Source organism: Aptenodytes patagonicus, unplaced genomic scaffold, assembly GCF_965638725.1.
Source record: "Aptenodytes patagonicus unplaced genomic scaffold, bAptPat1.pri.cur scaffold_71, whole genome shotgun sequence".
In the NCBI taxonomy this organism is placed as follows: Eukaryota; Metazoa; Chordata; class Aves; order Sphenisciformes; family Spheniscidae; genus Aptenodytes; species Aptenodytes patagonicus.
Window position 1 is genome coordinate 111,524 of NW_027472020.1, and position 126,460 is coordinate 237,983.

Genomic DNA, 126,460 nt, shown 5'->3' on the forward strand with positions numbered 1-126,460 from the left:
CAGGCTGCGGCAGGGGCTGGGCCGGGCCGCCGCCATGACAACCGCCCCCTCCCCCTGGAACGCTCCCCCACTTCAGCCCAGAGCCTTCCCCGGCCGGCACGGCGACAGCCAATCGGCTGCCGCCGCGGGAAGCGCCGCCAATCGGAGCCGGGCGTGCCCTGCCCAATCCCAGCGCCGCTCTCGGGAGGCCGGCAGAGAGGCGGGAAAGCCCTGAGGGGAGGGACCCGCCCCCGGCTGCGGCCCGTCCGGCCCGGGCCCGTGCGGCCCCCGCGGCTTCTGCCGGGCCCCTCCGCGTCCCCGGGGCAGCCGGGGGGAGGAAGGCCCTGGCGCTTCCCGGCCGGTGTCACCCCAAGGAGCGCGGGACCTCCCGCCACGCGGAGCAGCGAGGGAGGCGCCCGGTGCCCTCACGATGTCTGCGGCGGGGGGAGGTGAGGAAGCAAAGCGCGTCCGGGCTCGGCGCCCTCGGCTCAGCCTCAGGCCGCGACGGGAGCCGAGGGGCTCTTCCGCTGCTGGGAGCCGCCCGAGGCAGCTGCCAGGTACCTGCCTGAGCTAGTTCGCCCGTTTGGGGCGGGAGGTGTCTGCTCTGGGACCCGCCTGGGACTCCCCCCAGGTACGGGGCGGCTTTGGCGGCCCTCATCTGAAAGGCGCACGTGTCCGGGGTGGCAGCCCGGGAGCCCTGCCCTGTCGAGACCCCAGGTAGCGTGCCTCCTCCAGGAGGAAGCTCCAACTGCATGCAGCCACCTGGGACTCCGGCTGGGCGGAAAGCGAAGGTGGTTTGCATCTGGTGGAAGGACCCCCCCAGGCCAGGCGGCTGTCTGGGACCGCTGCGAGGTAGCAGCAGCGCAGGTCGGTTTGCCTCATCCGGGAAGGAGCTGACATCCCGCCTGTGCACCGGGAGGGAGCTCGTCCGTGGTGGTTCCTCCGGTGGTTTTGTGTCCTCGTGGGCGAAGCGCTCAGCCTCCGCGGCCGCAAAGTATTTCTAGTGGTGCCCGGCCTGGTTTCTCTGCGCAGAGACCTACCCCCGGTGCAGAGTCGCTGCCCAGTTGTCGTTGCCTCCACTGGCAGGCTGTGATTGTGGGAGCTCTGATGGCAGGTCGCTGACTGGGGGGCTGCAGGGCCCGCTGCCCAAGTTGGTTTTCGGTGGCGTATAGTTAGCTCCGTTTCAGAGGGACTCTGCGCAAAGGGGGACCCAAGTAGATTTGCGTCTGCGTGCGAGTCGCCTCGCTCCTGGGAAGCAGCTGAGGATTTCTCCCTGGTAGATCCCCGGTGCGGCTGTCCCCCCGGAGTGAAAATCTCATCCCAGGTGACAGCCCACTTGACTTGCCAGGCAGTTGCTGGAGCTATTTTAAAATTTACACAGAAACTGCGTTCCCAGGTAGCAGCCTGGGACTCCTAGAAGGTACCTACCTGAAAAGTTTCTCTCCTGTTGCAAGAAGGACCATGGTTAGTAGTGGCTCAGGCTTCCTGCCAGGCTTCCTGGCCTGTCTTTTTGGCCACCTCAGGAGGGAGTAGAACTCTTGGGTTCTAGATTCCTCCAAGGTAGCTACCGGTGGAGTTTTGTGTATGCTGCAGTCAGGCCCATAGAATCACCGAATGGTTTGGGTTGGAAGGGACCTCTAAAGGTCGTCTAGTCCAACCCCCCTGCCGCGGGCAGGGACATCTTCAACTAGATCAGGTCGCTCAGAGCCCCGCCCAACCTGACCTGGAATGTTTCCAGGGATGGGGCATCCACCACCTCTCTGGGCAACCTGTGCCGGTGTTTCACCACCCTCAGCGTAAAAAATGTCTTCCTTCTATCTAGTCTGTATCTCCCCCCCTCTAGTTTCAAGCCGTTCCCCCTTGTCCTGTCGCAACAGGCCCTGCTGAAAAGTTTGCCGCCATCTTTTTCATAAGCCCCCTTGAAGTACTGACAGGCTGCAATAAGGTTTCCCTGAAGCCTTCTCTTCTCTAGGCTGAACAATGCTGGCTGTCTCGAATCACCTCCCTGCCCTCCATGTGCCTTAGCATAGCTTCCAGGAGGATCTGTTCCATGATCTTCCCAGGCACAGAGGTGAGGCTGACTGGCCTGTAGTTCCCCGGGCCTTCCTTTTTCCCCTTTTTAAAAATGGGGGTGATGTTTCCCGTTATCCAGTCAGCGGGAACTTCCCTGGACTGCCCCGGCTTCTCAAATACGATGGATAGTGGCTTAGCAACTTCATCCGCCAGTTCCTTCAGGACCCGCAGATGGATCTCATCGGGTCCCATGGACTTGTGCACCTTCAGGTCCTTAGATGGTCTCGAACCTGATGTTCTCCCACAGTGGGCAGCTCTTCATTCTCCCAGTCCCTGCCTTTGCCTTCTGTGTCTTGGGCGGTGAGGCTCGAGCACTTGCCGGTGGAGACCGAGGCAAAAAAGTCATTGAGTACCTCCGCCTTCTCCGTATCCTGGGTAACCAGGTCTCCCGTTTCCTTCCGGAGAGGGCCCACATTTTCCCTCGTCTTCCTTCTGTCCCTGACATATCTATAGAACCTTTTCTTGTTGCCCTTGCCGTCCCCGGCCAGATTTAATTCTCTCAGGGCTTTAGCTTTCCTAACCTGGTCCCTGGCTGCTCGGACAATTTCTCTCTATTCCTCCCAGGCTCCCTGTCCTTGCTTCCACCCTCTGCAGGCTTCCTTTTTGTGTTTGAGTTTGTCCAGGAGCTCCTTGTTCATCCACGCAGGCCTCCTGGCGTTTTTGCCTGGCTTCCTCTTTGCTGGGATGCATTGCTCCTGAGCTTGAAGGAGGCGATCCTTGAATATCGCCCAGCTTTCTTGGGCCCCTCTTCCCTCCAGGGCTTTGTCCCATGGCACTCTACCAAGCAGATCCCTGAAGAGGCCAAAGTCTGCTCTGCTGAAGTCCCGGGTAGTGAGCTTGCTGTGCGCCCTCTTCGGTGCCCTGAGGCTCTTGAACTCCGCCATTTCATGGTCACTGCAGCCCAGGCTGCCCTTGAGCTTCACGTTCCCCACCAGCCCCTCCTTGTTGGTGAGAACAAGGTCCAGCAGAGCACCTCTCCTCATTGGCTCCTCTACCACTTGGAGAAGGAAGTTGTCATGGACGCGCTCCAGGAACTCCCGGATTGCTTATGCCCTGCCGTGTTGTCCCTGCAACAGATGTCGGGGTGGTTGAAGTCCCGCACGAGGACCAGGGCTTGTGAGCGTAAGGCAGCTCCTATCTGTCTGTAGAGGGCCTCATCCACTCGGTCTTCCTGGTCGGGTGGCCTGTAGCAGACCCCCACCGTAATGTCACCTGTCCCTGCCTTCCCTTTAATTCTGACCCACGAGCTCTCGGTCGGCTCCTCATCCATCCCCAGGCAGAGCTCCATGCACTCCAGCTGGTCATTGACATAGAGGGCGACACCCCCTCCTCATCTCCCCTGCCTGTCCTTCCTAAAGAGCCTGTATCCCTCCATGCCAACACTCCAGGCACAGGATCCATCCCAGCACGTCTCCGTGATGCCAACAAGGTCGTAGCCCTGCCGGCGTGCGCGCGTCTCTAACTGCCCTTGTTTATTCCCCGTGCTACGTTTGCACAGAGGCATTGAAGCCGGGCCCCTGATGACGCTGTCTCACTGGCTGCAGTTCCTTTGTGCTGCTCTTCAGGCGCTCCCCTGCTGAGCTGTGTCCCTTCTCCAGGCCCTGGGCGTCCCTTGCTGGCCCTGGCATCCAACTGGTAGGAGTGGGATGGATTGAGGTTCCCCTCCCCTGGCACCTCTAGTTTAAAGCCCTCTTCTGTCCGCTCCCGACTTATCGCCGTCTATTTCAATTATCTTTATTAACAAAAACGCAGAGTATCGCCATCGGATGTGGGTTGTTTGGGTTGGTTTTTTTTTTTTTAATTTTCAGACAGGAGCAGATATCTGCGGCTTCTTCGAGGACTGGGAGTACGAGCTGTGTGCTCGATGGATGGAGCTGGGTGCCTTTTACCCATACTCGAGGAATCACAACGGGAAGGGAGCCAAGGTGGGCGCCTTCCGTGTTTGCTTCGACCGAGGTTTTTTATTTCCCACCTTTTCCCCATTTCCTACATTTTTTTTATTCCCCATCTATGCCATTTTTACGTAAACGCACCACATCTGCAAGAAGAAAATCATTATTTTTCATGTGGTCCAATTCTACTTAAACATACCAACTCTACAAGACTAAAATAGTTATTTTTTTACACGCAGGCCATTTTCATTTAAACATACCACACTTTGGAGACGACCATAATTACTTTTATGGCTAAGCCCATTTAAAGGGGCAAAACGGACCTTGCCGGTGTCATCCCTAATTATTCTTCATTTCCCAGCAAATCAGAAAAGGGACCAGGGGAATGAGATTCCCGAGTGTCTGAAATTCCTGTACTTTGCCCGCTTCCATAGAATACTGTCTTTCTCTTCAGAAGAAATGAAAAGAACTGTCTAAATGCAGGAGACTGTACTATAGGGAGCTGTAAAACGAGAGAACTGGAAAAATGGCAATAAGGGAAACAGCATGTTTCTCCTCGTGAGAGCTTTAGGTCGAGCGGAGCAGAGCTATTTGTCCTCCCTTAAAGAACAGAGAACTAAATAAAGGTACTCTAAATTAGAGGAGAGCAAGGAACTTGCAAGGCTCCACCCAGATCTCCTCAGCTCTGCTTCGCTATGTCGATTTTGAGGCATGTTTGACAGTTACTGCCGCTAAATTACACGGTCTTACGGGCAATAAGATGAGAGAAAAGATGCTGAAGGTGAGGTCCGTTGTAAATATGAGCAAATTCTGTTTTATTCCCCGTCTCTTCCAAACAAAACAATCCCATCTGAATAACAAAAGACTCTTCTCTCTTGTTTAGAGGCAAGATCCTGTTGCCTGGAATTCCACATTTGAAGACATTTCCAGGAAAGTGCTAAATATAAGATACACCCTCTTACCTTATTTGTACACGTTAATGCACGAAGCCAACGCTCACGGCAGCACTGTCGTCCGCCCTCTGCTCCACGAGTAAGTGGGGTCCTTCCTTCCCCGTTCATAATGAATTCCTACTGAAGTCCCTGGGGTTTCCGTCGGCCTCCTAGAAAGGTTTTTCCCTGTTACAGCAATTTTTCTCTTAAAACCGGCGAGGGATTGGGAATACGCACACTGAGCATCGGCTCGCTGTGACGCCTCAAGGGCTCCGTTCCCCACGGTGCCGACTTTTTTGTCTTATCTAGAAACATAATTCATATATCGATTTTGAAGCTCATTCTCATCATCCCTAGTGGTATTCAGCAAATACCTTCTGCCTGGTGCTGGATATACGCAGAATCAGAGAGCACGTGCCGCAGAAACAGCTGGGCAAAACCTTTAAGCAGAGAAACAGAAAAGGGGGGAGAAAATAGGGGGTTTGACGCCCGTTTTGAGACGTTTGTAGGGCACGGTGACTTATTTTGGCCAAACAGATATGGCAGTTTTAAAAAAAAAAAAAAAAAAAAAAAAGAGGGGGGGTTTATAGCAGGTTGGTTTTTTTTTTTTTTAAAAAAAGACATGTTTTTAGAGACGTGAGCCTTCATTGGTACCTGGTCAGAAGGGGCGATACGTGCCAAAGGCTGATCAATGCCTTAATGTTAAAGGTGAAGCCTGATATCTAAAAATGCTTGTCTTCCACTAAACCCCACTGACTTGTCAGCGTGTCATCCCGGCGTCTTTTTGAGTAATCTGAGACTTGATCCTGACAAAGCGCCTGTCAAAAAATAAGCAGCGCAAATCAGAAAGTAATTGGGCCACTACTTAATTTTGCTGTTGCTGATAGCAAGCAAAAGTGTGTGGGTTTTTTTTTTTTTTTTAAGTTTTGTGATCTAAATATCCTAAATAAAAATTCTAGTGCGTGCGTAGGTATAGGCCAGCAAACGTGAAGCAACAGCAGACGTGAAAATTAAGTAATAGGTGGCATTGCCCTGAAGATTTTCACTTTAGGATCTTAATACACTCTTGACAAGGACTAAGTGATACATTTGTAAAAAAAAGGGATTAATTTTTGACCCTTATTATCTATTATGAATAGATAGGTAATAATGTTGCCTGTTACTAGTGGTAGCATGCTCGCGGCTGAGGAAATGGTAGTTTTACTGAGAAAAAAAGGCTTCAACAAGGAAACACTTTGGGAAAGGTTGACCCCGAGGGTTCGGCCGCTCTTTTGTTACTTTGCAGGTTTGTGAGAGACAAAACGACATGGGAAATACACAGGCAATTTCTGTGGGGACCGGCACTGCTCGTCAGCCCCGCGCTGGACCAGGTGAAATAGCAGGAATAGAAGTATCAGAAAAGTTGGGGAAGAAATGAGAAAATACTAGAAACGGATGAAAACATTGGAAGAGATTTGAACTAAACTGTACTTTCTGGCTTTAATAGACCTAAACCAAAAGTGTGTCGTTCCAGGGTGCTGTAGCGGTGAAGGCTTACCTGCCGAATGCCCGCTGGTATGATTACCACACAGTGAGTAATTTTAAAAACTCTAGTATATTTATTTTTCCTACTATGGAAATGATCAGGAAAATTTCCATAGTATCCACCGTCACAGGTGTACGGCGTGCTGGGGTGGAGTGTGACTCCACCGCCTCTGTTTTACCAACACGTGTCCAGTAGGAGTTTTTAGCGATGTAAAAAATTACATCTTGGCTAATTTGTTTGCTAATCACTTTGTGGTAATGTAATCCTGTTCAACATGACCAGTAAAAAGGTGGAATAACAGCTGTAACTGAAGCGCTTCCATGTTTGCTTTTTTTGAACCCCTTCAAGGATGCATAGAACTTCTTTTCTAGGAATGATGGTGTGGAGGAAGACAAAAGTTTTAAACAATTTTTACGGCCTCAGGCTTTAAAAGTCACTCTGTTTATCAAGTGTTGTGTAATGGGTTTATATATGCAGAATTTCAGATTGTAATCTTGAAAACACATAGTTCTGCACTAAAGAAGGATTGGCACTGACAACTTTCTTAGTATTTATGTATTCATAAACTTTCATTCTAAAAAAAAGCTTAAAATGGAAAATTCAACAAAGAGACCAAGTTTTATTTGGGTTTGGTTTGTTTTTTTTTTTAATCATGAATAGGGTGAGTACCTTGGCTTTAGGGGACAATTCAGAAATTTACCATCTCCTTTGGAACATATCAACCTCCATATCCGAGGCGGCTACATCCTCCCTCAGCAAAGCCCTGCTAATACTACATTTTACAGGTATGACTACAATTTAATGTAACATTTTTTTGCTTTTTGGGGGCGATATTTAATTAGTGGCCTGGCAAATAAATCGCCTATTAGTGACACGGCGCCTGCATTTGCCTGGACTCCTTATTTTCAACCTGGGAAAAGCCCAATTTTCTGGTTTAATGTACACTGTGCTCGGAAGCATTTCCCATTTGGTATAAACATGAGCAGTCCTGAGAGAATCAGGAAGTATGGCAGCACGTCAACTTCATGGCAGGTTTTTCTCCTTTTTTGGTTTCCTCCTTTAACGGTAACGCTATGGATCGGGGAAGGCTGGTAACAGAGCTCAGTTAAGTTGTGTACAATGTCCGTAATAGAAGTGATATTGTATTACCTATGTTGAGAAAGATAAAATGCAATTACCCCAGACAAATATTCTTTTCTTCCATAGCCGAAGAAACCCGTTGGCGCTCACCGTTGCTTTGAATGACAGTCAGCTTGCAGCAGGTCAGCTTTACTGGGATGACGGGGTGCGCATTGGTAAGTACAAAGTTTCTTGTTTCCACGCTAAATTAACTAATTCAGAGTCTACAATGCATAAACGTCGCCTCTCTCTAGCTCAGCGCATCGCTGACACGAACAGTTAATGTTGTATTTCAGGATTAGTCCGTAGTTGTGCAACACGGCGTAGGAAGCAGGAGCACAAACCAGAGAGAAAAAAAATTACAGTAAACCGGTTACACTTAAGTAATTAAACTAAAATTACAGTAAAATGTAAAACAGTAACACCGCTAAAATGTAGAATGCTGGCACAGTAGTAACCTAATGTTGTTATTTAGAGAATATATATTTTGCATGAATTCAGCTGTGCCCTGGGCCTAGGACAAGGTATAGAATAAGGATTTGTTCTCAAACCTGTGGGGAACCTAACCACAGGTGAAGTGGGAAGCTTTAACTAATTTCCTCGATATTAATAAATTCAAATGGTCTTCAGATAAGACGTATCTAGCAGTCTCTTATCCTTTACGCCTGCAGTGTATTATCCTTGTAATAACGCTAAGCTGTCCCCTGAGATCATCGCAAGGAATGCACAAAATTGTGATTTATCTTTTTTTTTAACATACCAACACATTGCAGGAAGTCCGCACGAGCTATACTACACGCAGCACAATTCTTCTATTTAACTTAAAAAAAGAAAAGGTGACCAGCAAATACATTTTACTTCATTCTTTCTTCTTAACAGATGCGTATGAAGAGCGTGTATATCTGCTGACCTCATTTACTGCTAATCGGGTATGTCACGGTACCTCGCTGGTTTTGAGTACCCGGGGTGATTATTGTTGTATGTTAACTAAGGTATTTTAATTTGGCATTTTTTTTTTAATGTTTCGATATCCCCACACGCTACTAACCCTTTGTGATGGACCAGCTCTTAGCCAGCGTTGTGAAAACCGTTGCAGGTCTCTCCCTGTTAATTTAAAAAAAAAAAAAGTAATACAGGCAACATCACACCCCAGATGGATAAACGAATTTTGCAATAAATGGGGGCAAGTAAATATATATATGAAGGAATTTAGGAGTGTTTTGTGTCCGGGCTGCGCTATAATGCCATTAATATAGTTAAGCTGTATTAAGAACGAATTTAAGCTGGCTTCAGAGGGTATCTTAAGTTTAGCTTATCGCTGCGTTTCTTGTATATTCCTGCCGTTATAATTTCTCGTCATTCTGAAAAACGCCAGTTTTTTTCAAAAAGGATTTGTAGAAAACGAAAGCGCGTATCAACGCAGAAAGGCAATAAGGCCAATATTTTGCCAGCGGTGTGTTCCGCATCACTTTTGCTCATCGTTCCCATGTAAATGAATACATTTCAGGCAAGCAGCCCGTGCGTATTTTACAGCCTTGCAGTTAAGCGTAGATATCCACGTAGGACACAAATGTACTTGGACAGACTAGAAAGAAGTGACTGTACACAAAATCTACCCCATCTGGAATACAGTCACAGTTAGAGCCAGGAAAGTGCTTTCAAATGGTTTAGAAAGGTAGGGGCAGCGATCGCCAAAGATTTTGACTACGCATCCCCAGCAGTAAGAGTTTTTGAGCGCCTCCCCCCAACATACGCATCTTTATTTATAAATTATATACATATCTAGGTATAGAAAACAATTGTGCTACCTACTGTTATGTGCATCACAAAGCATACACAGAGACAGAAATTTAAAAAGGTGGGTAAAGGTGAAATAGATGCTACGATAAAAATATTTTAACTTTTATTTATTAATAGTACAAAACCATTTTCTTCCCACACCCCAGTGGATTTGTTTTGCGCTCCACTGCACTAGAGGATGGTATTTTCCGCTGCCATTATCAAATCTCCACGTTAGGAGCCCGAGGGAAAAGCAGAGAAAATCTAGTTGGGCAAAAATGGTTTAGTTTTCGTTAAGAGCTGTTAATTGTTTAAAGGTTGCAGCAGAAAGCTGGTAAGGAAAAGCGTAATTAGAGCGGTCTTAAATCGACCGATAATGAAGAACGCAATAAAATAACTGTATAATTACATTATATCTGTATAATTCTATCACAGCGGAGCTGCGTGGGAGCGGCGCTGGGATCTGACCCAGCAAGTGCCATCTCTGGGCAACTTAAAGGATATTCTCTGCCCGGAGACCTGGTGGAATTGGGCACAACCTAAAGAAATTGTGAATCCGCTATCTGCCTAAACTCAAGTCAGCTGGTCCAAGAAATGCGCCCCGATTCACACTCCTATTTTGCTAGGTCTGGAACGACGAGTTTCGCAATCCATCGGAAGCATTTTTGCCGCTGTAAAAGGCGATTTAAAAAAGAAAAAAAAGGAGCAAAAGGAGCAAAACGCCTGCAGGACCGGAGCGATAACCAGGGGACGCACAGAGATCTTGCCACTGAATTCAGTAGTTTGGGAAACTTCAGGGGATTACAGGAAAACGAGGGAAAAAAGGTCTGAATTATGAAAACCATTGTTTTAATCCTTTCTTATGCTGCAGAATTCACATCAGGACAAATTTCTTTAATGTTCAGCACCTCATTGGTAGCGGAGGAGTCTGCAAGAGATCTGCGAAGGCGGAGGAACGAGGAAGATCAAAGCCTCCAACGTTTGGAAAATGAAGAACGATAGAGAGATTCGTTTATTTATTTTTAAATTGAAGAGGAGGGAAAAATGGTAAGCCTCAAGTGGGCTGAAAAAAGCGTATTCGGACAAGAAACCGCCCAAGGATAAATCGCTAATTTATTTTTTCCTCTTCCTTCAGAATATTTGAGAGAGAAAGGTTTTGCGCCGTGGTTAGGCTGAGCCGAATAACGTGAAGTTTACCTGAATTAAAATTTTGGGGGTGACCTCAACCGTCCGGGCGGTGTCAGTATCGCAGAATGGTGAAGCGATCCGATCCCCTCGCGCTGCATCCCACGAGGGCCAAAACCGGGTAAGTCGACGGTTTACGGGCAAATCCTGTCGTTGCCGTTAGTTCCGTGCTCTTAACCGCTTGGGGGTTCACCTCTTGGCTGTAATATAACTTGTATCTACGATTCTTTGGTTCTGTGAAGGGTCTGTTTGTGGCAGCTGGGGTAAAATAAGGATTTTTGCCCAACATGGGACGGCCGAGCGTATCCCGCCGGGGCTGATCGACAAGAGCACGCAGTTTCCATCTGCGCTCTCTGCCGGTTCGAGGAGAATGCGCAGGATTACGGGGCTGGGCCAGCGCGGCCGTACGTCGGCTGGACGGTGTGCACGGAGGAAGGAGCTGGCGGCAGCCCTGGTCACGGCGAGCGGCAGGTCACTGGCGTGTCACAGTGGGCGGCAGAGCCAGCGGCGGCCACGTCACCGTGGTGTCACACTGGTTCTGTGACACGGCCGCGCAGGGCTACAAAAGGGGCCGCCGGGACGGTGGGTCCTGCACCCTGGAGGAGCGTCCATAGGACGAAGGCAGGGATGAGCTCCCACAGGGCTGTCGCTGCTGAGGAGCAACCCTTGAGCGTGAGGCGGATCAAGATGGACTTCTGGGACGGGATGGAGCACGCCTTCATGATGCCCAGCATCACCGCCAAAGGTACAGGCATCCACAGCCACCGCGGGAGTGCTTACAGGACCAACGGTTGTAGCGCTGTGTGGGTGAGACTCGGCACTGCAGCCATCTCAGGGGTGTTTCCATCTGGGGCCGGGGACATCAATGTCACTTTACATCTGGCAATGTGCCAGAGCTCAGGGGGTGTTGGAGGGTTGAGAGCTGGCAGACGCAGAGCGCAACCTGGTTTTCCTTTGCCTTCTAGAGCGAACCGCCGTCTGGGACGCAGTGGCTGGCTACGTTCAAGAACAGCTCCTGCTGCACAAGGTGGGGCGACACCCGCATCCTCTTAGTCCACCCAGGGGAGTGGGGAGTCCCCACGGGCCTGGGGCATGGCCTGCAGTTACTTTTCCCTCCTCAGAAAGCAGGAAACTCACCCCAAAAGTCCCCGCTGGGGGACAAGCAGGGCTCGTGCAAGGGTGGTATCACCTCCGGCAGGTGGTATTGTACCGCGGGGCTGATCCCGTTCGCTGGAGACCCCTGGATGCCCTCGGGCTGCTTCTGCCCTGACTCCAGCACTGCTTTTTCGGGGCAGGGGAAAGGGAAGGAGAGGGCTCGGCAGCTCCTCCTTAAAGCTCTCCCCACTGCCCTGGCTCGCGTCTCTGAACAGCAGGAGCGGGCAGGGTCTGGTCCAAAGCACCGTCCCTGGACAGGGCCACTCCCAGCTCTTCCCTCCAGCCAGTCCCTCACTCTGCAGCCCTTGCCTTCTCTCCTGCTCCAGGGAGTCCGAATTCCAACCCTCGGCTCCTTCGACGCCGTCCCCCAGTGGATCCAGGCTGGGAACGAGGCGGTGATTATCCAGAGGCCCGTCTTTCGCCTGGCCAGGAACCTGGCGGTTGTCCACAACCTGATGGATGACAAGGACTACCTGCCCGGTAAGACGTCGGATTAAACCCTGGCTGGCTGCAGGGTCGTTTCATCCCTGCCCTGGGTCTGAGATGCTCTGAAAAAGCAACTCTCTCTCTGCAGAGCAGGCCCAAAAATGTTTTTTTTTTTTCCTGGGGGGGGCGATGCGATGACTGCAGTAAGCAGCCCTTGGGAAACGCCTGTGGAAAGGCCAGTGGGCGAGCGCCTCCATCCCCTTCCTGTGCCTTTCCAGGTGATAAGGAGCTGGAGCCTCTGAAATACGCCAAGGTGGCCACGGACGCCTCTGTGTCCCGGCGAAAAGTGGAGGGCTGCATCCTAGGTGTCACGTCCCTCCTCTCTCACTGCCTGGGGAAGGGGGCGAACGTTGCCCTCGTCCTGAGGAACGTTGGGGTGCTCCTCATCGAAGGCAGGAGAGTGGAAATGAAATTCTACTACGACTTCCTGGAGACCTTGTCCGGGAAGAAGAACCTGGCAAAAGCTGTTTTCAAGGTGAGCGTTTCAGTTTTGCTGTGGCGCGGGCACTCCCACGGCGGTGTCGTGGCGCTGCCCACGCGTGGCCCGGCTGGGATGCGGTCATCCCACTTGAGCGAGGCGAGACCTACGGTCCTAACAACTCCCCCTGCCTCGGGCTCCTCCGATTCGGAGCGCCTCGGCCGTGCGGAGGGCATCCTGCCATCTTTGTGGTCCTCCCTTGCAGGTCCCCTGGCTGCTGGACATGCTGGTGTCCCGGGTGGCACCCGTGGCCTCGCTGAGTGTTTCCGGCCGCGTCATCCTCTTTCCCGAGTGAGTATGTTGGCGGCTGCAGCCGCTGGTTGGTGCAGACGCTCAAGGTAGCATTTGCTCCTTGTGACCACGGATGTCCTCCCATGGGGACAACCAGGCAGCGGCTCTTGTTGGCGTCCCCAGGCTGTAGTCGGTCCCACGAGGCAGATCTGATGGGAAAGACAGAGGAATTTAGGCAACATTTTCTTCCCGTGGCGGCCAGGGCTTCTTTGCCAGGGGACTCCATTTCCCAGGGCTGTCCTTGCGGGTGGGGCACGGTAGACGTTGGAAAAACACGGTAGACTTGGGGAAAAGAACGGCCTTTACGGCCCTTCCAAAGTCTGCCCGTCAGCAGGTGATTGCGGCGAGCGAGTGCTGGTGGTGCTCTGGGTCACGTCGGCGTCTTCTCCTTGTTGCCAGGTTTGAAACGGAGCTTGTGGCCGAGCCGCTGCCCAGGCCTCTTCTCAAGACCTCGAGGCGAGTCCCCGGCGGGGACAAGCAGATGAGAAGGGAGGGTTTGCCACATCTCGGGCAAGGCACGAAAGGTAAAGCAGCTCCCGGCTCCTTTCCACGGCACGGGCAACCAAGTTCTGTCGTCGGGTGGGGAAAAGCACCGGCGTTGCGGGTCAAAAGGCTCCGACTTGGGCCAAAGCTTCATGCCAGCTCAGCCCAGCCTTTTCTCCCGACGACTCGTCGGCTTCACCGAAACGGAGCCCTGGGGTGGGACGTGCCCAAGGGTACGGTGGGAGGATGGTGATCCAAGGCCCTCTCCTCCCCCCTCAGAAGTGACCCCACCAAAAGTGTCCCTGTCACCTCCCCGGCATCACCCAGCCCCCTCAGTCCCAACCCGGGCGCTGATGAGGCGATTGCAAAAGCACGTTGGAAGTGGGGAACCGGGGCAAGCGCCGGTGCTGGGGAGGGTGCCGGGCCTCTGGAGACAGCGGATGGGAGGGGGAGCAGAACGGCCCTCTCGGATGCTTTGGAAAGAGGCCTGAGCAGCGCTGCCTGTCACCGGGGCCGGCAGCGTCCCGGCGACGCTCTTCTGACGAGGTCTCTCCTTCCTGTTTCCAGTGGGATTCCCTGGTTTTCCCTTTCCAGCTAGTCCAAGCTCGAGAAATGATGAGATACCACCGTTCTGGGAAATCAGGGGGAAGAGGAGGAGGAGAAGCTCTCGGGTCAGGTGAGGCTCAGGGCTGGCGTCTGCACGGGCTCCTTTTGCCCAGAGAGGCGGTCACTGCCCCATCCCGGGAAACGTTCAAGGTCAGGTTGGAGGGGGCCTCTGAGCGACCTGATCTAGTCGAAGACGGCCCTGCTCCTCGCAGGGAGGCTTGGACTAGACGACCTTCAGAAGCCCCTTCCAACCCAAAGCCTTCTGTGATTCTGTGATTTCCTGACCCGGCAAGAGCCCGTTGCCCAGCCCCAAACACTCGCCGCCCGTTGCCGCCCAACAGTGGTGACGGCAGCGCCCGGAGGGGCGGGATGGGGCTGCCGGGAGCCCCCCGTTTCACAGGGCTGTTTCCTCTCGGGCCCTTCAGGAGAGCCCCAGCGTGGCCTCCTGAGCTGTGCACGGGGACAGCCGTGCGGCAGCCGAGGGTCCTGGCTCAGGGGGTTTCCTCAGCCGAGCCGCCGGCGGCTGCACAAAGAGGCGCGTGGCTCGCGAGGGCGGGATATGGCGACAAACCCATCGACCTCCTCAGGTTAGACCTCTCCCATTGTGTCCTTCCAGGCAGCGGCGGGTCATCCCAGGCGGTTCCCCTGGAAAAAAGCAGCCTGCGACCAGCCAACCCAAGGGCAAACCCGCGCCCACCGGCCAAGCACCAAGGCAGAGCCGAGCGCAGGCAGCAGAACTTCAGAGCTACGGAGGAGGAGGAGGAGGACTAGTGGAGAAAATCCTCGCTGAAATCGCCACGACGCAGACGGCGAAAGCCAAGCCCTCCCACGCTCGGGAAGCGGCGACCTTCGTAACACCCGTAATCGCCGTCTTATCGGTAACGAGCTCTGAGGCCAGCCTGCGCGAGGAGCCCGCCTACGAGGTTCTCAGGCAGCCGCTGCCGAGACCAAGATGGAGAAAACTGTGAACTTCAGTCCTGAGAGCTTCTGGCCGGTGCTGGAATAATCTCAGAAGTCTGCATTCTGGACGCGGAGCGCTGAGGCCCGCGCGCTCGAGGCACCCCTCGACGAACACCTCTGTTTTGGTGCAAGCGGCTCGAGGCGATGCCTTGCGCTGAAGACGAGCTCAGCGCTCCCTCGGCTGGAGAGGCCCCACCTGGAGGGATCGGGGAAAAAGAGATGAATAAAAACACAGAGAAGTTGCAAAAGGGCGTTGACTTTTTTTGAATTGTTTGCAACCGGAACGGGGGAGAAGGGTTTTTTACGGTTGGCTCTGAGATCAGCCGAGCACGGCCCTGGAAGCGGGGCCATCTGAGGGACCTTCCCTCGTGACCTCTTCCATCCAAAGGACCTTCTCCATGGCCGCTATGGAAAGGAAGGTGGTTTTGGGGGCAAGAGAGGGCAACCAGGCACTTGGAGCAATGTTGTGAAGAACTGAAGATCCCTGGAGGGGAAAGGAGAGAATGCAAGTGCAGCTGGGGAGGCATGGAGGGCACGTACGTGCAGGGGCAGCGGAGGCCACCTAAGCTTACGCCCAGGGCCATAAGGGACCGGGGAAGGAAAGAGAGCAAGGCTGAGCCCAGCTCCGCTGGCCTGGACTTTCTATTTCCACCTGGGGTAGAGCCAGGGCTCTCTACTATCCTATTTATCTCCCAGATGACCCAATTTATATCCACTTTCTACCTCTACTTATGAAATCCTCCAGGTAGGTGCCCTGTTTGGCCATCCCGTGGGCCACCCACGCTGACAGAAGGTCCACCTCCAGTCCCAGCACGGTGGCACTCGCGTCCCCTGCTGTTTCCTGGCATTTTCCTCCTTGCCCAAATCCATCCTATGCAACCCAGGAACCAAACCGTCCTTACGGGAAGCTTCTGCTTAGGACCCCCTCCAGCATCGGGGGGGAAGGGGCCACCCTGATGCCGCCCTAAAGATGCAGTCCCTGACCTTGAGCAAAGGTTGTTCCTGAGGACACTGGCGCGAGCGAGTGATGAGGGTCTGCAAAGCTGAATTTCACTTTGCAGGGGCAGATCTTTCTGCACCGGTTTGCAAGCGATCCGAGGGTGCCGGGCTGGGAATTGGAAGACCTTGTTGAAGGGCCAAAATGGAGAGACCTACCCAGAACCAGGAGCTCAGTGTGGGGGTGAGATGTGTCTCTAGGGTGTGTGTATATATATATATATACACACACCCTACATGTAGGGTTCAAATCCTTACTACAGGACACAAAACCTAATTTCCCGGTCCAAAGCCTCATTTTTAGGCTACAAAGCCACAACTGGCTGTGCAAAGCCTCATTTATACAATCCCAACTCTTATTTTCAAAGTCCCAAGTCCTCGGTTTTAGATCCAGACTCTCATATTAAGTTACCAAAGTCTCATTTATGTGGTCCAAAGCCCCATCTTGAAGGCCCAAACCCTCATTTTGAGGGGCCAAATACTGATTTGTAGGGTCTAAACCCTCTTTCTGGGGAACAAAGGCTCGGGTTTAGGGACCAAAGCTTTAGTTGGAGGCTCCAACGCCTCATTTGTAAGACCCAGGTCTTTGTTTTTAGAGTCCAAAATCTCATTTGATTGTCCAAATCCTTGTTTTTTGTTTCTGACGCCAAATTCTGAGGGTCCAAAGTCTCATTTTTAGGGCCCAAGGCCTCCTTTTTAGGGTTCTGCGCCTCTTTTCTTTTAGAGTCCAATTCTCAATTTTTAGGGCCCAAAGCCTCATATTTCATTTGAAGCCACAATTTTCACTTTTAGCGCCCAAAGCCTCATTTTCAGGATCCCTCCCCTCATTTTAAGGGTCTCAGTGTCACTGGTGGCATCATCCAGGGCTGCCCTTTATCCTTCTCGGACAGCTCTAAGCTTCCACAAAGCACAGCCCTTCTTTCCAGGGCCGGGCTGTCCTTTCGTTCGTTTTACTTCAGCACAAACACTACCAGAGCCTGCGGCCACGCTCCAGTACCTCATCGCACCTCAGCCCCTGCTGTGAACTAACATGGACAGTCACACCGTTGACGCGCTCTCCTGCCCTTCTCTGGACGCGCTCCAGCACCTCGACGTCCTTCTTGTAGCGAGGGGCCCAAAACTGAAGACAGCCTCGGAGGGCGGGCCCTCAGCGCCTGACAGCGCAGGCTGCGGCAGGGGCTGGGCCGGGCCGCCGCCATGACAACCGCCCCCTCCCCCTGGAACGCTCCCCCACTTCAGCCCAGAGCCTTCCCCGGCCGGCACGGCGACAGCCAATCGGCTGCCGCCGCGGGAAGCGCCGCCAATCGGAGCCGGGCGTGCCCTGCCCAATCCCAGCGCCGCTCTCGGGAGGCCGGCAGAGAGGCGGGAAAGCCCTGAGGGGAGGGACCCGCCCCCGGCTGCGGCCCGTGCGGCCCCCGCGGCTTCTGCCGGGCCCCTCCGCGTCCCCGGGGCAGCCGGGGGGAGGAAGGCCCTGGCGCTTCCCGGCCGGTGTCACCCCAAGGAGCGCGGGACCTCCCGCCACGCGGAGCAGCGAGGGAGGCGCCCGGTGCCCTCACGATGTCTGCGGCGGGGGGAGGTGAGGAAGCAAAGCGCGTCCGGGCTCGGCGCCCTCGGCTCAGCCTCAGGCCGCGACGGGAGCCGAGGGGCTCTTCCGCTGCTGGGAGCCGCCCGAGGCAGCTGCCAGGTACCTGCCTGAGCTAGTTCGCCCGTTTGGGGCGGGAGGTGTCTGCTCTGGGACCCGCCTGGGACTCCCCCCAGGTACGGGGCGGCTTTGGCGGCCCTCATCTGAAAGGCGCACGTGTCCGGGGTGGCAGCCCGGGAGCCCTGCCCTGTCGAGACCCCAGGTAGCGTGCCTCCTCCAGGAGGAAGCTCCAACTGCATGCAGCCACCTGGGACTCCGGCTGGGCGGAAAGCGAAGGTGGTTTGCATCTGGTGGAAGGACCCCCCCAGGCCAGGCGGCTGTCTGGGACCGCTGCGAGGTAGCAGCAGCGCAGGTCGGTTTGCCTCATCCGGGAAGGAGCTGACATCCCGCCTGTGCACCGGGAGGGAGCTCGTCCGTGGTGGTTCCTCCGGTGGTTTTGTGTCCTCGTGGGCGAAGCGCTCAGCCTCCGCGGCCGCAAAGTATTTCTAGTGGTGCCCGGCCTGGTTTCTCTGCGCAGAGACCTACCCCCGGTGCAGAGTCGCTGCCCAGTTGTCGTTGCCTCCACTGGCAGGCTGTGATTGTGGGAGCTCTGATGGCAGGTCGCTGACTGGGGGGCTGCAGGGCCCGCTGCCCAAGTTGGTTTTCGGTGGCGTATAGTTAGCTCCGTTTCAGAGGGACTCTGCGCAAAGGGGGACCCAAGTAGATTTGCGTCTGCGTGCGAGTCGCCTCGCTCCTGGGAAGCAGCTGAGGATTTCTCCCTGGTAGATCCCCGGTGCGGCTGTCCCCCCGGAGTGAAAATCTCATCCCAGGTGACAGCCCACTTGACTTGCCAGGCAGTTGCTGGAGCTATTTTAAAATTTACACAGAAACTGCGTTCCCAGGTAGCAGCCTGGGACTCCTAGAAGGTACCTACCTGAAAAGTTTCTCTCCTGTTGCAAGAAGGACCATGGTTAGTAGTGGCTCAGGCTTCCTGCCAGGCTTCCTGGCCTGTCTTTTTGGCCACCTCAGGAGGGAGTAGAACTCTTGGGTTCTAGATTCCTCCAAGGTAGCTACCGGTGGAGTTTTGTGTATGCTGCAGTCAGGCCCATAGAATCACCGAATGGTTTGGGTTGGAAGGGACCTCTAAAGGTCGTCTAGTCCAACCCCCCTGCCGCGGGCAGGGACATCTTCAACTAGATCAGGTCGCTCAGAGCCCCGCCCAACCTGACCTGGAATGTTTCCAGGGATGGGGCATCCACCACCTCTCTGGGCAACCTGTGCCGGTGTTTCACCACCCTCAGCGTAAAAAATGTCTTCCTTCTCTCTAGTCTGTATCTCCCCCCGTCTAGTTTCAAGCCGTTCCCCCTTGTCCTGTCGCAACAGGCCCTGCTGAAAAGTTTGCCGCCATCTTTTTCATAAGCCCCCTTGAAGTACTGACAGGCTGCAATAAGGTTTCCCTGAAGCCTTCTCTTCTCTAGGCTGAACAATGCTGGCTGTCTCGAATCACCTCCCTGCCCTCCATGTGCCTTAGCATAGCTTCCAGGAGGATCTGTTCCATGATCTTCCCAGGCACAGAGGTGAGGCTGACTGGCCTGTAGTTCCCCGGGCCTTCCTTTTTCCCCTTTTTAAAAATGGGGGTGATGTTTCCCGTTATCCAGTCAGTGGGAACTTCCCTGGACTGCCCCGGCTTCTCAAATACGATGGATAGTGGCTTAGCAACTTCATCCGCCAGTTCCTTCAGGACCCGCAGATGGATCTCATCGGGTCCCATGGACTTGTGCACCTTCAGGTCCTTAGATGGTCTCGAACCTGATGTTCTCCCACAGTGGGCAGCTCTTCATTCTCCCAGTCCCTGCCTTTGCCTTCTGTGGCTTGGGCGGTGAGGCTCGAGCACTTGCCGGTGGAGACCGAGGCAAAAAAGTCATTGAGTACCTCCGCCTTCTCCGTATCCTGGGTAACCAGGTCTCCCGTTTCCTTCCGGAGAGGGCCCACATTTTCCCTCGTCTTCCTTCTGTCCCTGACATATCTATAGAACCTTTTCTTGTTGCCCTTGCCGTCCCCAGCCAGATTTAATTCTCTCAGGGCTTTAGCTTTCCTAACCTGGTCCCTGGCTGCTCGGACAATTTCTCTCTATTCCTCCCAGGCTCCCTGTCCTTGCTTCCACCCTCTGCAGGCTTCCTTTTTGTGTTTGAGTTTGTCCAGGAGCTCCTTGTTCATCCACGCAGGCCTCCTGGCGTTTTTGCCTGGCTTCCTCTTTGCTGGGATGCATCGCTCCTGAGCTTGAAGGAGGCGATCCTTGAATATCGCCCAGCTTTCTTGGGCCCCTCTTCCCTCCAGGGCTTTGTCCCATGGCACTCTACCAAGCAGATCCCTGAAGAGGCCAAAGTCTGCTCTGCTGAAGTCCCGGGTAGTGAGCTTGCTGTGCGCCCTCTTCGGTGCCCTGAGGCTCTTGAACTCCGCCATTTCATGGTCACTGCAGCCCAGGCTGCCCTTGAGCTTCACGTTCCCCACCAGCCCCTCCTTGTTGGTGAGAACAAGGTCCAGCAGAGCACCTCTCCTCCTTGGCTCCTCTACCACTTGGAGAAGGAAGTTGTCATGGACGCGCTCCAGGAACTCCCGGATTGCTTATGCCCTGCCGTGTTGTCCCTGCAACAGATGTCGGGGTGGTTGAAGTCCCGCACGAGGACCAGGGCTTGTGAGCGTAAGGCAGCTCCTATCTGTCTGTAGAGGGCCTCATCCACTCGGTCTTCCTGGTCGGGTGGCCTGTAGCAGACCCCCACCGTAATGTCACCTGTCCCTGCCTTCCCTTTAATTCTGACCCACGAGCTCTCGGTCGGCTCCTCATCCATCCCCAGGCAGAGCTCCATGCACTCCAGCTGGTCATTGACATAGAGGGCGACACCCCCTCCTCATCTCCCCTGCCTGTCCTTCCTAAAGAGCCTGTATCCCTCCATGCCAACACTCCAGGCACAGGATCCATCCCACTACGTCTCCGTGATGCCAACAAGGTCGTAGCCCTGCCGGCGTGCGCGCGTCTCTAACTGCCCTTGTTTATTCCCCGTGCTACGTTTGCACAGAGGCATTGAAGCCGGGCCCCTGATGACGCTGTCTCACTGGCTGCAGTTCCTTTGTGCTGCTCTTCAGGCGCTCCCCTGCTGAGCTGTGTCCCTTCTCCAGGCCCTGGGTGTCCCTTGCTGGCCCTGGCATCCAACTGGTAGGAGTGGGATGGATTGAGGTTCCCCTCCCCTGGCACCTCTAGTTTAAAGCCCTCTTCTGTCCGCTCCCGACTTATCGCCGTCTATTTCAATTATCTTTATTAACAAAAACGCAGAGTATCGCCATCGGATGTGGGTTGTTTGGGTTGGTTTTTTTTTTTTTAATTTTCAGACAGGAGCAGATATCTGCGGCTTCTTCGAGGACTGGGAGTACGAGCTGTGTGCTCGATGGATGGAGCTGGGTGCCTTTTACCCGTACTCGAGGAATCACAACGGGAAGGGAGCCAAGGTGGGCGCCTTCCGTGTTTGCTTCGACCGAGGTTTTTTATTTCCCACCTTTTCCCCATTTCCTACATTTTTTTTATTCCCCATCTATGCCATTTTTACGTAAACGCACCACATCTGCAAGAAGAAAATCATTATTTTTCATGTGGTCCAATTCTACTTAAACATACCAACTCTACAAGACTAAAATAGTTATTTTTTTACACGCAGGCCATTTTCATTTAAACATACCACACTTTGGAGACGACCATAATTACTTTTATGGCTAAGCCCATTTAAAGGGGCAAAATGGACCTTGCCGGTGTCATCCCTAAGTATTCTTCATTTCCCAGCAAATCAGAAAAGGGACCAGGGGAATGAGATTCCCGAGTGTCTGAAATTCCTGTACTTTGCCCGCTTCCATAGAATACTGTCTTTCTCTTCAGAAGAAATGAAAAGAACTGTCTAAATGCAGGAGACTGTACTATAGGGAGCTGTAAAACGAGAGAACTGGAAAAATGGCAATAAGGGAAACAGCATGTTTCTCCTCGTGAGAGCTTTAGGTCGAGCGGAGCAGAGCTATTTGTCCTCCCTTAAAGAACAGAGAACTAAATAAAGGTACTCTAAATTAGAGGAGAGCAAGGAACTTGCAAGGCTCCACCCAGATCTCCTCAGCTCTGCTTCGCTATGTCGATTTTGAGGCATGTTTGACAGTTACTGCCGCTAAATTACACGGTCTTACGGGCAATAAGATGAGAGAAAAGATGCTGAAGGTGAGGTCCGTTGTAAATATGAGCAAATTCTGTTTTATTCCCCGTCTCTTCCAAACAAAACAATCCCATCTGAATAACAAAAGACTCTTCTCTCTTGTTTAGAGGCAAGATCCTGTTGCCTGGAATTCCACATTTGAAGACATTTCCAGGAAAGTGCTAAATATAAGATACACCCTCTTACCTTATTTGTACACGTTAATGCACGAAGCCAACGCTCACGGCAGCACTGTCGTCCGCCCTCTGCTCCACGAGTAAGTGGGGTCCTTCCTTCCCCGTTCATAATGAATTCCTACTGAAGTCCCTGGGGTTTCCGTCGGCCTCCTAGAAAGGTTTTTCCCTGTTACAGCAATTTTTCTCTTAAAACCGGCGAGGGATTGGGAATACGCACATTGAGCATCGGCTCGCTGTGACGCCTCAAGGGCTCCGTTCCCCACGGTGCCGACTTTTTTGTCTTATCTAGAAACATAATTCATATATCGATTTTGAAGCTCATTCTCATCATCCCTAGTGGTATTCAGCAAATACCTTCTGCCTGGTGCTGGATATACGCAGAATCAGAGAGCACGTGCCGCAGAAACAGCTGGGCAAAACCTTTAAGCAGAGAAACAGAAAAGGGGGGAGAAAATAGGGGGTTTGACGCCCGTTTTGAGACGTTTGCAGGACACGGTGACTTATTTTGGCCAAACAGATATGGCAGTTTTAAAAAAAAAAAAAAAAAAAAAAAAGAGGGGGGGTTTATAGCAGGTTGGTTTTTTTTTTTTTTAAAAAAAGACATGTTTTTAGAGACGTGAGCCTTCATTGGTACCTGGTCAGAAGGGGCGATACGTGCCAAAGGCTGATCAATGCCTTAATGTTAAAGGTGAAGCCTGATATCTAAAAATGCTTGTCTTCCACTAAACCCCACTGACTTGTCAGCGTGTCATCCCGGCCTCATTTTGAGTAATCTGAGACTTGATCCTGACAAAGCGCCTGTCAAAAAATAAGCAGCGCAAATCAGAAAGTAATTGGGCCACTACTTAATTTTGCTGTTGCTGATAGCAAGCAAAAGTGTTTTTTTTTTTTTAAGTTTTGTGATCTAAATATCCTAAATAAAAATTCTAGTGCGTGCGTAGGTATAGGCCAGCAAACGTGAAGCAACAGCAGACGTGAAAATTAAGTAATAGGTGGCATTGCCCTGAAGATTTTCACTTTAGGATCTTAATACACTCTTGACAAGGACTAAGTGATACATTTGTAAAAAAAAAGGGATTAATTTTTGACCCTTATTATCTATTATGAATAGATAGGTAATAATGTTGCCTGTTACTAGTGGTAGCATGCTCGCGGCTGAGGAAATGGTAGTTTTACTGAGAAAAAAAGGCTTCAACAAGGAAACACTTTGGGAAAGGTTGACCCCGAGGGTTCGGCCGCTCTTTTGTTACTTTGCAGGTTTGTGAGAGACAAAACGACATGGGAAATACACAGGCAATTTCTGTGGGGACCGGCACTGCTCGTCAGCCCCGCGCTGGACCAGGTGAAATAGCAGGAATAGAAGTATCAGAAAAGTTGGGGAAGAAATGAGAAAATACTAGAAACGGATGAAAATATTGGAAGAGATTTGAACTAAACTGTACTTTCTGGCTTTAATAGACCTAAACCAAAAGTGTGTCGTTCCAGGGTGCTGTAGCGGTGAAGGCTTACCTGCCGAATGCCCGCTGGTATGATTACCACACAGTGAGTAATTTTAAAAACTCTAGTATATTTATTTTTCCTACTATGGAAATGATTAGGAAAATTTCCATAGTATCCACCGTCACAGGTGTACGGCGTGCTGGGGTGGAGTGTGACTCCACCACCTCTGTTTTACCAACACGTGTCCAGTAGGAGTTTTTAGCGATGTAAAAAATTACATCTTGGCTAATTTGTTTGCTAATCACTTTGTGGTAATGTAATCCTGTTCAACATGACCAGTAAAAAGGTGGAATAACAGCTGTAACTGAAGCGCTTCCATGTTTGCTTTTTTTGAACCCCTTCAAGGATGCATAGAACTTCTTTTCTAGGAATGATGGTGTGGAGGAAGACAAAAGTTTTAAACAATTTTTACGGCCTCAGGCTTTAAAAGTCACTCCGTTTATCAAGTGTTGTGTAATGGGTTTATATATGCAGAATTTCAGATTGTAATCTTGAAAACACATAGTTCTGCATTAAAGAAGGATTGGCACTGACAACTTTCTTAGTATTTATGTATTCATAAACTTTCATTCTAAAAAAAAAGCTTAAAATGGAAAATTCAACAAAGAGACCAAGTTTTATTTGGGTTTGGTTTGTTTTTTTTTTAATCATGAATAGGGTGAGTACCTTGGCTTTAGGGGACAATTCAGAAATTTACCATCTCCTTTGGAAGATATCAACCTCCATATCCGAGGCGGCTACATCCTCCCTCAGCAAAGCCCTGCTAATACTACATTTTACAGGTATGACTACAATTTAATGTAACATTTTTTTGCTTTTTGGGGGCGATATTTAATTAGTGGCCTGGCAAATAAATCGCGTATTAGTGACACGGCGCCTGCATTTGCCTGGACTCCTTATTTTCAACCTGGGAAAAGCCCAATTTTCTGGTTTAATGTACACTGTGCTCGGAAGCATTTCCCATTTGGTATAAACATGAGCAGTCCTGAGAGAATCAGGAAGTATGGCAGCACGTCAACTTCATGGCAGGTTTTTCTCCTTTTTTGGTTTCCTCCTTTAACGGTAACGCTATGGATCGGGGAAGGCTGGTAACAGAGCTCAGTTAAGTTGTGTACAATGTCCGTAATAGAAGTGATATTGTATTACCTATGTTGAGAAAGATAAAATGCAATTACCCCAGACAAATATTCTTTTCTTCCATAGCCGAAGAAACCCGTTGGCGCTCACCGTTGCTTTGAATGACAGTCAGCTTGCAGCAGGTCAGCTTTACTGGGATGACGGGGTGCGCATTGGTAAGTACAAAGTTTCTTGTTTCCACGCTAAATTAACTAATTCAGAGTCTACAATGCATAAACGTCGCCTCTCTCTAGCTCAGCGCATCGCTGACACGAACAGTTAATGTTGTATTTCAGGATTAGTCCGTAATTGTGCAACACGGCGTAGGAAGCAGGAGCACAAACCAGAGAGAAAAAAAATTACAGTAAACCGGTTACACTTAAGTAATTAAACTAAAATTACAGTAAAATGTAAAACAGTAACACCGCTAAAATGTAGAATGCTGGCACAGTAGTAACCTAATGTTGTTATTTAGAGAATATATATTTTGCATGAATTCAGCTGTGCCCTGGGCCTAGGACAAGGTATAGAATAAGGATTTGTTCTCAAACCTGTGGGGAACCTAACCACAGGTGAAGTGGGAAGCTTTAACTAATTTCCTCGATATTAATAAATTCAAATGGTCTTCAGATAAGACGTATCTAGCAGTCTCTTATCCTTTACGCCTGCAGTGTATTATCCTTGTAATAACGCTAAGCTGTCCCCTGAGATCATCGCAAGGAATGCACAAAATTGTGATTTATCTTTTTTTTTAACATACCAACACATTGCAGGAAGTCCGCACGAGCTATACTACACGCAGCACAATTCTTCTATTTAACTTAAAAAAAGAAAAGGTGACCAGCAAATACATTTTACTTCATTCTTTCTTTTTAACAGATGCGTATGAAGAGCGTGTATATCTGCTGACCTCATTTACTGCTAATCGGGTATGTCACGGTACCTCGCTGGTTTTGAGTACCCGGGGTGATTATTGTTGTATGTTAACTAAGGTATTTTAATTTGGCATTTTTTTTTTAATGTTTCGATATCCCCACACGCTACTAACCCTTTGTGATGGACCAGCTCTTAGCCAGCGTTGTGAAAACCGTTGCAGGTCTCTCCGTGTTACTTTTTTTTTTTTTTTTTTTTAATTAATACAGGCAACATCACACCCCAGATGGATAAACGAATTTTGCAATAAATGGGGGCAAGTAAATTTACTTCAGCAGGGCACCTCCCCGCACGTGTATTTATATTCAGTGGCTGGCCCAGCCTGAGACCTTCAAGACAGGCGTTGGTTCAGATTTGGTCCCTGCACGTCGGTTTTCAGTAAGTGAGGAGGAGGTTTTAACATTAACTTCAAAAATTAACGTTAAGCAAAAAATCCCAGACATACCCGTTCACAACTTCTCCTTCTATATATGAAGGAATTTAGGAGTGTTTTGTGTCCGGGCTGCGCTATAATGCCGTGAATATAGTTAAGTTGTATTGAGAACGAATTTAAGCTGGCTTCAGAGGGTATCTAGTTTAGCTTATCGCTGCGTTTCTTGTATATTCCTGCCGTTATAATTTCTCGTCGTTCTGAAAAACGCCAGTTTTTTTCAAAAAGGATTTGTAGAAAACGAAAGCGCGTATCAACGCAGAAAGGCAATAAGGCCAATATTTTGCCAGCGGTGTGTTCCGCATCATTTTTGCTCATCATTCCCATGTAAATGAATACATTTCAGGCAAGCAGCCCGTGCGTATTTTACAGCCTTGCAGTTAAGCGTAGATATCCACGTAGGACACAAATGTACTTGGACAGACTAGAAAGAAGTGACTGTACACAAAATCTACCCCATCTGGAATACAGTCACAGTTAGAGCCAGGAAAGTGCTTTCAAATGGTTTAGAAAGGTAGGGGCAGCGATCGCCAAAGATTTTGACTACGCATCCCCAGCAGTAAGAGTTTTTGAGCGCCTCCCCCCAACATACGCATCTTTATTTATAAATTATATACATATCTAGGTATAGAAAACAATTGTGCTACCTACTGTTATGTGCATCACAAAGCATACACAGAGACAGAAATTTAAAAAGGTGGGTAAAGGTGAAATAGATGCTACGATAAAAATATTTTAACTTTTATTTATTAATAGTAATAAACCATTTTCTTCCCACACCCCAGTGGATTTGTTTTGCGCTCCACTGCACTAGAGGATGGTATTTTCCGCTGCCATTATCAAATCTCCACGTTAGGAGCCCGAGGGAAAAGCAGAGAAAATCTAGTTGGGCAAAAATGGTTTAGTTTTCGTTAAGAGCTGTTAATTGTTTAAAGGTTGCAGCAGAACCTTTGAACAGAGGCTGGTGTGGAGTTATTGACTCCGTTTGTGACTCTTTTTTATCGTTGTTCTTAATTTTTATCATTATTCTTCAACACAGAAGCTCGACCGTGGAGCAGTTGCTGTGTAAGAAAGTCAGCGATTAGTGGTGCTTGTTATAATGATTGGCATTGCCAGCGTGTCAGCTTTAAATTTTTTGTTTTAAGCCGTTGAATAGCTGGAATTAAATTAGACGGTGATTATACGGACTATGGGTTTAAAAGAAATGCTTTTTATATGGTAATAAAAAAAAAAAAGGTGTGTTGTTTCATTAGTTTTCCAGGTGGCCAAAATGTTGTTGTTTTATCCTCAGTGCTCCGATTTCTCATTTCTTTTGACTTTCTCAAGGAATTGGACGTAAACTGCTAAGGGAGAAAAGGGTTTTTCTGCTATTTGCAGTTGTAAGATTACATAGTAATCGCCCATTGTCCTGCTCTTACAGAAAGCTGGTAAGGAAAAGCGTAATTAAAGCGGTTATTTCTGGTTTTTTTTTTTTTAAATTGAAGAAGAGTGGAAAATTGTAAGCCTCAGGTGGGCTGATAAAAGCATATCCTGAAAAGTAACTGCCCAAGGATAAATCACTAACTTGCTTTTTCCTCTTCCTTCAGAATATTTTAGAGATAAAGGTTTTGCACCGTGGTTATGCTGATCCGAATAATTTGAAGTTTACTCGAATTAAAATTTTGGGGGTGACCTCAACCGTCCAGGAGGTGACGGTATCGCAGAACGGTGAAGCGATCCAATCTCCTCATGTTGCGTCTTACAACAGCCAAAACCAGGTAAGTCGATGGTTTACAGGCAAATCCTGTCGTTGCTATTAGTTATGTGATCTTAAATGCTTGGAGGTTCACCTCTTGGCTGTAATATAACTTCTAAAATATACTACTTTATTGCAGTAAAAACACTGACATCTAAAAAGTAAGAACTCAGGGTACTTTTGCAACATTTTTTTTTTTCCTACAGAATTAATGAAGTCTCATCACAAGTCATGGTTGCACTTGTTCAGTGACATCCCCCCAAGCTAAAAATCAGTCGATGTTTAATTTAATTTACCACCCTTTCTACAGAACTCAGTGTTCTGTTGAGTCTCATTTATTTCTGCTTTTCAGTGGGAAGGCAAAAGATAATGTATTAATATATTAAAATTTATAATTATTATATGACAGGAATATATAATATAGAAAAATATTATGTAAAATCTATAGTAACAGCATAGCAGAATATAATGTAATACAATGTAATTTAATACAATATAATTACTGTAAAATAAAATAAAATAAATATAATAATATTATCATATAATAGATATAGCCAAAAAGATGAATTAAGATAGTGAAGAGAAGTAATCTGAAATAAGAACCAGCCATCTTCTATGAGCTGCAGAAAACCAAGACATCTTCAGAGCAGAGTTACTCATTGCTGCGTTTTTGTTTGTTTTTCAAAGGTCCTGGAAATCACCCGGCTTGAACTTGAATTAGGCAAAGACTACACATTGAAATGGAGCTAAAATGCCTGCAAAGAACACTGGCCGTAGAGTTGAACTTTCTCATCTTCGCAAGTTGTTTTTCCCTCTGCTTCTGCCTCTTTGACTTCCTAAAATACTTTGCACTATAAACATGTACAGTCAGTTTGTATTAAGTTATTATGTGCAGAAAGGAGTCGTGGTTTGGTGTTGACCCTGGCTAACTACACGCTGTCCTCATAAAACGGAATTTGGTTTTGGGCACAAGTATAAACTGGGAGAGGAGTGGCGGGAGAGCAGACCTGCAGAAAGCGATCTGGGGGTCCTGCTCAACGGGAGGCAGCAGTGTGCCCAGGCAGCCAAGAAAATTGTGTGCAGTTCTGGGTCCCACCATTTAAGAAGGATGTGAAGGTCCTCGAATGTGTCCAGAGGAGGGCAACAAAGGTGGAAGGCATGTCCTCTGAGGAGCAGCGGAGGACTCTGGGTTTGTCTTGTTTGGGGAGGAGGCTGAGGGCAACCGCATTGCGCTCTACAGCTTCCTGAGGAGGGACATGGAGAGGGAGGTGCCCCTGGGATCCAGGGGCAGGACACCTGGGAATGGGTCAAAGCTGTGCCAGGGGAGGTTCAGACTTGACATGAGGAATCATTTCTTTACCGAGAGGGTGTTCAAACCCTGGAACAGGCTTCCTGGAGAGGTGGTCGATGCCCCAAGCCTGTCAGTGTTTAAGAGGCATTTGGACAACACCCTTATTAACATGCTTTAACTTTTGGTCAGCCCTGGAGTGGTCAAGCAGTTGGTCTAGAGGATTGTTGTAGCTCAATTCCAACTGAAAAATATTCCGTTCCGTTCCATTCCATTCCATTCCGTTCCCCTGCCTTGTGCATGTGCTTCTGATCTTGCATGTGGCTGATAGGGCAGGATCAGGCCCCTGGCTTGTGCACATGGTTGTGGTGTCACGTTTTTCTGTTTAGCTGATTGGTCAAGATCAGGCCCTTTGCTTTTGCAGCTGCTTGTGATGTTACAGGTGGTTGAGTAGCTGATAGGGCAGGAGCGGGTACCTGCAATGGTTTGGCGAATGGATGGATGGATGGACGGATGTTTTGATGGATGGACGGATGAATTGGAAGGTTGGAGTGATTGAGCAAAACTTGCAGCTCTTGTCACTCCAGGTCCAGCCTGCTCCTGAATTTCAAACCCTGGGAAAATGCTAAAGAGAGTGCCTTATGCCTCTTTGTCTCCTGGGCGCACCAGGAGTGCCCTGTTGGGTCCCTCCATGGCAAATGGTGACAGAGAGGCGATAAGAAAAATATTCCTGCGCCCTGAACATCTTCATCATAAAAGCAGAAGTGTCTTTTCAAGCAAGGCTTTTCTGCCACAACTTGGTATTTTATGAAAATAGCAAACGGGGACGGTGCTGGAAAAGGCAGAGGCTGAAGGTTTTAGCCATCGTTGGCGCTCCTCTGTAGAGCTCATTGGGAAAACACAGAGTTTGATCTCTATTTGCCCCGTGCCCCAGCTTCTAACCGTAGAAATACACCATGTTCCCACACACAGTGGGTTGTGTCTCCTTGTACAAAGGGGAATTCAGCCCCATTGAGCATGCCTGATTTACGCCACGTGCATCCGGGAAGGAGGTGATGTGTGCTTGAGGCTTCCTGCGATGCCCGGCATTTGGGCTGATGCCCACCGCGTGGTGTAAGCCAGCACTGAGAGAGGAAGTCAGATTGGATCTTCCTTGTGCGGGCAGTGGGCAGGCTGCAGAGTCTTGGAAATCACCCATTTCCCAGGGCTGATTTGCACCCTCTGGCCCAAGGGTGTGGTGGTAAGCTTCTGCAATGCTCCTGTGCTGGGGTGGGCTGTCTACTCTTCTTTGGAAGCAGATGCCCGACGAAGGGGGTCTGATCCCCAGGGTGGTTTGCCGTGTAAACGTGACCCCCTCATCACACCCCTCCTGCCCATGTTTCTCTCCCCAAGACATCAGCCCTCTACAGATGCAAGCCAGAAGGTAGAAGGTATCAACCGTACAGACACTAGATGTATTTATTGGACCTGGACAGCCAACACAAGGCAAGCCAGAGGGGCAAGGAATGGATCTGGGCATGTGTCCTCCTCCCCGACCCTTTCTCCTTCAGTTGGACCACACAGCCCAGAGATTAAAGCCCAAGATGCAGGGGTCCCCCAAAGGAGGCTGAATTTCAGCTGCAAATAAGAACCAGGTATAACGGGAACATTATGGGATTATCGGTGAGATAGAGCAGAGGCGCACACACAAAAACACAAGCACAGGCTTTGGGAAGGAGCATGGAGCCCAGCTCTGAAAATGAAAACCCACAGTGACTGCTCCCACACGAAAGGTGCCAGGACTGCAAGCTGTTGCTGGCCCTCACCTTCCCTTGGCAGCCCTTCCACAGCCCCACAGACACTGCCGCTCTGAGCTTGCCAGCCACCTCAGGGTGCCGACGTTGTTGCCTTGCTCGCTCTCAGCACTGCCAGAGCCCAGCTCCCAAATGGAAAACGTCCAGCGCCTGCTCCCACACCAAAGGGGCCAGGACTGCAAGCTGTTGCTGGCCCTCACCTTCCCTTGGCAGCTCTTCCACTGCCCCACAAACACTGGGGCTCTGAGCTTGCCTAGATACCTCACTGCGATGACGTTCTCTCTGAGCTTCGCCAGAATCCAGCTTTCCAGAGTGAACAGCCGTCTGGGCTGCGGTGGCCAGCTACGTCCAACAACACTTCCTGCTGTGCCAGGTGGGGCAGCACCCACATCCTCCTTGTCCCCCCCAGAGAAGTGGGGAGTCCCCATGGCCCTGGGGCATGGCCTGCAGTTACACTTCCCCTCCTCAGTAAGCCCACCCCATAAGTCCCCGCTGGGGGACAAGCAGGGCTCGTGCAAGGGTGGTATCACCTCCGGCAGGTGGTATTGTACCGCAGGGCTGATCCCGGTCGCTGGAGACCCCTGGATGCCCTTGGGCTGCTTCTGCCCTGACTCCAGCACTGCTTTTTCGGGGCAGGGGAAAGGGAAGGAGAGGGCTCGGCAGCTCCTCCTTAAAGCTCTCCCCACTGCCCTGGCTCGCGTCTCTGAACAGCAGGAGCGGGCAGGGTCTGGTCCAAAGCACCGTCCCTGGACAGGGCCACTCCCAGCTCTTCCCTCCAGCCAGTCCTCACTCTGCAGCCCTTGCCTTCTCTCCTGCTCCAGGGAGTCCGAATTCCAACCCTCGGCTCCTTCGAAGCCATCCCCCAGTGGATCCAGGCTGGGAAAGAGGCCGTGATTATCCAGAGGCCCGTCTTTCGCCTGGCCAGGAACCTGGCGGTTGTCCACAACCTGATGGACGACAAGGACTACCTGCCCGGTAAGACGTCGGATTAAACCCTGGCTGGTTGCAGGGTCGTTTCATCCCTGCCCAGGGTCTGAGACGCTCCACTAAAGCAACTCTCTCTCTGCAGAGCAGGCCCAAAAATGTTTTTTTTTTTTCCTGGGGGGGGCGCGATGCGATGACTGCAGTAAGCAGCCCTTGGGAAACGCCTGCGGAAAGGCCACTGGGCGAGCGCCTCCATCCCCTTCCTGTGCTTTTCCAGGCGATAAGGAGCTGGAGCCTCTGAAATACGCCAAGGTGGCCACGGACGCCTCTGTGTCCCGGCGAAAAGTGGAGGGCTGCATCCTAGGCGTCACGTCCCTCCTCTCTCACTGCCTGGGGAAGGGGGCGAACGTTGCCCTTGTCCTGAGGAACGTTGGGGTGCTCCTCATCGAAGGCAGGAGAGTGGAAATGAAATTCTACTACGACTTCCTGGAGACCTTCTCCGGGAAGGAGAACCTGGCAAAAGCTGTTTTCAAGGTGAGCGTTTCGGTTTCGCTGTGGCGCGGGCACTCCCACGGCGGTGTCGTGGCGCTGCCCATGCGTGGCCCGGCCGGGATGCGGTCATCCCACTTGAGCGAGGTGAGAGCTACAGTCCTAACAACTCCCCCTGCCTCGGGCTCCTCCGATTCGGAGCGCCTCGGCCGTGCGGAGGGCATCCTGCCATCTTTGTGGTCCTCCCTTGCAGGTCCCCTGGCTGCTGGACATGCTGGTGTCCCGGGTGGCACCCGTGGCCTCGCTGAGTGTTTCCGTCCGTGTCATCCTCTTTCCCGAGTGAGTACGTTGGCGGCCGCAGCCACTGGTTGGTGCAGACGCTCAAGGTAGCATTTGCTCCTTGTGACCACGGATGTCCTCCCATGGGGACAACCAGGCAGCGGTTCTTGTTGGCGTCCCCAGGTCGTAGTCGGTCCCACGAGGCAGATCTGATGGGAAAGACAGAGGAATTTAGGCAACATTTTCTTCCCGTGGCGGCCAGGGCTTCTTTGCCAGGGGACTCCATTTCCCAGGGCTGTCCTTGCGGGTGGGGCACGGTAGACATTGGAAAAACACGGTAGACTTGGGGAAAAGAACGGCCTTTACGGCCCTTCCAAAGTCTGCCCGTCAGCAGGTGATTGCGGCGAGCGAGTGCTGGTGGTGCTCTGGGTCACGTCGGTGTCTTCTCCTTGTTGCCAGGTTTGAAACGGAGCTTGTGGCCGAGCCGCTGCCCAGGCCTCTTCTCAAGACCTCGAGGCGAGTCCCCGGCGGGGACAAGCAGATGAGAAGGGCGGGTTTGCCACACCTCGGGCAAGGCACGAAAGGTAAAGCAGCTCCCGGCTCCTTTCCACGGCATGGGCAACCAAGTTCTGTCATCGGGTGGGGAAAAGCACCGGCGTTGTGGGTCAAAAAGCTCCGACTTGGGCCAAAGCTTCATGCCAGCTCGGCCCAGCCTTTTCTCCCGACGACTCGTCGGCTTCACCGAAACGGAGCCCTGGGGTGGGACGTGCCCAAGGGTACGGTGGGAGGATGGTGATCCAAGGCCCTCTCCTCCCCCCTCAGAAGTGACCCCACCAAAAGTGTCCCTGTCACCTCCCCGGCATCACCCAGCCCCCTCAGTCCCAACCCGGGCGCTGATGAGGCGATTGCAAAAGCACGTTGGAAGTGGGGAACCGGGGCAAGCGCCGGTGCTGGGGAGGGTGCCGGGCCTCTGGAGACAGCGGATGGGAGGGGGAGCAGAACGGCCCTCTCGGATGCTTTGGAAAGAGGCCTGAGCAGCGCTGCCTGTCACCGGGGCCGGCAGCGTCCCGGTGACGCTCTTCTGACGAGGTCTCTCCTTCCTGTTTCCAGTGGGATTCCCTGGTTTTCCCTTTCCAGCTAGTCCAAGCTCGACAAATGATGAGATACCACCGTTCTGGGAAATCAGGGGGAAGAGGAGGAGGAGGAGAAGCTCTCGGGTCAGGTGAGGCTCAGGGCTGGCGTCTGCACGGGCTCCTTTTGCCCAGAGAGGCGGTCACTGCCCCATCCCGGGAAACGTTCAAGGTCAGGTTGGAGGGGGCCTCTGAGCGACCTGATCTAGTCGAAGACGGCCCTGCTCCTCGCAGGGAGGCTTGGACTAGACGACCTTCAGAAGCCCCTTCCAACCCAAAGCCTTCTGTGATTCTGTGATTTCCTGACCCGGCAAGAGCCCGTTGCCCAGCCCCAAACACTCGCCGCCCATCGCTGCCCAACAGTGGTGACGGCAGCGCCCAGAGGGGCGGGATGGGGCTGCCGGGAGCCCCCCGTTTTACAGAGCTGCTTCCTCTCGGACCCTTCAGGAGAGCCCCAGCGTGGCCTCCTGAGCTGTGCACGGGGACAGCCGTGCGGCAGCCGAGGGTCCTGGCTCAGGGGGTTTCCTCAGCCGAGCCGCCGGCAGCTGCACAAAGAGGCGCGTGGCTCGCGAGGGCGGGATGTGGCGACAAACCCATTGACCTCCTCAGGTTAGACCTCTCCCGTTGTGTCCTTCCAGGCAGCGGCGGGTCATCCCAGGCGGTTCCCCTGGAAAAAAGCAGCCTGCGACCGGCCAACCCAAGGGCAAACCCGCGCCCACCGGCCAAGCACCAAGGCAGAGCCGAGCGCAGGCAGCAGAACTTCAGAGCTACGGAGGAGGAGGAGGAGGAGGAGGACTAGCGGAGAAAATCCTCGCTGAAATCGCCACGACGCAGACGGCGAAAGCCAAGCCCTCCCACGCTTGGGAAGCGGCGACCTTCGTAACACCCGTAATCGCCGTCTTATTGGTAACGAGCTCTGAGGCCAGCCTGCGCGAGGAGCCCGCCTACGAGGTTCTCGGGCAGCCGCTGCTGAGACCAAGATGGAGAAAACTGTGAACTTCAGTCCTGAGAGATTCTGGCCAGTGCCGGAATAACCTCAGAAGTCTGTATTCTGGACGCGGAGCGCTGAGGCCCGCACGCTCGAGGCACCCCTCGACGAACACCTCTGTTTTGGTGCAAGTGGCTCGAGGCGATGCCTTGCGCTGAAGACGAGCTCAGCGCTCCCTCGGCTGGAGAGGCCCCACCTGGAGGGATCGGGGAAAAAGAGATGAATAAAAACACAGAGAAGTTGCAAAAGGGCATTGACTTTTTTTGAATTGTTCGCAACCGGAACGGGGGAGAAGGGTTTTTTACGGTTGGCTCTGAGATCAGCCGAGCGGGGCCATCTGAGGGACCTTCCCTCGGGACCTCTTCCATCCAAAGGACCTTCTCCATGGCCGCTATGGAAAGGAAGGTGGTTTTGGGGGCAAGAGAGGGCAACCAGGCACTTGGAGCAATGTTGTGAAGAACTGAAGATCCCTGGAGGGGAAAGGAGAGGATGCAAGTGCAGCTGGGGAGGCATGGAGGGCACGTACGTGCAGGGGCAGCGGAGGCCACCTAAGCTTACGCCCAGGGCCATAAGGGACCGGGGAAGGAAAGAGAGCAAGGCTGAGCCCAGCTCCGCTGGCCTGGACTTTCTATTTCCACCTGGGGTAGAGCCAGGGCTCTCTACTATCCTATTTATCTCCCAGATGACCCAATTTATATCCACTTTCTACCTCTACCTCCAGGTAGGTGCCCTGTTTGGCCATCCCGTGGGCCACCCACGCTGACAGAAGGTCCACCTCCAGTCCCAGCACGGTGGCACTCGCGTCCCCTGCTGTTTCCTGGCATTTTCCTCCTTGCCCAAATCCATCCTATGCAACCCAGGAACCAAACCGTCCTTACGGGAAGCTTCTGCTTAGGACCCCCTCCAGCATCGGGGGGGAAGGGGCCACCCTGATGCCGCCCTAAAGATGCAGTCCCTGACCTTGAGCAAAGGTTGTTCCTGAGGACACTGGCGCGAGCGAGTGATGAGGGTCTGCAAAGCTGAATTTCACTTTGCAGGGGCAGATCTTTCTGCACCGGTTTGCAAGAGGGTGCCAGGCTGGGAATTGGAAGACCTTGTTGAAGGGCCAAAATGGAGAGACCTACCCAGAACCAGGAGCTCAGTGTGGGGGTGAGATGTGTCTCTAGGGTGTATATACATATATACACCCTACATGTAGGGTTCAAATCCTTACTACAGGACACAAAACCTAATTTCCCGGTCCAAAGCCTCATTTTTAGGCTACAAAGCCACAACTGGCTGTGCAAAGCCTCATTTATACAATCCCAACTCTTATTTTCAAAGTCCAAGTCCTCGGTTTTAGATCCAGACTCTCATATTAAGTTACCAAAGTCTCATTTATGTGGTCCAAAGCCCCATCTTGAAGGCCCAAACCCTCATTTTGAGGGGCCAAATACTGATTTGTAGGGTCTAAACCCTCTTTCTGGGGAACAAAGGCTCGGGTTTAGGGTCCAAAGCTTTAGTTGGAGGCTCCAACGCCTCATTTGTAAGACCCAGGTCTTTGTCTTTTAGAGTCCAAAATCTCATTTGATTGTCCAAATCCTTGTTTTTTGTTTCTGACGCCAAATTCTGAGGGTCCAAAGTCTCATTTTTAGGGCCCAAGGCCTCCTTTTTAGGGTTCTGCGCCTCTTTTCTTTTAGAGTCCAATTCTCAATTTTTAGGGCCCAAAGCCTCATATTTCATTTGAAGCCACAATTTCTGCTTACAAGTCTCACTTTTAGCGCCCAAAGCCTCATTTTCAGGATCCCTCCCCTCATTTTCAGGGTCTCAGTGTCACTGGTGGCATCATCCAGGGCTGCCCTTTATCCTTCTCGGACAGCTCTAAGCTTCCACAAAGCACAGCCCTTCTTTCCAGGGCCGGGCTGTCCTTTCGTTCGTTTTACTTCAGCACAAACACTACCAGAGCCTGCGGCCACGCTCCAGTACCTCATCGCACCTCAGCCCCTGCTGTGAACTAACATGGACAGTCACACCGTTGACGCGCTCTCCTGCCGTAAAGACCAGCTGATAGGATAGTTTGGGAAGGGAATTTCCCTCACGCTTCCCGGAGCAAACTCGCAGTGCTGTGCGTGAGAATCATAGAATCATTAAGGTTGGAAAAGACCTCTAAGATCATCGAGTCGAACCGTCAACCCACCACCACCGTGCCCGCTAAACCATGTCCCTCAGCGCCGCATCTACACGTCTTTTAAATACCTCCAGGGATGGGGACTCAACCACTTCCCTGGGCAGCCTGTTCTAGTGCTTGACAACGCTTTCAGTGAAGGAATTTTTCCCCATGTCCAATCTAAACCTCCCCTGGCGCAGCTCGAGGCCGTTTCCTCTCATCCTGTCGCTTGTTACCTGGGAGAAGAGACCGACCCCCCCCTCGCTACAACCTCCTTGCAGGTGGTTGTAGAGAGCGACGAGGTCTCCCCTCAGCCTCCTTCTCTCCAGGCTAAAGAAGCCCAGTTCCCTCAGCCGCTCCTCAGCAGGCTTGTTCCCCAGACCCTTCCCCAGCTCCGTTGCCCTTCTCTGGACGCGCTCCAGCACCTCGACGTCCTTCTTGTAGCGAGGGGCCCAAAACTGAAGACAGCCTCGGAGGGCGGGCCCTCAGCGCCTGACAGCGCAGGCTGCGGCAGGGGCTGGGCCGGGCCGCCGCCATGACAACCGCCCCCTCCCCCTGGAACGCTCCCCCACTTCAGCCCAGAGCCTTCCCCGGCCGGCACGGCGACAGCCAATCGGCTGCCGCCGCGGGAAGCGCCGCCAATCGGAGCCGGGCGTGCCCTGCCCAATCCCAGCGCCGCTCTCGGGAGGCCGGCAGAGAGGCGGGAAAGCCCTGAGGGGAGGGACCCGCCCCCGGCTGCGGCCCGTCCGGCCCGGGCCCGTGCGGCCCCCGCGGCTTCTGCCGGGCCCCTCCGCGTCCCCGGGGCAGCCGGGGGGAGGAAGGCCCTGGCGCTTCCCGGCCGGTGTCACCCCAAGGAGCGCGGGACCTCCCGCCACGCGGAGCAGCGAGGGAGGCGCCCGGTGCCGTCACGATGTCTGCGGCGGGGGGAGGTGAGGAAGCAAAGCGCGTCCGGGCTCGGCGCCCTCGGCTCAGCCTCAGGCCGCGACGGGAGCCGAGGGGCTCTTCCGCTGCTGGGAGCCGCCCGAGGCAGCTGCCAGGTACCTGCCTGAGCTAGTTCGCCCGTTTGGGGCGGGAGGTGTCTGCTCTGGGACCCGCCTGGGACTCCCCCCAGGTACGGGGCGGCTTTGGCGGCCCTCATCTGAAAGGCGCACGTGTCCGGGGTGGCAGCCCGGGAGCCCTGCCCTGTCGAGACCCCAGGTAGCGTGCCTCCTCCAGGAGGAAGCTCCAACTGCATGCAGCCACCTGGGACTCCGGCTGGGCGGAAAGCGAAGGTGGTTTGCATCTGGTGGAAGGACCCCCCCAGGCCAGGCGGCTGTCTGGGACCGCTGCGAGGTAGCAGCAGCGCAGGTCGGTTTGCCTCATCCGGGAAGGAGCTGACATCCCGCCTGTGCACCGGGAGGGAGCTCGTCCGTGGTGGTTCCTCCGGTGGTTTTGTGTCCTCGTGGGCGAAGCGCTCAGCCTCCGCGGCCGCAAAGTATTTCTAGTGGTGCCCGGCCTGGTTTCTCTGCGCAGAGACCTACCCCCGGTGCAGAGTCGCTGCCCAGTTGTCGTTGCCTCCACTGGCAGGCTGTGATTGTGGGAGCTCTGATGGCAGGTCGCTGACTGGGGGGCTGCAGGGCCCGCTGCCCAAGTTGGTTTTCGGTGGCGTATAGTTAGCTCCGTTTCAGAGGGACTCTGCGCAAAGGGGGACCCAAGTAGATTTGCGTCTGCGTGCGAGTCGCCTCGCTCCTGGGAAGCAGCTGAGGATTTCTCCCTGGTAGATCCCCAGTGCGGCTGTCCCCCCGGAGTGAAAATCTCATCCCAGGTGACAGCCCACTTGACTTGCCAGGCAGTTGCTGGAGCTATTTTAAAATTTACACAGAAACTGCGTTCCCAGGTAGCAGCCTGGGACTCCTAGAAGGTACCTACCTGAAAAGTTTCTCTCCTGTTGCAAGAAGGACCATGGTTAGTAGTGGCTCAGGCTTCCTGCCAGGCTTCCTGGCCTGTCTTTTTGGCCACCTCAGGAGGGAGTAGAACTCTTGGGTTCTAGATTCCTCCAAGGTAGCTACCGGTGGAGTTTTGTGTATGCTGCAGTCAGGCCCATAGAATCACCGAATGGTTTGGGTTGGAAGGGACCTCTAAAGGTCGTCTAGTCCAACCCCCCTGCCGCGGGCAGGGACATCTTCAACTAGATCAGGTCGCTCAGAGCCCCGCCCAACCTGACCTGGAATGTTTCCAGGGATGGGGCATCCACCACCTCTCTGGGCAACCTGTGCCGGTGTTTCACGACCCGGAGGGTGGTGGAATGTCTTCCTTCTATCTAGTCTGTATCTCCCCCCCTTTAGTTTCAAGCCGTTCCCCCTTGTCCTGTCGCAACAGGCCCTGCTGAAAAGTTTGCCGCCATCTTTTTCATAAGCCCCCTTGAAGTACTGACAGGCTGCAATAAGGTTTCCCCGAAGCCTTCTCTTCTCTAGGCTGAACAATGCTGGCTGTCTCGAATCACCTCCCTGCCCTCCATGTGCCTTAGCATAGCTTCCAGGAGGATCTGTTCCATGATCTTCCCAGGCACAGAGGTGAGGCTGACTGGCCTGTAGTTCCCCGGGCCTTCCTTTTTCCCCTTTTTAAAAATGGGGGTGATGTTTCCCGTTATCCAGTCAGCGGGAACTTCCCCGGACTGCCCCGGCTTCTCAAATACGATGGATAGTGGCTTAGCAACTTCATCCGCCAGTTCCTTCAGGACCCGCAGATGGATCTCATCGGGTCCCATGGACTTGTGCACCTTCAGGTCCCTAGATGGTCTCGAACCTGATGTTCTCCCACAGTGGGCAGCTCTTCATTCTCCCAGTCCCTGCCTTTGCCTTCTGTGGCTTGGGCGGTGAGGCTCGAGCACTTGCCGGTGGAGACCGAGGCAAAAAAGTCATTGAGTACCTCCGCCTTCTCCGTATCCTGGGTAACCAGGTCTCCCGTTTCCTTCCGGAGAGGGCCCACATTTTCCCTCGTCTTCCTTCTGTCCCTGACATATCTATAGAACCTTTTCTTGTTGCCCTTGCCGTCCCCGGCCAGATTTAATTCTCTCAGGGCTTTAGCTTTCCTAACCTGGTCCCTGGCTGCTCGGACAATTTCTCTCTATTCCTCCCAGGCTCCCTGTCCTTGCTTCCACCCTCTGCAGGCTTCCTTTTTGTGTTTGAGTTTGTCCAGGAGCTCCTTGTTCATCCACGCAGGCCTCCTGGCGTTTTTGCCTGGCTTCCTCTTTGCTGGGATGCATCGCTCCTGAGCTTGAAGGAGGCGATCCTTGAATATCGCCCAGCTTTCTTGGGCCCCTCTTCCCTCCAGGGCTTTGTCCCATGGCACTCTACCAAGCAGATCCCTGAAGAGGCCAAAGTCTGCTCTGCTGAAGTCCCGGGTAGTGAGCTTGCTGTGCGCCCTCTTCGGTGCCCTGAGGCTCTTGAACTCCGCCATTTCATGGTCACTGCAGCCCAGGCTGCCCTCGAGCTTCACGTTCCCCACCAGCCCCTCCTTGTTGGTGAGAACAAGGTCCAGCAGAGCACCTCTCCTCCTTGGCTCCTCTACCACTTGGAGAAGGAAGTTGTCATGGACGCGCTCCAGGAACTCCCGGATTGCTTATGCCCTGCCGTGTTGTCCCTGCAACAGATGTCGGGGTGGTTGAAGTCCCGCACGAGGACCAGGGCTTGTGAGCGTAAGGCAGCTCCTATCTGTCTGTAGAGGGCCTCATCCACTCGGTCTTCCTGGTCGGGTGGCCTGTAGCAGACCCCCACCGTAATGTCACCTGTCCCTTCCTTCCCTTTAATTCTGACCCACGAGCTCTCGGTCAGCTCCTCATCCATCCCCAGGCAGAGCTCCATGCACTCCAGCTGGTCATTGACATAGAGGGCGACACCCCCTCCTCATCTCCCCTGCCTGTCCTTCCTAAAGAGCCTGTATCCCTCCATGCCAACACTCCAGGCACAGGATCCATCCCACTACGTCTCCGTGATGCCAACAAGGTCGTAGCCCTGCCGGCGTGCGCGCGTCTCTAACTGCCCTTGTTTATTCCCCGTGCTACGTTTGCACAGAGGCATTGAAGCCGGGCCCCTGATGACGCTGTCTCACTGGCTGCAGTTCCTTGGTGCTGCTCTTCAGGCGCTCCCCTGCTGAGCTGTGTCCCTTCTCCAGGCCCTGGGTGTCCCTTGCTGGCCCTGGCATCCAACTGGTAGGAGTGGGATGGATTGAGGTTCCCCTCCCCTGGCACCTCTAGTTTAAAGCCCTCTTCTGTCCGCTCCCGACTTATCGCCGTCTATTTCAATTATCTTTATTAACAAAAACGCAGAGTATCGCCATCGGATGTGGGTTGTTTGGGTTGGTTTTTTTTTTTTTAAATTTTCAGACAGGAGCAGATATCTGCGGCTTCTTCGGAGACTCGGAGTACGAGCTGTGTGCTCGATGGATGGAGCTGGGTGCCTTTTACCCGTACTCGAGGAATCACAACGGGAAGGGAGCCAAGGTGGGCGCCTTCCATGTTTGTTTCGACTGAGGTTTTTTATTTCCCACCTTTTCCCCATTTCCTACATTTTTTTTATTCCCCATCTATGCCATTTTTACGTAAACGCACCACATCTGCAAGAAGAAAATCATTATTTTTCATGTGGTCCAATTCTACTTAAACATACCAACTCTACAAGACTAAAATAGTTATTTTTTTACACGCAGGCCATTTTCATTTAAACATACCACACTTTGGAGACGACCATAATTACTTTTATGGCTAAGCCCATTTAAAGGGGCAAAACGGACCTTGCCGGTGTCATCCCTAATTATTCTTCATTTCCCAGCAAATCAGAAAAGGGACCAGTGGAATGAGATTCCCGAGTGTCTGAAATTCCTGTACTTTGCCCGCTTCCATAGAATACTGTCTTTCTTTTCAGAATAAATGAAAAGAACTGTCTAAATGCAGGAGACTGTACTATAGGGAGCTGTAAAACGAGAGAACTGGAAAAATGGCAATAAGGGAAACAGCATGTTTCTCCTCGTGAGAGCTTTAGGTCGAGCGGAGCAGAGCTATTTGTCCTCCCTTAAAGAACAGAGAACTAAATAAAGGTACTCTAAATTAGAGGAGAGCAAGGAACTTGCAAGGCTCCACCCAGATCTCCTCAGCTATGCTTCGCTATGTCGATTTTGAGGCATGTTTGACAGTTACTGCCACTACATTACACGGTCTTAGGGGCAATAAGATGAAAGAAAAGATGCTGAAGGTGAGGTCCGTTGTAAATATGAGCAGATTCTGTTTTATTCCCCGTCTCTTCCAAACAAAACAATCCCATCTGAATAACAAAAGACTCTTCTCTCTTGTTTAGAGGCAAGATCCTGTTGCCTGGAATTCCACATTTGAAGACATTTCCAGGAAAGTGCTAAATATAAGATACACCCTCTTACCTTATTTGTACACGTTAATGCACGAAGCCAACGCTCACGGCAGCACCGTCGTCCGCCCTCTGCTCCACGAGTAAGTGGGGTCCTTCCTTCCCCGTTCATAATGAATTCCTACTGAAGTCCCTGGGGTTTCCGTCGGCCTCCTAGAAAGGTTTTTCCCTGTTACAGCAATTTTTCTCTTAAAACCGGCGAGGGATGGAGAATACGCACACTGAGCATCGGCTCGCTGTGATGCCTCAAGGGCTCCGTTCCCCACGGTGCCGACTTTTTTGTCTTATCTAGAAACATAATTCATATATCGATTTTGAAGCTCATTCTCATCATCCCTAGTGGTATTCAGCAAATACCTTCTGCCTGGTGCTGGATATACGCAGAATCAGAGAGCACGTGCCGCAGAAACAGCTGGGCAAAACCTTTAAGCAGAGAAACAGAAAAGGGGGGAGAAAATAGGGGGTTTGACGCCCGTTTTGAGACGTTTGCAGGGCACGGTGACTTATTTTGGCCAAACAGATATGGCAGTTTTTAAAAAAAAAAAAAAAAAAAAAAAAAAAAAGAGGGGGGGTTTATAGCAGGTTGGTTTTTTTGTTTTTAAAAAAAGACATGTTTTTAGAGACGTGAGCCTTCATTGGTACCTGGTCAGAAGGGGCGATACGTGCCAAAGGCTGATCAATGCCTTAATGTTAAAGGTGAAGCCTAATATCTAAAAATGCTTGTCTTCCACTAAACCCCACTGACTTGTCAGCGTGTCATCCCGGCGTCTTTTTGAGTAATCTGAGACTTGATCCTGACAAAGCGCCTGTCAAAAAATAAGCAGCGCAAATCAGAAAGTAATTGGGCCACTACTTAATTTTGCTGTTGCTGATAGCAAGCAAAAGTGTTTTTTTTTTTTTAAGTTTTGTGATCTAAATAGCCTAAATAAAAATTCTAGTGCGTGCGTAGGTATAGGCCAGCAAACGTGAAGCAACAGCAGACGTGAAAATTAAGTAATAGGTGGCATTGCCCTGAAGATTTTCACTTTAGGATCTTAATACACTCTTGACAAGGACTAAGTGATACATTTGTAAAAAAAAGGGATTAATTTTTGACCCTTATTATCTATTATGAATAGATAGGTAATAATGTTACCTGTTACTAGTGGTAGCATGCTCGCGGCTGAGGAAATGGTAGTTTTACTGAGAAAAAAAGGCTTCAACAAGGAAACACTTTGGGAAAGGTTGACCCTGAGGGTTTGGCCGCTCTTTTGTTACTTTGCAGGTTTGTGAGAGACAAAACGACATGGGAAATACACAGGCAATTTCTGTGGGGACCGGCACTGCTCGTCAGCCCCGCGCTGGACCAGGTGAAATAGCAGAAATAGAAGTATCAGAAAAGTTGGGGAAGAAATGAGAAAATACTAGAAACGGATGAAAACATTGGAAGAGATTTGAACTAAACTGTACTTTCTGGCTTTAATAGACCTAAACCAAAAGTGTGTCGTTCCAGGGTGCTGTAGCGGTGAAGGCTTACCTGCCGAATGCCCGCTGGTATGATTACCACACAGTGAGTAATTTTAAAAACTCTAGTATATTTATTTTTCCTACTATGGAAATGATCAGGAAAATTTCCATAGTATCCACCGTAACAGGTGTACGGCGTGCTGGGGTGGAGTGTGACTCCACCACCTCTGTTTTACCAACACGTGTCCAGTAGGAGTTTTTAGCGATGTAAAAAATTACATCTTGGCTAATTTGTTTGCTAATCACTTTGTGGTAATGTAATCCTGTTCAACATGACCAGTAAAAAGGTGGAATAACAGCTGTAACTGAAGCGCTTCCATGTTTGCTTTTTTTGAACCCCTTCAAGGATGCATAGAACTTCTTTTCTAGGAATGATGGTGTGGAGGAAGACAAAAGTTTTAAACAATTTTTACGGCCTCAGGCTTTAAAAGTCACTCCGTTTATCAAGTGTTGTGTAATGGGTTTATATATGCAGAATTTCAGATTGTAATCTTGAAAACACGTAGTTCTGCACTAAAGAAGGATTGGCACTGACAACTTTCTTAGTATTTATGTATTTATAAACTTTCATTCTAAAAAAAAGCTTAAAATGGAAAATTCAACAGAGACCAAGTTTTATTTGGTGGTGTTTTTTTTTTAATCATGAATAGGGTGAGTACCTTGGCTTTAGGGGACAATTCAGAAATTTACCATCTCCTTTGGAACATATCAACCTCCATATCCGAGGCGGCTACATCCTCCCTCAGCAAAGCCCTGCTAATACTACATTTTACAGGTATGACTACAATTTAATGTAACATTTTTTTGCTTTTTAGGGGCGATATTTAATTAGTGGCCTGGCAAATAAATGGCCTATTAGTGACACGGCACCTGCATTTGTCTGGACTCCTTATTTTCAACCTGGGAAAAGCCCAATTTTCTGGTTTAATGTACACTGTGCTCGGAAGCATTTCCCATTTGGTATAAACATGAGCAGTCCTGAGAGAATCAGGAAGTATGGCAGCACGTCAACTTCATGGCAGGTTTTTCTCCTTTTTTGGTTTCCTCCTTTAACGGTAACGCTATGGATCGGGGAAGGCTGGTAACAGAGCTCAGTTAAGTTGTGTACAATGTCCGTAATGGAAGTGATATTGTATTACCTATGTTGAGAAAGATAAAATGCAATTACCCCAGACAAATATTCTTTTCTTCCATAGCCGAAGAAACCCGTTGGCGCTCACCGTTGCTTTGAATGACAGTCAGCTTGCAGCAGGTCAGCTTTACTGGGATGACGGGGTGCGCATTGGTAAGTACAAAGTTTCTTGTTTCCACGCTAAATTAACTAATTCAGAGTCTACAATGCATAAACGTCGCCTCTCTCTAGCTCAGCGCATAGCTGACACGAACAGTTAATGTTGTATTTCAGGATTAGTCCGTAGTTGTGCAACACGGCGTAGGAAGCAGGAGCACAAACCAGAGAGAAAAAAAATTACAGTAAACCGGTTACACTTAACTAATTAAACTAAAATTACAGTAAAATGTAAAACAGTAACACCGCTAAAATGTAGAATGCTGGCACAGTAGTAACCTAATGTTGTTATTTAGAGAATATATATTTTGCATGAATTCAGCTGTGCCCTGGGCCTAGGACAAGGTATAGAATAAGGATTTGTTCTCAAACCTGTGGGGAACCTAACCACAGGTGAAGTGGGAAGCTTTAACTAATTTCCTCGATATTAATAAATTCAAATGGTCTTCAGATAAGACGTATCTAGCAGTCTCTTATCCTTTACGCCTGCAGTGTATTATCCTTGTAATAACGCTAAGCTGTCCCCTGAGATAATCACAAGGAATGCACAAAATTGTGATTTATCTTTTTTTTAACATACCAACACATTGCAGGAAGTCCGCACGAGCTATACTACACGCAGCACAATTCTTCTATTTAACTTAAAAAAAGAAAAGGTGACCAGCAAATACATTTTACTTCATTCTTTCTTCTTAACAGATGCGTATGAAGAGCGTGTATATCTGCTGACCTCATTTACTGCTAATCGGGTATGTCACGGTACCTCGCTGGTTTTGAGTACCCGGGGTGATTATTGTTGTATGTTAACTAAGGTATTTTAATTTGGCATTTTTTTTAATGTTTCGATATCCCCACATGCTACTAACCCTTTGTGATGGACCAGCTCTTAGCCAGCGTTGTGAAAACCGTTGCAGGTCTCTCCCTGTTAATTTAAAAAAAAAAAAAGTAATACAGGCAACATCACACCCCAGATGGAAAAACGAATTTTGCAATAAATGGGGGCAAGTAAATATATATATGAAGGAATTTAGGAGTGTTTTGTGTCCGGGCTGCGCTATAATGCCGTGAATATAGTTAAGTTGTATTGAGAACGAATTTAAGCTGGCTTCAGAGGGTATCTAGTTTAGCTTATCGCTGCGTTTCTTGTATATTCCTGCCGTTATAATTTCTCGTCATTCTGAAAAACGCCAGTTTTTTTCAAAAAGGATTTGTAGAAAACGAAAGCGTGTATCAACACAGAAAGGCAATAAGGCCAATATTTTGCCAGCGGTGTGTTCCGCATGATTTTTGCTCATCGTTCCCATGTAAATGAATACATTTCAGGCAAGCAGCCCGTGCGTATTTTACAGCCTTGCAGTTAAGCGTAGATATCCACGTAGGACACAAATGTACTTGGACAGACTAGAAAGAAGTGACTGTACACAAAATCTACCCCATCTGGAATACAGTCACAGTTAGAGCCAGGAAAGTGCTTTCAAATGGTTTAGAAAGGTAGGGGCAGCGATCGCCAAAGATTTTGACTACGCTTCCCCAGCAGTAAGAGTTTTTGAGCGCCTCCCCCCAACATACGCATCTTTATTTATAAATTATATACATATCTAGGTATAGAAAACAATTGTGCTACCTACTGTTATGTGCATCACAAAGCATACACAGAGACAGAAATTTAAAAAGGTGGGTAAAGGTGAAATAGATGCTACGATAAAAATATTTTAACTTTTATTTATTAATAGTACAAAACCATTTTCTTCCCACACCCCAGTGGATTTGTTTTGCGCTCCACTGCACTAGAGGATGGTATTTTCCGCTGCCATTATCAAATCTCCACGTTAGGAGCCCGAGGGAAAAGCAGAGAAAATCTAGTTGGGCAAAAATGGTTTAGTTTTCGTTAAGAGCTGTTAATTGTTTAAAGGTTGCAGCAGAACCTTTGAACAGAGGCTGGTGTGGAGTTATTGACTCCGTTTGTGACTCTTTTTTATCGTTGTTCTTAATTTTTATCATTATTCTTCAACACAGAAGCTCGACCGTGGAGCAGTTGCTGTGTAAGAAAGTCAGCGATTAGTGGTGCTTGTTATAATGATTGGCATTGCCAGCGTGTCAGCTTTAAACTTTTTGTTTTAAGCCGTTGAATAGCTGGAATTAAATTAGACGGTGATTATACGGACTATGGGTTTAAAAGAAATGCTTTTTATATGGTAATAAAAAAAAAAAAGGTGTGTTGTTTCATTAGTTTTCCAGGTGGCCAAAATGTTGTTGTTTTGTCCTCAGTGCTCCGATTTCTCATTTCTTTTGACTTTCTCAAGGAATTGGACGTAAACTGCTAAGGGAGAAAAGGGTTTTTCTGCTATTTGCAGTTGTAAGATTACATAGTAATCGCCCATTGTCCTGCTCTTACAGAAAGCTGGTAAGGAAAAGCGTAATTAAAGCGGTTATTTCTGTTTTTTTTTTTTTTAAATTGAAGAAGAGTGGAAAATTGTAAGCCTCAGGTGGGCTGATAAAAGCATATCCTGAAAAGTAACTGCCCAAGGATAAATCACTAACTTGCTTTTTCCTCTTCCTTCAGAATATTTTAGAGATAAAGGTTTTGCACCGTGGTTATGCCGATCCGAATAATTTGAAGTTTACTCGAATTAAAATTTTGGGGGTGACCTCAACCGTCCAGGAGGTGACGGTATCGCAGAACGGTGAAGCGATCCGATCTCCTCATGTTGCGTCTTACAACAGCCAAAACCAGGTAAGTCGATGGTTTACAGGCAAATCCTGTCGTTGCTATTAGTTATGTGATCTTAAATGCTTGGAGGTTCACCTCTTGGCTGTAATATAACTTCTAAAATATACTACTTTATTGCAGTAAAAACACTGACATCTAAAAAGTAAGAACTCAGGGTACTTTTGCAACATTTTTTTTTTTTCCTACAGAATTAATGAAGTCTCATCACAAGTCATGGTTGCACTTGTTCAGTGACATCCCCCCAAGCTAAAAATCAGTCGATGTTTAATTTAATTTACCACCCTTTCTACAGAACTCAGTGTTCTGTTGAGTCTCATTTATTTCTGCTTTTCAGTGGGAAGGCAAAAGATAATGTATTAATATATTAAAATTTATAATTATTATATGACAGGAATATATAATATAGAAAAATATTATGTAAAATCTATAGTAACAGCATAGCAGAATATAATGTAATACAATGTAATTTAATACAATATAATTACTGTAAAATAAAATAAAATAAATATAATAATATTATCATATAATAGATATAGCCAAAAAGATGAATTAAGATAGTGAAGAGAAGTAATCTGAAATAAGAACCAGCCATCTTCTATGAGCTGCAGAAAACCAAGACATCTTCAGAGCAGAGTTACTCATTGCTGCGTTTTTGTTTGTTTTTCAAAGGTCCTGGAAATCACCCGGCTTGAACTTGAATTAGGCAAAGACTACACATTGAAATGGAGCTAAAATGCCTGCAAAGAACACTGGCCGTAGAGTTGAACTTTCTCATCTTCGCAAGTTGTTTTTCCCTCTGCTTCTGCCTCTTTGACTTCCTAAAATACTTTGCACTATAAACATGTACAGTCAGTTTGTATTAAGTTATTATGTGCAGAAAGGAGTCGTGGTTTGGTGTTGACCCTGGCTAACTACACGCTGTCCTCATAAAACGGAATTTGGTTTTGGGCACAAGTATAAACTGGGAGAGGAGTGGCGGGAGAGCAGACCTGCAGAAAGGGATCTGGGGGTCCTGCTCAACGGGAGGCAGCAGTGTGCCCAGGCAGCCAAGAAAATTGTGTGCAGTTCTGGGTCCCACCATTTAAGAAGGATGTGAAGGTCCTCGAATGTGTCCAGAGGAGGGCAACAAAGGTGGAAGGCATGTCCTCTGAGGAGCAGCGGAGGACTCTGGGTTTGTCTTGTTTGGGGAGGAGGCTGAGGGCAACCGCATTGCGCTCTACAGCTTCCTGAGGAGGGACATGGAGAGGGAGGTGCCCCTGGGATCCAGGGGCAGGACACCTGGGAATGGGTCAAAGCTGCGCCAGGGGAGGTTCAGACTTGACATGAGGAATCATTTCTTTACCGAGAGGGTGTTCAAACCCTGGAACAGGCTTCCTGGAGAGGTGGTCGATGCCCCAAGCCTGTCAGTGTTTAAGAGGCATTTGGACAACACCCTTATTAACATGCTTTAACTTTTGGTCAGCCCTGGAGTGGTCAAGCAGTTGGTCTAGAGGATTGTTGTAGCTCAATTCCAACTGAAAAATATTCCGTTCCGTTCCATTCCATTCCATTCCATTCCGTTCCCCTGCCTTGTGCATGTGCTTCTGATCTTGCATGTGGCTGATAGGGCAGGATCAGGCCCCTGGCTTGTGCACATGGTTGTGGTGTCACGTTTTTCTGTTTAGCTGATTGGTCAAGATCAGGCCCTTTGCTTTTGCAGCTGCTTGTGATGTTACAGGTGGTTGAGTAGCTGATAGGGCAGGAGCGGGTACCTGCAATGGTTTGGCGAATGGATGGATGGATGGACGGATGTTTTGATGGATGGACGGATGAATTGGAAGGTTGGAGTGATTGAGCAAAACTTGCAGCTCTTGTCACTCCAGGTCCAGCCTGCTCCTGAATTTCAAACCCTGGGAAAATGCTAAAGAGAGTGCCTTATGCCTCTTTGTCTCCTGGGCGCACCAGGAGTGCCCTGTTGGGTCCCTCCATGGCAAATGGTGACAGAGAGGCGATAAGAAAAATATTCCTGCGCCCTGAACATCTTCATCATAAAAGCAGAAGTGTCTTTTCAAGCAAGGCTTTTCTGCCACAACTTGGTATTTTATGAAAATAGCAAACGGGGACGGTGCTGGAAAAGGCAGAGGCTGAAGGTTTTAGCCATCGTTGGCGCTCCTCTGTAGAGCTCATTGGGAAAACACAGAGTTTGATCTCTATTTGCCCCATGCCCCAGCTTCTAACCGTAGAAATACACCATGTTCCCACACACAGTGGGTTGTGTCTCCTTGTACAAAGGGGAATTCAGCCCCATTGAGCATGCCTGATTTACGCCACGTGCATCCGGGAAGGAGGTGATGTGTGCTTGAGGCTTCCTGCGATGCCCGGCATTTGGGCTGATGCCCACCGCGTGGTGTAAGCCAGCACTGAGAGAGGAAGTCAGATTGGATCTTCCTTGTGCGGGCAGTGGGCAGGCTCCAGAGTCTTGGAAATCACCCATTTCCCAGGGCTGATTTGCACCCTCTGGCCCAAGGGCGTGGTGGTTAGCTTCTGCAATGCTCCTGTGCTGGGGTGGGCTGTCTACTCTTCTTTGGAAGCAGATGCCCGACGAAGGGGGTCTGATCCCCAGGGTGGTTTGCCATGTAAACGTGACCCCCTCATCACACCCCTCCTGCCCATGTTTCTCTCCCCAAGACATCAGCCCTCTACAGATGCAAGCCAGAAGGTAGAAGGTATCAACCGTACAGACACTAGATGTATTTATTGGACCTGGACAGCCAACACAAGGCAAGCCAGAGGGGCAAGGAATGGATCTGGGCATGTGTCCTCCTCCCCGACCCTTTCTCCTTCAGTTGGACCACACAGCCCAGAGATTAAAGCCCAAGATGCAGGGGTCCCCCAAAGGAGGCTGAATTTCAGCTGCAAATAAGAACCAGGTATAACGGGAACATTATGGGATTATCGGTGAGATAGAGCAGAGGCGCACACACAAAAACACAAGCACAGGCTTTGGGAAGGAGCATGGAGCCCAGCTCCGAAAATGAAAACCCACAGTGACTGCTCCCACACGAAAGGTGCCAGGACTGCAAGCTGTTGCTGGCCCTCACCTTCCCTTGGCAGCTCTTCCACTGCCCCACAAACACTGGGGCTCTGAGCTTGCCTAGATACCTCACTGTGATGACGTTCTCTCTGAGCTTCGCCAGAATCCAGCTTTCCAGAGTGAACAGCCATCTGGGCTGCGGTGGCCAGCTACGTCCAACAACAGTTCCTGCTGTGCCAGGTGGGGCAGCACCCACATCCTCCTTGTCCCCCCCAGAGAAGTGGGCAGTCCCCATGGCCCTGGGGCATGGCCTGCAGTTACACTTCCCCTCCTCAGTAAGCCCACCCCATAAGTCCCCGCTGGGGGACAAGCAGGGCTCGTGCAAGGGTGGTATCACCTCCGGCAGGTGGTATTGTACCGCAGGGCTGATCCCGGTTGCTGGAGACCCCTGGATGCCCTCGGGCTGCTTCTGCCCTGACTCCAGCACTGCTTTTTCGGGGCAGGGGAAAAGGAAGGAGAGGGCTCGGCAGCTCCTCCTTAAAGCTCTCCCCACTGCCCTGGCTCGTGTCTCTGAACAGCAGGAGCGGGCAGGGTCTGGTCCAAAGCACCGTCCCTGGACAGGGCCGCTCCCAGCTCTTCCCTCCAGCCAGTCCCTCACTCTGCAGCCCTTGCCTTCTCTCCTGCTCCAGGGAGTCCCAATTCCAACCCTCGGCTCCTTCGACGCTGTCCCCCAGTGGATCCAGGCTGGGAACGAGGCGGTGATTATCCAGAGGCCCGTCTTTCGCCTGGCCAGGAACCTGGTGGTTGTCCACAACCTGATGGACGACAAGGACTACCTGCCCGGTAAGACGTCGGATTAAACCCTGGCTGGCTGCAGGGTCGTTTCATCCCTACCCTGGGTCTGAGATGCTCCGCTAAAGCAACTCCCTCTCTGCAGAGCAGGCCCAAAAATGTTTTTTTTTTCCTGGGCGGGGCGATGCGATGACTGCAGTAAGCAGCCCTTGGGAAATGCCTGCGGAAAGGCCAGTGGGCGAGCGCCTCCATCCCCTTCCTGTGCTTTTCCAGGCAATAAGGAGCTGGAGCCTCTGAAATACGCCAAGGTGGCCACGGACGCCTCTGTGTCCCGGCGAAAAGTGGAGGGCTGCATCCTAGGCGTCACGTCCCTCCTCTCTCACTGCCTGGGGAAGGGGGCGAACGTTGCCCTCGTCCTGAGGAACGTTGGGGTGCTCCTCATCGAAGGCAGGAGAGTGGAAATGAAATTCTACTATGACTTCCTGAAGACCTTGTCCGGGAAGGAGAACCTGGCAAAAGCTGTTTTCAAGGTGAGCGTTTCGGTTTCGCTGTGGCGCGGGCACTCCCGCGGCAGTGTTGTGGCGATGCTCACGCGTGGCCCGGCCGGGATGCGGTCATCCCACTTGAGTGAGGCGAGAGCTACGGTCCTAACAACTCCCCCTGCCTCAGGCTCCTCCGATTCAGAGCGCCTCGGCCGTGCAGAGGGCATCCTGCCATCTTTGCGGTCCTCCCTTGCAGGTCCCCTGGCTGCTGGACATGCTGGTGTCCCGGGTGGCACCCGTGGCCTCGCTGAGTGTTTCCGGCCGTGTCATCCTCTTTCCCGAGTGAGTACGTTGGCGGCCGCAGCCGCTGGTTGGTGCAGACGCTCAAGGTAGCACCATGGGGACAACCAGGCAGCGGCTCTTGTTGGCATCCCCAGGTTGTAGTCGGTCCGATGGGAAAGACAGAGGAATTTAGGCAACATTTTCTTCCCGTGGCGGCCAGGGCTTCTTTGCCAGGGGACTCCATTTCCCAGGGCTGTCCTTGGGGATGGGGCACAGCAGACATTGGAAAAACACGGTAGACTTGGGGAAAAGAACGGCCTTTATGGCCCTTCCAAAGTCTGCCCGTCAGCAGGTGATTGCGGCGAGCGAGTGCTGGTGGTGCTCTGGGTCACGTCGGCGTCTTCTCCTTGTTGCCAGGTTTGAAACGGAGCTTGTGGCCGAGCCGCTGCCCAGGCCTCTTCTCAAGACCTCGAGGCGAGTCCCCGGCGGGGACAAGCAGATGAGAAGGGAGGGTTTGCCACACCTCGGGCAAGGCACGAAAGGTAAAGCAGCTCCCGGCTCCTTTCCACGGCACGGGCAACCAAGTTCTGTCGTCGGGTGGGGAAAAGCACCGGCGTTGCGGGTCAAAAGGCTCCGACTTGGGCCAAAGCTTCATGCCAGCTCGGCCCAGCCTTTTCTCCCGACGACTCGTCGGCTTCACCGAAACGGAGCCCTGGGGTGGGACGTGCCCAAGGGTACGGTGGGAGGATGGTGATCCAAGGCCCTCTCCTCCCCCCTCAGAAGTGACCCCACCAAAAGTGTCCCTGTCACCTCCCCGGCATCACCCAGCCCCCTCAGTCCCAACCCGGGCGCTGATGAGGCGATTGCAAAAGCACGTTGGAAGTGGGGAACCGGGGCAAGCGCCGGTGCTGGGGAGGGTGCCGGGCCTCTGGAGACAGCGGATGGGAGGGGGAGCAGAACGGCCCTCTCGGATGCTTTGGAAAGAGGCCTGAGCAGCGCTGCCTGTCACCGGGGCCGGCAGTGTCCCGGCGACGCTCTTCTGACGAGGTCTCTCCTTCCTGTTTCCAGTGGGATTCCCTGGTTTTCCCTTTCCAGCTAGTCCAAGCTTGACAAATGATGAGATACCACCGTTCTGGGAAATCAGGGGGAAGAGGAGGAGGAGAAGCTCTCGGGTCAGGTGAGGCTCAGGGCTGGCGTCTGCACGGGCTCCTTTTGCCCAGAGAGGCGGTCACTGCCCCATCCCGGGAAATGTTCAAGGTCAGGTTGGAGGGGGCCTCTGAGCGACCTGATCTAGTCGAAGACGGCCCTGCTCCTCGCAGGGAGGCTTGGACTAGATGACCTTCAGAAGCTCCTTCCAACCCAAAGTCTTCTGTGATTCTGTGATTTCCTGACCCGGCAAGAGCCCGTTGCCCAGCCCCAAACACTCGCCGCCCGTTGCCGCCCAACAGTGGTGACGGCAGTGCCCGGAGGGGCGGGATGGGGCTGCCGGGAGCCCCCCGTTTCACAGGGCTGCTTCCTCTCGGGCCCTTCAGGAGAGCCCCAGCGTGGCCTCCTGAGCTGTGCACGGGGACAGCCGTGCGGCAGCCGAGGGTCCTGGCTCAGGGGGTTTCCTCAGCCGAGCCGCCGGCGGCTGCACAAAGAGGCGCGTGGCTCGCGAGGGCGGGATGTGGCGACAAACCCATCGACCTCCTCAGGTTAGACCTCTCCCATTGTGTCCTTCCAGGCAGCGGCGGGTCATCCCAGGTGGTTCCCCTGGAAAAAAGCAGCCTGCGACCGGCCAACCCAAGGGCAAACCCGCGCCCACCGGCCGAGCACCAAGGCAGAGCCGAGCGCAGGCAGCAGAACTTCAGAGCTATGGAGGAGGAGGAGGAGGAGGACTAGTGGAGAAAATCCTCGCTGAAATCGCCACGACGCAGACGGCGAAAGCCAAGCCCTCCCACGCTTGGGAAGCGGCGACCTTCGTAACACCTGTAATAGCTGTCTTATCGGTAACGAGCTCTGAGGCCAGCCTGCGCGAGGAGCCCGCCTACGAGGTTCTCAGGCAGCCGCTGCCGAGACCAAGATGGAGAAAACTGTGAACTTCAGTCCTGAGAGCTTCTGGCCGGTGCTGGAATAATCTCAGAAGTCTGCATTCTGGACGCGGAGCGCTGAGGCCCGCGCTCTCGAGGCACCCCTCGACGAACACCTCTGTTTTGGTGCAAGCGGCTCGAGGCGATGCCTTGCGCTGAAGACGAGCTCAGCGCTCCCTCGGCTGGAGAGGCCCCACCTGGAGGGATCGGGGAAAAAGAGATGAATAAAAACACAGAGAAGTTGCAAAAGGGCATTGACTTTTTTTGAATTGTTTGCAACCGGAACGGGGGAGAAGGGTTTTTTACGGTTGGCTCTGAGATCAGCCAAGCGGGGCCATCTGAGGGACCTTCCCTCGTGACCTCTTCCATCCAAAGGACCTTCTCCATGGCCGCTATGGAAAGGAAGGTGGTTTTGGGGGCAAGAGAGGGCAACCAGGCACTTGGAGCAATGTTGTGAAGAACTGAAGATCCCTGGAGGGGAAAGGAGAGGATGCAAGTGCAGCTGGGGAGGCATGGAGGGCACGTACGTGCAGGGGCAGCGGAGGCCACCTAAGCTTACGCCCAGGGCCATAAGGGACCGGGGAAGGAAAGAGAGCAAGGCTGAGCCCAGCTCCGCTGGCCTGGACTTTCTATTTCCACCTGGGGTAGAGCCAGGGCTCTCTACTATCCTATTTATCTCCCAGATGACCCAATTTATATCCACTTTCTACCTCTACTTATGAAATCCTCCAGGTAGGTGCCCTGTTTGGCCATCCCGTGGGCCACCCACGCTGACAGAAGGTCCACCTCCAGTCCCAGCACGGTGGCACTCGCGTCCCCTGCTGTTTCCTGGCATTTTCCTCCTTGCCCAAATCCATCCTATGCAACCCAGGAACCAAACCGTCCTTACGGGAAGCTTCTGCTTAGGACCCCCTCCAGCATCGGGGGGGAAGGGGCCACCCTGATGCCGCCCTAAAGATGCAGTCCCTGACCTTGAGCAAAGGTTGTTCCTGAGGACACTGGCGCGAGCGAGTGATGAGGGTCTGCAAAGCTGAATTTCACTTTGCAGGGGCAGATCTTTCTGCACCGGTTTGCAAGAGGGTGCCAGGCTGGGAATTGGAAGACCTTCCTGAAGGGCCAAAATGGAGAGACCTACCCAGAACCAGGAGCTCAGTGTGGGGGTGAGATGTGTCTCTAGGGTGTATATACATATATACACCCTACATGTAGGGTTCAAATCCTTACTACAGGACACAAAACCTAATTTCCCGGTCCAAAGCCTCATTTTTAGGCTACAAAGCCACAACTGGCTGTGCAAAGCCTCATTTATACAATCCCAACTCTTATTTTCAAAGTCCAAGTCCTCGGTTTTAGATCCAGACTCTCATATTAAGTTACCAAAGTCTCATTTATGTGGTCCAAAGCCCCATCTTGAAGGCCCAAACCCTCATTTTGAGGGGCCAAATACTGATTTGTAGGGTCTAAACCCTCTTTCTGGGGAACAAAGGCTCGGGTTTAGGGTCCAAAGCTTCAGTTGGAGGCTCCAGCGCCTCATTTGTAAGACCCAGGTCTTTGTTTTTAGAGTCCAAAATCTCATTTGATTGTCCAAATCCTTGTTTTTTGTTTCTGACGCCAAATTCTGAGGGTCCAAAGTCTCATTTTTAGGGCCCAAGGCCTCCTTTTTAGGGTTCTGCGCCTCTTTTCTTTTAGAGTCCAATTCTCAATTTTTAGGGCCCAAAGCCTCATATTTCATTTGAAGCCACAATTTTCACTTTTAGCGCCCAAAGCCTCATTTTCAGGATCCCTCCCCTCATTTTCAGGGTCTCAGTGTCACTGGTGGCATCATCCAGGGCTGCCCTTTATCCTTCTCGGACAGCTCTAAGCTTCCACAAAGCACAGCCCTTCTTTCCAGGGCCGGGCTGCCCTTTCGTTCGTTTTACTTCAGCACAAACACTACCAGAGCCTGCGGCCACGCTCCAGTACCTCATCGCACCTCAGCCCCTGCTGTGAACTAACATGGACAGTCACACCGTTGACGCGCTCTCCTGCCCTTCTCTGGACGCGCTCCAGCACCTCGACGTCCTTCTTGTAGCGAGGGGCCCAAAACTGAAGACAGCCTCGGAGGGCGGGCCCTCAGCGCCTGACAGCGCAGGCTGCGGCAGGGGCTGGGCCGGGCCGCCGCCATGACAACCGCCCCCTCCCCCTGGAACGCTCCCCCACTTCAGCCCAGAGCCTTCCCCGGCCGGCACGGCGACAGCCAATCGGCTGCCGCCGCGGGAAGCGCCGCCAATCGGAGCCGGGCGTGCCCTGCCCAATCCCAGCGCCGCTCTCGGGAGGCCGGCAGAGAGGCGGGAAAGCCCTGAGGGGAGGGACCCGCCCCCGGCTGCGGCCCGTCCGGCCCGGGCCCGTGCGGCCCCCGCGGCTTCTGCCGGGCCCCTCCGCGTCCCCGGGGCAGCCGGGGGGAGGAAGGCCCTGGCGCTTCCCGGCCGGTGTCACCCCAAGGAGCGCGGGACCTCCCGCCACGCGGAGCAGCGAGGGAGGCGCCCGGTGCCCTCACGATGTCTGCGGCGGGGGGAGGTGAGGAAGCAAAGCGCGTCCGGGCTCGGCGCCCTCGGCTCAGCCTCAGGCCGCGACGGGAGCCGAGGGGCTCTTCCGCTGCTGGGAGCCGCCCGAGGCAGCTGCCAGGTACCTGCCTGAGCTAGTTCGCCCGTTTGGGGCGGGAGGTGTCTGCTCTGGGACCCGCCTGGGACTCCCCCCAGGTACGGGGCGGCTTTGGCGGCCCTCATCTGAAAGGCGCACGTGTCCGGGGTGGCAGCCCGGGAGCCCTGCCCTGTCGAGACCCCAGGTAGCGTGCCTCCTCCAGGAGGAAGCTCCAACTGCATGCAGCCACCTGGGACTCCGGCTGGGCGGAAAGCGAAGGTGGTTTGCATCTGGTGGAAGGACCCCCCCAGGCCAGGCGGCTGTCTGGGACCGCTGCGAGGTAGCAGCAGCGCAGGTCGGTTTGCCTCATCCGGGAAGGAGCTGACATCCCGCCTGTGCACCGGGAGGGAGCTCGTCCGTGGTGGTTCCTCCGGTGGTTTTGTGTCCTCGTGGGCGAAGCGCTCAGCCTCCGCGGCCGCAAAGTATTTCTAGTGGTGCCCGGCCTGGTTTCTCTGCGCAGAGACCTACCCCCGGTGCAGAGTCGCTGCCCAGTTGTCGTTGCCTCCACTGGCAGGCTGTGATTGTGGGAGCTCTGATGGCAGGTCGCTGACTGGGGGGCTGCAGGGCCCGCTGCCCAAGTTGGTTTTCGGTGGCGTATAGTTAGCTCCGTTTCAGAGGGACTCTGCGCAAAGGGGGACCCAAGTAGATTTGCGTCTGCGTGCGAGTCGCCTCGCTCCTGGGAAGCAGCTGAGGATTTCTCCCTGGTAGATCCCCGGTGCGGCTGTCCCCCCGGAGTGAAAATCTCATCCCAGGTGACAGCCCACTTGACTTGCCAGGCAGTTGCTGGAGCTATTTTAAAATTTACACAGAAACTGCGTTCTCAGGTAGCAGCCTGGGACTCCTAGAAGGTACCTACCTGAAAAGTTTCTCTCCTGTTGCAAGAAGGACCATGGTTAGTAGTGGCTCAGGCTTCCTGCCAGGCTTCCTGGCCTGTCTTTTTGGCCACCTCAGGAGGGAGTAGAACTCTTGGGTTCTAGATTCCTCCAAGGTAGCTACTGGTGGAGTTTTGTGTATGCTGCAGTCAGGCCCATAGAATCACCGAATGGTTTGGGTTGGAAGGGACCTCTAAAGGTCGTCTAGTCCAACCCCCCTGCCGCGGGCAGGGACATCTTCAACTAGATCAGGTCGCTCAGAGCCCCGCCCAACCTGACCTGGAATGTTTCCAGGGATGGGGCATCCACCCCCTCTCTGGGCAACCTGTGCCGGTGTTTCACGACCCGGAGGGTGGTGGAATGTCTTCCTTCTCTCTAGTCTGTATCTCCCCCCCTTTAGTTTCAAGCCGTTCCCCCTTGTCCTGTCGCAACAGGCCCTGCTGAAAAGTTTGCCGCCATCTTTTTCATAAGCCCCCTTGAAGTACTGACAGGCTGCAATAAGGTTTCCCTGAAGCCTTCTCTTCTCTAGGCTGAACAATGCTGGCTGTCTCGAATCACCTCCCTGCCCTCCATGTGCCTTAGCATAGCTTCCAGGAGGATCTGTTCCATGATCTTCCCAGGCACAGAGGTGAGGCTGACTGGCCTGTAGTTCCCCGGGCCTTCCTTTTTCCCCTTCTTAAAAATGGGGGTGATGTTTCCCGTTATCCAGTCAGCGGGAACTTCCCCGGACTGCCCCGGCTTCTCAAATACGATGGATAGTGGCTTAGCAACTTCATCCGCCAGTTCCTTCAGGACCCGCAGATGGATCTCATCGGGTCCCATGGACTTGTGCACCTTCAGGTCCTTAGATGGTCTCGAACCTGATGTTCTCCCACAGTGGGCAGCTCTTCATTCTCCCAGTCCCTGCCTTTGCCTTCTGTGGCTTGGGCGGTGAGGCTCGAGCACTTGCCGGTGGAGACCGAGGCAAAAAAGTCATTGAGTACCTCCGCCTTCTCCGTATCCTGGGTAACCAGGTCTCCCGTTTCCTTCCGGAGAGGGCCCACATTTTCCCTCGTCTTCCTTCTGTCCCTGACATATCTATAGAACCTTTTCTTGTTGCCCTTGCCGTCCCCGGCCAGATTTAATTCTCTCAGGGCTTTAGCTTTCCTAACCTGGTCCCTGGCTGCTCGGACAATTTTGCCGTATTCCTCCCAGGCTCCCTGTCCTTGCTTCCACCCTCTGCAGGCTTCCTTTTTGTGTTTGAGTTTGTCCAGGAGCTCCTTGTTCATCCACGCAGGCCTCCTGGCGTTTTTGCCTGGCTTCCTCTTTGCTGGGATGCATCGCTCCTGAGCTTGAAGGAGGCGATCCTTGAATATCGCCCAGCTTTCTTGGGCCCCTCTTCCCTCCAGGGCTTTGTCCCATGGCACTCTACCAAGCAGATCCCTGAAGAGGCCAAAGTCTGCTCTGCTGAAGTCCCGGGTAGTGAGCTTGCTGTGCGCCCTCTTCGGTGCCCTGAGGCTCTTGAACTCCGCCATTTCATGGTCACTGCAGCCCAGGCTGCCCTCGAGCTTCACGTTCCCCACCAGCCCCTCCTTGTTGGTGAGAACAAGGTCCAGCAGAGCACCTCTCCTCATTGGCTCCTCTACCACTTGGAGAAGGAAGTTGTCATGGACGCGCTCCAGGAACTCCCGGATTGCTTATGTCCTGCCGTGTTGTCCCTGCAACAGATGTCGGGGTGGTTGAAGTCCCGCACGAGGACCAGGGCTTGTGAGCGTAAGGCAGCTCCTATCTGTCTGTAGAGGGCCTCATCCACTCGGTCTTCCTGGTCGGGTGGCCTGTAGCAGACCCCCACCGTAATGTCACCTGTCCCTTCCTCCCCTTTAATTCTGACCCACGAGCTCTCGGTCGGCTCCTCATCCATCCCCAGGCAGAGCTCCATGCACTCCAGCTGGTCATTGACATAGAGGGCGACACCCCCTCCTCATCTCCCCTGCCTGTCCTTCCTAAAGAGCCTGTATCCCTCCATGCCAACACTCCAGGCACAGGATCCATCCCAGCACGTCTCCGTGATGCCAGCAAGGTCGTAGCCCTGCCGGCGTGCACGCGTCTCTAACTGCCCTTGTTTATTCCCCGTGCTACGTTTGCACAGAGGCATTGAAGCCGGGCCCCTGATGACGCTGTCTCACTGGCTGCAGTTCCTTTGTGCTGCTCTTCAGGCGCTCCCCTGCTGAGCTGTGTCCCTTCTCCAGGCCCTGGGTGTCCCTTGCTGGCCCTGGCATCCAACTGGTAGGAGTGGGATGGATTGAGGTTCCCCTCCCCTGGCACCTCTAGTTTAAAGCCCTCTTCTGTCCGCTCCCGACTTATCGCCGTCTATTTCAATTATCTTTATTAACAAAAACGCAGAGTATCGCCATCGGATGTGGGTTGTTTGGGTTGGTTTTTTTTTTTTTAAATTTTCAGACAGGAGCAGATATCTGCGGCTTCTTCGAGGACTGGGAGTACGAGCTGTGTGCTCGATGGATGGAGCTGGGTGCCTTTTACCCGTACTCGAGGAATCACAACGGGAAGGGAGCCAAGGTGGGCGCCTTCCATGTTTGTTTCGACTGAGGTTTTTTATTTCCCACCTTTTCCCCATTTCCTACATTTTTTTTTATTCCCCATCTATGCCATTTTTACGTAAACGCACCACATCTGCAAGAAGAAAATCATTATTTTTCATGTGGTCCAATTCTACTTAAACATACCAACTCTACAAGACTAAAATAGTTATTTTTTTACACGCAGGCCATTTTCATTTAAACATACCACACTTTGGAGACGACCATAATTACTTTTATGGCTAAGCCCATTTAAAGGGGCAAAACGGACCTTGCCGGTGTCATCCCTAATTATTCTTCATTTCCCAGCAAATCAGAAAAGGGACCAGTGGAATGAGATTCCCGAGTGTCTGAAATTCCTGTACTTTGCCCGCTTCCATAGAATACTGTCTTTCTTTTCAGAATAAATGAAAAGAACTGTCTAAATGCAGGAGACTGTACTATAGGGAGCTGTAAAACGAGAGAACTGGAAAAATGGCAATAAGGGAAACAGCATGTTTCTCCTCGTGAGAGCTTTAGGTCGAGCGGAGCAGAGCTATTTGTCCTCCCTTAAAGAACAGAGAACTAAATAAAGGTACTCTAAATTAGAGGAGAGCAAGGAACTTGCAAGGCTCCACCCAGATCTCCTCAGCTATGCTTCGCTATGTCGATTTTGAGGCATGTTTGACAGTTACTGCCACTACATTACACGGTCTTAGGGGCAATAAGATGAAAGAAAAGATGCTGAAGGTGAGGTCCGTTGTAAATATGAGCAGATTCTGTTTTATTCCCCGTCTCTTCCAAACAAAACAATCCCATCTGAATAACAAAAGACTCTTCTCTCTTGTTTAGAGGCAAGATCCTGTTGCCTGGAATTCCACATTTGAAGACATTTCCAGGAAAGTGCTAAATATAAGATACACCCTCTTACCTTATTTGTACACGTTAATGCACGAAGCCAACGCTCACGGCAGCACCGTCGTCCGCCCTCTGCTCCACGAGTAAGTGGGGTCCTTCCTTCCCCGTTCATAATGAATTCCTACTGAAGTCCCTGGGGTTTCCGTCGGCCTCCTAGAAAGGTTTTTCCCTGTTACAGCAATTTTTCTCTTAAAACCGGCGAGGGATGGAGAATACGCACACTGAGCATCGGCTCGCTGTGACGCCTCAAGGGCTCCGTTCCCCACGGTGCCGACTTTTTTGTCTTATCTAGAAACATAATTCATATATCGATTTTGAAGCTCATTCTCATCATCCCTAGTGGTATTCAGCAAATACCTTCTGCCTGGTGCTGGATAAACGCAGAATCAGAGAGCACGTGCCGCAGAAACAGCTGGGCAAAACCTTTAAGCAGAGAAACAGAAAAGGGGGGAGAAAATAGGGGGTTTGACGCCCGTTTTGAGACGTTTGCAGGGCACGGTGACTTATTTTGGCCAAACAGATATGGCAGTTTTTAAAAAAAAAAAAAAAAAAGGGGGGGGGGGTTATAGCAGGTTGGTTTTTTTTTAAAAAAAAGACATGTTTTTAGAGACGTGAGCCTTCATTGGTACGTGGTCAGAAGGGGCGATACGTGCCAAAGGCTGATCAATGCCTTAATGTTAAAGGTGAAGCCTAATATCTAATAATGCTTGTCTTCCACTAAACCCCACTGACTTGTCAGCGTGTCATCCCGGCGTCTTTTTGAGTAATCTGAGACTTGATCCTGACAAAGCGCCTGTCAAAAAATAAGCAGCGCAAATCAGAAAGTAATTGGGCCACTACTTAATTTTGCTGTTGCTAATAGCAAGCAAAAGTGTTTTTTTTTTTTTAAGTTTTGTGATCTAAATAGCCTAAATAAAAATTCTAGTGCGTGCGTAGGTATAGGCCAGCAAACGTGAAGCAACAGCAGACGTGAAAATTAAGTAATAGGTGGCATTGCCCTGAAGATTTTCACTTTAGGATCTTAATACACTCTTGACAAGGACTAAGTGATACATTTGTAAAAAAAAGGGATTAATTTTTGACCCTTATTATCTATTATGAATAGATAGGTAATAATGTTACCTGTTACTAGTGGTAGCATGCTCGCGGCTGAGGAAATGGTAGTTTTACTGAGAAAAAAAGGCTTCAACAAGGAAACACTTTGGGAAAGGTTGACCCTGAGGGCTCGGCCGCTCTTTTGTTACTTTGCAGGTTTGTGAGAGACAAAACGACATGGGAAATACACAGGCAATTTCTGTGGGGACCGGCACTGCTCGTCAGCCCCGCGCTGGACCAGGTGAAATAGCAGGAATAGAAGTATCAGAAAAGTTGGGGGAAGAAATGAGAAAATACTAGAAACGGATGAAAATATTGGAAGAGATTTGAACTAAACTGTACTTTCTGGCTTTAATAGACCTAAACCAAAAGTGTGTCGTTCCAGGGTGCTGTAGCGGTGAAGGCTTACCTGCCGAATGCCCGCTGGTATGATTACCACACAGTGAGTAATTTTAAAAACTCTAGTATATTTATTTTTCCTACTATGGAAATGATTAGGAAAATTTCCATAGTATCCACCGTCACAGGTGTACGGCGTGCTGGGGTGGAGTGTGACTCCACCACCTCTGTTTTACCAACACGTGTCCAGTAGGAGTTTTTAGCGATGTAAAAAATTACATCTTGGCTAATTTGTTTGCTAATCACTTTGTGGTAATGTAATCCTGTTCAACATGACCAGTAAAAAGGTGGAATAACAGCTGTAACTGAAGCGCTTCCATGTTTGCTTTTTTTGAACCCCTTCAAGGATGCATAGAACTTCTTTTCTAGGAATGATGGTGTGGAGGAAGACAAAAGTTTTAAACAATTTTTACGGCCTCAGGCTTTAAAAGTCACTCCGTTTATCAAGTGTTGTGTAATGGGTTTATATATGCAGAATTTCAGATTGTAATCTTGAAAACACATAGTTCTGCACTAAAGAAGGATTGGCACTGACAACTTTCTTAGTATTTATGTATTCATAAACTTTCATTCTAAAAAAAAAGCTTAAAATGGAAAATTCAACAAAGAGACCAAGTTTTATTTGGGTGTTTTTTTTTTTTTTTTTTTTTAATCATGAATAGGGTGAGTACCTTGGCTTTAGGGGACAATTCAGAAATTTACCATCTCCTTTGGAAGATATCAACCTCCATATCCGAGGCGGCTACATCCTCCCTCAGCAAAGCCCTGCTAATACTACATTTTACAGGTATGACTACAATTTAATGGAACATTTTTTTGCTTTTTGGGGGCGATATTTAATTAGTGGCCTGGCAAATAAATCGCGTATTAGTGACACGGCGCCTGCATTTGCCTGGACTCCTTATTTTCAACCTGGGAAAAGCCCAATTTTCTGGTTTAATGTACACTGTGCTCGGAAGCATTTCCCATTTGGTATAAACATGAGCAGTCCTGAGAGAATCAGGAAGTATGGCAGCACGTCAACTTCATGGCAGGTTTTTCTCCTTTTTTGGTTTCCTCCTTTAACGGTAACGCTATGGATCGGGGAAGGCTGGTAACAGAGCTCAGTTAAGTTGTGTACAATGTCCGTATTACCTATGTTGAGAAAGATAAAATGCAATTACCCCAGACAAATATTCTTTTCTTCCATAGCCGAAGAAACCCGTTGGCGCTCACCGTTGCTTTGAATGACAGTCAGCTTGCAGCAGGTCAGCTTTACTGGGATGACGGGGTGCGCATTGGTAAGTACAAAGTTTCTTGTTTCCACGCTAAATTAACTAATTCAGAGTCTACAATGCATAAATGTCGCCTCTCTCTAGCTCAGCGCATCGCTGACACGAACAGTTAATGTTGTATTTCAGGATTAGTCCGTAATTGTGCAACACGGCGTAGGAAGCAGGAGCACAAACCAGAGAGAAAAAAAATTACAGTAAACCGGTTACACTTAACTAATTAAACTAAAATTACAGTAAAATGTAAAACAGTAACACCGCTAAAATGTAGAATGCTGGCGCAGTAGTAACCTAATATTGTTATTTAGAGAATATATATTTTGCATGAATTCAGCTGTGCCCTGGGCCTAGGACAAGGTATAGAATAAGGATTTGTTCTCAAACCTGTGGGGAACCTAACCACAGGTGAAGTGGGAAGCTTTAACTAATTTCCTCGATATTAATAAACTCAAATGGTCTTCAGATAAGACGTATCTAGCAGTCTCTTATCCTTTACGCCTGCAGTGTATTATCCTTGTAATAACGCTAAGCTGTCCCCTGAGATCATCGCAAGGAATGCACAAAATTGTGATTTATCTTTTTTTTAACATACCAACACATTGCAGGAAGTCCGCACGAGCTATACTACACGCAGCACAATTCTTCTATTTAACTTAAAAAAAGAAAAGGTGACCAGCAAATACATTTTACTTCATTCTTTCTTTTTAACAGATGCGTATGAAGAGCGTGTATATCTGCTGACCTCATTTACTGCTAATCGGGTATGTCACGGTACCTCGCTGGTTTTGAGTACCCGGGGTGATTATTGTTGTATGTTAACTAAGGTATTTTAATTTGGCATTTTTTTTTTAATGTTTTGATATCCCCACACGCTACTAACCCTTTGTGATGGACCAGCTCTTAGCCAGCGTTGTGAAAACCGTTGCAGGTCTCTCCGTGTTACTTTTTTTTTTTTTTTTTTTTTAATTAATACAGGCAACATCACACCCCAGATGGATAAACGAATTTTGCAATAAATGGGGGCAAGTAAATTTACTTCAGCAGGGCACCTCCCCGCACGTGTATTTATATTCAGTGGCTGGCCCAGCCTGAGACCTTCAAGACAGGCGTTGGTTCAGATTTGGTCCCTGCACGTCGGTTTTCAGTAAGTGAGGAGGAGGTTTTAACATTAACTTCAAAAATTAACGTTAAGCAAAAAATCCCAGACATACCCGTTCACAACTTCTCCTTCTATATATGAAGGAATTTAGGAGTGTTTTGTGTCCGGGCTGCGCTATAATGCCGTGAATATAGTTAAGTTGTATTGAGAACGAATTTAAGCTGGCTTCAGAGGGTATCTAGTTTAGCTTATCGCTGCGTTTCTTGTATATTCCTGCCGTTATAATTTCTCGTCATTCTGAAAAACGCCAGTTTTTTTCAAAAAGGATTTGTAGAAAACGAAAGCGCGTATCAACGCAGAAAGGCAATAAGGCCAATATTTTGCCAGTGGTGTGTTCCGCATCATTTTTGCTCATCGTTCCCATGTAAATGAATACATTTCAGGCAAGCAGCCCGTGCGTATTTTACAGCCTTGCAGTTAAGCGTAGATATCCACGTAGGACACAAATGTACTTGGACAGACTAGAAAGAAGTGACTGTACACAAAATCTACCCCATCTGGAATACAGTCACAGTTAGAGCCAGGAAAGTGCTTTCAAATGGTTTAGAAAGGTAGGGGCAGCGATCGCCAAAGATTTTGACTACGCATCCCCAGCAGTAAGAGTTTTTGAGCGCCTCCCCCCAACATACGCATCTTTATTTATAAATTATATACATATCTAGGTATAGAAAACAATTGTGCTACCTACTGTTATGTGCATCACAAAGCATACACAGAGACAGAAATTTAAAAAGGTGGGTAAAGGTGAAATAGATGCTACGATAAAAATATTTTAACTTTTATTTATTAATAGTAATAAACCATTTTCTTCCCACACCCCAGTGGATTTGTTTTGCGCTCCACTGCACTAGAGGATGGTATTTTCCGCTGCCATTATCAAATCTCCACGTTAGGAGCCCGAGGGAAAAGCAGAGAAAATCTAGTTGGGCAAAAATGGTTTAGTTTTCGTTAAGAGCTGTTAATTGTTTAAAGGTTGCAGCAGAACCTTTGAACAGAGGCTGGTGTGGAGTTATTGACTCCGTTTGTGACTCTTTTTTATCGTTGTTCTTAATTTTTATCATTATTCTTCAACACAGAAGCTCGACCGTGGAGCAGTTGCTGTGTAAGAAAGTCAGCGATTAGTGGTGCTTGTTATAATGATTGGCATTTCCAGCGTGTCAGCTTTAAACTTTTTGTTTTAAGCCGTTGAATAGCTGGAATTAAATTAGACGGTGATTATACGGACTATGGGTTTAAAAGAAATGCTTTTTATATGGTAATAAAAAAAAAAAAGGTGTGTTGTTTCATTAGTTTTCCAGGTGGCCAAAATGTTGTTGTTTTGTCCTCAGTGCTCCGATTTCTCATTTCTTTTGACTTTCTCAAGGAATTGGACGTAAACTGCTAAGGGAGAAAAGGGTTTTTCTGCTATTTGCAGTTGTAAGATTACATAGTAATCGCCCATTGTCCTGCTCTTACAGAAAGCTGGTAAGGAAAAGCGTAATTAGAGCGGTCTTAAATCGACCGATAATGAAGAACGCAATAAAATAACTGTATAATTACATTATATCTGTATAATTCTATCACAGCGGAGCTGCGTGGGAGCGGCGCTGGGATCTGACCCAGCAAGTGCCATCTCTGGGCAACTTAAAGGATATTCTCTGCCCGGAGACCTGGTGGAATTGGGCACAACCTAAAGAAGTTGTGAATCCGCTATCTGCCTAAACTCAAGTCGGCTGGTCCAAGAAATGCGCCCCGATTCACACTCCTATTTTGCTAGGTCTGGAACGACGAGTTTCGCAATCCATCGGAAGCATTTTTGCCGCTGTAAAAGGCGATTTAAAAAAGAAAAAAAAGGAGCAAAAGGAGCAAAACGCCTGCAGGACCGGAGCGATAACCAGGGGACGCACAGAGATCTTGCCACTGAATTCAGTAGTTTGGGAAACTTCAGGGGATTACAGGAAAACGAGGGAAAAAAGGTCTGAATTATGAAAACCATTGTTTTAATCCTTTCTTATGCTGCAGAATTCACATCAGGACAAATTTCTTTAATATTCAGCACCTCATTGGTAGCGGAGGAGTCTGCAAGAGATCTGCGAAGGCGGAGGAACGAGGAAGATCAAAGCCTCCAACGTTTGGAAAATGAAGAATGATAGAGAGATTCGTTTATTTATTTTTAAATTGAAGAGGAGGGAAAAATGGTAAGCCTCAAGTGGGCTGAAAAAAGCGTATTCGGACAAGAAACCGCCCAAGGATAAATCGCTAACTTTCTTTTTCCTCTTCCTTCAGAATATTTGAGAGAGAAAGGTTTTGCGCCGTGGTTAGGCTGAGCCGAATAACGTGAAGTTTACCTGAATTAAAATTTTGGGGGTGACCTCAACCGTCCGGGCGGTGTCAGTATCGCAGAATGGTGAAGCGATCCGATCCCCTCGCGCTGCGTCCCACGAGGGCCAAAACCGGGTAAGTCGACGGTTTACGGGCAAATCCTGTCGTTGCCGTTAGTTCCGTGCTCTTAACCGCTTGGGGGTTCACCTCTTGGCTGTAATATAACTTGTATCTACGATTCTTTGGTTCTGTGAAGGGTCTGTTTGTGGCAGCTGGGGTAAAATAAGGATTTTTGCCCAGCGTGGGACGGCCGAGCGTATCCCACCGGGGCTGATCGACAAGAGCACGCAGTTTCCATCTGCGCTCTCTGCCGGTTCGAGGAGAATGCGCAGGATTACGGGGCTGGGCCAGCGCGGCCGTACGTCGGCTGGACGGTGTGCACGGAGGAAGGAGCTGGCGGCAGCCCTGGTCACGGCGAGCGGCAGGTCACTGGCGTGTCACAGTGGGCGGCAGAGCCAGCGGCGGCCACGTCACCGTGGTGTTACACTGGTTCTGTGACACGGCCGCGCAGGGCTACAAAAGGGGCCGCCGGGACGGTGGGTCCTGCACCCTGGAGGAGCGTCCGTAGGACGAAGGCAGGGATGAGCTCCCACAGGGCTGTCGCTGCTGAGGAGCAACCCTTGAGCGTGAGGCGGATCAAGATGGACTTCTGGGACGGGATGGAGCACGCCTTCATGATGCCCAGCATCACCGCCAAAGGTACAGGCATCCACAGCCACCGCGGGAGTGCTTACAGGACCAACGGTTGTAGCGCTGTGTGGGTGAGACTCGGCACTGCAGCCATCTCAGGGGTGTTTCCATCTGGGGCCGGGGACATCAATGTCACTTTACATCTGGCAATGTGCCACAGCTCAGGGGGTGTTGGAGGGTTGAGAGCTGGCAGACGCAGAGCGCAACCTGGTTTTCCTTTGCCTTCTAGAGCGAACCGCCGTCTGGGACGCAGTGGCTGGCTACGTTCAAGAACAGCTCCTGCTGCACAAGGTGGGGCGACACCCGCATCCTCTTAGTCCACCCAGGGGAGTGGGGAGTCCCCACGGGCCTGGGGCATGGCCTGCAGTTACTTTTCCCTCCTCAGAAAGCAGGAAACTCACCCCAAAAGTCCCCGCTGGGGGACAAGCAGGGCTCGTGCAAGGGTGGTATCACCTCCGGCAGGTGGTATTGTACCGCGGGGCTGATCCCGGTCGCTGGAGACCCCTGGATGCCCTCGGGCTGCTTCTGCCCTGACTCCAGCACTGCTTTTTCGGGGCAGGGGAAAGGGAAGGAGAGGGCTCGGCAGCTCCTCCTTAAAGCTCTCCCCACTGCCCTGGCTCGCGTCTCTGAACAGCAGGAGCGGGCAGGGTCTGGTCCAAAGCACCGTCCCTGGACAGGGCCACTCCCAGCTCTTCCCTCCAGCCAGTCCCTCACTCTGCAGCCCTTGCCTTCTCTCCTGCTCCAGGGAGTCCGAATTCCAACCCTCGGCTCCTTCGACGCCGTCCCCCAGTGGATCCAGGCTGGGAACGAGGCGGTGATTATCCAGAGGCCCGTCTTTCGCCTGGCCAGGAACCTGGCGGTTGTCCACAACCTGATGGATGACAAGGACTACCTGCCCGGTAAGACGTCGGATTAAACCCTGGCTGGCTGCAGGGTCGTTTCATCCCTGCCCTGGGTCTGAGATGCTCTGAAAAAGCAACTCTCTCTCTGCAGAGCAGGCCCAAAAATGTTTTTTTTTTTTCCTGGGGGGGGCGATGCGATGACTGCAGTAAGCAGCCCTTGGGAAACGCCTGTGGAAAGGCCAGTGGGCGAGCGCCTCCATCCCCTTCCTGTGCCTTTCCAGGCGATAAGGAGCTGGAGCCTCTGAAATACGCCAAGGTGGCCACGGACGCCTCTGTGTCCCGGCGAAAAGTGGAGGGCTGCATCCTAGGCGTCACGTCCCTCCTCTCTCACTGCCTGGGGAAGGGGGCGAACGTTGCCCTCGTCCTGAGGAACGTTGGGGTGCTCCTCATCGAAGGCAGGAGAGTGGAAATGAAATTCTACTACGACTTCCTGGAGACCTTGTCCGGGAAGAAGAACCTGGCAAAAGCTGTTTTCAAGGTGAGCGTTTCAGTTTTGCTGTGGCGCGGGCACTCCCACGGCGGTGTCGTGGCGCTGCCCACGCGTGGCCCGGCTGGGATGCGGTCATCCCACTTGAGCGAGGCGAGACCTACGGTCCTAACAACTCCCCCTGCCTCGGGCTCCTCCGATTCGGAGCGCCTCGGCCGTGCGGAGGGCATCCTGCCATCTTTGTGGTCCTCCCTTGCAGGTCCCCTGGCTGCTGGACATGCTGGTGTCCCGGGTGGCACCCGTGGCCTCGCTGAGTGTTTCCGGCCGCGTCATCCTCTTTCCCGAGTGAGTATGTTGGCGGCTGCAGCCGCTGGTTGGTGCAGACGCTCAAGGTAGCATTTGCTCCTTGTGACCACGGATGTCCTCCCATGGGGACAATCAGGCAGCGGCTCTTGTTGGCGTCCCCAGGTCGTAGTCGGTCCCACGAGGCAGATCTGATGGGAAAGACAGAGGAATTTAGGCAACATTTTCTTCCCGTGGCGGCCAGGGCTTCTTTGCCAGGGGACTCCATTTCCCAGGGCTGTCCTTGCGGGTGGGGCACGGTAGACGTTGGAAAAACACGGTAGACTTGGGGAAAAGAACGGCCTTTACGGCCCTTCCAAAGTCTGCCCGTCAGCAGGTGATTGCGGCGAGCGAGTGCTGGTGGTGCTCTGGGTCACGTCGGCGTCTTCTCCTTGTTGCCAGGTTTGAAACGGAGCTTGTGGCCGAGCCGCTGCCCAGGCCTCTTCTCAAGACCTCGAGGCGAGTCCCCGGCGGGGACAAGCAGATGAGAAGGGAGGGTTTGCCACATCTCGGGCAAGGCACGAAAGGTAAAGCAGCTCCCGGCTCCTTTCCACGGCACGGGCAACCAAGTTCTGTCGTCGGGTGGGGAAAAGCACCGGCGTTGCGGGTCAAAAGGCTCCGACTTGGGCCAAAGCTTCATGCCAGCTCGGCCCAGCCTTTTCTCCCGACGACTCGTCGGCTTCACCGAAACGGAGCCCTGGGGTGGGACGTGCCCAAGGGTACGGTGGGAGGATGGTGATCCAAGGCCCTCTCCTCCCCCCTCAGAAGTGACCCCACCAAAAGTGTCCCTGTCACCTCCCCGGCATCACCCAGCCCCCTCAGTCCCAACCCGGGCGCTGATGAGGCGATTGCAAAAGCACGTTGGAAGTGGGGAACCGGGGCAAGCGCCGGTGCTGGGGAGGGTGCCGGGCCTCTGGAGACAGCGGATGGGAGGGGGAGCAGAACGGCCCTCTCGGATGCTTTGGAAAGAGGCCTGAGCAGCGCTGCCTGTCACCGGGGCCGGCAGCGTCCCGGCGACGCTCTTCTGACGAGGTCTCTCCTTCCTGTTTCCAGTGGGATTCCCTGGTTTTCCCTTTCCAGCTAGTCCAAGCTCGAGAAATGATGAGATACCACCGTTCTGGGAAATCAGGGGGAAGAGGAGGAGGAGAAGCTCTCGGGTCAGGTGAGGCTCAGGGCTGGCGTCTGCACGGGCTCCTTTTGCCCAGAGAGGCGGTCACTGCCCCATCCCGGGAAACGTTCAAGGTCAGGTTGGAGGGGGCCTCTGAGCGACCTGATCTAGTCGAAGACGGCCCTGCTCCTCGCAGGGAGGCTTGGACTAGACGACCTTCAGAAGCCCCTTCCAACCCAAAGCCTTCTGTGATTCTGTGATTTCCTGACCCGGCAAGAGCCCGTTGCCCAGCCCCAAACACTCGCCGCCTGTTGCCGCCCAACAGTGGTGACGGCAGCGCCCGGAGGGGCGGGATGGGGCTGCCGGGAGCCCCCCGTTTCACAGGGCTGCTTCCTCTCGGGCCCTTCAGGAGAGCCCCAGCGTGGCCTCCTGAGCTGTGCACGGGGACAGCCGTGCGGCAGCCGAGGGTCCTGGCTCAGGGGGTTTCCTCAGCCGAGCCGCCGGCGGCTGCACAAAGAGGCGCGTGGCTCGCGAGGGCGGGATGTGGCGACAAACCCATCGACCTCCTCAGGTTAGACCTCTCCCATTGTGTCCTTCCAGGCAGCGGCAGGTCATCCCAGGCGGTTCCTCTGGAAAAAAGCAGCCTGCAACCGGCCAACCCAAGGGCAAACCCGCGCCCACCGCCCGAGCACCAAGGCAGAGCCGAGCGCAGGCAGCAGAACTTCAGAGCTACGGAGGAGGAGGAGGAGGAGGAGGACTAGTGGAGAAAATCCTCGCTGAAATCGCCACGATGCAGACGGCGAAAGCCAAGCCCTCCCACGCTCGGGAAGCGGCGACCTTCGTAACACCCGTAATCGCCGTCTTATCGGTAACGAGCTCTGAGGCCAGCCTGCGCGAGGAGCCCGCCTACGAGGTTCTCGGGCAGCCGCTGCTGAGACCAAGATGGAGAAAACTGTGAACTTCAGTCCTGAGAGCTTCTGGCCGGTGCTGGAATAATCTCAGAAGTCTGCATTCTGGACGCGGAGCGCTGAGGCCCGCGCGCTCGAGGCACCCCTCGACGAACACCTCTGTTTTGGTGCAAGCGGCTCGAGGCGATGCCTTGCGCTGAAGACGAGCTCAGCGCTCCCTCGGCTGGAGAGGCCCCACCTGGAGGGATCGGGGAAAAAGAGATGAATAAAAACACAGAGAAGTTGCAAAAGGGCATTGACTTTTTTTGAATTGTTCGCAACCGGAACGGGGGAGAAGGGTTTTTTACGGTTGGCTCTGAGATCAGCCAAGCGGGGCCATCTGAGGGACCTTCCCTCGGGACCTCTTCCATCCAAAGGACCTTTTCCATGGCCGCTATGGAAAGGAAGGTGGTTTTGCGGGCAAGAGAGGGCAGCCAGGCACTTGGAGCAATGTTGTGAAGAACTGAAGATCCCTGGAGGGGAAAGGAGAGGATGCAAGTGCAGCTGGGGAGGCATGGAGGGCACGTACGTGCAGGGGCAGCGGAGGCCACCTAAGCTTACGCCCAGGGCCATAAGGGACCGGGGAAGGAAAGAGAGCAAGGCTGAGCCCAGCTCCGCTGGCCTGGACTTTCTATTTCCACCTGGGGTAGAGCCAGGGCTCTCTACTATCCTATTTATCTCCCAGATGACCCAATTTATATCCACTTTCTACCTCTACTTATGAAATCCTCCAGGTAGGTGCCCTGTTTGGCCATCCCGTGGGCCACCCACGCTGACAGAAGGTCCACCTCCAGTCCCAGCACGGTGGCACTCGCGTCCCCTGCTGTTTCCTGGCATTTTCCTCCTTGCCCAAATCCATCCTATGCAACCCAGGAACCAAACCGTCCTTACGGGAAGCTTCTGCTTAGGACCCCCTCCAGCATCGGGGGGGAAGGGGCCACCCTGATGCCGCCCTAAAGATGCAGTCCCTGACCTTGAGCAAAGGTTGTTCCTGAGGACACTGGCGCGAGCGAGTGATGAGGGTCTGCAAAGCTGAATTTCACTTTGCAGGGGCAGATCTTTCTGCACCGGTTTGCAAGCGATCCGAGGGTGCCGGGCTGGGAATTGGAAGACCTTGCTGAAGGGCCAAAATGGAGAGACCTACCCAGAACCAGGAGCTCAGTGTGGGGGTGAGATGTGTCTCTAGGGTGTGTGTATATATATATATATATATATATACACACACCCTACATGTAGGGTTCAAATCCTTACTACAGGACACAAAACCTAATTTCCCGGTCCAAAGCCTCATTTTTAGGCTACAAAGCCACAACTGGCTGTGCAAAGCCTCATTTATACAATCCCAACTCTTATTTTCAAAGTCCAAGTCCTCGGTTTTAGATCCAGACTCTCATATTAAGTTACCAAAGTCTCATTTATGTGGTCCAAAGCCCCATCTTGAAGGCCCAAACCCTCATTTTGAGAGGCCAAATACTGATTTGTAGGGTCTAAACCCTCTTTCTGGGGAACAAAGGCTCGGGTTTAGGGTCCAAAGCTTCAGTTGGAGGCTCCAGCGCCTCATTTGTAAGACCCAGGTCTTTGTTTTTAGAGTCCAAAATCTCATTTGATTGTCCAAATCCTTGTTTTTTGTTTCTGACGCCAAATTCTGAGGGTCCAAAGTCTCATTTTTAGGGCCCAAGGCCTCCTTTTTAGGGTTCTGCGCCTCTTTTCTTTTAGAGTCCAATTCTCAATTTTTAGGGCCCAAAGCCTCATATTTCATTTGAAGCCACAATTTTCACTTTTAGCGCCCAAAGCCTCATTTTCAGGATCCCTCCCCTCATTTTAAGGGTCTCAGTGTCACTGGTGGCATCATCCAGGGCTGCCCTTTATCCTTCTCGGACAGCTCTAAGCTTCCACAAAGCACAGCCCTTCTTTCCAGGGCCGGGCTGCCCTTTCGTTCGTTTTACTTCAGCACAAACACTACCAGAGCCTGCGGCCACGCTCCAGTACCTCATCGCACCTCAGCCCCTGCTGTGAACTAACATGGACAGTCACACCGTTGACGCGCTCTCCTGCCGTAAAGACCAGCTGATAGGATAGTTTGGGAAGGGAATTTCCCTCACGCTTCCTGGAGCAAACTCGCAGCGCTGTGCGTGAGAATCATAGAATCATTAAGGTTGGAAAAGACCTCTAAGATCATCGAGTCGAACCGTCAACCCACCACCACCGTGCCCGCTAAACCATGTCCCTCAGCGCCGCATCTACACGTCTTTTAAATACCTCCAGGGATGGGGACTCAACCACTTCCCTGGGCAGCCTGTTCTAGTGCTTGACAACGCTTTCAGTGAAGGAATTTTTCCCCATGTCCAATCTAAACCTCCCCTGGCGCAGCTCGAGGCCGTTTCCTCTCATCCTGTCGCTTGTTACCTGGGAGAAGAGACCGACCCCCCCCTCGCTACAACCTCCTTGCAGGTGGTTGTAGAGAGCGACGAGGTCTCCCCTCAGCCTCCTTCTCTCCAGGCTAAAGAAGCCCAGTTCCCTCAGCCGCTCCTCAGCAGGCTTGTTCCCCAGACCCTTCCCCAGCTCCGTTGCCCTTCTCTGGACACGCTCCAGCACCTCGACGTCCTTCTTGTAGCGAGGGGCCCAAAACTGAAGACAGCCTCGGAGGGCGGGCCCTCAGCGCCTGACAGCGCAGGCTGCGGCAGGGGCTGGGCCGGGCCGCCGCCATGACAACCGCCCCCTCCCCCTGGAACGCTCCCCCACTTCAGCCCAGAGCCTTCCCCGGCCGGCACGGCGACAGCCAATCGGCTGCCGCCGCGGGAAGCGCCGCCAATCGGAGCCGGGCGTGCCCTGCCCAATCCCAGCGCCGCTCTCGGGAGGCCGGCAGAGAGGCGGGAAAGCCCTGAGGGGAGGGACCCGCCCCCGGCTGCGGCCCGTCCGGCCCGGGCCCGTGCGGCCCCCGCGGCTTCTGCCGGGCCCCTCCGCGTCCCCGGGGCAGCCGGGGGGAGGAAGGCCCTGGCGCTTCCCGGCCGGTGTCACCCCAAGGAGCGCGGGACCTCCCGCCACGCGGAGCAGCGAGGGAGGCGCCCGGTGCCCTCACGATGTCTGCGGCGGGGGGAGGTGAGGAAGCAAAGCGCGTCCGGGCTCGGCGCCCTCGGCTCAGCCTCAGGCCGCGACGGGAGCCGAGGGGCTCTTCCGCTGCTGGGAGCCGCCCGAGGCAGCTGCCAGGTACCTGCCTGAGCTAGTTCGCCCGTTTGGGGCGGGAGGTGTCTGCTCTGGGACCCGCCTGGGACTCCCCCCAGGTACGGGGCGGCTTTGGCGGCCCTCATCTGAAAGGCGCACGTGTCCGGGGTGGCAGCCCGGGAGCCCTGCCCTGTCGAGACCCCAGGTAGCGTGCCTCCTCCAGGAGGAAGCTCCAACTGCATGCAGCCACCTGGGACTCCGGCTGGGCGGAAAGCGAAGGTGGTTTGCATCTGGTGGAAGGACCCCCCCAGGCCAGGCGGCTGTCTGGGACCGCTGCGAGGTAGCAGCAGCGCAGGTCGGTTTGCCTCATCCGGGAAGGAGCTGACATCCCGCCTGTGCACCGGGAGGGAGCTCGTCCGTGGTGGTTCCTCCGGTGGTTTTGTGTCCTCGTGGGCGAAGCGCTCAGCCTCCGCGGCCGCAAAGTATTTCTAGTGGTGCCCGGCCTGGTTTCTCTGCGCAGAGACCTACCCCCGGTGCAGAGTCGCTGCCCAGTTGTCGTTGCCTCCACTGGCAGGCTGTGATTGTGGGAGCTCTGATGGCAGGTCGCTGACTGGGGGGCTGCAGGGCCCGCTGCCCAAGTTGGTTTTCGGTGGCGTATAGTTAGCTCCGTTTCAGAGGGACTCTGCGCAAAGGGGGACCCAAGTAGATTTGCGTCTGCGTGCGAGTCGCCTCGCTCCTGGGAAGCAGCTGAGGATTTCTCCCTGGTAGATCCCCAGTGCGGCTGTCCCCCCGGAGTGAAAATCTCATCCCAGGTGACAGCCCACTTGACTTGCCAGGCAGTTGCTGGAGCTATTTTAAAATTTACACAGAAACTGTGTTCCCAGGTAGCAGCCTGGGACTCCTAGAAGGTACCTACCTGAAAAGTTTCTCTCCTGTTGCAAGAAGGACCATGGTTAGTAGTGGCTCAGGCTTCCTGCCAGGCTTCCTGGCCTGTCTTTTTGGCCACCTCAGGAGGGAGTAGAACTCTTGGGTTCTAGATTCCTCCAAGGTAGCTACCGGTGGAGTTTTGTGTATGCTGCAGTCAGGCCCATAGAATCACCGAATGGTTTGGGTTGGAAGGGACCTCTAAAGGTCGTCTAGTCCAACCCCCCTGCCGCGGGCAGGGACATCTTCAACTAGATCAGGTCGCTCAGAGCCCCGCCCAACCTGACCTGGAATGTTTCCAGGGATGGGGCATCCACCACCTCTCTGGGCAACCTGTGCCGGTGTTTCACGACCCGGAGGGTGGTGGAATGTCTTCCTTCTCTCTAGTCTGTATCTCCCCCCCTTTAGTTTCAAGCCGTTCCCCCTTGTCCTGTCGCAACAGGCCCTGCTGAAAAGTTTGCCGCCATCTTTTTCATAAGCCCCCTTGAAGTACTGACAGGCTGCAATAAGGTTTCCCTGAAGCCTTCTCTTCTCTAGGCTGAACAATGCTGGCTGTCTCGAATCACCTCCCTGCCCTCCATGTGCCTTAGCATAGCTTCCAGGAGGATCTGTTCCATGATCTTCCCAGGCACAGAGGTGAGGCTGACTGGCCTGTAGTTCCCCGGGCCTTCCTTTTTCCCCTTCTTAAAAATGGGGGTGATGTTTCCCGTTATCCAGTCAGCGGGAACTTCCCCGGACTGCCCCGACTTCTCAAATACGATGCATAGTGGCTTAGCAACTTCATCCGCCAGTTCCTTCAGGACCCGCAGATGGATCTCATCGGGTCCCATGGACTTGTGCACCTTCAGGTCCTTAGATGGTCTCGAACCTGATGTTCTCCCACAGTGGGCAGCTCTTCATTCTCCCAGTCCCTGCCTTTGCCTTCTGTGGCTTGGGCGGTGAGGCTCGAGCACTTGCCGGTGGAGACCGAGGCAAAAAAGTCATTGAGTACCTCCGCCTTCTCCGTATCCTGGGTAACCAGGTCTCCCGTTTCCTTCCGGAGAGGGCCCACATTTTCCCTCGTCTTCCTTCTGTCCCTGACATATCTATAGAACCTTTTCTTGTTGCCCTTGCCGTCCCCGGCCAGATTTAATTCTCTCAGGGCTTTAGCTTTCCTAACCTGGTCCCTGGCTGCTCGGACAATTTCTCTCTATTCCTCCCAGGCTCCCTGTCCTTGCTTCCACCCTCTGCAGGCTTCCTTTTTGTGTTTGAGTTTGTCCAGGAGCTCCTTGTTCATCCACGCAGGCCTCCTGGCGTTTTTGCCTGGCTTCCTCTTTGCTGGGATGCATCGCTCCTGAGCTTGAAGGAGGCGATCCTTGAATATCGCCCAGCTTTCTTGGGCCCCTCTTCCCTCCAGGGCTTTGTCCCATGGCACTCTACCAAGCAGATCCCTGAAGAGGCCAAAGTCTGCTCTGCTGAAGTCCCGGGTAGTGAGCTTGCTGTGCGCCCTCTTCGGTGCCCTGAGGCTCTTGAACTCCGCCATTTCATGGTCACTGCAGCCCAGGCTGCCCTTGAGCTTCACGTTCCCCACCAGCCCCTCCTTGTTGGTGAGAACAAGGTCCAGCAGAGCACCTCTCCTCCTTGGCTCCTCTACCACTTGGAGAAGGAAGTTGTCATGGACGCGCTCCAGGAACTCCCGGATTGCTTATGCCCTGCCGTGTTGTCCCTGCAACAGATGTCGGGGTGGTTGAAGTCCCGCACGAGGACCAGGGCTTGTGAGCGTAAGGCAGCTCCTATCTGTCTGTAGAGGGCCTCATCCACTCGGTCTTCCTGGTCGGGTGGCCTGTAGCAGACCCCCACCGTAATGTCACCTGTCCCTTCCTTCCCTTTAATTCTGACCCACGAGCTCTCGGTCGGCTCCTCATCCATCCCCAGGCAGAGCTCCATGCACTCCAGCTGGTCATTGACATAGAGGGCGACACCCCCTCCTCATCTCCCCTGCCTGTCCTTCCTAAAGAGCCTGTATCCCTCCATGCCAACACTCCAGGCACAGGATCCATCCCAGCACGTCTCCGTGATGCCAGCAAGGTTGTAGCCCTGCCGGCGTGCACGCGTCTCTAACTGCCCTTGTTTATTCCCCGTGCTACGTTTGCACAGAGGCATTGAAGCCGGGCCCCTGATGACGCTGTCTCACTGGCTGCAGTTCCTTTGTGCTGCTCTTCAGGCGCTCCCCTGCTGAGCTGTGTCCCTTCTCCAGGCCCTGGGCGTCCCTTGCTGGCCCTGGCATCCAACTGGTAGGAGTGGGATGGATTGAGGTTCCCCTCCCCTGGCACCTCTAGTTTAAAGCCCTCTTCTGTCCGCTCCCGACTTATCGCCGTCTATTTCAATTATCTTTATTAACAAAAACGCAGAGTATCGCCATCGGATGTGGGTTGTTTGGGTTGGTTTTTTTTTTTTTAAATTTTCAGACAGGAGCAGATATCTGCGGCTTCTTCGAGGACTGGGAGTACGAGCTGTGTGCTCGATGGATGGAGCTGGGTGCCTTTTACCCGTACTCGAGGAATCACAACGGGAAGGGAGCCAAGGTGGGCGCCTTCCATGTTTGTTTCGACTGAGGTTTTTTATTTCCCACCTTTTCCCCATTTCCTACATTTTTTTTATTCCCCATCTATGCCATTTTTACGTAAACGCACCACATCTGCAAGAAGAAAATCATTATTTTTCATGTGGTCCAATTCTACTTAAACATACCAACTCTACAAGACTAAAATAGTTATTTTTTTACACGCAGGCCATTTTCATTTAAACATACCACACTTTGGAGACGACCATAATTACTTTTATGGCTAAGCCCATTTAAAGGGGCAAAACGGACCTTGCCGGTGTCATCCCTAATTATTCTTCATTTCCCAGCAAATCAGAAAAGGGACCAGTGGAATGAGATTCCCGAGTGTCTGAAATTCCTGTACTTTGCCCGCTTCCATAGAATACTGTCTTTCTTTTCAGAATAAATGAAAAGAACTGTCTAAATGCAGGAGACTGTACTATAGGGAGCTGTAAAACGAGAGAACTGGAAAAATGGCAATAAGGGAAACAGCATGTTTCTCCTCGTGAGAGCTTTAGGTCGAGCGGAGCAGAGCTATTTGTCCTCCCTTAAAGAACAGAGAACTAAATAAAGGTACTCTAAATTAGAGGAGAGCAAGGAACTTGCAAGGCTCCACCCAGATCTCCTCAGCTATGCTTCGCTATGTCGATTTTGAGGCATGTTTGACAGTTACTGCCACTACATTACACGGTCTTAGGGGCAATAAGATGAAAGAAAAGATGCTGAAGGTGAGGTCCGTTGTAAATATGAGCAGATTCTGTTTTATTCCCCGTCTCTTCCAAACAAAACAATCCCATCTGAATAACAAAAGACTCTTCTCTCTTGTTTAGAGGCAAGATCCTGTTGCCTGGAATTCCACATTTGAAGACATTTCCAGGAAAGTGCTAAATATAAGATACACCCTCTTACCTTATTTGTACACGTTAATGCACGAAGCCAACGCTCACGGCAGCACCGTCGTCCGCCCTCTGCTCCACGAGTAAGTGGGGTCCTTCCTTCCCCGTTCATAATGAATTCCTACTGAAGTCCCTGGGGTTTCCGTCGGCCTCCTAGAAAGGTTTTTCCCTGTTACAGCAATTTTTCTCTTAAAACCGGCGAGGGATGGAGAATACGCACACTGAGCATCGGCTCGCTGTGATGCCTCAAGGGCTCCGTTCCCCACGGTGCCGACTTTTTTGTCTTATCTAGAAACATAATTCATATATCGATTTTGAAGCTCATTCTCATCATCCCTAGTGGTATTCAGCAAATACCTTCTGCCTGGTGCTGGATATACGCAGAATCAGAGAGCACGTGCCGCAGAAACAGCTGGGCAAAACCTTTAAGCAGAGAAACAGAAAAGGGGGGAGAAAATAGGGGGTTTGACGCCCGTTTTGAGACGTTTGTAGGGCACGGTGACTTATTTTGGCCAAACAGATATGGCAGTTTTTAAAAAAAAAAAAAAAAAAAAAAAAAAAGAGGGGGGGTTTATAGCAGGTTGGTTTTTTTGTTTTTAAAAAAAGACATGTTTTTAGAGACGTGAGCCTTCATTGGTACCTGGTCAGAAGGGGCGATACGTGCCAAAGGCTGATCAATGCCTTAATGTTAAAGGTGAAGCCTAATATCTAAAAATGCTTGTCTTCCACTAAACCCCACTGACTTGTCAGCGTGTCATCCCGGCGTCTTTTTGAGTAATCTGAGACTTGATCCTGACAAAGCGCCTGTCAAAAAATAAGCAGCGCAAATCAGAAAGTAATTGGGCCACTACTTAATTTTGCTGTTGCTAATAGCAAGCAAAAGTGTTTTTTTTTTTTTAAGTTTTGTGATCTAAATAGCCTAAATAAAAATTCTAGTGCGTGCGTAGGTATAGGCCAGCAAACGTGAAGCAACAGCAGACGTGAAAATTAAGTAATAGGTGGCATTGCCCTGAAGATTTTCACTTTAGGATCTTAATACACTCTTGACAAGGACTAAGTGATACATTTGTAAAAAAAAGGGATTAATTTTTGACCCTTATTATCTATTATGAATAGATAGGTAATAATGTTGCCTGTTACTAGTGGTAGCATGCTCGCGGCTGAGGAAATGGTAGTTTTACTGAGAAAAAAAGGCTTCAACAAGGAAACACTTTGGGAAAGGTTGACCCCGAGGGCTCGGCCGCTCTTTTGTTACTTTGCAGGTTTGTGAGAGACAAAACGACATGGGAAATACACAGGCAATTTCTGTGGGGACCGGCACTGCTCGTCAGCCCCGCGCTGGACCAGGTGAAATAGCAGGAATAGAAGTATCAGAAAAGTTGGGGGAAGAAATGAGAAAATACTAGAAACGGATGAAAATATTGGAAGAGATTTGAACTAAACTGTACTTTCTGGCTTTAATAGACCTAAACCAAAAGTGTGTCGTTCCAGGGTGCTGTAGCGGTGAAGGCTTACCTGCCGAATGCCCGCTGGTATGATTACCACACAGTGAGTAATTTTAAAAACTCTAGTATATTTATTTTTCCTACTATGGAAATGATCAGGAAAATTTCCATAGTATCCACCGTCACAGGTGTACGGCGTGCTGGGGTGGAGTGTGACTCCACCACCTCTGTTTTACCAACACGTGTCCAGTAGGAGTTTTTAGCGATGTAAAAAATTACATCTTGGCTAATTTGTTTGCTAATCACTTTGTGGTAATGTAATCCTGTTCAACATGACCAGTAAAAAGGTGGAATAACAGCTGTAACTGAAGCGCTTCCATGTTTGCTTTTTTTGAACCCCTTCAAGGATGCATAGAACTTCTTTTCTAGGAATGATGGTGTGGAGGAAGACAAAAGTTTTAAACAATTTTTACGGCCTCAGGCTTTAAAAGTCACTCCGTTTATCAAGTGTTGTGTAATGGGTTTATATATGCAGAATTTCAGATTGGAATCTTGAAAACACGTAGTTCTGCACTAAAGAAGGATTGGCACTGACAACTTTCTTAGTATTTATGTATTTATAAACTTTCATTCTAAAAAAAAGCTTAAAATGGAAAATTCAACAGAGACCAAGTTTTATTTGGTGGTGTTTTTTTTTTAATCATGAATAGGGTGAGTACCTTGGCTTTAGGGGACAATTCAGAAATTTACCATCTCCTTTGGAACATATCAACCTCCATATCCGAGGCGGCTACATCCTCCCTCAGCAAAGCCCTGCTAATACTACATTTTACAGGTATGACTACAATTTAATGTAACATTTTTTTGCTTTTTAGGGGCGATATTTAATTAGTGGCCTGGCAAATAAATCGCGTATTAGTGACACGGCGCCTGCATTTGCCTGGACTCCTTATTTTCAACCTGGGAAAAGCCCAATTTTCTGGTTTAATGTACACTGTGCTCGGAAGCATTTCCCATTTGGTATAAACATGAGCAGTCCTGAGAGAATCAGGAAGTATGGCAGCACGTCAACTTCATGGCAGGTTTTTCTCCTTTTTTGGTTTCCTCCTTTAACGGTAACGCTATGGATCGGGGAAGGCTGGTAACAGAGCTCAGTTAAGTTGTGTACAATGTCCGTAATGGAAGTGATATTGTATTACCTATGTTGAGAAAGATAAAATGCAATTACCCCAGACAAATATTCTTTTCTTCCATAGCCGAAGAAACCCATTGGCGCTCACCGTTGCTTTGAATGACAGTCAGCTTGCAGCAGGTCAGCTTTACTGGGATGACGGGGTGCGCATTGGTAAGTACAAAGTTTCTTGTTTCCACGCTAAATTAACTAATTCAGAGTCTACAATGCATAAACGTCGCCTCTCTCTAGCTCAGCGCATCGCTGACACGAACAGTTAATGTTGTATTTCAGGATTAGTCCGTAGTTGTGCAACACGGCGTAGGAAGCAGGAGCACAAACCAGAGAGAAAAAAAATTACAGTAAACCGGTTACACTTAACTAATTAAACTAAAATTACAGTAAAATGTAAAACAGTAACACCGCTAAAATGTAGAATGCTGGCACAGTAGTAACCTAATGTTGTTATTTAGAGAATATATATTTTGCATGAATTCAGCTGTGCCCTGGGCCTAGGACAAGGTATAGAATAAGGATTTGTTCTCAAACCTGTGGGGAACCTAACCACAGGTGAAGTGGGAAGCTTTAACTAATTTCCTCGATATTAATAAATTCAAATGGTCTTCAGATAAGACGTATCTAGCAGTCTCTTATCCTTTACGCCTGCAGTGTATTATCCTTGTAATAACGCTAAGCTGTCCCCTGAGTTCATCGCAAGGAATGCACAAAATTGTGATTTATCTTTTTTTTAACATACCAACACATTGCAGGAAGTCCGCACGAGCTATACTACACGCAGCACAATTCTTCTATTTAACTTAAAAAAAGAAAAGGTGACCAGCAAATACATTTTACTTCATTCTTTCTTTTTAACAGATGCGTATGAAGAGCGTGTATATCTGCTGACCTCATTTACTGCTAATCGGGTATGTCACGGTACCTCGCTGGTTTTGAGTACCCGGGGTGATTATTGTTGTATGTTAACTAAGGTATTTTAATTTGGCATTTTTTTTAATGTTTCGATATCCCCACATGCTACTAACCCTTTGTGATGGACCAGCTCTTAGCCAGCGTTGTGAAAACCGTTGCAGGTCTCTCCCTGTTAATTTAAAAAAAAAAAAAGTAATACAGGCAACATCACACCCCAGATGGAAAAACGAATTTTGCAATAAATGGGGGCAAGTAAATATATATATGAAGGAATTTAGGAGTGTTTTGTGTCCGGGCTGCGCTATAATGCCGTGAATATAGTTAAGTTGTATTGAGAACGAATTTAAGCTGGCTTCAGAGGGTATCTAGTTTAGCTTATCGCTGCGTTTCTTGTATATTCCTGCCGTTATAATTTCTCGTCATTCTGAAAAACGCCAGTTTTTTTCAAAAAGGATTTGTAGAAAACGAAAGCGTGTATCAACGCAGAAAGGCAATAAGGCCAATATTTTGCCAGCGGTGTGTTCCGCATGATTTTTGCTCATCGTTCCCATGTAAATGAATACATTTCAGGCAAGCAGCCCGTGCGTATTTTACAGCCTTGCAGTTAAGCGTAGATATCCACGTAGGACACAAATGTACTTGGACAGACTAGAAAGAAGTGACTGTACACAAAATCTACCCCATCTGGAATACAGTCACAGTTAGAGCCAGGAAAGTGCTTTCAAATGGTTTAGAAAGGTAGGGGCAGCGATCGCCAAAGATTTTGACTACGCTTCCCCAGCAGTAAGAGTTTTTGAGTGCCTCCCCCCAACATACGCATCTTTATTTATAAATTATATACATATCTAGGTATAGAAAACAATTGTGCTACCTACTGTTATGTGCATCACAAAGCATACACAGAGACAGAAATTTAAAAAGGTGGGTAAAGGTGAAATAGATGCTACGATAAAAATATTTTAACTTTTATTTATTAATAGTACAAAACCATTTTCTTCCCACACCCCAGTGGATTTGTTTTGCGCTCCACTGCACTAGAGGATGGTATTTTCCGCTGCCATTATCAAATCTCCACGTTAGGAGCCCGAGGGAAAAGCAGAGAAAATCTAGTTGGGCAAAAATGGTTTAGTTTTCGTTAAGAGCTGTTAATTGTTTAAAGGTTGCAGCAGAACCTTTGAACAGAGGCTGGTGTGGAGTTACTGACTCCGTTTGTGACTCTTTTTTATCGTTGTTCTTAATTTTTATCATTATTCTTCAACACAGAATCTCGACCGTGGAGCAGTTGCTGTGTAAGAAAGTCAGCGATTAGTGGTGCTTGTTATAATGATTGGCATTTCCAGCGTGTCAGCTTTAAACTTTTTGTTTTAAGCCGTTGAATAGCTGGAATTAAATTAGACGGTGATTATACGGACTATGGGTTTAAAAGAAATGCTTTTTATATGGTAATAAAAAAAAAAAAGGTGTGTTGTTTCATTAGTTTTCCAGGTGGCCAAAATGTTGTTGTTTTATCCTCAGTGCTCCGATTTCTCATTTCTTTTGACTTTCTCAAGGAATTGGACGTAAACTGCTAAGGGAGAAAAGGGTTTTTCTGCTATTTGCAGTTGTAAGATTACATAGTAATCGCCCATTGTCCTGCTCTTACAGAAAGCTGGTAAGGAAAAGCGTAATTAAAGCGGTTATTTCTGTTTTTTTTTTTTTTAAATTGAAGAAGAGTGGAAAATTGTAAGCCTCAGGTGGGCTGATAAAAGCATATCCTGAAAAGTAACTGCCCAAGGATAAATCACTAACTTGCTTTTTCCTCTTCCTTCAGAATATTTTAGAGATAAAGGTTTTGCACCGTGGTTATGCTGATCCGAATAATTTGAAGTTTACTCGAATTAAAATTTTGGGGGTGACCTCAACCGTCCAGGAGGTGACGGTATCGCAGAACGGTGAAGCGATCCAATCTCCTCATGTTGCGTCTTACAACAGCCAAAACCAGGTAAGTCGATGGTTTACAGGCAAATCCTGTCGTTGCTATTAGTTATGTGATCTTAAATGCTTGGAGGTTCACCTCTTGGCTGTAATATAACTTCTAAAATATACTACTTTATTGCAGTAAAAACACTGACATCTAAAAAGTAAGAACTCAGGGTACTTTTGCAACATTTTTTTTTTTCCTACAGAATTAATGAAGTCTCATCACAAGTCATGGTTGCACTTGTTCAGTGACATCCCCCCAAGCTAAAAATCAGTCGATGTTTAATTTAATTTACCACCCTTTCTACAGAACTCAGTGTTCTGTTGAGTCTCATTTATTTCTGCTTTTCAGTGGGAAGGCAAAAGATAATGTATTAATATATTAAAATTTATAATTATTATATGACAGGAATATATAATATAGAAAAATATTATGTAAAATCTATAGTAACAGCATAGCAGAATATAATGTAATACAATGTAATTTAATACAATATAATTACTGTAAAATAAAATAAAATAAATATAATAATATTATCATATAATAGATATAGCCAAAAAGATGAATTAAGATAGTGAAGAGAAGTAATCTGAAATAAGAACCAGCCATCTTCTATGAGCTGCAGAAAACCAAGACATCTTCAGAGCAGAGTTACTCATTGCTGCGTTTTTGTTTGTTTTTCAAAGGTCCTGGAAATCACCCGGCTTGAACTTGAATTAGGCAAAGACTACACATTGAAATGGAGCTAAAATGCCTGCAAAGAACACTGGCCGTAGAGTTGAACTTTCTCATCTTCGCAAGTTGTTTTTCCCTCTGCTTCTGCCTCTTTGACTTCCTAAAATACTTTGCACTATAAACATGTACAGTCAGTTTGTATTAAGTTATTATGTGCAGAAAGGAGTCGTGGTTTGGTGTTGACCCTGGCTAACTACACGCTGTCCTCATAAAACGGAATTTGGTTTTGGGCACAAGTATAAACTGGGAGAGGAGTGGCGGGAGAGCAGACCTGCAGAAAGGGATCTGGGGGTCCTGCTCAACGGGAGGCAGCAGTGTGCCCAGGCAGCCAAGAAAATTGTGTGCAGTTCTGGGTCCCACCATTTAAGAAGGATGTGAAGGTCCTCGAATGTGTCCAGAGGAGGGCAACAAAGGTGGAAGGCATGTCCTCTGAGGAGCAGCGGAGGACTCTGGGTTTGTCTTGTTTGGGGAGGAGGCTGAGGGCAACCGCATTGCGCTCTACAGCTTCCTGAGGAGGGACATGGAGAGGGAGGTGCCCCTGGGATCCAGGGGCAGGACACCTGGGAATGGGTCAAAGCTGCGCCAGGGGAGGTTCAGACTTGACATGAGGAATCATTTCTTTACCGAGAGGGTGTTCAAACCCTGGAACAGGCTTCCTGGAGAGGTGGTCGATGCCCCAAGCCTGTCAGTGTTTAAGAGGCATTTGGACAACACCCTTATTAACATGCTTTAACTTTTGGTCAGCCCTGGAGTGGTCAAGCAGTTGGTCTAGAGGATTGTTGTAGCTCAATTCCAACTGAAAAATATTCCGTTCCGTTCCATTCCATTCCATTCCGTTCCCCTGCCTTGTGCATGTGCTTCTGATCTTGCATGTGGCTGATAGGGCAGGATCAGGCCCCTGGCTTGTGCACATGGTTGTGGTGTCACGTTTTTCTGTTTAGCTGATTGGTCAAGATCAGGCCCTTTGCTTTTGCAGCTGCTTGTGATGTTACAGGTGGTTGAGTAGCTGATAGGGCAGGAGCGGGTACCTGCAATGGTTTGGCGAATGGATGGATGGATGGACGGATGTTTTGATGGATGGACGGATGAATTGGAAGGTTGGAGTGATTGAGCAAAACTTGCAGCTCTTGTCACTCCAGGTCCAGCCTGCTCCTGAATTTCAAACCCTGGGAAAATGCTAAAGAGAGTGCCTTATGCCTCTTTGTCTCCTGGGCGCACCAGGAGTGCCCTGTTGGGTCCCTCCATGGCAAATGGTGACAGAGAGGCGATAAGAAAAATATTCCTGCGCCCTGAACATCTTCATCATAAAAGCAGAAGTGTCTTTTCAAGCAAGGCTTTTCTGCCACAACTTGGTATTTTATGAAAATAGCAAACGGGGACGGTGCTGGAAAAGGCAGAGGCTGAAGGTTTTAGCCATCGTTGGCGCTCCTCTGTAGAGCTCATTGGGAAAACACAGAGTTTGATCTCTATTTGCCCCATGCCCCAGCTTCTAACCGTAGAAATACACCATGTTCCCACACACAGTGGGTTGTGTCTCCTTGTACAAAGGGGAATTCAGCCCCATTGAGCATGCCTGATTTACGCCACGTGCATCCGGGAAGGAGGTGATGTGTGCTTGAGGCTTCCTGCGATGCCCGGCATTTGGGCTGATGCCCACCGCGTGGTGTAAGCCAGCACTGAGAGAGGAAGTCAGATTGGATCTTCCTTGTGCGGGCAGTGGGCAGGCTCCAGAGTCTTGGAAATCACCCACTTCCCAGGGCTGATTTGCACCCTCTGGCCCAAGGGCGTGGTGGTTAGCTTCTGCAATGCTCCTGTGCTGGGGTGGGCTGTCTACTCTTCTTTGGAAGCAGATGCCCGACGAAGGGGGTCTGATCCCCAGGGTGGTTTGCCGTGTAAACGTGACCCCCTCATCACACCCCTCCTGCCCATGTTTCTCTCCCCAAGACATCAGCCCTCTACAGATGCAAGCCAGAAGGTAGAAGGTATCAACCGTACAGACACTAGATGTATTTATTGGACCTGGACAGCCAACACAAGGCAAGCCAGAGGGGCAAGGAATGGATCTGGGCATGTGTCCTCCTCCCCGACCCTTTCTCCTTCAGTTGGACCACACAGCCCAGAGATTAAAGCCCAAGATGCAGGGGTCCCCCAAAGGAGGCTGAATTTCAGCTGCAAATAAGAACCAGGTATAACGGGAACATTATGGGATTATCGGTGAGATAGAGCAGAGGCGCACACACAAAAACACAAGCACAGGCTTTGGGAAGGAGCATGGAGCCCGGCTCCGAAAATGAAAACCCACAGTGACTGCTCCCACACGAAAGGTGCCAGGACTGCAAGCTGTTGCTGGCCCTCACCTTCCCTTGGCAGCTCTTCCACTGCCCCACAAACACTGGGGCTCTGAGCTTGCCTAGATACCTCACTGTGATGACGTTCTCTCTGAGCTTCGCCAGAATCCAGCTTTCCAGAGTGAACAGCCGTCTGGGCTGCGGTGGCCAGCTACGTCCAACAACAGTTCCTGCTGTGCCAGGTGGGGCAGCACCCACATCCTCCTTGTCCCCCCCAGAGAAGTGGGCAGTCCCCATGGCCCTGGGGCATGGCCTGCAGTTACACTTCCCCTCCTCAGAAAGCCCACCCCATAAGTCCCCGCTGGGGGACAAGCAGGGCTCGTGCAAGGGTGGTATCACCTCCGGCAGGTGGTATTGTACCGCAGGGCTGATCCCGGTTGCTGGAGACCCCTGGATGCCCTCGGGCTGCTTCTGCCCTGACTCCAGCACTGCTTTTTCGGGGCAGGGGAAAGGGAAGGAGAGGGCTCGGCAGCTCCTCCTTAAAGCTCTCCCCACTGCCCTGGCTCGTGTCTCTGAACAGCAGGAGCGGGCAGGGTCTGGTCCAAAGCACCGTCCCTGGACAGGGCCGCTCCCAGCTCTTCCCTCCAGCCAGTCCCTCACTCTGCAGCCCTTGCCTTCTCTCCTGCTCCAGGGAGTCCGAATTCCAACCCTCGGCTCCTTCGACGCTGTCCCCCAGTGGATCCAGGCTGGGAACGAGGCCGTGATTATCCAGAGGCCCGTCTTTCGCCTGGCCAGGAACCTGGCGGTTGTCCACAACCTGATGGACGACAAGGACTACCTGCCCGGTAAGACGTCGGATTTAAACCCTGGCTGGTTGCAGGGTCGTTTCATCCCTGCCCTGGGTCTGAGATGCTCCGCTAAAGCAACTCCCTCTCTGCAGAGCAGGCCCAAAAATGTTTTTTTTTTTCCTGGGGGGGGCGATGCGATGACTGCAGTAAGCAGCCCTTGGGAAACGCCTGTGGAAAGGCCACTGGGCGAGCGCCTCCATCCCCTTCCTGTGCTTTTCCAGGCGATAAGGAGCTGGAGCCTCTGAAATACGCCAAGGTGGCCACGGACGCCTCTGTGTCCCGGCGAAAAGTGGAGGGCTGCATCCTAGGCGTCACGTCCCTCCTCTCTCACTGCCTGGGGAAGGGGGCGAACGTTGCCCTCGTCCTGAGGAACGTTGGGGTGCTCCTCATCGAAGGCAGGAGAGTGGAAATGAAATTCTACTATGACTTCCTGGAGACCTTGTCTGGGAAGGAGAACCTGGCAAAAGCTGTTTTCAAGGTGAGCATTTCGGTTTCGCTGTGGTGCGGGCACTCCCGCGGCAGTGTTGTGGCGATGCTCACGCGTGGCCCGGCCGGGATGCGGTCATCCCACTTGAGCGAGGCGAGACCTACGGTCCTAACAACTCCCCCTGCCTCAGGCTCCTCCGATTCGGAGCGCCTCGGCCGTGCAGAGGGCATCCTGCCATCTTTGCGGTCCTCCCTTGCAGGTCCCCTGGCTGCTGGACATGCTGGTGTCCCGGGTGGCACCCGCGGCCTCACTGAGTGTTTCCGGCCGCGTCATCCTCTTTCCCGAGTGAGTACGTTGGCAGCCGCAGCCGCTGGTTGGTGCAGACGCTCAAGGTAGCATTTGCTCCTTGTGACCACGGATGTCCTCCCATGGGGACAACTAGGCAGCGGTTCTTGTTGGCGTCCCCAGGTCGTAGTCGGTTCCACGAGGCAGATCTGATGGGAAAGACAGAGGAATTTAGGCGACATTTTCTTCCCGTGGCGGCCAGGGCTTCTTTGCCAGGGGACTCCATTTCCCAGGCCTGTCCTTGGGGATGGGGCACAGCAGACGTTGGAAAAACACGGTAGACTTGGGGAAAAGAACGGCCTTTACGGCCCTTCCAAAGTCTGCCCGTCAGCAGGTGATTGCGGCGAGCGAGTGCTGGTGGTGCTCTGGGTCACGTCGGCGTCTTCTCCTTGTTGCCAGGTTTGAAACGGAGCTTGTGGCCGAGCCGCTGCCCAGGCCTCTTCTCAAGACCTCGAGGCGAGTCCCCGGCGGGGACAAGCAGATGAGAAGGGAGGGTTTGCCACATCTCGGGCAAGGCACGAAAGGTAAAGCAGCTCCCGGCTCCTTTCCACGGCACGGGCAACCAAGTTCTGTCGTCGGGTGGGGAAAAGCACCGGCGTTGCGGGTCAAAAGGCTCCGACTTGGGCCAAAGCTTCATGCCAGCTCAGCCCAGCCTTTTCTCCCGACGACTCGTCGGCTTCACCGAAACGGAGCCCTGGGGTGGGACGTGCCCAAGGGTACGGTGGGAGGATGGTGATCCAAGGCCCTCTCCTCCCCCCTCAGAAGTGACCCCACCAAAAGTGTCCCTGTCACCTCCCCGGCATCACCCAGCCCCCTCAGTCCCAACCCGGGCGCTGATGAGGCGATTGCAAAAGCACGTTGGAAGTGGGGAACCGGGGCAAGCGCCGGTGCTGGGGAGGGTGCCGGGCCTCTGGAGACAGTGGATGGGAGGGGGAGCAGAACGGCCCTCTCGGATGCTTTGGAAAGAGGCCTGAGCAGCGCTGCCTGTCACCGGGGCCGGCAGCGTCCCGGCGACGCTATTCTGACGAGGTCTCTCCTTCCTGTTTCCAGTGGGATTCCCTGGTTTTCCCTTTCCAGCTAGTCCAAGCTCGAGAAATGATGAGATACCACCGTTCTGGGAAATCAGGGGGAAGAGGAGGAGGAGGAGAAGCTCTCGGGTCAGGTGAGGCTCAGGGCTGGTGTCTGCACGGGCTCCTTTTGCCCAGAGAGGCGGTCACTGCCCCATCCCGGGAAACGTTCAAGGTCAGGTTGGAGGGGGCCTCTGAGCGACCTGATCTAGTCGAAGACGGCCCTGCTCCTCGCAGGGAGGCTTGGACTAGACGACCTTCAGAAGCCCCTTCCAACCCAAAGTCTTCTGTGATTCTGTGATTTCCTGACCCGGCAAGAGCCCGTTGCCCAGCCCCAAACACTCGCTGCCCATCGCCGCTCAACAGTGGTGACAGCAGCGCCCGGAGGGGCGGGCTGGGGCTGCCGGGAGCCCCCTGTTTCACAGGGCTGCTTCCTCTCGGGCCCTTCAGGAGAGCCCCAGCGTGGCCTCCTGAGCTGTGCACGGGGACAGCCGTGCGGCAGCCGAGGGTCCTGGCTCAGGGGGTTTCCTCAGCCGAGCCGCCGGCGGCTGCACAAAGAGGCGCGTGGCTCGCGAGGGCGGGATGTGGCGACAAACCCATCGACCTCCTCAGGTTAGACCTCTCCCATTGTGTCCTTCCAGGCAGTGGCGGGTCATCCCAGGCGGTTCCCCTGGAAAAAAGCAGCCTGCCACCGGCCAACCCAAGGGCAAACCCGCGCCCACCGGCCGAGCACCAAGGCAGAGCCGAGCGCAGGCAGCAGAACTTCAGAGCTATGGAGGAGGAGGAGGAGGAGGAGGACTAGCGGAGAAAATCCTCGCTGAAATCGCCACGACGCAGACGGCGAAAGCCAAGCCCTCCCACGCTCAGGAAGTGGCGACCTTCGTAACACCCGTAATAGCTGTCTTATCGGTAACGAGCTCTGAGGCCAGCCTGCGCGAGGAGCCCGCCTACGAGGTTCTCGGGCAGCCGCTGCTGAGACCAAGATGGAGAAAACTGTGAACTTCAGTCCTGAGAGATTCTGGCCAGTGCCGGAATAATCTCAGAAGTCTGTATTCTGGACGCGGAGCGCTGAGGCCCGCACGCTCGAGGCACCCCTCGACGAACACCTCTGTTTTGGTGCAAGCGGCTCGAGGCGATGCCTTGCGCTGAAGACGAGCTCAGCGCTCCCTCGGCTGGAGAGGCCCCACCTGGAGGGATCGGGGAAAAAGAGATGAATAAAAACACAAAGAAGTTGCAAAAGGGCGTTGACTTTTTTTGAATTGTTCGCAACCGGAACGGGGGAGAAGGGTTTTTTACGGTTGGCTCTGAGATCAGCCAAGCAGGGCCATCTGAGGGACCTTCCCTCGTGACCTCTTCCATCCAAAGGACCTTCTCCATGGCCGCTATGGAAAGGAAGGTGGTTTTGCGGGCAAGAGAGGGCAGCCAGGCACTTGGAGCAATGTTGTGAAGAACTGAAGATCCCTGGCGGGGAAAGGAGAGGATGCAAGTGCAGCTGGGGAGGCATGGAGGGCACGTACGTGCAGGGGCAGCGGAGGCCACCTAAGCTTACGCCCAGGGCCATAAGGGACCGGGGAAGGAAAGAGAGCAAGGCTGAGCCCAGCTCCGCTGGCCTGGACTTTCTATTTCCACCTGGGGTAGAGCCAGGGCTCTCTACTATCCTATTTATCTCCCAGATGACCCAATTTATATCCAGTTTCTACCTCTACTTATGAAATCCTCCAGGTAGGTGCCCTGTTTGGCCATCCCGTGGGCCACCCACGCTGACAGAAGGTCCACCTCCAGTCCCAGCACGGTGGCACTCGCGTCCCCTGCTGTTTCCTGGCATTTTCCTCCTTGCCCAAATCCATCCTATGCAACCCAGGAACCAAACCGTCCTTACGGGAAGCTTCTGCTTAGGACCCCCTCCAGCATCGGGGGGGAAGGGGCCACCCTGATGCCGCCCTAAAGATGCAGTCCCTGACCTTGAGCAAAGGTTGTTCCTGAGGACACTGGCGCGAGCGAGTGATGAGGGTCTGCAAAGCTGAATTTCACTTTGCAGGGGCAGATCTTTCTGCACCGGTTTGCAAGAGGGTGCCAGGCTGGGAATTGGAAGACCTTGTTGAAGGGCCAAAATGGAGAGACCTACCCAGAACCAGGAGCTCAGTGTGGGGGTGAGATGTGTCTCTAGGGTGTATATACATATATACACCCTACATGTAGGGTTCAAATCCTTACTACAGGACACAAAACCTAATTTCCCGGTCCAAAGCCTCATTTTTAGGCTACAAAGCCACAACTGGCTGTGCAAAGCCTCATTTATACAATCCCAACTCTTATTTTCAAAGTCCCAAGTCCTCGGTTTTAGATCCAGACTCTCATATTAAGTTACCAAAGTCTCATTTATGTGGTCCAAAGCCCCATCTTGAAGGCCCAAACCCTCATTTTGAGGGGCCAAATACTGATTTGTAGGGTCTAAACCCTCTTTCTGGGGAACAAAGGCTCGGGTTTAGGGACCAAAGCTTTAGTTGGAGGCTCCAACGCCTCATTTGTAAGACCCAGGTCTGTCTTTCAGAGTCCAAAATCTCTTTTTATTGTCCAAATCCTTGTTTTTTGTTTCTGACGCCAAATTCTGAGGGTCCAAAGTCTCATTTTTAGGGCCCAAGGCCTCCTTTTTAGGGTTCTGCGCCTCTTTTCTTTTAGAGTCCAATTCTCAATTTTTAGGGCCCAAAGCCTCATATTTCATTTGAAGCCACAATTTTCACTTTTAGCGCCCAAAGCCTCATTTTCAGGATCCCTCCCCTCATTTTAAGGGTCTCAGTGTCACTGGTGGCATCATCCAGGGCTGCCCTTTATCCTTCTCGGACAGCTCTAAGCTTCCACAAAGCACAGCCCTTCTTTCCAGGGCCGGGCTGTCCTTTCGTTCGTTTTACTTCAGCACAAACACTACCAGAGCCTGCGGCCACGCTCCAGTACCTCATCGCACCTCAGCCCCTGCTGTGAACTAACATGGACAGTCACACCGTTAACGCGCTCTCCTGCCGTAAAGACCAGCTGATAGGATAGTTTGGGAAGGGAATTTCCCTCACGCTTCCCGGAGCAAACTCGCAGCGCTGTGCGTGAGAATCATAGAATCATTAAGGTTGGAAAAGACCTCTAAGATCATCGAGTCGAACCGTCAACCCACCACCACCGTGCCCGCTAAACCATGTCCCTCAGCGCCGCATCTACACGTCTTTTAAATACCTCCAGGGATGGGGACTCAACCACTTCCCTGGGCAGCCTGTTCTAGTGCTTGACAACGCTTCCAGTGAAGGAATTTTTCCCCATGTCCAATCTAAACCTCCCCTGGCGCAGCTCGAGGCCGTTTCCTCTCATCCTGTCGCTTGTTACCTGGGAGAAGAGACCGACCCCCCCCTCGCTACAACCTCCTTGCAGGTGGTTGTAGAGAGCGACGAGGTCTCCCCTCAGCCTCCTTCTCTCCAGGCTAAAGAAGCCCAGTTCCCTCAGCCGCTCCTCAGCAGGCTTGTTCCCCAGACCCTTCCCCAGCTCCGTTGCCCTTCTCTGGACACGCTCCAGCACCTCGACGTCCTTCTTGTAGCGAGGGGCCCAAAACTGAAGACAGCCTCGGAGGGCGGGCCCTCAGCGCCTGACAGCGCAGGCTGCGGCAGGGGCTGGGCCGGGCCGCCGCCATGACAACCGCCCCCTCCCCCTGGAACGCTCCCCCACTTCAGCCCAGAGCCTTCCCCGGCCGGCACGGCGACAGCCAATCGGCTGCCGCCGCGGGAAGCGCCGCCAATCGGAGCCGGGCGTGCCCTGCCCAATCCCAGCGCCGCTCTCGGGAGGCCGGCAGAGAGGCGGGAAAGCCCTGAGGGGAGGGACCCGCCCCCGGCTGCGGCCCGTCCGGCCCGGGCCCGTGCGGCCCCCGCGGCTTCTGCCGGGCCCCTCCGCGTCCCCGGGGCAGCCGGGGGGAGGAAGGCCCTGGCGCTTCCCGGCCGGTGTCACCCCAAGGAGCGCGGGACCTCCCGCCACGCGGAGCAGCGAGGGAGGCGCCCGGTGCCCTCACGATGTCTGCGGCGGGGGGAGGTGAGGAAGCAAAGCGCGTCCGGGCTCGGCGCCCTCGGCTCAGCCTCAGGCCGCGACGGGAGCCGAGGGGCTCTTCCGCTGCTGGGAGCCGCCCGAGGCAGCTGCCAGGTACCTGCCTGAGCTAGTTCGCCCGTTTGGGGCGGGAGGTGTCTGCTCTGGGACCCGCCTGGGACTCCCCCCAGGTACGGGGCGGCTTTGGCGGCCCTCATCTGAAAGGCGCACGTGTCCGGGGTGGCAGCCCGGGAGCCCTGCCCTGTCGAGACCCCAGGTAGCGTGCCTCCTCCAGGAGGAAGCTCCAACTGCATGCAGCCACCTGGGACTCCGGCTGGGCGGAAAGCGAAGGTGGTTTGCATCTGGTGGAAGGACCCCCCCGGGCCAGGCGGCTGTCTGGGACCGCTGCGAGGTAGCAGCAGCGCAGGTCGGTTTGCCTCATCCGGGAAGGAGCTGACCTCCCGCCTGTGCACCGGGAGGGAGCTCGTCCGTGGTGGTTCCTCCGGTGGTTTTGTGTCCTCGTGGGCGAAGCGCTCAGCCTCCGCGGCCGCAAAGTATTTCTAGTGGTGCCCGGCCTGGTTTCTCTGCGCAGAGACCTACCCCCGGTGCAGAGTCGCTGCCCAGTTGTCGTTGCCTCCACTGGCAGGCTGTGATTGTGGGAGGTCTGATGGCAGGTCGCTGACTGGGGGGCTGCAGGGCCCGCTGCCCAAGTTGGTTTTCGGTGGTGTATAGTTAGCTCCGTTTCAGAGGGACTCTGCGCAAAGGGGGACCCAAGTAGATTTGCGTCTGCGTGCGAGTCGCCTCGCTCCTGGGAAGCAGCTGAGGATTTCTCCCTGGTAGATCCCCAGTGCGGCTGTCCCCCCGGAGTGAAAATCTCATCCCAGGTGACAGCCCACTTGACTTGCCAGGCAGTTGCTGGAGCTATTTTAAAATTTACACAGAAACTGCGTTCCCAGGTAGCAGCCTGGGACTCCTAGAAGGTACCTACCTGAAAAGTTTCTCTCCTGTTGCAAGAAGGACCATGGTTAGTAGTGGCTCAGGCTTCCTGCCAGGCTTCCTGGCCTGTCTTTTTGGCCACCTCAGGAGGGAGTAGAACTCTTGGGTTCTAGATTCCTCCAAGGTAGCTACCGGTGGAGTTTTGTGTATGCTGCAGTCAGGCCCATAGAATCATTGAATGGTTTGGGTTGGAAGGGACCTCTAAAGGTCGTCTAGGCCAACCCCCCTGCCGCGGGCAGGGACATCTTCAACTAGATCAGGTCGCTCAGAGCCCCGTCCAACCTGGCCTGGAATGTTTCCAGGGATGGGGCATCCACCCCCTCTCTGGGCAACCTGTGCCGGTGTTTCACCACCCTCAGCATAAAAAATTTCTTCCTTCTCTCTAGTCTGTATCTCCCCCCCTTTAGTTTCAAGCCGTTCCCCCTTGTCCTGTCGCAACAGGCCCTGCTGAAAAGTTTGCCGCCATCTTTTTCATAAGCCCCCTTGAAGTACTGACAGGCTGCAATAAGGTTTCCCTGAAGCCTTCTCTTCTCTAGGCTGAACAATGCTGGCTGTCTCGAATCACCTCCCTGCCCTCCATGTGCCTTAGCATAGCTTCCAGGAGGATCTGTTCCATGATCTTCCCAGGCACAGAGGTGAGGCTGACTGGCCTGTAGTTCCCCGGGCCTTCCTTTTTTCCCTTCTTAAAAATGGGGGTGATGTTTCCCGTTATCCAGTCAGTGGGAACTTCCCCGGACTGCCCCGGCTTCTCAAATACGATGGATAGTGGCTTAGCAACTTCATCCGCCAGTTCCTTCAGGACCCGCAGATGGATCTCATCGGGTCCCATGGACTTGTGCACCTTCAGGTCCTTAGATGGTCTCAAACCTGATGTTCTCCCACAGTGGGCAGCTCTTCATTCTCCCAGTCCCTGCCTTTGCCTTCTGTGTCTTGGGCGGTGAGGCTCGAGCACTTGCCGGTGGAGACCGAGGCAAAAAAGTCATTGAGTACCTCCGCCTTCTCCGTATCCTGGGTAACCAGGTCTCCCGTTTCCTTCCGGAGAGGGCCCACATTTTCCCTCGTCTTCCTTCTGTCCCTGACATATCTATAGAACCTTTTCTTGTTGCCCTTGCCGTCCCCGGCCAGATTTAATTCTCTCAGGGCTTTAGCTTTCCTAACCTGGTCCCTGGCTGCTTGGACAATTTTGCCGTATTCCTCCCAGGCTCCCTGTCCTTGCTTCCACCCTCTGCAGGCTTCCTTTTTGTGTTTGAGTTTGTCCAGGAGCTCCTTGTTCATCCACGCAGGCCTCCTGGCGTTTTTGCCTGGCTTCCTCTTTGCTGGGATGCATTGCTCCTGAGCTTGAAGGAGGCGATCCTTGAATATCGCCCAGCTTTCTTGGGCCCCTCTTCCCTCCAGGGCTTTGTCCCATGGCACTCTACCAAGCAGATCCCTGAAGAGGCCAAAGTCTGCTCTGCTGAAGTCCCGGGTAGTGAGCTTGCTGTGCGCCCTCTATGCCATTTTTACGTAAACGCACCACATCTGCAAGAAGAAAATCATTATTTTTCATGTGGTCCAATTCTACTTAAACATACCAACTCTACAAGACTAAAATAGTTAGTATTTTTTTACACGCAGGCCATTTTCATTTAAACATACCACACTTTGGAGACGACCATAATTACTTTTATGGCTAAGCCCATTTAAAGGGGCAAAACGGACCTTGCCGGTGTCATCCCTAATTATTCTTCATTTCCCAGCAAATCAGAAAAGGGACCAGTGGAATGGGATTCCCGAGTGCCTGAAATTCCTGTACTTTGCCCGCTTCCATAGAATACTGTCTTTCTTTTCAGAAGAAATGAAAAGAACTGTCTAAATGCAGGAGACTGTACTATAGGGAGCTGTAAAACGAGAGAACTGGAAAAATGGCAATAAGGGAAACAGCATGTTTCTCCTCGTGAGAGCTTTAGGTCGAGCGGAGCAGAGCTATTTGTCCTCCCTTAAAGAACAGAGAACTAAATAAAGGTACTCTAAATTAGAGGAGAACAAGGAACTTGCAAGGCTCCACCCAGATCTCCTCAGCTATGCTTCGCTATGTCGATTTTGAGGCATGTTTGACAGTTACTGCCGCTAAATTACATGGTCTTAGGGGCAATAAGATGAAAGAAAAGATGCTGAAGGTGAGGTCCGTTGTAAATATGAGCAAATTCTGTTTTATTCCCCGTCTCTTCCAAACAAAACAATCCCATCTGAATAACAAAAGACTCTTCTCTCTTGTTTAGAGGCAAGATCCTGTTGCCTGGAATTCCACATTTGAAGACATTTCCAGGAAAGTGCTAAATATAAGATACACCCTCTTACCTTATTTGTACACGTTAATGCACGAAGCCAACGCTCACGGCAGCACCGTCGTCCGCCCTCTGCTCCACGAGTAAGTGGGGTCCTTCCTTCCCCGTTCATAATGAATTCCTACTGAAGTCCCTGGGGTTTCCGTCGGCCTCCTAGAAAGGTTTTTCCCTGTTACAGCAATTTTTCTCTTAAAACTGGCGAGGGATGGAGAATACGCACACTGAGCATCGGCTCGCTGTGACGCCTCAAGGGCTCCGTTCCCCACGGTGCCGACTTTTTTGTCTTATCTAGAAACATAATTCATATATCGATTTTGAAGCTCATTCTCATCATCCCTAGTGGTATTCAGCAAATACCTTCTGCTGGTGCTGGATATACGCAGAATCAGAGAGCACGTGCCGCAGAAACAGCTGGGCAAAACCTTTAAGCAGAGAAACAGAAAAGGGGGGAGAAAATAGGGGGTTTGATGCCCGTTTTGAGACGTTTGCAGGACACGGTGACTTATTTTGGCCAAACAGATATGGCAGTTTTTAAAAAAAAAAAAAAAAAAAAAAAAAAAAAGAGGGGGGGTTTATAGCAGGTTGGTTTTTTTGTTTTTAAAAAAAGACATGTTTTTAGAGACGTGAGCCTTCATTGGTACCTGGTCAGAAGGGGCGATACGTGCCAAAGGCTGATCAATGCCTTAATGTTAAAGGTGAAGCCTAATATCTAAAAATGCTTGTCTTCCACTAAACCCCACTGACTTGTCAGCGTGTCATCCCGGCGTCTTTTTGAGTAATCTGAGACTTGATCCTGACAAAGCGCCTGTCAAAAAATAAGCAGCGCAAATCAGAAAGTAATTGGGCCACTACTTAATTTTGCTGTTGCTGATAGCAAGCAAAAATGTTTTTTTTTTTTTAAGTTTTGTGATCTAAATATCCTAAATAAAAATTCTAGTGCGTGCGTAGGTATAGGCCAGCAAACGTGAAGCAACAGCAGACGTGAAAATTAAGTAATAGGTGGCATTGCCCTGAAGATTTTCACTTTAGGATCTTAATACACTCTTGACAAGGACTAAGTGATACATTTGTAAAAAAAAAGGGATTAATTTTTGACCCTTATTATCTATTATGAATAGATAGGTAATAATGTTGCCTGTTACTAGTGGTAGCATGCTCGCGGCTGAGGAAATGGTAGTTTTACTGAGAAAAAAAGGCTTCAACAAGGAAACACTTTGGGAAAGGTTGACCCCGAGGGCTCGGCCGCTCTTTTGTTACTTTGCAGGTTTGTGAGAGACAAAACGACATGGGAAATACACAGGCAATTTCTGTGGGGACCGGCACTGCTCGTCAGCCCCGCGCTGGACCAGGTGAAATAGCAGGAATAGAAGTATCAGAAAAGTTGGGGGAAGAAATGAGAAAATACTAGAAACGGATGAAAATATTGGAAGAGATTTGAACTAAACTGTACTTTCTGGCTTTAATAGACCTAAACCAAAAGTGTGTCGTTCCAGGGTGCTGTAGCGGTGAAGGCTTACCTGCCGAATGCCCGCTGGTATGATTACCACACAGTGAGTAATTTTAAAAACTCTAGTATATTTATTTTTCCTACTATGGAAATGATTAGGAAAATTTCCATAGTATCCACCGTCACAGGTGTACGGCGTGCTGGGGTGGAGTGTGACTCCACCACCTCTGTTTTACCAACACGTGTCCAGTAGGAGTTTTTAGCGATGTAAAAAATTACATCTTGGCTAATTTGTTTGCTAATCACTTTGTGGTAATGTAATCCTGTTCAACATGACCAGTAAAAAGGTGGAATAACAGCTGTAACTGAAGCGCTTCCATGTTTGCTTTTTTTGAACCCCTTCAAGGATGCATAGAACTTCTTTTCTAGGAATGATGGTGTGGAGGAAGACAAAAGTTTTAAACAATTTTTACGGCCTCAGGCTTTAAAAGTCACTCCGTTTATCAAGTGTTGTGTAATGGGTTTATATATGCAGAATTTCAGATTGTAATCTTGAAAACACGTAGTTCTGCATTAAAGAAGGATTGGCACTGACAACTTTCTTAGTATTTATGTATTCATAAACTTTCATTCTAAAAAAAAAGCTTAAAATGGAAAATTCAACAAAGAGACCAAGTTTTATTTGGGTTTGGTTTGTTTTTTTTTTAATCATGAATAGGGTGAGTACCTTGGCTTTAGGGGACAATTCAGAAATTTACCATCTCCTTTGGAAGATATCAACCTCCATATCCGAGGCGGCTACATCCTCCCTCAGCAAAGCCCTGCTAATACTACATTTTACAGGTATGACTACAATTTAATGTAACATTTTTTTGCTTTTTGGGGGCGATATTTAATTAGTGGCCTGGCAAATAAATCGCGTATTAGTGACACGGCGCCTGCATTTGTCTGGACTCCTTATTTTCAACCTGGGAAAAGCCCAATTTTCTGGTTTAATGTACACTGTGCTCGGAAGTATTTCCCATTTGGTATAAACATGAGCAGTCCTGAGAGAATCAGGAAGTATGGCAGCACGTCAACTTCATGGCAGGTTTTTCTCCTTTTTTGGTTTCCTCCTTTAACGGTAACGCTATGGATCGGGGAAGGCTGGTAACAGAGCTCAGTTAAGTTGTGTACAATGTCCGTAATAGAAGTGATATTGTATTACCTATGTTGAGAAAGATAAAATGCAATTAGCCCAGACAAATATTCTTTTTTTCCATAGCCGAAGAAACCCGTTGGCGCTCACCGTTGCTTTGAATGACAGTCAGCTTGCAGCAGGTCAGCTTTACTGGGATGACGGGGTGCGCATTGGTAAGTACAAAGTTTCTTGTTTCCACGCTAAATTAACTAATTCAGAGTCTACAATGCATAAACGTCGCCTCTCTCTAGCTCAGCGCATCGCTGACACGAACAGTTAATGTTGTATTTCAGGATTAGTCCGTAGTTGTGCAACACGGCGTAGGAAGCAGGAGCACAAACCAGAGAGAAAAAAAATTACAGTAAACCGGTTACACTTAACTAATTAAACTAAAATTACAGTAAAATGTAAAACAGTAACACCGCTAAAATGTAGAATGCTGGCACAGTAGTAACCTAATGTTGTTATTTAGAGAATATATATTTTGCATGAATTCAGCTGTGCCCTGGGCCTAGGACAAGGTATAGAATAAGGATTTGTTCTCAAACCTGTGGGGAACCTAACCACAGGTGAAGTGGGAAGCTTTAACTAATTTCCTCGATATTAATAAACTCAAATGGTCTTCAGATAAGACGTATCTAGCAGTCTCTTATCCTTTATGCCTGCAGTGTATTATCCTTGTAATAACGCTAAGCTGTCCCCTGAGATCATCGCAAGGAATGCACAAAATTGTGATTTATCTTTTTTTTAACATACCAACACATTGCAGGAAGTCCGCACGAGCTATACTACACGCAGCACAATTCTTCTATTTAACTTAAAAAAAGAAAAGGTGACCAGCAAATACATTTTACTTCATTCTTTCTTTTTAACAGATGCGTATGAAGAGCGTGTATATCTGCTGACCTCATTTACTGCTAATCGGGTACGTCACGGTACCTCGCTGGTTTTGAGTACCCGGGGTGATTATTGTTGTATGTTAACTAAGGTATTTTAATTTGGCATTTTTTTTTTAATGTTTCGATATCCCCACACGCTACTAACCCTTTGTGATGGACCAGCTCTTAGCCAGCGTTGTGAAAACCGTTGCAGGTCTCTCCCTGTTAATTTAAAAAAAAAAAAAAGTAATACAGGCAACATCACACCCCAGATGGATAAACGAATTTTGGAATAAATGGGGGCAAGTAAATTTACTTCAGCAGGGCACCTCCCCGCACGTGTATTTATATTCAGTGGCTGGCCCAGCCTGAGACCTTCAAGACAGGCGTTGGTTCAGATTTGGTCCCTGCACGTCGGTTTTCAGTAAGTGAGGAGGAGGTTTTAACATTAACTTCAAAAATTAACGTTAAGCAAAAAATCCCAGACATACCCGTTCACAACTTCTCCTTCTATATATGAAGGAATTTAGGAGTGTTTTGTGTCCGGGCTGCGCTATAATGCCGTGAATATAGTTAAGTTGTATTGAGAACGAATTTAAGCTGGCTTCAGAGGGTATCTAGTTTAGCTTATCGCTGCGTTTCTTGTATATTCCTGCCGTTATAATTTCTCGTCGTTCTGAAAAACGCCAGTTTTTTTCAAAAAGGATTTGTAGAAAACGAAAGCGCGTATCAACGCAGAAAGGCAATAAGGCCAATATTTTGCCAGCGGTGTGTTCCGCATCATTTTTGCTCATCGTTCCCATGTAAATGAATACATTTCAGGCAAGCAGCCCGTGCGTATTTTACAGCCTTGCAGTTAAGCGTAGATATCCACGTAGGACACAAATGTACTTGGACAGACTAGAAAGAAGTGACTGTACACAAAATCTACCCCATCTGGAATACAGTCACAGTTAGAGCCAGGAAAGTGCTTTCAAATGGTTTAGAAAGGTAGGGGCAGCGATCGCCAAAGATTTTGACTACGCATCCCCAGCAGTAAGAGTTTTTGAGCGCCTCCCCCCAACATACGCATCTTTATTTATAAATTATATACATATCTAGGTATAGAAAACAATTGTGCTACCTACTGTTATGTGCATCACAAAGCATACACAGAGACAGAAATTTAAAAAGGTGGGTAAAGGTGAAATAGATGCTACGATAAAAATATTTTAACTTTTATTTATTAATAGTAATAAACCATTTTCTTCCCACACCCCAGTGGATTTGTTTTGCGCTCCACTGCACTAGAGGATGGTATTTTCCGCTGCCATTATCAAATCTCCACGTTAGGAGCCCGAGGGAAAAGCAGAGAAAATCTAGTTGGGCAAAAATGGTTTAGTTTTCGTTAAGAGCTGTTAATTGTTTAAAGGTTGCAGCAGAACCTTTGAACAGAGGCTGGTGTGGAGTTATTGACTCCGTTTGTGACTCTTTTTTATCGTTGTTCTTAATTTTTATCATTATTCTTCAACACAGAAGCTCGACCGTGGAGCAGTTGCTGTGTAAGAAAGTCAGCGATTAGTGGTGCTTGTTATAATGATTGGCATTTCCAGCGTGTCAGCTTTAAACTTTTTGTTTTAAGCCGTTGAATAGCTGGAATTAAATTAGACGGTGATTATACGGACTATGGGTTTAAAAGAAATGCTTTTTATATGGTAATAAAAAAAAAAAGGTGTGTTGTTTCATTAGTTTTCCAGGTGGCCAAAATGTTGTTGTTTTATCCTCAGTGCTCCGATTTCTCATTTCTTTTGACTTTCTCAAGGAATTGGACGTAAACTGCTAAGGGAGAAAAGGGTTTTTCTGCTATTTGCAGTTGTAAGATTACATAGTAATCGCCCATTGTCCTGCTCTTACAGAAAGCTGGTAAGGAAAAGCGTAATTAGAGCGGTCTTAAATCGACCGATAATGAAGAACGCAATAAAATAACTGTATAATTACATTATATCTGTATAATTCTATCACAGCGGAGCTGCGTGGGAGCGGCGCTGGGATCTGACCCAGCAAGTGCCATCTCTGGGCAACTTAAAGGATATTCTCTGCCCGGAGACCTGGTGGAATTGGGCACAACCTAAAGAAATTGTGAATCCGCTATCTGCCTAAACTCAAGTCAGCTGGTCCAAGAAATGCGCCCCGATTCACACTCCTATTTTGCTAGGTCTGGAACGACGAGTTTCGCAATCCATCGGAAGCATTTTTGCCGCTGTAAAAGGCGATTTAAAAAAGAAAAAAAAGGAGCAAAAGGAGCAAAACGCCTGCAGGACCGGAGCGATAACCAGGGGACGCACAGAGATCTTGCCACTGAATTCAGTAGTTTGGGAAACTTCAGGGGATTACAGGAAAACGAGGGAAAAAAGGTCTGAATTATGAAAACCATTGTTTTAATCCTTTCTTATGCTGCAGAATTCACATCAGGACAAATTTCTTTAATATTCAGCACCTCATTGGTAGCGGAGGAGTCTGCAAGAGATCTGCGAAGGCGGAGGAACGAGGAAGATCAAAGCCTCCAACGTTTGGAAAATGAAGAACGATAGAGAGATTCGTTTATTTATTTTTAAATTGAAGAGGAGGGAAAAATGGTAAGCCTCAAGTGGGCTGAAAAAAGCGTATTCGGACAAGAAACCGCCCAAGGATAAATCGCTAATTTATTTTTTCCTCTTCCTTCAGAATATTTGAGAGAGAAAGGTTTTGCGCCGTGGTTAGGCTGAGCCGAATAACGTGAAGTTTACCTGAATTAAAATTTTGGGGGTGACCTCAACCGTCCGGGCGGTGTCAGTATCGCAGAATGGTGAAGCGATCCGATCCCCTCGCGCTGCATCCCACGAGGGCCAAAACCGGGTAAGTCGACGGTTTACGGGCAAATCCTGTCGTTGCCGTTAGTTCCGTGCTCTTAACCGCTTGGGGGTTCACCTCTTGGCTGTAATATAACTTGTATCTACGATTCTTTGGTTCTGTGAAGGGTCTGTTTGTGGCAGCTGGGGTAAAATAAGGATTTTTGCCCAACATGGGACGGCCGAGCGTATCCCGCCGGGGCTGATCGACAAGAGCACGCAGTTTCCATCTGCGCTCTCTGCCGGTTCGAGGAGAATGCGCAGGATTACGGGGCTGGGCCAGCGCGGCCGTACGTCGGCTGGACGGTGTGCACGGAGGAAGGAGCTGGCGGCAGCCCTGGTCACGGCGAGCGGCAGGTCACTGGCGTGTCACAGTGGGCGGCAGAGCCAGCGGCGGCCACGTCACCGTGGTGTCACACTGGTTCTGTGACACGGCCGCGCAGGGCTACAAAAGGGGCCGCCGGGACGGTGGGTCCTGCACCCTGGAGGAGCGTCCATAGGACGAAGGCAGGGATGAGCTCCCACAGGGCTGTCGCTGCTGAGGAGCAACCCTTGAGCGTGAGGCGGATCAAGATGGACTTCTGGGACGGGATGGAGCACGCCTTCATGATGCCCAGCATCACCGCCAAAGGTACAGGCATCCACAGCCACCGCGGGAGTGCTTACAGGACCAACGGTTGTAGCGCTGTGTGGGTGAGACTCGGCACTGCAGCCATCTCAGGGGTGTTTCCATCTGGGGCCGGGGACATCAATGTCACTTTACATCTGGCAATGTGCCAGAGCTCAGGGGGTGTTGGAGGGTTGAGAGCTGGCAGACGCAGAGCGCAACCTGGTTTTCCTTTGCCTTCTAGAGCGAACCGCCGTCTGGGACGCAGTGGCTGGCTACGTTCAAGAACAGCTCCTGCTGCACAAGGTGGGGCGACACCCGCATCCTCTTAGTCCACCCAGGGGAGTGGGGAGTCCCCACGGGCCTGGGGCATGGCCTGCAGTTACTTTTCCCTCCTCAGAAAGCAGGAAACTCACCCCAAAAGTCCCCGCTGGGGGACAAGCAGGGCTCGTGCAAGGGTGGTATCACCTCCGGCAGGTGGTATTGTACCGCGGGGCTGATCCCGTTCGCTGGAGACCCCTGGATGCCCTCGGGCTGCTTCTGCCCTGACTCCAGCACTGCTTTTTCGGGGCAGGGGAAAGGGAAGGAGAGGGCTCGGCAGCTCCTCCTTAAAGCTCTCCCCACTGCCCTGGCTCGCGTCTCTGAACAGCAGGAGCGGGCAGGGTCTGGTCCAAAGCACCGTCCCTGGACAGGGCCACTCCCAGCTCTTCCCTCCAGCCAGTCCCTCACTCTGCAGCCCTTGCCTTCTCTCCTGCTCCAGGGAGTCCGAATTCCAACCCTCGGCTCCTTCGACGCCGTCCCCCAGTGGATCCAGGCTGGGAACGAGGCGGTGATTATCCAGAGGCCTGTCTTTCGCCTGGCCAGGAACCTGGCGGTTGTCCACAACCTGATGGATGACAAGGACTACCTGCCCGGTAAGACGTCGGATTAAACCCTGGCTGGCTGCAGGGTCGTTTCATCCCTGCCCTGGGTCTGAGATGCTCTGAAAAAGCAACTCTCTCTCTGCAGAGCAGGCCCAAAAATGTTTTTTTTTTTCCTGGGGGGGGCGATGCGATGACTGCAGTAAGCAGCCCTTGGGAAACGCCTGTGGAAAGGCCAGTGGGCGAGCGCCTCCATCCCCTTCCTGTGCCTTTCCAGGCGATAAGGAGCTGGAGCCTCTGAAATACGCCAAGGTGGCCACGGACGCCTCTGTGTCCCGGCGAAAAGTGGAGGGCTGCATCCTAGGCGTCACGTCCCTCCTCTCTCACTGCCTGGGGAAGGGGGCGAACGTTGCCCTCGTCCTGAGGAACGTTGGGGTGCTCCTCATCGAAGGCAGGAGAGTGGAAATGAAATTCTACTACGACTTCCTGGAGACCTTGTCCGGGAAGAAGAACCTGGCAAAATCTGTTTTCAAGGTGAGCGTTTCAGTTTTGCTGTGGCGCGGGCACTCCCACGGCGGTGTCGTGGCGCTGCCCACGCGTGGCCCGGCTGGGATGCGGTCATCCCACTTGAGCGAGGCGAGACCTACGGTCCTAACAACTCCCCCTGCCTCGGGCTCCTCCGATTCGGAGCGCCTCGGCCGTGCGGAGGGCATCCTGCCATCTTTGTGGTCCTCCCTTGCAGGTCCCCTGGCTGCTGGACATGCTGGTGTCCCGGGTGGCACCCGTGGCCTCGCTGAGTGTTTCCGGCCGCGTCATCCTCTTTCCCGAGTGAGTATGTTGGCGGCTGCAGCCGCTGGTTGGTGCAGACGCTCAAGGTAGCATTTGCTCCTTGTGACCACGGATGTCCTCCCATGGGGACAACCAGGCAGCGGCTCTTGTTGGCGTCCCCAGGCTGTAGTCGGTCCCACGAGGCAGATCTGATGGGAAAGACAGAGGAATTTAGGCAACATTTTCTTCCCGTGGCGGCCAGGGCTTCTTTGCCAGGGGACTCCATTTCCCAGGGCTGTCCTTGCGGGTGGGGCACGGTAGACGTTGGAAAAACACGGTAGACTTGGGGAAAAGAACGGCCTTTACGGCCCTTCCAAAGTCTGCCCGTCAGCAGGTGATTGCGGCGAGCGAGTGCTGGTGGTGCTCTGGGTCACGTCGGCGTCTTCTCCTTGTTGCCAGGTTTGAAACGGAGCTTGTGGCCGAGCCGCTGCCCAGGCCTCTTCTCAAGACCTCGAGGCGAGTCCCCGGCGGGGACAAGCAGATGAGAAGGGAGGGTTTGCCACATCTCGGGCAAGGCACGAAAGGTAAAGCAGCTCCCGGCTCCTTTCCACGGCACGGGCAACCAAGTTCTGTCGTCGGGTGGGGAAAAGCACCGGCGTTGCGGGTCAAAAGGCTCCGACTTGGGCCAAAGCTTCATGCCAGCTCGGCCCAGCCTTTTCTCCCGACGACTCGTCGGCTTCACCGAAACGGAGCCCTGGGGTGGGACGTGCCCAAGGGTACGGTGGGAGGATGGTGATCCAAGGCCCTCTCCTCCCCCCTCAGAAGTGACCCCACCAAAAGTGTCCCTGTCACCTCCCCGGCATCACCCAGCCCCCTCAGTCCCAACCCGGGCGCTGATGAGGCGATTGCAAAAGCACGTTGGAAGTGGGGAACCGGGGCAAGCGCCGGTGCTGGGGAGGGTGCCGGGCCTCTGGAGACAGCGGATGGGAGGGGGAGCAGAACGGCCCTCTCGGATGCTTTGGAAAGAGGCCTGAGCAGCGCTGCCTGTCACCGGGGCCGGCAGCGTCCCGGCGACGCTCTTCTGACGAGGTCTCTCCTTCCTGTTTCCAGTGGGATTCCCTGGTTTTCCCTTTCCAGCTAGTCCAAGCTCGAGAAATGATGAGATACCACCGTTCTGGGAAATCAGGGGGAAGAGGAGGAGGAGAAGCTCTCGGGTCAGGTGAGGCTCAGGGCTGGCGTCTGCACGGGCTCCTTTTGCCCAGAGAGGCGGTCACTGCCCCATCCCGGGAAACGTTCAAGGTCAGGTTGGAGGGGGCCTCTGAGCGACCTGATCTAGTCGAAGACGGCCCTGCTCCTCGCAGGGAGGCTTGGACTAGACGACCTTCAGAAGCCCCTTCCAACCCAAAGCCTTCTGTGATTCTGTGATTTCCTGACCCGGCAAGAGCCCGTTGCCCAGCCCCAAACACTCGCCGCCCATCGCTGCCCAACAGTGGTGACGGCAGCGCCCGGAGGGGCGGGATGGGGCTGCCGGGAGCCCCCTGTTTCACAGGGCTGCTTCCTCTCGGGCCCTTCAGGAGAGCCCCAGCATGGCCTCCTGAGCTGTGCACGGGGACAGCCGTGCGGCAGCCGAGGGTCCTGGCTCAGGGGGTTTCCTCAGCCGAGCCGCCGGCGGCTGCACAAAGAGGCGCGTGGCTCGCGAGGGCGGGATATGGCGACAAACCCATCGACCTCCTCAGGTTAGACCTCTCCCATTGTGTCCTTCCAGGCAGCGGCGGGTCATCCCAGGCGGTTCCCCTGGAAAAAAGCAGCCTGCGACCAGCCAACCCAAGGGCAAACCCGCGCCCACCGGCCAAGCACCAAGGCAGAGCCGAGCGCAGGCAGCAGAACTTCAGAGCTACGGAGGAGGAGGAGGAGGACTAGTGGAGAAAATCCTCGCTGAAATCGCCACGACGCAGACGGCGAAAGCCAAGCCCTCCCACGCTCGGGAAGCGGCGACCTTCGTAACACCCGTAATCGCCGTCTTATCGGTAACGAGCTCTGAGGCCAGCCTGCGCGAGGAGCCCGCCTACGAGGTTCTCAGGCAGCCGCTGCCGAGACCAAGATGGAGAAAACTGTGAACTTCAGTCCTGAGAGCTTCTGGCCGGTGCTGGAATAATCTCAGAAGTCTGCATTCTGGACGCGGAGCGCTGAGGCCCGCGCGCTCGAGGCACCCCTCGACGAACACCTCTGTTTTGGTGCAAGCGGCTCGAGGCGATGCCTTGCGCTGAAGACGAGCTCAGCGCTCCCTCGGCTGGAGAGGCCCCACCTGGAGGGATCGGGGAAAAAGAGATGAATAAAAACACAGAGAAGTTGCAAAAGGGCCTTGACTTTTTTTGAATTGTTTGCAACCGGAACGGGGGAGAAGGGTTTTTTACGGTTGGCTCTGAGATCAGCCGAGCACGGCCCTGGAAGCGGGGCCATCTGAGGGACCTTCCCTCGGGACCTCTTCCATCCAAAGGACCTTCTCCATGGCCGCTATGGAAAGGAAGGTGGTTTTGGGGGCAAGAGAGGGCAACCAGGCACTTGGAGCAATGTTGTGAAGAACTGAAGATCCCTGGAGGGGAAAGGAGAGAATGCAAGTGCAGCTGGGGAGGCATGGAGGGCACGTACGTGCAGGGGCAGCGGAGGCCACCTAAGCTTACGCCCAGGGCCATAAGGGACCGGGGAAGGAAAGAGAGCAAGGCTGAGCCCAGCTCCGCTGGCCTGGACTTTCTATTTCCACCTGGGGTAGAGCCAGGGCTCTCTACTATCCTATTTATCTCCCAGATGACCCAATTTATATCCAGTTTCTACCTCTACTTATGAAATCCTCCAGGTAGGTGCCCTGTTTGGCCATCCCGTGGGCCACCCACGCTGACAGAAGGTCCACCTCCAGTCCCAGCACGGTGGCACTCGCGTCCCCTGCTGTTTCCTGGCATTTTCCTCCTTGCCCAAATCCATCCTATGCAACCCAGGAACCAAACCGTCCTTACGGGAAGCTTCTGCTTAGGACCCCCTCCAGCATCCCGGGGGGGAAGGGGCCACCCTGATGCCGCCCTAAAGATGCAGTCCCTGACCTTGAGCAAAGGTTGTTCCTGAGGACACTGGCGCGAGCGAGTGATGAGGGTCTGCAAAGCTGAATTTCACTTTGCAGGGGCAGATCTTTCTGCACCGGTTTGCAAGAGGGTGCCAGGCTGGGAATTGGAAGACCTTGTTGAAGGGCCAAAATGGAGAGACCTACCCAGAACCAGGAGCTCCGTGTGGGGGTGAGATGTGTCTCTAGGGTGTATATACATATATACACCCTACATGTAGGGTTCAAATCCTTACTACAGGACACAAAACCTAATTTCCCGGTCCAAAGCCTCATTTTTAGGCTACAAAGCCACAACTGGCTGTGCAAAGCCTCATTTATACAATCCCAACTCTTATTTTCAAAGTCCAAGTCCTCGGTTCTAGATCCAGACTCTCATATTAAGTTACCAAAGTCTCATTTATGTGGTCCAAAGCCCCATCTTGAAGGCCCAAACCCTCATTTTGAGAGGCCAAATACTGATTTGTAGGGTCTAAACCCTCTTTCTGGGGAACAAAGGCTCGGGTTTAGGGTCCAAAGCTTTAGTTGGAGGCTCCAACGCCTCATTTGTAAGACCCAGGTCTGTCTTTCAGAGTCCAAAATCTCATTTTATTGTCCAAATCCTTGTTTTTTGTTTCTGACGCCAAATTCTGAGGGTCCAAAGTCTCATTTTTAGCGCCCAAGGCCTCCTTTTTAGGGTTCTGTGCCTCTTTTCTTTTAGAGTCCAATTCTCAATTTTTAGGGCCCAAAGCCTCATATTTCATTTGAAGCCACAAGTCTCACTTTTAGCGCCCAAAGCCTCATTTTCAGGATCCCTCCCCTCATTTTAAGGGTCTCAGTGTCACTGGTGGCATCATCCAGGGCTGCCCTTTATCCTTCTCGGACAGCTCTAAGCTTCCACAAAGCACAGCCCTTCTTTCCAGGGCCGGGCTGTCCTTTCGTTCGTTTTACTTCAGCACAAACACTACCAGAGCCTGCGGCCACGCTCCAGTACCTCATCGCACCTCAGCCCCTGCTGTGAACTAACATGGACAGTCACACCGTTGACGCGCTCTCCTGCCCTTCTCTGGACACGCTCCAGCACCTCGACGTCCTTCTTGTAGCGAGGGGCCCAAAACTGAAGACAGCCTCGGAGGGCGGGCCCTCAGCGCCTGACAGCGCAGGCTGCGGCAGGGGCTGGGCCGGGCCGCCGCCATGACAACCGCCCCCTCCCCCTGGAACGCTCCCCCACTTCAGCCCAGAGCCTTCCCCGGCCGGCACGGCGACAGCCAATCGGCTGCCGCCGCGGGAAGCGCCGCCAATCGGAGCCGGGCGTGCCCTGCCCAATCCCAGCGCCGCTCTCGGGAGGCCGGCAGAGAGGCGGGAAAGCCCTGAGGGGAGGGACCCGCCCCCGGCTGCGGCCCGTCCGGCCCGGGCCCGTGCGGCCCCCGCGGCTTCTGCCGGGCCCCTCCGCGTCCCCGGGGCAGCCGGGGGGAGGAAGGCCCTGGCGCTTCCCGGCCGGTGTCACCCCAAGGAGCGCGGGACCTCCCGCCACGCGGAGCAGCGAGGGAGGCGCCCGGTGCCCTCACGATGTCTGCGGCGGGGGGAGGTGAGGAAGCAAAGCGCGTCCGGGCTCGGCGCCCTCGGCTCAGCCTCAGGCCGCGACGGGAGCCGAGGGGCTCTTCCGCTGCTGGGAGCCGCCCGAGGCAGCTGCCAGGTACCTGCCTGAGCTAGTTCGCCCGTTTGGGGCGGGAGGTGTCTGCTCTGGGACCCGCCTGGGACTCCCCCCAGGTACGGGGCGGCTTTGGCGGCCCTCATCTGAAAGGCGCACGTGTCCGGGGTGGCAGCCCGGGAGCCCTGCCCTGTCGAGACCCCAGGTAGCGTGCCTCCTCCAGGAGGAAGCTCCAACTGCATGCAGCCACCTGGGACTCCGGCTGGGCGGAAAGCGAAGGTGGTTTGCATCTGGTGGAAGGACCCCCCCGGGCCAGGCGGCTGTCTGGGACCGCTGCGAGGTAGCAGCAGCGCAGGTCGGTTTGCCTCATCCGGGAAGGAGCTGACATCCCGCCTGTGCACCGGGAGCTCGTCCGTGGTGGTTCCTCCGGTGGTTTTGTGTCCTCGTGGGCGAAGCGCTCAGCCTCCGCGGCCGCAAAGTATTTCTAGTGGTGCCCGGCCTGGTTTCTCTGCGCAGAGACCTACCCCCGGTGCAGAGTCGCTGCCCAGTTGTCGTTGCCTCCACTGGCAGGCTGTGATTGTGGAAGCTCTGATGGCAGGTCGCTGACTGGGGGGCTGCAGGGCCCGCTGCCCAAGTTGGTTTTCGGTGGTGTATAGTTAGCTCCGTTTCAGAGGGACTCTGCGCAAAGGGGGACCCAAGTAGATTTGCGTCTGCGTGCGAGTCGCCTCGCTCCTGGGAAGCAGCTGAGGATTTCTCCCTGGTAGATCCCCAGTGCGGCTGTCCCCCCGGAGTGAAAATCTCATCCCAGGTGACAGCCCACTTGACTTGCCAGGCAGTTGCTGGAGCTATTTTAAAATTTACACAGAAACTGCGTTCCCAGGTAGCAGCCTGGGACTCCTAGAAGGTACCTACCTGAAAAGTTTCTCTCCTGTTGCAAGAAGGACCATGGTTAGTAGTGGCTCAGGCTTCCTGCCAGGACTCACATTGTCTTTTTGGCCACCTCAGGAGGGAGTAGAACTCTTGGGTTCTAGATTCCTCCAAGGTAGCTACCGGTGGAGTTTTGTGTATGCTGCAGTCAGGCCCATAGAATCACCGAATGGTTTGGGTTGGAAGGGACCTCTAAAGGTCGTCTAGTCCAACCCCCCTGCCGCGGGCAGGGACATCTTCAACTAGATCAGGTCGCTCAGAGCCCCGTCCAACCTGACCTGGAATGTTTCCAGGGATGGGGCATCCACCCCCTCTCTGGGCAACCTGTGCCGGTGTTTCACCACCCTCAGCGTAAAAAATGTCTTCCTTCTATCTAGTCTGTATCTTTACAGACTAGTTTCAAGCCGTTCCCCCTTGTCCTGTCGCAACAGGCCCTGCTGAAAAGTTTGCCGCCGTCTTTTTCATAAGCCCCCTTGAAGTACTGACAGGCTGCAATAAGGTTTCCCCGAAGCCTTCTCTTCTCTAGGCTGAACAATGCTGGCTGTCTCGAATCACCTCCCTGCCCTCCATGTGCCTTAGCATAGCTTCCAGGAGGATCTGTTCCATGATCTTCCCAGGCACAGAGGTGAGGCTGACTGGCCTGTAGTTCCCCGGGCCTTCCTTTTTCCCCTTTTTAAAAATGGGGGTGATGTTTCCCGTTATCCAGTCAGCGGGAACTTCCCCGGACTGCCCCGGCTTCTCAAATATGATGGATAGTGGCTTAGCAACTTCATCCGCCAGTTCCTTCAGGACCCGCAGATGGATCTCATCGGGTCCCATGGACTTGTGCACCTTCAGGTCCTTAGATGGTCTCGAACCTGATGTTCTCCCACAGTGGGCAGCTCTTCATTCTCCCAGTCCCTGCCTTTGCCTTCTGTGGCTTGGGCGGTGAGGCTCGAGCACTTGCCGGTGGAGACCGAGGCAAAAAAGTCATTGAGTACCTCCGCCTTCTCCGTATCCTGGGTAACCAGGTCTCCCGTTTCCTTCCGGAGAGGGCCCACATTTTCCCTCGTCTTCCTTCTGTCCCTGACATATCTATAGAACCTTTTCTTGTGGCCCTTGCCGTCCCCGGCCAGATTTAATTCTCTCAGGGCTTTAGCTTTCCTAACCTGGTCCCTGGCTGCTCGGACAATTTCTCTCTATTCCTCCCAGGCTCCCTGTCCTTGCTTCCACCCTCTGCAGGCTTCCTTTTTGTGTTTGAGTTTGTCCAGGAGCTCCTTGTTCATCCACGCAGGCCTCCTGGCGTTTTTGCCTGGCTTCCTCTTTGCTGGGATGCATCGCTCCTGAGCTTGAAGGAGGCGATCCTTGAATATCGCCCAGCTTTCTTGGGCCACTCTTCCCTCCAGGGCTTTGTCCCATGGCACTCTACCAAGCAGATCCCTGAAGAGGCCAAAGTCTGCTCTGCTGAAGTCCCGGGTAGTGAGCTTGCTGTGCGCCCTCTATGCCATTTTTACGTAAACACACCACATCTACAAGAAGAAAATCATTATTTTTCATGTGGTCCAATTCTACTTAAACATACCAACTCTACAAGACTAAAATAGTTAGTATTTTTTTACACGCAGGCCATTTTCATTTAAACATACCACTCTTTGGAGACGACCATAATTACTTTTATGGCTAAGCCCATTTAAAGGGGCAAAACGGACCTTGCCGGTGTCATCCCTAAGTATTCTTCATTTCCCAGCAAATCAGAAAAGGGACCAGTGGAATGAGATTCCCGAGTGTCTGAAATTCCTGTACTTTGCCCGCTTCCATAGAATACTGTCTTTCTTTTCAGAATAAATGAAAAGAACTGTCTAAATGCAGGAGACTGTACTATAGGGAGCTGTAAAACGAGAGAACTGGAAAAATGGCAATAAGGGAAACAGCATGTTTCTCCTCGTGAGAGCTTTAGGTCGAGCGGAGCAGAGCTATTTGTCCTCCCTTAAAGAACAGAGAACTAAATAAAGGTACTCTAAATTAGAGGAGAACAAGGAACTTGCAAGGCTCCACCCAGATCTCCTCAGCTATGCTTCGCTATGTCGATTTTGAGGCATGTTTGACAGTTACTGCCGCTAAATTACATGGTCTTAGGGGCAATAAGATGAAAGAAAAGATGCTGAAGGTGAGGTCCGTTGTAAATATGAGCAAATTCTGTTTTATTCCCCGTCTCTTCCAAACAAAACAATCCCATCTGAATAACAAAAGACTCTTCTCTCTTGTTTAGAGGCAAGATCCTGTTGCCTGGAATTCCACATTTGAAGACATTTCCAGGAAAGTGCTAAATATAAGATACACCCTCTTACCTTATTTGTACACGTTAATGCACGAAGCCAACGCTCACGGCAGCACCGTCGTCCGCCCTCTGCTCCACGAGTAAGTGGGGTCCTTCCTTCCCCGTTCATAATGAATTCCTACTGAAGTCCCTGGGGTTTCCGTCGGCCTCCTAGAAAGGTTTTTCCCTGTTACAGCAATTTTTCTCTTAAAACCGGCGAGGGATGGAGAATACGCACATTGAGCATCGGCTCGCTGTGACGCCTCAAGGGCTCCGTTCCCCACGGTGCCGACTTTTTTGTCTTATCTAGAAACATAATTCATATATCGATTTTGAAGCTCATTCTCATCATCCCTAGTGGTATTCAGCAAATACCTTCTGCCTGGTGCTGGATATACGCAGAATCAGAGAGCACGTGCCGCAGAAACAGCTGGGCAAAACCTTTAAGCAGAGAAACAGAAAAGGGGGGAGAAAATAGGGGGTTTGACGCCCGTTTTGAGACGTTTGTAGGGCACGGTGACTTATTTTGGCCAAACAGATATGGCAGTTTTTAAAAAAAAAAAAAAAAAAAAAAAAAAGAGGGGGGGTTTATAGCAGGTTGGTTTTTTTGTTTTTAAAAAAAGACGTTTTTAGAGACGTGAGCCTTCATTGGTACCTGGTCAGAAGGGGCGATACGTGCCAAAGGCTGATCAATGCCTTAATGTTAAAGGTGAAGCCTAATATCTAAAAATGCTTGTCTTCCACTAAACCCCACTGACTTGTCAGCGTGTCATCCCGGCCTCATTTTGAGTAATCTGAGACTTGATCCTGACAAAGCGCCTGTCAAAAAATAAGCAGCGCAAATCAGAAAGTAATTGGGCCACTACTTAATTTTGCTGTTGCTGATAGCAAGCAAAAGTGTGTGTTTTTTTTTTTTTTTTTTTTAAGTTTTGTGATCTAAATAGCCTAAATAAAAATTCTAGTGCGTGCGTAGGTATAGGCCAGCAAACGTGAAGCAACAGCAGACGTGAAAATTAAGTAATAGGTGGCATTGCCCTGAAGATTTTCACTTTAGGATCTTAATACACTCTTGACAAGGACTAAGTGATACATTTGTAAAAAAAAAGGGATTAATTTTTGACCCTTATTATCTATTATGAATAGATAGGTAATAATGTTGCCTGTTACTAGTGGTAGCATGCTCGCGGCTGAGGAAATGGTAGTTTTACTGAGAAAAAAAGGCTTCAACAAGGAAACACTTTGGGAAAGGTTGACCCCGAGGGCTCGGCCGCTCTTTTGTTACTTTGCAGGTTTGTGAGAGACAAAACGACATGGGAAATACACAGGCAATTTCTGTGGGGACCGGCACTGCTCGTCAGCCCCGCGCTGGACCAGGTGAAATAGCAGGAATAGAAGTATCAGAAAAGTTGGGGGAAGAAATGAGAAAATACTAGAAACGGATGAAAATATTGGAAGAGATTTGAACTAAACTGTACTTTCTGGCTTTAATAGACCTAAACCAAAAGTGTGTCGTTCCAGGGTGCTGTAGCGGTGAAGGCTTACCTGCCGAATGCCCGCTGGTATGATTACCACACAGTGAGTAATTTTAAAAACTCTAGTATATTTATTTTTCCTACTATGGAAATGATTAGGAAAATTTCCATAGTATCCACCGTCACAGGTGTACGGCGTGCTGGGGTGGAGTGTGACTCCACCACCTCTGTTTTACCAACACGTGTCCAGTAGGAGTTTTTAGCGATGTAAAAAATTACATCTTGGCTAATTTGTTTGCTAATCACTTTGTGGTAATGTAATCCTGTTCAACATGACCAGTAAAAAGGTGGAATAACAGCTGTAACTGAAGCGCTTCCATGTTTGCTTTTTTTGAACCCCTTCAAGGATGCATAGAACTTCTTTTCTAGGAATGATGGTGTGGAGGAAGACAAAAGTTTTAAACAATTTTTACGGCCTCAGGCTTTAAAAGTCACTCCGTTTATCAAGTGTTGTGTAATGGGTTTATATATGCAGAATTTCAGATTGTAATCTTGAAAACACATAGTTCTGCACTAAAGAAGGATTGGCACTGACAACTTTCTTAGTATTTATGTATTCATAAACTTTCATTCTAAAAAAAAGCTTAAAATGGAAAATTCAACAAAGAGACCAAGTTTTATTTGGGTTTGGTTTGTTTTTTTTTTTTAATCATGAATAGGGTGAGTACCTTGGCTTTAGGGGACAATTCAGAAATTTACCATCTCCTTTGGAACATATCAACCTCCATATCCGAGGCGGCTACATCCTCCCTCAGCAAAGCCCTGCTAATACTACATTTTACAGGTATGACTACAATTTAATGTAACATTTTTTTGCTTTTTGGGGGCGATATTTAATTAGTGGCCTGGCAAATAAATCGCCTATTAGTGACACGGCGCCTGCATTTGCCTGGACTCCTTATTTTCAACCTGGGAAAAGCCCAATTTTCTGGTTTAATGTACACTGTGCTCGGAAGCATTTCCCATTTGGTATAAACATGAGCAGTCCTGAGAGAATCAGGAAGTATGGCAGCACGTCAACTTCATGGCAGGTTTTTCTCCTTTTTTGGTTTCCTCCTTTAACGGTAACGCTATGGATCGGGGAAGGCTGGTAACAGAGCTCAGTTAAGTTGTGTACAATGTCCGTAATAGAAGTGATATTGTATTACCTATGTTGAGAAAGATAAAATGCAATTAGCCCAGACAAATATTCTTTTTTTCCATAGCCGAAGAAACCCGTTGGCGCTCACCGTTGCTTTGAATGACAGTCAGCTTGCAGCAGGTCAGCTTTACTGGGATGACGGGGTGCGCATTGGTAAGTACAAAGTTTCTTGTTTCCACGCTAAATTAACTAATTCAGAGTCTACAATGCATAAACGTCGCCTCTCTCTAGCTCAGCGCATCGCTGACACGAACAGTTAATGTTGTATTTCAGGATTAGTCCGTAATTGTGCAACACGGCGTAGGAAGCAGGAGCACAAACCAGAGAGAAAAAAAATTACAGTAAACCGGTTACACTTAAGTAATTAAACTAAAATTACAGTAAAATGTAAAACAGTAACACCGCTAAAATGTAGAATGCTGGCACAGTAGTAACCTAATGTTGTTATTTAGAGAATATATATTTTGCATGAATTCAGCTGTGCCCTGGGCCTAGGACAAGGTATAGAATAAGGATTTGTTCTCAAACCTGTGGGGAACCTAACCACAGGTGAAGTGGGAAGCTTTAACTAATTTCCTCGATATTAATAAATTCAAATGGTCTTCAGATAAGACGTATCTAGCAGTCTCTTATCCTTTACGCCTGCAGTGTATTATCCTTGTAATAACGCTAAGCTGTCCCCTGAGATCATCGCAAGGAATGCACAAAAATTGTGATTTATCTTTTTTTTAACATACCAACACATTGCAGGAAGTCCGCACGAGCTATACTACACGCAGCACAATTCTTCTATTTAACTTAAAAAAAGAAAAGGTGACCAGCAAATACATATTACTTCATTCTTTCTTTTTAACAGATGCGTATGAAGAGCGTGTATATCTGCTGACCTCATTTACTGCTAATCGGGTACGTCACGGTACCTCGCTGGTTTTGAGTACCCGGGGTGATTATTGTTGTATGTTAACTAAGGTATTTTAATTTGGCATTTTTTTTTTTAATGTTTCGATATCCCCACACGCTACTAACCCTTTGTGATGGACCAGCTCTTAGCCAGCGTTGTGAAAACCGTTGCAGGTCTCTCCGTGTTACTTTTTTTTTTTTTTTTTTTTAATTAATACAGGCAACATCACACCCCAGATGGATAAACGAATTTTGCAATAAATGGGGGCAAGTAAATTTACTTCAGCAGGGCACCTCCCCGCACGTGTATTTATATTCAGTGGCTGGCCCAGCCTGAGACCTTCAAGACAGGCGTTGGTTCAGATTTGGTCCCTGCACGTCGGTTTTCAGTAAGTGAGGAGGAGGTTTTAACATTAACTTCAAAAATTAACGTTAAGCAAAAAATCCCAGACATACCCGTTCACAACTTCTCCTTCTATATATGAAGGAATTTAGGAGTGTTTTGTGTCCGGGCTGCGCTATAATGCCGTGAATATAGTTAAGTTGTATTAAGAACGAATTTAAGCTGGCTTCAGAGGGTATCTTAAGTTTAGCTTATCGCTGCATTTCTTGTATATTCCTGCCGTTATAATTTCTCGTCATTCTGAAAAACGCCAGTTTTTTTCAAAAAGGATTTGTAGAAAATGAAAGCGCGTATCAACGCAGAAAGGCAATAAGGCCAATATTTTGCCAGCGGTGTGTTCCGCATCATTTTTGCTCATCGTTCCCATGTAAATGAATACATTTCAGCCAAGCAGCCCGTGCGTATTTTACAGCCTTGCAGTTAAGCGTAGATATCCACGTAGGACACAAATGTACTTGGACAGACTAGAAAGAAGTGACTGTACACAAAATCTACCCCATCTGGAATACAGTCACAGTTAGAGCCAGGAAAGTGCTTTCAAATGGTTTAGAAAGGTAGGGGCAGCGATCGCCAAAGATTTTGACTACGCATCCCCAGCAGTAAGAGTTTTTGAGCGCCTCCCCCCAACATACGCATCTTTATTTATAAATTATATACATATCTAGGTATAGAAAACAATTGTGCTACCTACTGTTATGTGCATCACAAAGCATACACAGAGACAGAAATTTAAAAAGGTGGGTAAAGGTGAAATAGATGCTACGATAAAAATATTTTAACTTTTATTTATTAATAGTACAAAACCATTTTCTTCCCACACCCCAGTGGATTTGTTTTGCGCTCCACTGCACTAGAGGATGGTATTTTCCGCTGCCATTATCAAATCTCCACGTTAGGAGCCCGAGGGAAAAGCAGAGAAAATCTAGTTGGGCAAAAATGGTTTAGTTTTCGTTAAGAGCTGTTAATTGTTTAAAGGTTGCAGCAGAACCTTTGAACAGAGGCTGGTGTGGAGTTACTGACTCCGTTTGTGACTCTTTTTTATCGTTGTTCTTAATTTTTATCATTATTCTTCAACACAGAATCTCGACCGTGGAGCAGTTGCTGTGTAAGAAAGTCAGCGATTAGTGGTGCTTGTTATAATGATTGGCATTTCCAGCGTGTCAGCTTTAAACTTTTTGTTTTAAGCCGTTGAATAGCTGGAATTAAATTAGACGGTGATTATACGGACTATGGGTTTAAAAGAAATGCTTTTTATATGGTAATAAAAAAAAAAAAGGTGTGTTGTTTCATTAGTTTTCCAGGTGGCCAAAATGTTGTTGTTTTATCCTCAGTGCTCCGATTTCTCATTTCTTTTGACTTTCTCAAGGAATTGGACGTAAACTGCTAAGGGAGAAAAGGGTTTTTCTGCTATTTGCAGTTGTAAGATTACATAGTAATCGCCCATTGTCCTGCTCTTACAGAAAGCTGGTAAGGAAAAGCGTAATTAGAGCGGTCTTAAATCGACCGATAATGAAGAACGCAATAAAATAACTGTATAATTACATTATATCTGTATAATTCTATCACAGCGGAGCTGCGTGGGAGCGGCGCTGGGATCTGACCCAGCAAGTGCCATCTCTGGGCAACTTAAAGGATATTCTCTGCCCGGAGACCTGGTGGAATTGGGCACAACCTAAAGAAATTGTGAATCCGCTATCTGCCTAAACTCAAGTCGGCTGGTCCAAGAAATGAGCCCCGATTCACACTCCTATTTTGCTAGGTCTGGAACGACGAGTTTCGCAATCCATCGGAAGCATTTTTGCCGCTGTAAAAGGCGATTTAAAAAAGAAAAAAAAGGAGCAAAAGGAGCAAAACGCCTGCAGGACCGGAGCGATAACCAGGGGACGCACAGAGATCTTGCCACTGAATTCAGTAGTTTGGGAAACTTCAGGGGATTACAGGAAAACGAGGGAAAAAAGGTCTGAATTATGAAAACCATTGTTTTAATCCTTTCTTATGCTGCAGAATTCACATCAGGACAAATTTCTTCAATATTCAGCACCTCATTGGTAGCGGAGGAGTCTGCAAGAGATCTGCGAAGGCGGAGGAACGAGGAAGATCAAAGCCTCCAACGTTTGGAAAATGAAGAATGATATAGAGATTCGTTTATTTATTTTTAAATTGAAGAGGAGGGAAAAATGGTAAGCCTAAGTGGGCTGAAAAAAGCGTATTCGGACAAGAAACCGCCCAAGGATAAATTGCTAATTTTCTTTTTCCTCTTCCTTCAGAATATTTGAGAGAGAAAGGTTTTGCGCCGTGGTTAGGCTGAGCCGAATAACGTGAAGTTTACCTGAATTAAAATTTTGGGGGTGACCTCAACCGTCCGGGCGGTGCCAGTATCGCAGAATGGTGAAGCGATCCGATCCCCTCGCGCTGCGTCCCACGAGGGCCAAAACCGGGTAAGTCAACGGTTTACGGGCAAATCCTGTCGTTGCCGTTAGTTCCGTGCTCTTAACCGCTTGGGGGTTCACCTCTTGGCTGTAATATAACTTGTATCTACGATTCTTTGGTTCTGTGAAGGGTCTGTTTGTGGCAGCTGGGGTAAAATAAGGATTTTTGCCCAGCGTGGGACGGCCGAGCGTATCCCGCCGGGGCTGATCGACAAGAGCACGCAGTTTCCATCTGCGCTCTCTGCCGGTTCGAGGAGAATGCGCAGGATTACGGGGCTGGGCCAGCGCGGCCGTACGTCGGCTGGACGGTGTGCACGGAGGAAGGAGCCGGCGGCAGCCCTGGTCACGGCGAGCGGCAGGTCACTGGCGTGTCACAGTGGGCGGCAGAGCCAGCGGCGGCCATGTCACCGTGGTGTCACACTGGTTCTGTGACACGGCCGCGCAGGGCTACAAAAGGGGCCGCCGGGACGGTGGGTCCTGCACCCTGGAGGAGCGTCCATAGGACGAAGGCAGGGATGAGCTCCCACAGGGCTGTCGCTGCTGAGGAGCAACCCTTGAGCGTGAGGCGGATCAAGATGGACTTCTGGGACGGGATGGAGCATGCCTTCATGATGCCCAGCATCACCACCAAAGGTACAGGCATCCACAGCCACCGCGGGAGTGCTTACAGGACCAACGGTTGTAGCGCTGTGTGGGTGAGACTCGGCACTGCAGCCATCTCAGGGGTGTTTCCATCTGGGGCCGGGGACATCAATGTCACTTTACATCTGGCAATGTGCCACAGCTCAGGGGGTGTTGGAGGGTTGAGAGCTGGCAGACGCAGAGCGCAACCTGGTTTTCCTTTGCTTTCCAGAGCGAACCGCCGTCTGGGACGCAGTGGCTGGCTACGTTCAAGAACAGCTCCTGCTGCACAAGGTGGGGCGACACCCGCATCCTCTTAGTCCACCCAGGGGAGTGGGGAGTCCCCACGGGCCTGGGGCATGGCCTGCAGTTACTTTTCCCTCCTCAGAAAGCAGGAAACTCACCCCAAAAGTCCCCGCTGGGGGACAAGCAGGGCTCGTGCAAGGGTGGTATCACCTCCGGCAGGTGGTATTGTACCGCAGGGCTGATCCCGGTCGCTGGAGACCCCTGGATGCCCTCGGGCTGCTTCTGCCCTGACTCCAGCACTGCTTTTTCGGGGCAGGGGAAAGGGAAGGAGAGGGCTCGGCAGCTCCTCCTTAAAGCTCTCCCCACTGCCCTGGCTCGCGTCTCTGAACAGCAGGAGCGGGCAGGGTCTGGTCCAAAGCACCGTCCCTGGACAGGGCCACTCCCAGCTCTTCCCTCCAGCCAGTCCCTCACCCTGCAGCCCTTGCCTTCTCTCCTGCTCCAGGGAGTCCGAATTCCAACACTTGGCTCCTTCGACGCTGTCCCCCAGTGGATCCAGGCTGGGAACGAGGCTGTGATTATCCAGAGGCCCGTCTTTCACCTGGCCAGGAACCTGGCGGTTGTCCACAACCTGATGGACGACAAGGACTACCTGCCCGGTAAGACGTCGGATTAAACCCTGGCTGGCTGCAGGGTCGTTTCATCCCTGCCCTGGGTCTGAGATGCTCTGCTAAAGCAACTCTCTCTCTGCAGAGCAGGCCCAAAAATGTTTTTTTTTTTTCCTGGGCGGGGCGATGCGATGACTGCAGTAAGCAGCCCTTGGGAAATGCCTGCGGAAAGGCCAGTGGGCGAGCGCCTCCATCCCCTTCCTGTGCTTTTCCAGGCGATAAGGAGCTGGAGCCTCTGAAATACGCCAAGGTGGCCACGGACGCCTCTGTGTCCCGGCGAAAAGTGGAGGGCTGCATCCTAGGCGTCACGTCCCTCCTCTCTCACTGCCTGGGGAAGGGGGCGAATGTTGCCCTCATCCTGAGGAACGTTGGGGTGCTCCTCATCGAAGGCAGGAGAGTGGAAATGAAATTCTACTATGACTTCCTGGAGACCTTGTCCGGGAAGAAGAATCTGGCAAAAGCTGTTTTCAAGGTGAGCGTTTCGGTTTTGCTGTGGCGCGGGCACTCCCACGGCGGTGTCGTGGCGCTGCCCACGCGTGGCCCGGCCGGGATGCGGTCATCCCACTTGAGCGAGGCGAGAGCTACAGTCCTAACAACTCCCCCTGCCTCGGGCTCCTCCGATTCAGAGCGCCTCGGCCGTGCGGAGGGCATCCTGCCATCTTTGTGGTCCTCCCTTGCAGGTCCCCTGGCTGCTGGACATGCTGGTGTCCCGGGTGGCACCCGTGGCCTCGCTGAGTGTTTCCGGCCGCGTCATCCTCTTTCCCGAGTGAGTACGTTGGCGGCCGCAGCCGCTGGTTGGTGCAGACGCTCAAGGTAGCATTTGCTCCTTGTGACCACGGATGTCCTCCCATGGGGACAACCAGGCAGCGGCTCTTGTTGGCGTCCCCAGGCCGTAGTCGGTCCCACGAGGCAGATCTGATGGGAAAGACAGAGGAATTTAGGCGACATTTTCTTCCCGTGGCGGCCAGGGCTTCTTTGCCAGGGGACTCCATTTCCCAGGGCTGTCCTTGGGGATGGGGCACGGTAGACGTTGGAAAAACACGGTAGACTTGGGGAAAAGAACGGCCTTTACGGCCCTTCCAAAGTCTGCCCGTCAGGAGGTGATTGCGGCGAGCGAGTGCTGGTGGTGCTCTGGGTCACGTCGGCGTCTTCTCCTTGTTGCCAGGTTTGAAACGGAGCTTGTGGCCGAGCCGCTGCCCAGGCCTCTTCTCAAGACCTCGAGGCGAGTCCCCGGCGGGGACAAGCAGATGAGAAGGGAGGGTTTGCCACATCTCGGGCAAGGCACGAAAGGTAAAGCAGCTCCCGGCTCCTTTCCACGGCACGGGCAACCAAGTTCTGTCGTCGGGTGGGAAAAGCACCGGCGTTGCGGGTCAAAAGGCTCCGACTTGGGCCAAAGCTTCATGCCAGCTCGGCCCAGCCTTTTCTCCCGATGACTCGTCGGCTTCACCGAAACGGAGCCCTGGGGTGGGACGTGCCCAAGGGTACGGTGGGAGGATGGTGATCCAAGGCCCTCTCCTCCCCCCTCAGAAGTGACCCCACCAAAAGTGTCCCTGTCACCTCCCCGGCATCACCCAGCCCCCTCAGTCCCAACCCGGGCGCTGATGAGGCGATTGCAAAAGCACGTTGGAAGTGGGGAACCGGGGCAAGCGCCGGTGCTGGGGAGGGTGCCGGGCCTCTGGAGACAGCGGATGGGAGGGGGAGCAGAACGGCCCTCTCGGATGCTTTGGAAAGAGGCCTGAGCAGCGCTGCCTGTCACCGGGGCCGGCAGCGTCCCGGCGACGCTCTTCTGACGAGGTCTCTCCTTCCTGTTTCCAGTGGGATTCCCTGGTTTTCCCTTTCCAGCTAGTCCAAGCTCGAGAGATGATGAGATACCACCGTTCTGGGAAATCAGGGGGAAGAGGAGGAGGAGAAGCTCTCGGGTCAGGTGAGGCTCAGGGCTGGCGTCTGCACGGGCTCCTTTTGCCCAGAGAGGCGGTCACTGCCCCATCCCGGGAAACGTTCAAGGTCAGGTTGGAGGGGGCCTCTGAGCGACCTGATCTAGTCGAAGACGGCCCTGCTCCTCGCAGGGAGGCTTGGACTAGACGACCTTCAGAAGCCCCTTCCAACCCAAAGCCTTCTGTGATTCTGTGATTTCCTGACCCGGCAAGAGCCCGTTGCCCAGCCCCAAACACTCGCCGCCCAACAGTGGTGACGGCAGCGCCCGGAGGGGCGGGATGGGGCTGCCGGGAGCCCCCCGTTTTACAGAGCTGCTTCCTCTCGGACCCTTCAGGAGAGCCCCAGCGTGGCCTCCTGAGCTGTGCACGGGGACAGCCGTGCGGCAGCCGAGGGTCCTGGCTCAGGGGGTTTCCTCAGCCGAGCCGCCGGCGGCTGCACAAAGAGGCGCGTGGCTCGCGAGGGCGGGATGTGGCGACAAACCCATCGACCTCCTCAGGTTAGACCTCTCCCATTGTGTCCTTCCAGGCAGCGGCGGGTCATCCCAGGCGGTTCCTCTGGAAAAAAGCAGCCTGCGACCGGCCAACCCAAGGGCAAACCCGTGCCCACCGGCCAAGCACCAAGGCAGAGCCGAGCGCAGGCAGCAGAACTTCAGAGCTACGGAGGAGGAGGAGGAGGACTAGTGGAGAAAATCCTCGCTGAAATCGCCACGACGCAGACGGCGAAAGCCAAGCCCTCCCACGCTCAGGAAGCGGCGACCTTCGTAACACCCGTAATCGCTGTCTTATCGGTAACGAGCTCTGAGGCCAGCCTGCGCGAGGAGCCCGCCTACGAGGTTCTCAGGCAGCCGCTGCCGAGACCAAGATGGAGAAAACTGTGAACTTCAGTCCTGAGAGCTTCTGGCCGGTACTGGAAGTCTGTATTCTGGATGCGGAGCGCTGAGGCCCGCACGCTCGAGGCACCCCTCGACGAACACCTCTGTTTTGGTGCAAGTGGCTCGAGGCGATGCCTTGCGCTGAAGACGAGCTCAGCGCTCCCTCGGCTGGAGAGGCCCCACCTGGAGGGATCGGGGAAAAAGAGATGAATAAAAACACAGAGAAGTTGCAAAAGGGCGTTGACTTTTTTTGAATTGTTTGCAACCGGAACGGGGGAGAAGGGTTTTTTACGGTTGGCTCTGAGATCAGCCAAGCATGGTCCTGGAAGCGGGGCCATCTGAGGGACCTTCCCTCGGGACCTCTTCCATCCAAAGGACCTTTTCCATGGCCGCTATGGAAAGGAAGGTGGTTTTGGGGGCAAGAGAGGGCAACCAGGCACTTGGAGCAATGTTGTGAAGAACTGAAGATCCCTGGAGGGGAAAGGAGAGAATGCAAGTGCAGCTGGGGAGGCATGGAGGGCACGTACGTGCAGGGGCAGCGGAGGCCACCTAAGCTTACGCCCAGGGCCATAAGGGACCGGGGAAGGAAAGAGAGCAAGGCTGAGCCCAGCTCCGCTGGCCTGGACTTTCTATTTCCACCTGGGGTAGAGCCAGGGCTCTCTACTATCCTATTTATCTCCCAGATGACCCAATTTATATCCAGTTTCTACCTCTACTTATGAAATCCTCCAGGTAGGTGCCCTGTTTGGCCATCCCGTGGGCCACCCACGCTGACAGAAGGTCCACCTCCAGTCCCAGCACGGTGGCACTCGCGTCCCCTGCTGTTTCCTGGCATTTTCCTCCTTGCCCAAATCCATCCTATGCAACCCAGGAACCAAACCGTCCTTACGGGAAGCTTCTGCTTAGGACCCCCTCCAGCATCGGGGGGGAAGGGGCCACCCTGATGCCGCCCTAAAGATGCAGTCCCTGACC

At 51.4% G+C, this 126,460-nt stretch overlaps 12 protein-coding genes and 4 long non-coding RNA genes across 16 annotated transcripts; all 16 read left to right on the forward strand.

Annotated features, from left to right (window-relative positions):
- The first annotated feature begins 241 nt into the window (after positions 1–241).
- On the forward strand, positions 242–10,567 carry LOC143173393 (sucrase-isomaltase, intestinal-like). Its single transcript, XM_076363617.1, has 10 exons — positions 242–428; positions 4,828–4,976; positions 6,162–6,246; positions 6,390–6,446; positions 7,062–7,186; positions 7,608–7,696; positions 8,400–8,449; positions 9,926–10,124; positions 10,205–10,346; positions 10,435–10,567. Exons 2-8 carry the CDS (start codon positions 4,924–4,926, stop codon positions 9,974–9,976), a joined length of 510 nt encoding a protein of 169 aa, XP_076219732.1. The 5' UTR covers positions 242–428; positions 4,828–4,923; the 3' UTR covers positions 9,977–10,124; positions 10,205–10,346; positions 10,435–10,567.
- A 20-nt stretch (positions 10,568–10,587) lies between these two features.
- On the forward strand, positions 10,588–15,187 carry LOC143173378 (uncharacterized). The gene is made up of 9 exons (XM_076363601.1): positions 10,588–10,605; positions 10,727–11,229; positions 11,450–11,511; positions 11,966–12,119; positions 12,344–12,600; positions 12,809–12,894; positions 13,294–13,418; positions 13,945–14,053; positions 14,600–15,187. The coding sequence occupies exons 2-9, from the start codon at positions 11,112–11,114 to the stop codon at positions 14,949–14,951; spliced, it is 1,263 nt and encodes a 420-aa protein (XP_076219716.1). The 5' UTR covers positions 10,588–10,605; positions 10,727–11,111; the 3' UTR covers positions 14,952–15,187.
- Positions 15,188–17,359: 2,172 nt separating this feature from the next.
- On the forward strand, positions 17,360–28,578 carry LOC143173390 (sucrase-isomaltase, intestinal-like). The gene is made up of 10 exons (XM_076363614.1): positions 17,360–17,515; positions 20,948–21,064; positions 21,915–22,063; positions 23,241–23,325; positions 23,469–23,525; positions 24,141–24,265; positions 24,687–24,775; positions 25,479–25,528; positions 27,549–27,719; positions 28,385–28,578. Exons 2-10 carry the CDS (start codon positions 21,008–21,010, stop codon positions 28,445–28,447), a joined length of 846 nt encoding a protein of 281 aa, XP_076219729.1. The 5' UTR covers positions 17,360–17,515; positions 20,948–21,007; the 3' UTR covers positions 28,448–28,578.
- Positions 28,579–32,214: 3,636 nt separating this feature from the next.
- Positions 32,215–33,023, forward strand: LOC143173372 (uncharacterized). Its single transcript, XR_012997543.1, has 3 exons — positions 32,215–32,236; positions 32,445–32,530; positions 32,930–33,023. It is a non-coding gene; the product is annotated as an uncharacterized LOC143173372 (long non-coding RNA).
- Positions 33,024–35,270: 2,247 nt separating this feature from the next.
- LOC143173379 (sucrase-isomaltase, intestinal-like) lies at positions 35,271–48,518 on the forward strand. Its single transcript, XM_076363603.1, has 10 exons — positions 35,271–35,309; positions 41,098–41,214; positions 42,065–42,213; positions 43,395–43,479; positions 43,623–43,679; positions 44,287–44,411; positions 44,833–44,921; positions 45,624–45,673; positions 47,488–47,658; positions 48,325–48,518. Exons 1-10 carry the CDS (start codon positions 35,271–35,273, stop codon positions 48,385–48,387), a joined length of 945 nt encoding a protein of 314 aa, XP_076219718.1. The 3' UTR covers positions 48,388–48,518.
- A 3,435-nt stretch (positions 48,519–51,953) lies between these two features.
- Positions 51,954–52,735, forward strand: LOC143173400 (uncharacterized). The gene is made up of 3 exons (XR_012997548.1): positions 51,954–51,990; positions 52,199–52,284; positions 52,642–52,735. It is a non-coding gene; the product is annotated as an uncharacterized LOC143173400 (long non-coding RNA).
- Positions 52,736–56,662: 3,927 nt separating this feature from the next.
- LOC143173371 (sucrase-isomaltase, intestinal-like) lies at positions 56,663–66,966 on the forward strand. The gene is made up of 9 exons (XM_076363596.1): positions 56,663–56,849; positions 60,284–60,400; positions 61,252–61,400; positions 62,569–62,653; positions 62,798–62,854; positions 63,474–63,598; positions 64,003–64,091; positions 64,794–64,843; positions 66,605–66,966. The coding sequence occupies exons 2-9, from the start codon at positions 60,344–60,346 to the stop codon at positions 66,623–66,625; spliced, it is 633 nt and encodes a 210-aa protein (XP_076219711.1). The 5' UTR covers positions 56,663–56,849; positions 60,284–60,343; the 3' UTR covers positions 66,626–66,966.
- A 78-nt stretch (positions 66,967–67,044) lies between these two features.
- LOC143173370 (uncharacterized) lies at positions 67,045–72,264 on the forward strand. Its single transcript, XM_076363595.1, has 11 exons — positions 67,045–67,196; positions 67,277–67,418; positions 67,507–67,677; positions 67,799–68,301; positions 68,522–68,583; positions 69,038–69,191; positions 69,416–69,672; positions 69,881–69,966; positions 70,366–70,490; positions 71,017–71,125; positions 71,672–72,264. Exons 4-11 carry the CDS (start codon positions 68,184–68,186, stop codon positions 72,027–72,029), a joined length of 1,269 nt encoding a protein of 422 aa, XP_076219710.1. The 5' UTR covers positions 67,045–67,196; positions 67,277–67,418; positions 67,507–67,677; positions 67,799–68,183; the 3' UTR covers positions 72,030–72,264.
- A 10,041-nt stretch (positions 72,265–82,305) lies between these two features.
- Positions 82,306–85,970, forward strand: LOC143173392 (uncharacterized). Its single transcript, XR_012997545.1, has 4 exons — positions 82,306–82,374; positions 83,077–83,126; positions 84,941–85,111; positions 85,777–85,970. It is a non-coding gene; the product is annotated as an uncharacterized LOC143173392 (long non-coding RNA).
- Positions 85,971–88,408: 2,438 nt separating this feature from the next.
- On the forward strand, positions 88,409–91,799 carry LOC143173380 (uncharacterized). Its single transcript, XM_076363604.1, has 7 exons — positions 88,409–88,524; positions 88,762–88,958; positions 89,183–89,439; positions 89,648–89,733; positions 90,133–90,257; positions 90,784–90,895; positions 91,442–91,799. Exons 1-7 carry the CDS (start codon positions 88,409–88,411, stop codon positions 91,797–91,799), a joined length of 1,251 nt encoding a protein of 416 aa, XP_076219719.1.
- A 2,876-nt stretch (positions 91,800–94,675) lies between these two features.
- Positions 94,676–103,846, forward strand: LOC143173394 (sucrase-isomaltase, intestinal-like). Its single transcript, XM_076363618.1, has 8 exons — positions 94,676–94,862; positions 98,108–98,256; positions 99,438–99,522; positions 99,667–99,723; positions 100,339–100,463; positions 100,885–100,973; positions 101,676–101,725; positions 103,480–103,846. The coding sequence occupies exons 2-8, from the start codon at positions 98,204–98,206 to the stop codon at positions 103,498–103,500; spliced, it is 480 nt and encodes a 159-aa protein (XP_076219733.1). The 5' UTR covers positions 94,676–94,862; positions 98,108–98,203; the 3' UTR covers positions 103,501–103,846.
- Positions 103,847–104,534: 688 nt separating this feature from the next.
- On the forward strand, positions 104,535–105,975 carry LOC143173395 (uncharacterized). Its single transcript, XR_012997546.1, has 4 exons — positions 104,535–104,552; positions 104,674–105,176; positions 105,397–105,458; positions 105,913–105,975. It is a non-coding gene; the product is annotated as an uncharacterized LOC143173395 (long non-coding RNA).
- Positions 105,976–106,008: 33 nt separating this feature from the next.
- LOC143173381 (coiled-coil domain-containing protein 81-like) lies at positions 106,009–106,667 on the forward strand. Its single transcript, XM_076363605.1, has 3 exons — positions 106,009–106,066; positions 106,290–106,589; positions 106,645–106,667. The coding sequence occupies exons 1-3, from the start codon at positions 106,042–106,044 to the stop codon at positions 106,665–106,667; spliced, it is 348 nt and encodes a 115-aa protein (XP_076219720.1). The 5' UTR covers positions 106,009–106,041.
- Positions 106,668–106,758: 91 nt separating this feature from the next.
- LOC143173373 (uncharacterized) lies at positions 106,759–109,131 on the forward strand. Its single transcript, XM_076363597.1, has 4 exons — positions 106,759–106,840; positions 107,240–107,364; positions 107,891–107,999; positions 108,546–109,131. The coding sequence occupies exons 1-4, from the start codon at positions 106,773–106,775 to the stop codon at positions 108,895–108,897; spliced, it is 654 nt and encodes a 217-aa protein (XP_076219712.1). The 5' UTR covers positions 106,759–106,772; the 3' UTR covers positions 108,898–109,131.
- A 2,141-nt stretch (positions 109,132–111,272) lies between these two features.
- Positions 111,273–120,454, forward strand: LOC143173396 (sucrase-isomaltase, intestinal-like). Its single transcript, XM_076363619.1, has 8 exons — positions 111,273–111,459; positions 114,698–114,846; positions 116,035–116,119; positions 116,264–116,320; positions 116,937–117,061; positions 117,483–117,571; positions 118,275–118,324; positions 120,088–120,454. The coding sequence occupies exons 2-8, from the start codon at positions 114,794–114,796 to the stop codon at positions 120,106–120,108; spliced, it is 480 nt and encodes a 159-aa protein (XP_076219734.1). The 5' UTR covers positions 111,273–111,459; positions 114,698–114,793; the 3' UTR covers positions 120,109–120,454.
- A 1,271-nt stretch (positions 120,455–121,725) lies between these two features.
- On the forward strand, positions 121,726–125,494 carry LOC143173382 (coiled-coil domain-containing protein 81-like). The gene is made up of 8 exons (XM_076363606.1): positions 121,726–121,783; positions 122,004–122,065; positions 122,520–122,673; positions 122,898–123,154; positions 123,363–123,448; positions 123,848–123,972; positions 124,498–124,606; positions 125,143–125,494. Exons 1-8 carry the CDS (start codon positions 121,726–121,728, stop codon positions 125,492–125,494), a joined length of 1,203 nt encoding a protein of 400 aa, XP_076219721.1.
- Positions 125,495–126,460: the final 966 nt, after the last annotated feature.

Excerpts from the sequence above, each read along its gene's own strand:
- LOC143173393 (XM_076363617.1), top strand. The coding sequence starts at position 4,924 with ATGCACGAAGCCAACGCTCACGGCAGCACTGTCGTCCGCCCTCTGCTC. Across the intron at positions 4,977-6,161 it reads GTCCGCCCTCTGCTCCACGA|GTTTGTGAGAGACAAAACGA; the intron begins GTAAGTGGGGTC and ends GTTACTTTGCAG. Across the intron at positions 8,450-9,925 it reads CCTCATTTACTGCTAATCGG|GTCTGGAACGACGAGTTTCG; the intron begins GTATGTCACGGT and ends CTATTTTGCTAG.
- LOC143173378 (XM_076363601.1), top strand. The coding sequence starts at position 11,112 with ATGAGCTCCCACAGGGCTGTCGCTGCTGAGGAGCAACCCTTGAGCGTG. Across the intron at positions 11,230-11,449 it reads GCCCAGCATCACCGCCAAAG|AGCGAACCGCCGTCTGGGAC; the intron begins GTACAGGCATCC and ends TTTGCCTTCTAG. Across the intron at positions 12,120-12,343 it reads TGACAAGGACTACCTGCCCG|GTGATAAGGAGCTGGAGCCT; the intron begins GTAAGACGTCGG and ends GTGCCTTTCCAG.
- LOC143173390 (XM_076363614.1), top strand. The coding sequence starts at position 21,008 with ATGGAGCTGGGTGCCTTTTACCCGTACTCGAGGAATCACAACGGGAAG. Across the intron at positions 23,526-24,140 it reads GCTGGTATGATTACCACACA|GGTGAGTACCTTGGCTTTAG; the intron begins GTGAGTAATTTT and ends AATCATGAATAG. Across the intron at positions 24,266-24,686 it reads GCTAATACTACATTTTACAG|CCGAAGAAACCCGTTGGCGC; the intron begins GTATGACTACAA and ends TTTCTTCCATAG.
- LOC143173379 (XM_076363603.1), top strand. The coding sequence starts at position 35,271 with ATGACCCAATTTATATCCACTTTCTACCTCTACCTCCAG. Across the intron at positions 43,480-43,622 it reads TCAGCCCCGCGCTGGACCAG|GGTGCTGTAGCGGTGAAGGC; the intron begins GTGAAATAGCAG and ends GTGTCGTTCCAG. Across the intron at positions 44,412-44,832 it reads GCTAATACTACATTTTACAG|CCGAAGAAACCCGTTGGCGC; the intron begins GTATGACTACAA and ends TTTCTTCCATAG.
- LOC143173371 (XM_076363596.1), top strand. The coding sequence starts at position 60,344 with ATGGAGCTGGGTGCCTTTTACCCGTACTCGAGGAATCACAACGGGAAG. Across the intron at positions 62,855-63,473 it reads GCTGGTATGATTACCACACA|GGTGAGTACCTTGGCTTTAG; the intron begins GTGAGTAATTTT and ends AATCATGAATAG. Across the intron at positions 64,844-66,604 it reads CCTCATTTACTGCTAATCGG|GAATTGGACGTAAACTGCTA; the intron begins GTATGTCACGGT and ends GACTTTCTCAAG.
- LOC143173370 (XM_076363595.1), top strand. The coding sequence starts at position 68,184 with ATGAGCTCCCACAGGGCTGTCGCTGCTGAGGAGCAACCCTTGAGCGTG. Across the intron at positions 69,673-69,880 it reads TGGCAAAAGCTGTTTTCAAG|GTCCCCTGGCTGCTGGACAT; the intron begins GTGAGCGTTTCA and ends CCTCCCTTGCAG. Across the intron at positions 71,126-71,671 it reads AGGAGAAGCTCTCGGGTCAG|GCAGCGGCAGGTCATCCCAG; the intron begins GTGAGGCTCAGG and ends GTGTCCTTCCAG.
- LOC143173380 (XM_076363604.1), top strand. The coding sequence starts at position 88,409 with ATGGCCCTGGGGCATGGCCTGCAGTTACACTTCCCCTCCTCAGAAAGC. Across the intron at positions 90,258-90,783 it reads TCTCGGGCAAGGCACGAAAG|TGGGATTCCCTGGTTTTCCC; the intron begins GTAAAGCAGCTC and ends TCCTGTTTCCAG. Across the intron at positions 90,896-91,441 it reads AGGAGAAGCTCTCGGGTCAG|GCAGTGGCGGGTCATCCCAG; the intron begins GTGAGGCTCAGG and ends GTGTCCTTCCAG.
- LOC143173394 (XM_076363618.1), top strand. The coding sequence starts at position 98,204 with ATGCACGAAGCCAACGCTCACGGCAGCACCGTCGTCCGCCCTCTGCTC. Across the intron at positions 98,257-99,437 it reads GTCCGCCCTCTGCTCCACGA|GTTTGTGAGAGACAAAACGA; the intron begins GTAAGTGGGGTC and ends GTTACTTTGCAG. Across the intron at positions 101,726-103,479 it reads CCTCATTTACTGCTAATCGG|GAATTGGACGTAAACTGCTA; the intron begins GTACGTCACGGT and ends GACTTTCTCAAG.
- LOC143173381 (XM_076363605.1), top strand. The coding sequence starts at position 106,042 with ATGGATGACAAGGACTACCTGCCCG. Across the intron at positions 106,067-106,289 it reads TGACAAGGACTACCTGCCCG|GCGATAAGGAGCTGGAGCCT; the intron begins GTAAGACGTCGG and ends GTGCCTTTCCAG. Across the intron at positions 106,590-106,644 it reads GCGCGGGCACTCCCACGGCG|CGAGGCGAGACCTACGGTCC; the intron begins GTGTCGTGGCGC and ends ATCCCACTTGAG.
- LOC143173373 (XM_076363597.1), top strand. The coding sequence starts at position 106,773 with ATGCTGGTGTCCCGGGTGGCACCCGTGGCCTCGCTGAGTGTTTCCGGC. Across the intron at positions 106,841-107,239 it reads CGCGTCATCCTCTTTCCCGA|GTTTGAAACGGAGCTTGTGG; the intron begins GTGAGTATGTTG and ends CCTTGTTGCCAG. Across the intron at positions 108,000-108,545 it reads AGGAGAAGCTCTCGGGTCAG|GCAGCGGCGGGTCATCCCAG; the intron begins GTGAGGCTCAGG and ends GTGTCCTTCCAG.
- LOC143173396 (XM_076363619.1), top strand. The coding sequence starts at position 114,794 with ATGCACGAAGCCAACGCTCACGGCAGCACCGTCGTCCGCCCTCTGCTC. Across the intron at positions 116,321-116,936 it reads GCTGGTATGATTACCACACA|GGTGAGTACCTTGGCTTTAG; the intron begins GTGAGTAATTTT and ends AATCATGAATAG. Across the intron at positions 117,572-118,274 it reads GGATGACGGGGTGCGCATTG|ATGCGTATGAAGAGCGTGTA; the intron begins GTAAGTACAAAG and ends TCTTTTTAACAG.
- LOC143173382 (XM_076363606.1), top strand. The coding sequence starts at position 121,726 with ATGGACTTCTGGGACGGGATGGAGCATGCCTTCATGATGCCCAGCATC. Across the intron at positions 122,066-122,519 it reads AACAGCTCCTGCTGCACAAG|GGAGTCCGAATTCCAACACT; the intron begins GTGGGGCGACAC and ends CTCCTGCTCCAG. Across the intron at positions 124,607-125,142 it reads AGGAGAAGCTCTCGGGTCAG|GCAGCGGCGGGTCATCCCAG; the intron begins GTGAGGCTCAGG and ends GTGTCCTTCCAG.